This window comes from Oryza sativa, chromosome 12 (assembly GCF_034140825.1).
Source record: "Oryza sativa Japonica Group chromosome 12, ASM3414082v1".
In the NCBI taxonomy this organism is placed as follows: Eukaryota; Viridiplantae; Streptophyta; class Magnoliopsida; order Poales; family Poaceae; genus Oryza; species Oryza sativa.
In genome coordinates, this window is record NC_089046.1 from 25,264,010 (window position 1) to 25,377,226 (window position 113,217).

At 42.1% G+C, this 113,217-nt stretch overlaps 9 protein-coding genes, 5 long non-coding RNA genes and 1 pseudogene across 14 annotated transcripts; 7 read left to right on the forward strand and 8 right to left on the reverse strand.

Annotated features, from left to right (window-relative positions):
- The first annotated feature begins 5,156 nt into the window (after positions 1-5,156).
- On the forward strand, positions 5,157-6,630 carry LOC112937364 (uncharacterized). Its single transcript, XR_010738219.1, has 3 exons — positions 5,157-5,393; positions 5,626-6,346; positions 6,447-6,630. It is a non-coding gene; the product is annotated as an uncharacterized lncRNA (long non-coding RNA).
- A 386-nt stretch (positions 6,631-7,016) lies between these two features.
- Positions 7,017-10,724, reverse strand: LOC112937358 (uncharacterized). The gene is made up of 2 exons (XR_010738192.1): positions 8,079-10,724; positions 7,017-7,977 (listed from the first exon to the last, which is right to left on the reverse strand). It is a non-coding gene; the product is annotated as an uncharacterized lncRNA (long non-coding RNA).
- A 4,273-nt stretch (positions 10,725-14,997) lies between these two features.
- On the forward strand, positions 14,998-19,790 carry LOC9272644 (uncharacterized). Its single transcript, XM_066306553.1, has 6 exons — positions 14,998-15,923; positions 16,520-16,815; positions 17,137-17,362; positions 17,445-17,514; positions 17,891-18,003; positions 19,368-19,790. The coding sequence occupies exons 3-6, from the start codon at positions 17,277-17,279 to the stop codon at positions 19,399-19,401; spliced, it is 303 nt and encodes a 100-aa protein (XP_066162650.1). The 5' UTR covers positions 14,998-15,923; positions 16,520-16,815; positions 17,137-17,276; the 3' UTR covers positions 19,402-19,790.
- Positions 19,791-36,554: 16,764 nt separating this feature from the next.
- Positions 36,555-38,476, reverse strand: LOC112937461 (uncharacterized). The gene is made up of 4 exons (XR_010738629.1): positions 38,294-38,476; positions 37,997-38,212; positions 37,707-37,855; positions 36,555-36,865 (listed from the first exon to the last, which is right to left on the reverse strand). It is a non-coding gene; the product is annotated as an uncharacterized lncRNA (long non-coding RNA).
- A 4,146-nt stretch (positions 38,477-42,622) lies between these two features.
- Positions 42,623-43,874, forward strand: LOC9270037 (uncharacterized). The gene is made up of 2 exons (XR_001542014.3): positions 42,623-43,284; positions 43,428-43,874. It is a non-coding gene; the product is annotated as an uncharacterized lncRNA (long non-coding RNA).
- Positions 43,875-67,371: 23,497 nt separating this feature from the next.
- Positions 67,372-69,546, reverse strand: LOC4352668 (cyclin-D5-2-like). The gene is made up of 5 exons (NM_001423601.1): positions 69,114-69,546; positions 68,927-69,013; positions 68,486-68,819; positions 68,206-68,342; positions 67,372-67,906 (listed from the first exon to the last, which is right to left on the reverse strand). Exons 1-5 carry the CDS (start codon positions 69,438-69,440, stop codon positions 67,694-67,696), a joined length of 1,098 nt encoding a protein of 365 aa, NP_001410530.1. The 5' UTR covers positions 69,441-69,546; the 3' UTR covers positions 67,372-67,693.
- A 2,576-nt stretch (positions 69,547-72,122) lies between these two features.
- LOC136354776 (uncharacterized) lies at positions 72,123-73,560 on the reverse strand. The gene is made up of 4 exons (XR_010738525.1): positions 73,198-73,560; positions 73,004-73,081; positions 72,814-72,918; positions 72,123-72,501 (listed from the first exon to the last, which is right to left on the reverse strand). It is a non-coding gene; the product is annotated as an uncharacterized lncRNA (long non-coding RNA).
- Positions 73,561-75,313: 1,753 nt separating this feature from the next.
- On the reverse strand, positions 75,314-78,432 carry LOC4352669 (cytoplasmic tRNA 2-thiolation protein 2-like). The gene is made up of 8 exons (NM_001423603.1): positions 78,087-78,432; positions 77,403-77,751; positions 77,223-77,309; positions 76,989-77,110; positions 76,839-76,917; positions 76,300-76,694; positions 75,976-76,055; positions 75,314-75,817 (listed from the first exon to the last, which is right to left on the reverse strand). The coding sequence occupies exons 1-7, from the start codon at positions 78,398-78,400 to the stop codon at positions 76,007-76,009; spliced, it is 1,395 nt and encodes a 464-aa protein (NP_001410532.1). The 5' UTR covers positions 78,401-78,432; the 3' UTR covers positions 75,314-75,817; positions 75,976-76,006.
- Positions 78,433-79,563: 1,131 nt separating this feature from the next.
- LOC107276154 (transcription factor RSL2) lies at positions 79,564-83,101 on the reverse strand. Its single transcript, XM_015764010.3, has 5 exons — positions 80,787-83,101; positions 80,467-80,685; positions 80,310-80,375; positions 80,147-80,212; positions 79,564-80,060 (listed from the first exon to the last, which is right to left on the reverse strand). Exons 1-5 carry the CDS (start codon positions 81,261-81,263, stop codon positions 79,974-79,976), a joined length of 915 nt encoding a protein of 304 aa, XP_015619496.1. The 5' UTR covers positions 81,264-83,101; the 3' UTR covers positions 79,564-79,973.
- Positions 83,102-84,553: 1,452 nt separating this feature from the next.
- LOC4352670 (adenine phosphoribosyltransferase 1) lies at positions 84,554-87,337 on the reverse strand. Its single transcript, XM_015765292.2, has 6 exons — positions 87,018-87,337; positions 86,351-86,461; positions 86,113-86,205; positions 85,858-86,007; positions 85,372-85,430; positions 84,554-84,883 (listed from the first exon to the last, which is right to left on the reverse strand). Exons 1-6 carry the CDS (start codon positions 87,271-87,273, stop codon positions 84,830-84,832), a joined length of 723 nt encoding a protein of 240 aa, XP_015620778.1. The 5' UTR covers positions 87,274-87,337; the 3' UTR covers positions 84,554-84,829.
- Positions 87,338-88,968: 1,631 nt separating this feature from the next.
- On the forward strand, positions 88,969-90,570 carry LOC107275364 (uncharacterized). The gene has a single exon (XM_015763818.2). The coding sequence runs from the start codon at positions 89,194-89,196 to the stop codon at positions 90,292-90,294; it is 1,101 nt and encodes a 366-aa protein (XP_015619304.1). The 5' UTR covers positions 88,969-89,193; the 3' UTR covers positions 90,295-90,570.
- A 3,408-nt stretch (positions 90,571-93,978) lies between these two features.
- LOC4352671 (uncharacterized) lies at positions 93,979-95,168 on the forward strand (annotated as a pseudogene).
- Positions 95,169-97,342: 2,174 nt separating this feature from the next.
- On the forward strand, positions 97,343-98,212 carry LOC107275377 (protein argonaute 3). Its single transcript, XM_015763819.1, has one exon. It carries the CDS (start codon positions 97,343-97,345, stop codon positions 98,210-98,212), a length of 870 nt encoding a protein of 289 aa, XP_015619305.1.
- LOC136354825 (uncharacterized) lies at positions 98,106-100,217 on the forward strand. Its single transcript, XM_066306576.1, has 2 exons — positions 98,106-98,632; positions 99,792-100,217. Exons 1-2 carry the CDS (start codon positions 98,303-98,305, stop codon positions 100,020-100,022), a joined length of 561 nt encoding a protein of 186 aa, XP_066162673.1. The 5' UTR covers positions 98,106-98,302; the 3' UTR covers positions 100,023-100,217.
- A 157-nt stretch (positions 100,218-100,374) lies between these two features.
- LOC112937330 (uncharacterized) lies at positions 100,375-103,392 on the reverse strand. Its single transcript, XM_026021816.1, has 3 exons — positions 103,152-103,392; positions 101,008-101,861; positions 100,375-100,929 (listed from the first exon to the last, which is right to left on the reverse strand). The coding sequence occupies exons 1-3, from the start codon at positions 103,390-103,392 to the stop codon at positions 100,375-100,377; spliced, it is 1,650 nt and encodes a 549-aa protein (XP_025877601.1).
- Positions 103,393-113,217: the final 9,825 nt, after the last annotated feature.

The window sequence follows — 113,217 nt, forward strand, 5'->3', positions numbered from 1 at the left end:
TTCCCTTTCCTGCTGATCCGTAATTCTCTGCATCAAGAAGAGTTAGCTATCATATACTAATATATATACTTTTGAAACTGGCTACTGACAAATGTCGCTGGTTAAAAAAAAAGTTTGAAAAGTGCAAGATATATGCACTTATATGGCTGTTGTTCAAGTATTTCCAATTCAGTTTATTGAATGACATTTTCTATAAAAGTATAGTAACTGTGCACTGCTTTGCTGTCGCACTTGCTTGAGAGAGAGAGTCACCTCACAGACATTAATTCAGGCTGTTCTGAAAACAAATTATTGGGAACGTCTATATGCGGCAGTTTTCAGGAGGTATCGATCTATTTCCTGTAAAAACAAAAATAATCCAGTGATCTATAAAAAAATTAATTAATTTCTTTAAAAATAACAAGAGGCTCACAAAAGCCTGCCGTGCAGTATGCATATATGGGAACGATGCTTTTGTAAGCATTGCTTTTCTATTAATTTTTATATGTGGCTGCTGCATATATATCCTATGCAGTCAAGCACATCCTATTCCTCTCTTTCTCAAATTAAACATTCAAAAGATTTTTTTTATCTGTGGCATCAAATTAAATATATGCAAGGTTATTCGACTTGGCTTCAGTAAGTTATGTAATGAAGCAATGCAACCTGTTTCAAGTGATGTGTCGATCTACTGATCCAAATCTACTTGGTACTCATTGTACCATTCATGAGTATCCCTACACTTTTCTCCTCTACCGGCTATGTTCTGCGGTGAGACTGGCTAACTAAGATATCAACGGAGTAATTCCAGACTCATTCATGAGTTAACATCAAATACAAAGCTAAGCCTTGCAATTGAGCAAGCCAGGCAGTGTCGCTCATGCGCTGCTTGCATGCCTTTGAAGAAGAAATCTGATTGAAAATAGTCGAGGCTGCAAAAACTCTTCTCAGATAACAAAATATTAATCAAAGGACTACTATGCGTGTGAGTTCTTTTCACATGATTCTCATTACTTTTAAGAGAGATATTCGTTATATCTCTTGTTTATTTATCATACGGTTCGGGTCATCTCTCCTGATGCTTGAACATTGGCCTAAAAAAATGTGAGCTGCACATGCCAGTTACATAGAAAGTTTCCAAATGTGACTATGCAATAAAAAAACATTTTAAATTCAGCACCGGTCACCCTAGTGAGGGAACAAACACTTCAGATCTTTGTTTATTTATATGTTCTCCTAGTTTGCTGAACAACATGCTGTTTCGTCAAACGATTATCTTCAACGCTGTCAAACCTCAAGTTGAGGTGACAAATCCAGAGGCCGTCGAATGCCAGGGGCATATCAACATTTAATACCGGTTCGCTCTAATAATATTTTCTTGGACAGCCCTGATGTCCTATAGAAATATACATATAGAGGTTGGGACTACCTCTATTATTGTTAATCATACTCCATGAGACAGCAGGGGTCTTGTTTCTCATGTGTAAGCCCTTGGGCTAATGCGTCAAAATTTCTCAAACCAAGATGAGAGCTTGCTAATCTAAGCAATAAGACTCAATTAACTAACCAACATGATGATAGTCACCAAAATAAATCATCAAGTGTTCCACCACAAGCAAGCGCAGGGGGCAATTTTTTGACCCCTCAATGATAAATTCCGAAGCTGATTCCATAGGCTCGATTGCCTTCAGTGAGCCTACAAAACAATGCCAATTGACAACTTGAGCTCGACAGCGGCAAACACGATGTCAACGTGTGTTTTAAATCTGCAAGAGATTTGTTCCAAAATTTATTGTGCAACAAATTCAATCCCTTGAAGCACCACTCTGCAAATCCAGATGCATAATTTCCTACACAACATCTCTGCCATTGCTGAGCTTGAGTTGAATAGATCACTTATCACGGACTATGCAGGAACACCGATCAACAGCTCTAAGTTAGAGTGCTATGCAAAATGGCTGGGGCAGTAAATTAGATGTGCATTGCTTCCACTATGTCTCCTCATATGACATTGGTGATAAAATGTTATGAGGGTGACTAAAATATCTTCAAAATATTATATTCTCCAATGACGAGTTATTCTACTTGATGTAGTTCTACTCTCGCTTTCACACGTTTGCAGCGAGTGTCCCACATGGCCAAGGTGGTCAACACTGGGAGTAACATTGTCTTGATCCAATATCAAATAAACGATATTTTTTCCCTCCTCTATCTTTCAATACCTTACCACCATGCATGGTGTTAACCGAACTATGTGTGGTACTACCAAGTATCATGCCCAACGCTTATCTATCAAAGATTTAGCCATTTAAATACTATGGTTAGCCTAATTATGTTGGCTACCTTCCCTTTCTGTTCTCTCCCTCTCTTTCAATGGAATCCTAGTCGATTACCAAGAGTAGAACAATGCCAATTCAAACACATATTGGAGTTGAAATCTCACCATGAGATTCCTCATTGGAATAAATGAAAAATGTTATTTTAATATGTATGTGCAAACATCTCCCCTGTTATCTTTAAAGAGTACATTCCTCTCTAAAAACAATCTCCTTCATGGATCATAGAGTCCAAATAAGAAGGAAGCATTACCTTTGGTGGGTTGTCACTAGTGGATGTGTACCTAGTACAGACTATGCTCCAACTGATTGATCTCGCGATGAAGCGAAGTCAACACTTAGCACTTGGCTCACACCAACAATGGATGAAGAGGGCGGTTGAATCTTGATCCAAGTTAAACCCTGATGTGGTGGGTTTTTATCATGTCTTTCGCTTTTGCCCAGGTTAAGGGGGCAAGCTTCTGGGGAAAACTATAGGAAAAAGAGCTTGAAAGGGCTACCTATTCTGACAAAAGTCAAGTTCTAGTGTGGAGCCACATGCCACCCCATGAAGTATTAACAAGGGCAAATAAAAAAAAAGAAGAAAATACTAAATGCCAGTGAGGAATTCTTAGTTTACACTAAAGGTGTGGTGACTACTTTCCAAGTTCTAAAGGGGGAGAGTGATCAAGCCGATGAAATGTATGATCAAAATATGTGTGCAAAAAAAAACAATCTGGAAGAAAGAGAAGAAGAGAAAAAAATAAAGGAAGGCTCTTGAATCAATGGGTCACTCTTCCCTGATCTGAAGGCGGAATGTAGTCACTTCCCATCCTCAGCAAAAGTAATGGCACAATTTCCAAAGCCTATCACCCATAAACCATCTCAATGATTAGCCATATCCCATACCCCTACTGGGACAAAGGTGGAAGACATGAGGCACATAACTGAAGGGAGGCTTGGAGAGAGTTCTTCGGCCCATCAGAGATCCTGACAAAGTGTGATGCCCTTACACAAAACTCACGAGTAAGCTGAATCGCAAGTGAAAATCATGGTGGCGAATACTTGTACTAGGGAATACCGTCTCTAGTAGTACCACCATCGACTATTGCGTTGATTTAAAGAAGGTAATAAAAAAGAGAGATCTGTTTCTCCTTGGATCTCCTTCCAGATCATTACAATCTCTTATTCTGCCACATAAACATTACTCTCATAATTGGCATTGTTCCACTACTTGGGTAAAATGTATTTCCTGAGCGAGTCAGCCGTGTAATATGGTTGAACCTCTACATTTTCATGACATTTTTGACAATAACCTGCTCTAATCATGATATTGGATCAAACCAGTTTTTATTCAAGTCCATGATTATTCGGACAAATCTCAATTATTAGATGGGGAAGTGACGTGCACCAGCGTGTATAGCATGAAGCTGTCAATTTTTGACTCCACTGGCTGGCATCGTTACATTGAAAACGATCGCAGTAGAGTTGATCAAATTCTTTTGAGGTGCGGTATGATTTTTTTCGCTACAACGGGAGCAGTGAAGTGCACCAGTGCGGCATGCATGGAGCTGTGAAACCCTTTAACTTCATTGGCGGGCATCGTGACAGTAAAACAATCGCAATAGAGTTGATAAACTTATATTGAGGTGTGGTATGATCTTGCGCTATATCTCAATACCATGGGGGCAATTCTACACCCTCCAATCATTGAGCTCGACTGGCTGGCTTCTTACTAGTGAAACAGTCGTAGTAGAATTAATAAAATTCTACATGTTGTGAGGAGAAGCATCTCTTCACTACTGGCTCCTGTATTGGTTGTCACCGCAGTTATAAAGTGGTCACAATAGAGTCAATAAATCATGTTAATTGGTCACATCAAACTTGACTAATGTTTTTTTCCGCACCAAACAGTTTTGGTCGCTATGGAGCAAAATAATAGGATGGCACGATTATTTCGCCACATCCTATATACATGTGCTAATACAATCATCATAACCATAGCATGAATTTTCGCTACATTTCTTTACTTATGGCCTATAGTTTTACACTGTGGCACGATTTTCGCTACCATACAAATTTTATGACAGTATTTTACACTGTGGTATGGATTCTCGCTATAGTTTCTTTCTTCGATGCCATTCCTGTATATGGTGCATGTGTTTATGCTGTACCTACTCGAGATGGAGACTGTAGCACAAATCTTGCTACAGTGACAAATAAGTTTTGCTGCCCTATCCTTGTTAGGGTCTGGTGCTTTGAACGCAGATATTAAACCTTGGTCTGTACTCAAAATACTAATCTTCAGATTGAGTCACAAACAAATTAAAATGGACAGCTTTGCTATCATAGCGATAAATTATCCATAGTTTCTAAGTGATGACCGTGTTTAAGAAAAAAAAACAGAGAGGGCGACACCAAATTGATTTAGAAATGGGTCGACTCAGTTTGATTGTTTTGCCAAGTCGAGTCCCTGTTGCTTCGCACATGAACTCTACTCGGCGGGGGACATCTATCTCATATGCTAATAATATTTGAAGCCTGAATTTACAAGATGTGTGTGAAGAAGGCCTTTATGACGTGTGGCAAAAAAAAAACACGTGGCAAAAAAAAGAGAGGATGATGACGTCTATGATTTTCAGACGGGAATTATTCCTACTAAGTTTACTGTGGTGTTCTTATTTATTACAGTGATATGATTACTTAATGGGATGTGCTTCTATGCTTCTTAAAAAAAAACTGCACGAAAGTTAAAGCACGTCAATGGTGAGGATTAAAAGTTGATTAACCGAGTAATCACCATTAGCAAGGGGCAATTTCGTCCAGAAGTAAAAGCCCATATCCGTATCCACATCCCTTCTCATGGATTGATTCGCGGCCAGCGCGCGGCAGTTCTCACGACGCATTCCGGTGAACAGCGCCGCACGCCCGCACCCTTTCCTTCGCCGAGAAGCGTCCTCTACCCCCTGTAACTGTAAGAGTGTTTTCCCCTTCCGCTACTAACCACGCCGTCGCTGCTTCCTTCACCGGCGAGCTCTCTCCTTCGGGGAGCTGCGTGTTGACGTGTTGTGTAGGTGGTGCTCGTCGTCGTGCTTTCAGGTTCGTCAATAGTCTCGTGGTTCAGGAAACATGGCTGGTTGGCTGATTCATTGAGCACAACACCCTCACTCACCATTATCAACACCTTATTCTGCTTCTTCATGATTCTCGGCAGAGATTGCCAAAGCTTCCATGTCCATTTTATTCCTCAGTATATGGTGATACCTGATATGCATTCAGAATTGAACTGAACTTAACACAAGGCTGATCACAATCTTTTGAATTTACATAGAATTGGTTGTATGCGCTGATCCTATCCGTCTCGTACTGTTCGCGGCCGCGTGCCTATATATAAACTGCGTCGGCTTCTTACCGGCCGCACGAAGAATCGATGGCGATGGAGATTATGCAACAGCTCGCCGCCGCCGCCACGGCAACGGCCCTGTGCCCTGAACCATCTCTGATGGCGATGACGACGGCCGGCGCAGATGGAGGCCGCCATCGCGACGCTGCATGGCAAGAAGCAACGCCTCCGCGAGGCCTGCGACAGCCTCGTCCTCCACTCGCCCATCCTCCTCCCCTTCCGCTGGTCCGACCTCGACTCCCACCTCTCCTCCCTCCAGTCCTCTATCCACGCCCGCTTCAGCTAGCTGCAGGCCCTCCAGGCTTCCCGCCCCGCGGCCCCCGCCGCCGCCGGGAGCCATGGCGAGGACGTCCAGGAACAGGGAGAGGACGAAGTGATGGCAGCGGCGGCAGCGAAGATGGTGCCTCCGTTTACGGTGCTGCAGGTCAAGGAGAGGAGCCCGCGGAGGCGCCGGCATGCGCGAGCATGGACGCCACAAGGCTGTCGTCGAATGCCGCCGGCAAGCGTGCCGGCGTCGGGCAAGATGGGTTCGTTCGACCCGGTGGGATGGCGGTGCCGGCGGCGGCGGCGAAGATGGCGCCTCCGTCAAAGGTGCAAGTCAAGGAGGAACCAGTCGATTCTGATATGCGGACAGGGTGGGCTAGATATGGTCAGCTTTTTCTTAGGACAAAATTACCCCTCGTTAAAGGGGATTACTCTGTTAATCAACTTTTAATCCTCACTGTTGATGTGCTTTAATTTTCGTGCAGGTTTTTTTTAAAGAAGCATAGAAGCACTTCCCTTACTTAATATATGGTTGGATCATGCCAATGTCCATGATTTTCGGACGACAATTAATGCTATAAATTGTACACTGCAATGTGCTTTCTACAGTGATTTTATTATTTAATTGGGTTACACCCGTGTCCAAGATTTTCGGACGACGATTAATCCCAATAATTTTGCACTGTAACGAATTTCCTACAGTGATCTTATTAATAAGATGAATCTTCGCTATGGTATATTTATCGACATTTACACTGTTGCATGGATTTCGCTATAATTTCTAAAGCGGGGAGGCTGGTCTTTTAAAAGCCAAAAAAAAAATTGAAATCCATGGCTAAGCCAGAATCGTGAAGAATTAGTGGCGTTACTGTTACTGCTACAGTAGTAAAGCCACTAAAAAAAATTGAACGTGAGCATCCTTTATGTGAGGAAATGTATATACATAAAGAAAAAAGGAAGAAGCCAGTGCACAAATATTGTTGGTAACAATGCAACGCTCCTATTAAATTTGAAGGAGTTCACTGTGCTTTTCTGGTGCAAATCAAAATATATAGAAAAAACAATAAAGGAGTTCACTCCGCTATATTGGAAACAAATAAAATATCTGAAGAGCTATTTCAAACCTGAAACAAGATTTTGAAACTAGCATCTACTCATCTAATGAGCAGCCCATGAAAAAATCAAATAAATTGTAGACATATCTATATTGAGATAGATCAAACTCGTCTGGCTTAGTAAAGTCTATAATATCTTGGAGAGACTTTTGGTGCACGCTCGCCTGCTTTAAGTGCGCCGCAATCTCAGATTTTCGATCTTTAGCTTGACGATGTCGCTCGAGATGGGAGTTCAAGTTCTCTGTTACAACATCTTGTCAGTGTTGTGCACTGGAGTGGGCATCTTCCACTTGTTGAAGTCTTGCTTGCAACACTGCTATCTCTGCTCTAATTTTCCGTGCTTGTCGTGAGCACTCTCTCTTGTTGCCCTCCTCTACTGCTTGCTCTACATTATATTGACTCGTCAGTGCCTCCAAAGCGACGCATGATGACTCCACCTTGTCTTGAGCAGTGCGGAGCAGATCGACGTGTTGGTTAATCTGGTCCTGTTGTGCGAGAACAAGATTAGTAGTTGGCAGTGGCGCTTCCTCCGATAGCGCTCCCTTAAGCACGCGTAACCCTTCCATTAGCCTAATTATTTCAGGAGGTGGCTTTGAGAAGAAGTTACTCCACAGATCCAGGTTGATGCTTATCTCTTTAAGTATAATATCTCTCTGTACCGGGCGTTGCTTGAGTAATTCTTGAAACGCTTTGATCTCAGACCAGACATGTTTAAGACCACGGGCTGAAACAACATCTGAAAGTTTCGGCAGGGTCACGGGGTTGTTCCCATCAAATTCTTTGAGCAGGGAGTTTTCCTCTGCGCCACAGTTCATGTTCACCGCTTGTGAAACTTGGGCGATTATATGCTCAACATTGATAGACAACTTCTTGGATTCACTGAACAAGTGTTGAATCCTAGCTGGAGCACATGAGAAGAAGGGTAGTGTGTGAAATTGATTACATAAAAAAAAGGAAAACAGAGTGGACAGAGAAGTATAAAATGAAAGAAACCAGTTGTACCTTGCAGAGTGGTTTCTCCTGCCCGCATGACAGAATTATCCCCATTACAATGCTTACTAGTGGCTTCGGGGCCCACTGCCTTGTTAGAAACTCCATCTGGTCGTCATCAAGAAGCTTACTAGTAGGTTGAGTTGGGGGCATGGTGCAGATAGTATCACACGGCGTGTTTGATCCTCCGCCGGAAAAATCAACATATGTTGCGGTATGATAGATATGTTATGTTTCCCTGTGAGGAAGCTGTGATGATCCACATGAAAAAATAAGTCGGTGGCCCTGTTTGATGTTCAAACAAGAGGCTACTTTAGACAACCACATCCACTTCTTCGCTGTCCCGATTGCCGTTACATCTTCGGGTGAGATATTTTGCTGGTCAATGTGATAGAAAAATTTGAAGTCATCACACCAAAGAAACATCTCGCCATTATCTTCTCTTGGCGCCTTCTTGGCTAGTCCACTGTATAATGTGTAGATTGAGGACGCCTCAACATAGGGGTTCCCCTTTTAAAAAAAAGAGGCACTTATAAGATGGATCAATTCACGGAAGAGTTTAACGATTCAGAACCTAACTTCTGTCCCTTTTTTTTATTATGATCTTTTCGCCGTGAGATTTTTGCATGCCAAGGCCCCTCCCTTGCTGGGAAGTTTCCTTGATACCTTCATCACTATCATGGCCAGGCAATGGTGGGTCATCTGGGATCTCCTGCCAAGTATAAGTGGGGTTGCACACGCTGGTATGATCGGCACGATCACTAGCCTTCTGCATTTTCTTGTCTTGAACAGTAGCAAAGAAATTCGATCGACTGCTTTCCCCAGTCGATCACCGTTAATTTGCAGTAGCTCTGATCGAAGATTTTAACGATCTAACATGAGCTCTGTTTTAATTACTCGATTAAGAAGCTGTACAGACTTTATTTATATATATAGGACATACGGCCATGAGCCCGTATGATACATGAACTCGGCTTCAATATATATCAGATCATGCACGTCATTTGCCGATTGGCAGCCAGCTTGTGAATCAAGCCATGTACCACACGGAGATGGATTAATCCTTCGTAACAATATACTACTGAGTATTTCACCGAGTGAAGTCTGTCCTGCTTCGCGTACAAACTACACTCGGTGGGGGGCATTTGTTTGATGAATTTTTGTGCTAAAAATTCATAGAAGAAATAATAAATTATTGGGCATTTAATTTTATATGAGAATATTATTTGTAGCACAATTTTACTGAATATATACGAGACGTGTCTATATGACATGTGGGTCTAGAAATTTTAAATATTATGGTGTCCGAATATATTCGATATTGGACTCGTTTTGTTGTATAATTGAATAGAAAGTGATGGTTCAAATGGATTTTAAATCCGATATACGATTCAAAAGATTGGAACTATTAAAACAAAAGAAATAAGAAGTGCTATCGTTACTACGTGAGCATGCATGGTCATTGGCTGTGGCGATTAAACATATGGGGCCCACTGTCATTAGACATGTTAATCACATAATTATCTCCAGACTGCAGTACACGTTGACGGATTGGCTCGTCTCTGCGTCGGCTTATCACGAAGATTAGCACAGGGCGCTGGAAATTCGGAGGCCGCTTCCGTCGCCGCTGCCTATATAAGAAGCAGAACCCATCTAGAGCGGGGGACGCCGAGGACGCCACAGGAGACACCCATCTGCCCATTTTCATTCATCCCATTCTTCTCAGTAGATTAGGAAAATCAGGAGAGGAGATTGAAGCCGGCCGGTGATAGCAAACCGGCGCCGCTGCGGAGAGAATTAAACACCGCAGCCGGCGTCCTTCATCAAGTCGAGTCATTTATCGACAACAAGCCGCCATTTAGGATATTTGCGCTGGATGGTGAGCACATTGAATAAATATTAATTTTCTAGATTAAACACAATAGATGTTCGGTTCTTATTGGCGATCGGAACATCTGCGTGTTTTTAATCTATCTTGATCTTGATGATTAAAGCCAGATCAATGAGAGCCGAAGCACGGTTATCATCAAACTCCATTTATACAATCGATGGTATAAGGCTGGTTCGGTCCTCATTGGCGATCGGATTATCCGAACACTATTTGATATATTTTCTATGCTCAAAATTAGATGTCCGGCCCTCATTGGAGATTGGATCATCTATTTGTTACTATGATACCGATAACAACGGCGCTAGATATGTCCAACTTTCATTGGTGATTGGACAATCTAACCGATGTTTTACAAAATATATTTTGATACCATGCACACACATGGGAGCTATTCGTGATCTTTGGAAGTTAAAAATTATGGCCGAGTATTTATGAGGTCGGTGTCACGATATTATTAACATGTCCAAACAGATAGGAACGGATACATGTTACTAGGTTCCGACGAGGCAAAAGTAACGATATATCCACATCTAATAAAAGCTGGCATATATGACTGGGCACCGACGAGGCAAAAGTCATCCCCTTTGTTATGATACCTGACTCATGTATGGACATGGTGATAATATATTGTGAACAGGTTTCGGCAAAACAAAGCCACCTATATCACAGTTATCATTAAATCTCTGCACCAACTTCAACCTTCGGCGAGCAATCAATTTTGAAGACGACGATCACAAGCGCAGCTTAATCGGAGGTGTTCCATAGGCTCTTTCCTGTGGATGTAATTAACCGGCCGCCTCATTGCTAGGCGCCGGGAATCAGCGGACTACACGCAATCTCCAGTCAGCATACCTTTCCATTAAGTATTCCTCGCGAAGGCAAAAGGCGAACTCCTGTGGGAGCCCTCATGTATTTGTAAACATTCATGTTAATGAATCGTGATTAATAAAATACAGGGTTTCCCTATTTTCTGTGTGTTCGTTGTTTTGTTTTCATCAAACATCTGGCTTGGAGTGAGATTGCATTGCATGTGACTTAGCTTCTTTTTAATATTCCGGTGCAGTCTGCAACACAGAAATGACGCAGAAGGAAAATCAAGAGAGGGCAACGCAACTGAATGGATCCAAGGCTGAATCGAATAAGTTGTCTTTGTTTCCTTCTTTTCCTGTACCTGGGAGTTGGTTGTATACCCCCTCTGACTTTGCTTCTTTTTATGCAGTTTTGTACAAAACAAACTCAAGCAGAAAGCGAAACAAGGGGTGGAATCTCAAAAGAGAGAAACGAAGGCTCACTTGAGCAAGATGCTTGCTGGATTGAAGATTGTTGAATTTCTTCATGCTGAAGGGTGGATTGGAGGGATTATCTAAGAGGTTTTTTTTTTCATTTTAAAGCTATTCTAATGCCTACATTGTCAACTACATTCCCCATATTTAGTATGCTTGTCCACATGTCAATGGCACCGTTGGAGCAAATCCATAATGTGCATCCTTATTCCTTAAATAGTGCGGACATCCTTAAATAATCCTTTGAGAAGAAGTATCCTAACCTTTACAATCTAGTTAGAAATAAAAATGAGGTAGTGGCCAAGGTAATGAGTAGAATCCCGTTAAATGTGTCTTTCAGAAGATCAATACTGGGAAGAAACTTGAAGCCTGGTATGAGCTAGTGTCGAAGGTATTAAGCTAGTGTCGAAGGTTGTTAATACTGTTTTGACAGATTAGAAAGATCGCTTCTTTTGGAAAAACAATAAAGATGGCCTTTCCACAGTAAAATCTATGTACAAGTTGCTCATGTATGAAGGGGTGGTTCCTAAGAAGAATTTCATTTGGAAGCTCAAGATTCCACTTAAAATCAAAATTTTCTTGTGGTACCTTAAGGAAGGGGTAATTCTCACTAAGGATAATCTAGCAAAGAGAAGGTGGAAGGGTAGTCTAAGTTGTTTTTGTAACTCAAAGGTAACAATATAACACCTTTTGTTTGATTGCTCAATGGCTAGGTATATTTGGAGTGCGCTCCTTTTTACATTTGAGATTAGGCAACTGTGTAGCATGTCTCAAATGTTTGGGAATTGGCTGAATTGTGTTGAACCAGGCTCAAGAGAATATTGTTTGTGGGCATAGCTGCATTTCTTTAGGCAATTTGGTTATATAGCAATGATGTGGTCTTTAATTGCTCCAATCCTACATCTTTCTTGCAGGTCATTTTCATAGGAACGCATTGGGCAATGACTTGATCTTTGCTTCTTAAGGGAGGCGATGAAGAAATAGTTGAGAGCAGCAAACTGCTGGAGAAGCGTGTGTTGGAGTTCTTCTCCGTGTATGGCTGGAACCTTACAAGAAGATTGGAAGCCTAGTCTTTTTCTTCGTTTGTTGTTCTTAAAACTCTTTGTGCTGTCATCTCTTATGCAAAATCATTTTATATTTAAACTGACAAATAGAACCTGGAATCATATATTTCTCCCCATCGAAGAAAAAAAATGTACAGATGATGGCCACGAAATATCAAAATCCAAATGAGCAGATTGATCGACTCAAACAAATCCAGCAAACTCGGCAAAGGAAACGAAGACATTTTAATTAATTTATAGAAATCAGTCAAATGAGATATAGGAGTAATTGATATGACCAAGTCCTTATGTGTAACTATTTTCTTCCAACGGGAAGGTGACAGGTTGTGCATCTGCCGATTGATGACTTTTAATGCATATGATCGCCTGACAGCCGTGAATATTGCAACAGAATTTTAGTTGTCCAGCAAAAAGAGATTTGCAGCTTGCAGGTTCATCTAGAAAACCTACACCAGTAAAAAAAATGCCGAGATAGAAAAAAAAACCATCTAGAAACGAACTAGGCTGGCTCAAGAACGGAGTGTGGAGCTATTCCACCGTATCCCAGTCATAGTAGAAAAAGCCGGGTTGTCCCGGTGGAGTGCTGGCTTCACCGGTCTATCGGTCCAACAGTTGGGTCACTGGATGAACCGCGGTTTATTCCCTATATTTTGTGTTGCCTTCCAGTCACAGCGGCTAAGTTATAGTATAACTTAGCCTAGCGGTTGGCAAGGTTTGCATCTATCCTAGCAGCCTGGGTCGAATCTCATCCCTGCACCATTTTTTCTCCCATAAAAATCAAGTTGGGCTCATAAGAAAGATGCTATCAAGTGGCCCAACTAGCTTTGCTCGAAAACCGCAGCCGGTTCACACCGGGTCGATTGTGTGAGCGATCCTTTGAGGGAACCGAGCCATGCGATCCTTTGAGGGAACCGAGCCGGTCAGGGAGCTGGTTCCGGTTTTTTCTACTATGATCCCAGTAGATCTTTTTTTTTTCGGGGATGATCCCAGTAGATCTTATTATATACTTCTTCTGTTTTATACTATATAAGTCTTATTATATACTTCTTCTGTTTTATACTATGTAAGTCATTTGCTTTTTTTTCCTAACTTCAAACTTTTTAAGTTTGACCAACTTTATAAAAAAATATATTATCATTTTCAATACAAAACAAACATATTATCAAATTATATTTAATATTGAATTTAATGAAACTAATTTTGTATTGTAGATACTATTTTTTTTAAACTTGGTCAAATCTAAAGAACTTTGATTAAGAAAAAAAGTAAAACGACTTATAATATGAAACGAAGGGAGTATTGAAAAGAAAAGTTTGGTCAGGTCGTTATCCGTCATACATGGCACATTTGCGGCCCAGCATATACATACATAAATCTGTTTCCAACACACAGCATATTCTCTACTCTCTACTTATACTATACTACTATTGTAATGGCAAAATCTAAACCGAGAAGCCTCTTAGTTTAGTGTAAACTAGCGACCAACCGGTTGTGAGAATAAGTACTACTACACGTGCATGCTTTTTTTCCTCTTAGACATGCATGTCTTTTTCTTCCTTCTTATAAAGTTTTCTCAAATTACTTATCCAATCTACAATCCGATTACACCATTGTATTCGTTACAATTAAATCTTCACAACAAGATCTTACATGATTATATTACGATGAAAAATATTTATATTTGCAAATTACTTTTATTATATACGTAAGTTACTTTTATCATATATATAAGTTACTTTTAAATTTGACTAAATTACTTCTTAGATATATAAAAGTAAATTCAATAAAGTCTAAAAGTAATTTACATATATTATAAAGTATCTTTAAACAAAACTAAAGTAACTTTGTCACAACATTAGAAGTAAATTCGTTGTAGGGATAAAAATATGACTTTATCTAGAAATTAAATTTAATCAGCACAGATCAACACACGTAAGTTTAACAATTTTTAAAAGTAACTTCAATGTTAATTGGAAGTAATTTTTGCATGGTTCAGAAGTAACTCTCTATAAATCTTCAATGTTAATTAGAAGTAACTTTTGGATCAATGAAAAAAGGCATGCATTAAAGTTACTTTTTTTTTCGTTATAAGTTACTTCTATAATATATCTAAATTACTTTTAGGCTTTATTGAATTTACTTTTATATGTCTAAGAAGTAATTTAGTGAAATCTAAAAGTAATTTAGATATATTATAAAAGTAATTTATTATTTTTCATCAAAATATAATCATGTGAGATTCTGTTATAAAGATTTAATTTTTACGAACATGATGGTGTAATCGGATCGTAGATCGGATGAGTAGTTTAAGAGAAAATTTTATTTAAAGTATAGGTGGATAGAGTCTCTCATAGATAGAGTGGTAGTTGGTTTAGACAAACCAGCTACCATTAGTAGCTATATATATATATATATATATATATATATATATATATATATATATATATATATATATATATATATATATATATATATATATATATATATATAGTCACGTCCTACTATAATATAATATAATTAAATAAAAACGATCGTAATGGGGGTCGTGATTTCTACAACTATTATTTCTGACCATTAGATCCGCAACAATCAATGGATGAGATTCATCTTGCGATCCTTCCACGCCCACGCGCGATCCTTCCCTTGGCGTAGAAAAAGAACCGTTGCCCCTTTTCCTTGGCAAGTCCGCACATCGTGCCGCCCCTCCGCCGTCCTCGCCTTCCCCACCACGCCGTCGTCGCTCCCCCGTCATCCACTCATCCACTGCGCTGCCGCAAAAAGCGATCCTCCTGCATGCATGCCGCTTCCCGCCGGAGCCGCTCGCCTCCCGCCAGAGCCGCTCTGCCTCCCTGCTCGCGCCGCGACGGAGAGGAAGGATAGCTGGGGTCTGCTCACACCGCCACCAACGGAGAGGAAGTATTTTGGTGTGTGGTTTAAGGATTGTTGATATAACGATTTCATTTTGCCTAATAGTGTTTGATGAAATTTTGTTCACGTTTTATTAATTATTTTTCACTAATGTGTCTGCAAATACTTGAGTCAGGATAAGAGGGAGGATGCCATATTCAGCCTGGGTGCTCTCTGAAGATGCATAACCGTGTGATGTCTATAAATTTCTTCTAGTGCCTGTTGTTGCAGGGTTTATTTCTCTATCTGTTTAGTTCTGCTTATTCATCAATATAATCAAAGCTTCTGCTTATTACTATAGTTTTGTCATGACTGAATTCTTTACTAATCATGAGGCGCTACACTTTATACTACCTAAATTGATTGGAAGAATATGCCTTCAATGGAATAAGTGGGACTATACTTAATCATCCAGTTGTATTACTGCCAAAACCCTATTCCTTAATCATCCAGTTGTACATAAATGTTAGATGCACAGGTTGCATATATAACCCTATTCCATAATCACCCAGTTGTACATCTATATGTTCGTGCTTCATACCAGCCTTCTGCCTTCAATACCATTAACAATATGTATACTTATGATTTTTTCCCCGCTAACCATGGCTGCTAGGAGATCTTCCCTGTTGTGCTTCCTAAGGCCGTGCCCACCATGCAAGGAGCAGAGCAATGATTACTGCGTTGATAAGATTGACTGATTGAGAGGGTCATGGTGAGCCTAATTGCAACATTCATTAGATAAAATGGTTGTTTGATTGCTTTAGTACTCTTGTCGATATGTGACAATGTTTTGCACTACTAATATTGTAAATCTCCCGGGATTGTCCTCAATTTCTTTTCACTTTGTCTACCCAATAGGAGAAACCTATGGGATGTGCTCCGTGACAACATCTGCTCACTGGATGCTACTAAAATTATGTCATTTAATATCCATTTTTTACTGTGATTTTTAATTGAAGTAAGTAAATATATACTACAGATATTTTACTGCCTACCTGCAAATATTTGGTTTAATTTGTATTTTCTAACACATGCATTTTGATATTCTTACATTGGATTATATTTTCATTCCATTTTGAGCTGAAAAAGTGGTATTCAGATATTATGTTTGACATAACTATTTGGACCTTTTTCCCTAAACTATACTTATGTGTTTCTTAAATTTTAACTGAAGATGGTTCTCTTAGGCAAAAGTTTTTTCCTCCTTCTGTTAGACAAAGAAAAGAAAAATGATAAGCACTGGATAATGCATACATGTGTGCTTGATTATACCGTATACTAATTGCGCGGTGTGATATTTGTTTTCAGCTGAAGTGATAGATATAACTGTGATTGCAAGGATGCTAAGAGACCATGGCAAGCCCAAGGGATGTAAGGATGCCAACGCGAAACCATGGCAAGCCCAAGGGCACAGCTATCACGGCAGAAGGGGGTGGGCAGTGTTGATGTTAGAATAGAGCAGAGCTATCAGGGATGTGGAGCAGGTAATCTCAGCGTACAATAGACTAATAATTTTTGGGGCAAGAGAAATGCAAATCTCAGATTGATTATAATGGAATGGGAGCAAAAGCAAAGATAGTACCAGATCCAACTCTCCTTTCCAGGTTTATTACACTATTCTCAGCATTTTAGTTGGTTTCCCTGTTAGTTGAGTGACTTAGAGATTATCAGATTAGGCTTAAATAGTCTCTAACAACCTAATAACTCAGATTGGATGACCATTACTACTATATTAGCAATTTCACTGCATCAATTGAGTGTTAATTTATATCTTTGAATTACGCGCCATTTTCACAAATTCAAGATATCAGAAATTACGTGGAAGTGTAAATGAGGTCTTCAATGCATTGTCTTATGTTACATCTTTCCTGCTCCCCTGTTTTCGTTGGTATATGCCTCTTACATCCAGTGTTATGATGCCATAGGAAGGTCAGAAGGTGAATGATGAACTGATGATGCTATCTGAAGGTGAGTGACGATGCTGTCTGAAGGTCAGAAGGTGAGTGATTGCAATTCTTGCAAGGGAAAATACATTGCTCCATGAGTGTGACTCCTCTAGAGGTATATGATGGAATCTCATTTCTACGGCAACCTTAAGTGCTATGTGTCTGTTGGAGGAGAGGGAATGCTGATGAAACCTGAAGTTATTAGGTAGTACAAGGTTGTTAGATTCTTACAAGTTTTTAGAAGACATGAAAGTACTATTCTTAACGACCTAATTCTTTTGGCACAGACGACAGGTCCATCAAACATATATATCAAGCAAGACAAATGATTCAAGTGATAATTCAAGATTTATGCTGGTATCATTTTTGTGGAATTTGTATTGGTTGAGATAGGAATAATTTTAGCTCCATTGGCTTTTGTGGGTCAATATTTGGATTTTTTTTTTGCGTTGGACAATTTATTTCTCACTAATACAGTTGTTAGTTTCTACCTATGCATAATTTAGATAAATTTTGAAAGTGATTATATATCCCTGTGGGAGGTGTGTTGAGAAAAACGTGCAATGTAGGTGTACGTTGAAGAGCTAGACAAATAGGTTCGCCACTTCGCTGGCTGGTGGATGATAACTTGAACCTCAAGATCACATCACTAATTAATTCTGATAATAAATTATTACTTTCGAAATGTTGTGATTTGATCATTCATGGATGACCACTTGTTCTGCTTGGACAGCTGAAACAGGAGGTAGCTGCACTGGTGATGCCTACAAGAGAGCTCACTGCGACAAGCTTCATCAATCCAATTCTGAAGGTTGACCAGAACAAGCACAAGATTGATGAAAAAAGGTATATGCCAGTATAAAGGCTGTCTGTTTCAGTGGGAGAAACAGAGAATGGTTAGGATGTCCATCGATGAGTGCAATGGTTATGTTTACTTTTTGCTAAACATAGAGATGTGCAACATTAGCAATTCCTGGGTCATACTTTTTTCCCACAATAGACCAAATTGTTAATATAGCATGACAGATTAATTTGTTTTGAGTTCTAATCAGTGAAGTGTATGCTTGAATAGTTTATATACTACTAAAAACAAAAGTAGGGGCTGAATGATAATTAGTTGTGAGTTCTGACTATAATAAGAGGTGAAGTGGATAGCATCAGATTTATTCTGGTCCTTTATACATGCTAGCTCTGATTGAAGATTCAAGGAATAGTTACCTAGAATTGGAGGACAAGGAATCCAAGTATAGACTGATTATATGGTGGAGATCATCTTTTAAGTTTTTAAGGCCCATATGCTCAGTAATACTTCATAGACTTAATATTCCTCGAGTTGCAAATGTAGGCGATGTGCAAATCTGTGTTGGCCCAGAGAGCACCAATCATACTAGAGAGCACCTTGGACATAAAAATATCCATCTTGATTATCTGAATAGTTTTCCTTTGAAAAAAAATATAGCTCTAAACATGTCCTCACAGTCACACTAGAGAGCACCAAAAGGTGCACAGCAGCTCAGACATCACTTGATTCAGCTACCATTGCTACATATGTAGTGTTACTGAAATAGATTCAAATCTTTTGGTGGTGATTTATAAAGTTTTATCTGATCACCAGTTTTACTATTTTGATTACAACTTGCAACCTTTTCTTTTGGCACAGGAGTGCTTACATTAAAAATAGGGAACAAAGTAACTGCATATATTTTCAAATGGCTGGAGTTCTATATTTTTACCAGTGTCAGTGATATTCATGATAAATATTGGCTTGCAAACATCATCAACCGTGCATATCTTTTGGCTATCTTTTCCTCCAATTTTTGTGCAGTAATATTCTTGAGCATGGAAGCTGTAAGCTTCCCTGAAAAAAACAGATATAATTTACTCTAGATTTTCTCATCATGTGCCTATGGTCAACAGTACTGAGATTTTTCCTTGATTTTAGTATAGCATAGCTCTGCACTCTCCCGGAATGCTTCGGGGGGTGTGTGGGAATTGAAAGCTTTGGGGGGATGGGGGGGATAAGGCTTATTTTGTTCATGTGAATAGCCCTTCACATACTTCAGAAAAATGGCTACGATCTTGTGTTCAACAACTTGACTGAAATCTTATTAGTTTTTTTGCAAGTTTGCTGTAATTTGCCAATTTTGTGTTCATCATTTCAACAAGAGCCACTGAATGAAATTAAAAGCTGAATTTGCTGCTGCTTTCAGATGCAAGAGCAGCATTCGAAGCGTTCCATTCTAGGAACGGAAGCAGCAGAGGATGACTCGTTGATGAAGTCATACATGCTGCTGTTGTCAGCGAACGCCGACTCCGGCAACTTGACAAGGTGAGAGGAAGTGATGGCGCAGCTGCACAAGTTTAGCCTGTCGTAACAATTGATTATGCTATGCATATATGGCCGTCTAAGGGGCATCGATTTGCACATATTTGGTTGTCTGGCAAGAGTGTACAATGACAAGACTTCTCCGAAGATTATGTTTGGTCAAAAAATGTGATTGCTTGTTTGGTTGTATCTTAGGTGTAGATATCTATGAATGATTTTTGTGTTTTCCATACAATCTGATTATTTTCTAATTGTAAGATTTCTATAATTCGCTCTCCAAAAGAGCCTATTATTAGTCTTTAATCCATGATTATTTTCTAATTGTAAGATTTCTATAATTCGCTCCCCAAAAGGAGCCTATTATTAGTCTTTAATCCATTGTTATGGTTTGCTTTGCAATTAGATTGTCCAATTCATAGTGTTATAGTTGATTGACATCATTTGGTGTTCATCGGAGTAACTATTGTTGTATTCAGAGATAGATTAACAGCACAACAATGCACATTTTTGTAGGATCGTAAAGGGCTTTTCCTACCCCAAAACCTAGCCATTGAGGTGAGGGGCTCCCCCACTTATATCTTAGGTCATTTGCCCTTCCACAACCAATGTGGGACTATTCAACAATCTCCCCCTTCACACATTGGTGTCCCTCCCTCAACCCTTCACCGCCCCTTCAACAATCTCCCCCATCTTAGGTCATTTGCCCTTCCACAACCAATGTGGGACTATTCAACAATCTCCCCCTTCACACATTGGTGTCCCTCCCTCAACCCTTCACCGCCCCTTCAACAATCTCCCCCTTCACACATTGGTGTCCCTCAGCCCTTCACTGCCCCTTCACCGTGTATAGACCCCACAGAACAGGCCCACGGTCCATCAGGTATACGGGCCCCGAAGGCACCCACGGTCCATCAGGCCTTCACATACTGTGTCTCCATCGGGCTAGAGATGTTAACCTAGCCAGGCTCTGATACCAATTGTAGGATCGTAAAGGGCCTTTCCCACCTCAAAACCTAGCCATTTAGGTGAGGGGCTCCCCTACTTATATCTTAGGTCCTTTGCCCTTTCACAACCAATGTGGGACTATTCAACAATTTTATTGTGTTTTCTTCCATGTTATATTATTATGTATTTAAAACTCGTTGCAGCGCGCACGGTCATCCAACTAGATGATGTTGCACGCTTCAGAAATCAGAGGCAATACAATTCGTCACAAAGTTATATGCTGATCAAAGATGGATGGAAATTGCAATCCCATTTTCTGATGCTTATTATAGATTGCAGGCTGCAAGCATCTCTCTTGGAAGGACTGTCAAGTTGCCAGGGTAATAGATGTGAAAGTGCATGAAATTTGAGATGAATAGGTGACTCGAATTACAATTACTAACTTAGCCTGCCTCTCTAGGTAAATTAATCACATTCCTCGTTCTGTGTTTTGTGATCTTGTCTTTCAGAATTGGAAAAGATAGGCTGGAATGCAATGTCAAGTAAAAGGTTCATGGAGAAATTAGTGATGGGCGGACATCCGTTAGGAAAAACACAAAAATAAATTTCATTGTTCTGTAGACTGATACTTAGGCTGCTTTTTAATGACTTAGAGTAGCTTATGACTATAGATATACATGACAAGTTCATTTTCAATGTGCTTGTTGAGTTTTGAATGGCTCTATTTGATGCATTGATCTGTCAGTCTGATGTAGCTGTTTTTTTTTAAAAAAAAAATTCAGCTTATGAGTGTTGAATTTCTGTTGGCAATCAATTCTGTATGCTCTGTAAATGAGGAAATCCAATTTGTTGCAAGCCAATATGACAATGGCTCTGTAAATGAGAAAGTTACAATAGATTCAGATTGTGGACTGCAATTTGGAACCATTAGGTTGTAAAGAACTGGATAAGCCTATTTATGAAAAAAAAATATATGTCAAAAACCCAATTCTCTTTGTTGTCATGCTATTTTCGAATAGGCCTGTAACAGTAGCCATAAGCGTAGGTCTGTAACTTGAGAATTAGTAGCCGCTGAAAAATCGAAATGATATTCAATATTTGCTTTCCACCAAACTAATTGTTATAACTCGAGTACAAAGCTTTGGGAGGCAACTCTAAAATTTCATATATGTACTTTTCACTACTGTCACTTTGCATATACATATTTACATGAGCTGTGTGAGTTTTAAAATGCATGCACTCTGTCTTGTCTCTTGTACAATGATGACCGAAGGTTAACTTTATGTGTTAAGTCCCCACAGATTCTGGGTAATTAATTAACTTTGCAAAAGTTTATATCCCCAACTGCAAATGATCAATTAATATAGTAGCTCAATTAGAGAGCAGATTTTCATGGATGCCAAATTTTGTGGACTCAAAGTAAAGTTGTAATCACCTACATCTATAAGCATTGCTGAAGTGTAAACAATAGTTTCAGGACTGATCATTTTAGGAGCATAGTGACAAAGTGAACTTAATAGCCAGGTTAGAAACAACTTCTAAAATAAGAGAGAAGCATCTTCATGGCTTATTGAACTCTGGTGCCTTGCATGTGAATAAATCTCAAGATACAAAAGGGTGATAATTTTCTTACACCTAGGAATTTTAATTTTAATTTACAACATGTATACTTATCGCTTTGAAATTGTATGCCTGCCGGAGACCTGTGCAACTAGGGGCAAATTGTCAAATTGTAGAATTTAAGTGTTTGTCAATTGCAAAATTTCTTTAAAAAGTTATATTGTTCCTGTTGCAACGCACAGGCACCCAGCTAGCATACATATATGTCGAGAGAACGTTTTGGTTCTAGGATCTATATACATATTATATATTATACATATTATACATGGGTAACAATCTAGCATGCTACTCAAAGGACGAAGCTTTTGAACATTGGGGTTTCCAAGCTCAAGGTTCTTCTGCTTGTAAAATCAAATGTGTTTTTGATTATTATTATGTGATGAACAATTGGCATTGGAGATTATTGGTTTTGATATTTGGAATTTATTTGCGAAGTGGTTTTGGAGATAATTGGATTTCACATGTGATCTACAGGATACTGTTGGATTTGGGTCCGGTCAGACCGGGCTGTGTATGCCGGTCAGACCGGCGGTGATCGAGCGGTCAGACCGGCCAGTCCACGGTCTGACCGGCCGACTATGTGTCGGTTTCGGTTTCGGGTTGTTTATTTGGATATCCGTGATTGTGTCATTGTTATGACTTCTAGATAGATACTATGCGTATGTAATACTGTTGTTTGCTACTAATAAGTTAAGTTGGGGATAGCTTGGTCTCGGAATATGGTTTCTTTGTTTGTTCTATGTGTAGGTGACTCGAGATGCCGGAAGAGTATTTGCGGTGATGGACCGGGAGTCGGCTTGGGGATAAGACGACGTCCGTGGTGGTCAGAGATCATGCGGGATACTAAGGCTAGAGTTCAATGCACGTGGTTGATAAAGATTCCATATGGCATACGATGGAGGTATTGTGTTCGTATGAGATACGGAGTCGAATTTGGAAGGAGTCCAAATTTGGTATGATTGGTTATGTATAGTTTGTTTCTTGTACTAGAGGGTTTCCTAGGGTGATTAGGACTTCTAGTATGAGTTTGGTTCGTGGCTTTAGGCTGCCTACCTTGGGTATAAATAGAGAGGGAGCGTGAGGCTTCTCGGTATCGCTTTTGAGAACAATTGAGTTGATAGTTGAGTTAGGGTTTCGAGTTTAGTCGAAATTTTTGTAAGGAGTTCTGTTGGTGCACTTTGTAAACACAGAGAGAATCAATAAAGTCGTCATCCACTTTAAGAGTTCTTCGATTTGTGTTTCATCGGGTCTCGGCGGTCTAACCGGCTACACACCGGTGGTCAGACCGGCGACTGCTACAGGGAGCGGTAGGTGATCTCGGCGGTTCGACCGATCAATCTACATCGGTCAGACCGATGTTCATCAGGCGGTCGGACCGGCACAACATCTTCGGTCAGACCACGATCCGTCGAATTTGACGGTAACTTTTATTTCCGCTAAAAGTTTTGGTTTTTTGGTATACCAACCATTCACCTCCCCCCCTCTGGTTGGCTTAGTTGTTGTGATTCGATCCTACACTACTAATCAATGCTTTAAACTCCATTGCAAAAAGTAGCACCACTACATATCATGCATATTTTCTTAATTTAAAATACCCCACAAAAGTTATTCGTTTTTTATTTTTCCGTGTGTCATCCTAGAACATGAACAACAACAAGAAAAGTTTACTCTCACCCGTTGTAATTACATGCATTTTGCTAGTTACCTATTATAAAAATTAAGGATGATTATGCAATGGACACTGCTGTCTGATGATCTGATGCAGAGAGGAGGAGTTGGTTTGGACGTTCATCCGCCATGATAGATCATACTACTACATGGTTATGCTGCTCTTTTCTTTGCTTCATTGCATGCATGCTTCATCCGGCATCAGGATACACAAAGGTGCACCAAAGCTTACAAAAGTCAGAATCGACTTGGCAGGATTGCTATACTGTGCTAGAGTATGTAGCTACAGCTACAGAATTACAGAGTATATGCACTGTAGAGTTTACAATGCTTTCGACATTCTTAATTAATTGGCCAACGATTTATTAACTTGCATGTGTTACCATTTTATATATTTTAGGAATTATATGGTTTTTGCTCTGTTATGTTTTTTGGCACACATCTCGGCATCTGTATGTCTCTTGTAGTCATAGAATCATAAAGTCACAAAATCGTATGGCAATAGAGATTTCGATAACCTTTTTATTATTGCAAACTTAGTAATCTATACAACGTAATTTTATTTCAAATCGGTAATAATATCTTCGATGTAATCATACATGGGACTGGATTTAACATCTACAATTAAAATTGCCATTGTCATTTTTACCCGTTGCAATGCATGGGTAATATGCTAGTTAGACCAAAAAGTATAATATTGCTGAGCCATGATTTTTGCGGAACAGGGAAGACACCCTACTCCATTTTTTTTTCATTTAGGAAATACGGAAAATAATAGTCTTACATCCAACACATAATCATGGTTCAAATTAGATAAGTAGCAAACTAAGCTTAGCAAGTCGATAAAACTAATTGCGGAACAGAGTAGCACGAGCTTTAAGGGTACTTAGGCAATACAAATTAATAGCACAAATAATCGCGCGATAATTGAGTAACATAAGCACGGGGAGGAATTAGGTTCTTGCTTCTTATGCAGAGTCGTAGCGGCCGGTTGTCGAGATTACTGCAGGTAAGAAACAATCGCCCTGTCCAAAAGTTCAATAGCACACAGATATAAAACTTGAAGACACAGGCAAATGCATGCATGCATATGCAAGAAAAAAAAACTGTAAGTCCTAGAATGGCACATTAATTGGTACTCCATATATGGCATCGATCGAGCATGCAATTGGACATTCGAAAAGGATATATATGTACAAGCATCAGAACGAGTTCATCAAAAGAACAGTACAAACATTTCTTTTTCATACCATGCCAATTAATTTATTGAATAATATTATCTAGCTAGGATAATATTTTATTGAATATTATTGAATAATATTATCTAAAATCTAGCTAGTGACTAGGATATGGAATTAAAAAAAGACGTGGATATTAGGATATGGAATTATTGTCGACTAAGTACTTGTTGAGATTATAGACATATAATGATTTAATCTATTCCATAAATAAATCATGACATTACAGATGAAAACTAGCATGAACGCATCATTAGATCTACACATGTAAACTACACAGTATAACATGAACAGATTAAGTATGCGCAACATATTGAACACGTACCGAGGTGACGGAAAGACCGGCTGCTTGGTCGAAACTTTTCGCAGGTGTCTACGAAGGCACGAAACACGCGAGCGAAGAGGAAGGCGAGCCGTCGCGAACGAACAGGGAGCAGTCGCGCGAAGCGCTTCCCAAAAACCTTATTGCCGCCTTCTCCCGGTGCAGAACGTCGAAGGCAGAGGTTCCGGAGACCTGCTCTCCCGATTGCCGGTGCACGCCGGCGAGCGGGATGGAGTAGTCTACGAGCGACGGCGCAGTACAGAGTAGGAAGCAAACCCTAGATTGATTTTTTTTTGTATGTTGCGTGAAGACGGCAGGTCGGTTTATATAGAGAAGGGTCGCTTGATCAGGGCGCCCGCACGATCTCTACTGCGCGTAACCGAACCGGATAAGTCGCGCGTAACTTATCCGGACTCCACGCCGTTTGCACGCACCGGATTTTTCGGAACGTTTCCAAAACAAAACGAATCCGAATTTGCAGCAAAACAAAACTGCAAAAGGAGGCTGCATCTGCGCAAGGGTGAGGAGCCAATTTTTCGGACCATTCGACGCGTACGTCGTGCACGCGCGCCGCCTGCCCTGCCAGGCCAGGCGAGGCGAGGCGAGCGAGCGCGCGCGTGTGTTTCCCCTCTTCTCTCCACCACACATGCTTCAAGTGGCTAGGAGGGCATCCTCCCTTTTAAGGAGGTCCCCCTCTCCTAGAATAAGCAAGGTGGTACTAAACTCCACATGCATGCCATCCCATGAGGTGGGCTTTTGTGATTTTCCAAAGAATTAATCTTCGAGTGGGCTAAGGCCCATTCATTAATTCCAACAATCCCCCACCAAATCTCAAAATCCCACTGAGATTTGCCTTTTCCAATGTACTGTTTATATACCAGCGGTTCGATGGAGACCAATTAAGGTTGAACATCCACCTAGAACTCCAAGCTACACTTACTCACAACTTGAACAATGGACTACGCCTTGAATTGCAAGTCTTGTGCAAGCAAGTTTCACTCAAAGTCTTATCTGGTACTAGACCGTCTGTAGACTACCCCTCGGGTGGAGCGTATAAGTCATACTCCTAGGTCTTTAGTAAGCTTCCTAGAAGATTCACCCAAAATCTTCATAGACTGCGACCAACAGTCAAGCTCACAAAGGTGAGTTCCTTCAAGAATGCTCTGCAGGACAACATCTTTGCTAATTAAAGCCAACAGAACTCATTAAGGCATAGCCAACCTGCCTTGCAGCTCACAAGAGTATATGCATCTTCACTTGGATAGGGTATATATATTGGTACTCTCCTCTAGTTTATTAATGGTTTGTTCTTCCCAGGATCTAATTCACGGGATCTCCGATCACATAGACTGGGTTACCACCATAGTATAACTCACATGGGTCTCAAACCCATCTCCTTCGATGCATTGTCTATCACATTTCGTGATAGTCCCTTCGTGAAGGGATCTGCCAGGTTTCTCGCTGTTTGGATGTAATCCAACGTTATAACTCCGGAGTTTCTTAATTTCCTGACAGACTTCAATCGTCTTTTCACATGTCTAGACGATTTCATATTATCCTTAGAACTATTCACTTTGACAATTACCGTTTGATTGTCACAGTTCATAAGGATAGCCGGCACCGGTTTTTCAACAACAGGCAGATCCATTAATAGATCACGCAGCCATTCTGCCTCAACAGTAGCAGTATCCAGTGCCGTTAGTTCTGCTTCCATGGTTGACCTCGTCAAAATTGTCTGTTTGCAAGACCTCCATGAAACAGCACCACCACCCAGTGTGAAAACATATCCACTAGTGGCTTTGATCTCATCCACATCAGAGATCCAGTTAGAATCACTATAACCCTCCAGTACCGCAGGATACCCAGTATAGTGAAGTCCCAATTCCACAGTACCTTTCAGATAGCGCATTACTCGCTCAAGCGCACGCCAGTGATCATCTCCCGGATTAGAAGTAAATCGGCTCAACTTGCTCACAGCAAAGGAGATATCAGGCCTAGTTGCACTAGCCAGGTACATCAACGAGCCAATGATTTGGGAGTATTCCAGTTGATTCCTAGCAATTCTCTTGTTCTTGCGAAGCAACAAGCTAGGATCATAAGGTGTTGGAGAAGGCTTACTATCAATGTAGCCAAAGCGATTCAAGATCTTCTCCACATAATGGGACTGCAAGAGAGTAATCCCATTCTCACCTCTAATTAGCTTAATGTTTAAGATAACATCAGCTACTCCCAAATCTTTCATATCAAAATTTTGAGACAAGAATGATTTAACCTCATTTATCACCTCAAGGTTTGTCCCAAATATCAGTATGTCGTCAACATACAAGCACAAAATAACTCCCTCACCCCCACCATGGCGATAGTACACACATTTATCTGCCTCATTGACTGCAAAGCCTGCAGATGTCAATGTTTTGTTAAATTTCTCATGCCATTGCTTAGGAGCTTGTTTCAGACCATACAAAGACTTCAACAATTTGCACACTTTGCCTTCTTGACCTTCAACTACAAACCCATCAGGTTGATCCATATAGATCTCCTCATCCAGCTCTCCATTAAGAAAAGTTGTCTTAACGTCCATTTGATGAACGAGAAGACCATGTGAGGCTGCTAGGGAAAGTAGCACACGAATTGTGGTCAATCTAGCAACAGGTGAGTAAGTGTCAAAGAAATCTTCGCCTTCTTTCTGAGTATAGCCCTTAGCAACAAGCCGAGCCTTGTACTTTTCAATAGTACCGTCAGGCCTAAGCTTCTTCTTGAACACCCACTTGCACCCCACAGGTTTACACCCATAGGGTCGCTCTGTCACCTCCCAAGTCCCGTTAGCGATAATGGAATCCATTTCACTACGGACAGCCTCCTTCCAGTAGTCTGCATCAGGAGATGCATATGCTTCTGAAATTGACTTAGGAGTGTCATCCACGAGGTACACAGTGAAATCATCACCAAAAGACTTAGCCGTCCTTTGTCTCTTACTCCTTCGAGGAGCTTCACTGACATCCTCCTCAGAGACAAGTTCATGTGTATGTTCAGTTTGTTCTGGTGGTGTGATTGAACTGGGAATTATTTCAGAGGGTTGGTTCGAACCACTATGTGTATCCTTCATTGGAAAAAAGCTCTCAAAGAAGGTAGCATCACGAGACTCCATAATTGTACCAACATGCATGTCCGGTACCTCGGATTTAACTATTAAAAATCTATAGGCAATGCTATGATGAGCATATCCCAGAAAAACACAGTCCACAGTCTTAGGTCCAAGTTTGCGCTTCTTCGTTATTGGTACATTGACTTTCGCCAAGCACCCCCATGTGCGCAAATAAGAAAGTGATGGTTTTCTACCAATCCATATCTCATATGGTGTTTTGTCCTTATTTCTGTTAGGAACTCTGTTTAACACATGATTTGAGGTCAACAATGCCTCCCCCCACCATGCCTTAGGCAGTCCCGCGGTGTCCAACATGGCATTCACCAAGTCAGTCAGTGTGCGGTTCTTCCTTTCAGCAATCCCATTAGACTCGGGAGAATAGGGAGGCGTCCTCTCATGTATGATGCCATGTTCCTCACAGAATAAGTCAAACTCGTTCGAGAAAAACTCTCCACCACGATCAGACCTAAGCCTTTTTATCTTTCTGTCAAGTTGATTTTCAACTTCTGCCTTATAAATTTTAAAATAGTCTAAAGCCTCGTCTTTCGTTTTCAACAAGTACACATAGCAAAATCTAGTAGCATCATCAATCAATGTCATGAAATATCGTTTTCCACCCTTCGTCAACACCCCATTCATTTCACAAAGATCTGAATGTAGGAGTTCTAGTGGTGCCAAGTTTCTCTCCTCGGCAGCCTTGTGAGGCTTGCGAGGTTGCTTCGATTGCACACAACTATGGCACTTAGAACCTTTGACAATGGAAAACTTAGGAATTAAACACATGCTGGAAAGCCGAGACATCAAGCCAAAATTAATATGACATAAACGTGAATGCCAAACATTAGCCTCATCATCCACACTGCCACAAATATGGTTCACAGACTTATTGCAGAAATCAGAAAGGGAAAAGCGGAACAGGCCTCCGCACTCATAACCTTTACCAATAAAATATCCATGTTTAGACACGACTACTTTATTAGACTCAAAAACCAACTTAAATCCGTCTCTAGTCAGACGGGAGCCACTAACAAGATTCCTGTCGATAGAAGGGACATGCTGCACGTTCTTCAGCTGCACGATCTTTCCCGAAGTAAACTTCAGATCTACCGTGCCAACACCATGAACAGAAGCATGTGACCCATTCCCCATTAGGACGGTGGAACCCCGTGCGACCTGATAAGAAGAAAACAATGAGATGTCAGCACAAACATGTACATTGGCCCCAGTATCAACCCACCAATTAGTAGATTGATTAACTGAAAAAACAGTAGGTAAATTACCATACCCGCTTCCATCTCCAGTGTTGCCAATGGTCACATTAGCAGACTTAGAAGTCTGCCCTGCAGGTGCCTTCATCCCCTTGCGCTGTGGACACTTCCTAGCCAGATGACCAACTTGGCTACACACAAAGCAAGTCCTCTCATCCTGATTAGGATTGTTGTTGTTCTTCTTCTGCTTCTTGAAGTTGGTGGTCTGCTGAGCTTTGTATTTCCCCTTGCTCTTGTTCTGGGCCTTGTGCACAACATTGGCACTGGACTGCCCACCATCGCCCTTAGACGCGGCATCTTTTTCCCGAGCTTTCTCCTCAACATCAAGAGACGCAATCAACCCCTCAACGGAGTATTCCTGTCTCTTGTGTTTGAGTGCAGTACCGAAACTCCTCCAAGATGGAGGTAGTTTTGCAATAATGCACCCGGCCACAAATTTGTCGGGTAAGACACACTTAAGGAGTTCGAGTTCCTTAGCCATGGTTTGTATCTCATGAGCCTGTTCGACTACAGAACGGTTGTTAGCCATTTTGTAGTCATGAAACTGCTCCATGATATACAGATCATTGCTAGCATCAGTAGCACCGAATTTAGTATTCAGTGCATCCCACAACTCCTTAGCGTCGGTCATATGCATATACACCTCGACCAGACGATCGCCAAGAACGCTAAGAATGCATCCCACAAAGAGAGTAGTGGCTTCCTCGAATTGCTTCTGCTGTTCAGCAGTAAGAACTCCTTCAGGTTTGCCAGTACTCACCCAGAAGCATTTCATAGCTGTCAGCCACAGAGTGACCCTGATCTGCCATCTCTTAAAATGCACACCGGTGAATTTATCCGGTCTCAGTGCATCGGCAAAACCAGCCATAGTAAAATCACAGTGCCTATAATAAGGTTTTTGGATTGTTGAGATTATAGACATATAATGATTTAATCTATTCCATAAATAAATCATGACATTACAGATGAAAACTAGCATGAACGCATCATTAGATCTACACATGTAAACTACACAGTATAACATGAACAGATTAAGTATGCGCAACATATTGAACACGTACCGAGGTGACGGAAAGACCGGCTGCTTGGTCGAAACTTTTCGCAGGTGTCTACGAAGGCACGAAACACGCGAGCGAAGAGGAAGGCGAGCCGTCGCGAACGAACAGGGAGCAGTCGCGCGAAGCGCTTCCCAAAAACCTTATTGCCGCCTTCTCCCGGTGCAGAACGTCGAAGGCAGAGGTTCCGGAGACCTGCTCTCCCGATCGCCGGTGCACGCCGGCGAGCGGGATGGAGTAGTCTACGAGCGACGGCGCAGTACAGAGTAGGAAGCAAACCCTAGATTGATTTTTTTTTGTATGTTGCGTGAAGACGGCAGGTCGGTTTATATAGAGAAGGGTCGCTTGATCAGGGCGCCCGCACGATCTCTACTGCGCGTAACCGAACCGGATAAGTCGCGCGTAACTTATCCGGACTCCACGCCGTTTGCACGCACCGGATTTTTCGGAACGTTTCCAAAACAAAACGAATCCGAATTTGCAGCAAAACAAAACTGCAAAAGGAGGCTGCATCTGCGCAAGGGTGAGGAGCCAATTTTTCGGACCATTCGACGCGTACGTCGTGCACGCGCGCCGCCTGCCCTGCCCTGCCAGGCGAGGCGAGCGAGCGCGCGCGAGTGTTTCCCCTCTTCTCTCCACCACACATGCTTCAAGTGGCTAGGAGGGCATCTTCCCTTTTAAGGAGGTCCCCCTCTCCTAGAATTAGCAAGGTGGTACTAAACTCCACATGCATGCCATCCCATGAGGTGGGCTTTTGTGATTTTCCAAAGAATTAATCTTCGAGTGGGCTAAGGCCCATTCATTAATTCCAACAGTACTAACCAAAGAAAAAAATGTTTACTTATATTCATGTTGATCTATACGCTACGCTCCCGATCTTATATTATTAATTAATTGTAAAGATGATCTATACTACATTGCTAATTGCTTCGCTTGTATGATCCCATTGGGCCTACATCTCCTAAATTAAAAGAACTCCAAGTGAAGTTATAGCTAGCCAAGGGTGATCTCCATTATCATCGCATTAACCAAGGAGCATGCAGGCAAACGAGAAGAAAGATAGCCACTCCAAACATGTTACCAGTGACCGTTCAAGGAAAAAAAATGTTTCCAGTCTAATTACAAGTTCCTATACCATTAATCCCAGCATACACACTTACATCACCCACTATCCCTTATATTATAGGACGAAGGAAGTATATACTAGGAGGCATATATACATTGTAGGATCGAACACAAGCAACCAAACCTACCGGGGGGTGAATAGTAGGGAAAACCAAAAACCCAAAAACTTTTAGCGGAAATAAAAGTTACCCTCAAATCGATGGAAATCTCAACATAGTCCTGTCGCCGCCGGTCGGATTGCTCACACGCTGCCGCCTGAATCCGAAGAAACACAAATCGAAAAACGCTCAAAGTAGATGACAACTTTATTGCTTCTCTCTGTGTTTACAAAGTGCAACAACAGCACTCCTTACAAAAATCTCGACTAAACTCGAAACCCTAACTAAACTATCAACTCAATTGCTCTCAAAACGATAAAAAAGCGATACCGGGAGGCTACCTCTCCCTCTCTATTTATACCGAAAACCTCCTACTTAAAGTAGTAGAACAACTCCTAGTCACAGTAGAACTCTATCCTCAATTACCAAACCAAACTACAATTCTCTCAAACTACAGCCGCACGCATCTCCTGTACCGGCTCGGTCTCGGTCTCCATCGCACGGGACGACACCAACTCGGCCTCTCTACCTTGCCCTCCAGGCCGACACGGTCTGTATCCAACCGAGCCACTGCATTGCTACCTGTTTGCACAGAACGCACACACACATGCATGCTACAGTACCGCCCGTACTGTAGCACCATATGCCAGCCAATCACAGACACGATCAATCACACATATATGCATGCTACAGTACCATGCCGTACTATAGCACCATATACTCTTCTCCAATACCTTCGCGAACACCGACGCTTGCACGCACACCTCGTGAAGCCCGTTACGAAGATCTCTCCTACACGATGTCCATCCACCGTATGCCATGTTGTATCCAACTTCGTCACCCGGTATCCTTGATCGTCTGGACCTCAACTCCTCCCTGAGTTTAGTCCCGATCCCCACCGTTGACCGAAGTTGTCCTCCAAGAATCCAGACTCTAGTAACCTTCTCACATGGTATCCCGACCGCACTAGACCTCTACTCCTCCCTGAGCATAGCCCCGGTCCTCACCATTGACTAAGGCTGACCTCAAGTCACCTGCACAAAATCAGACAAAACAACCGTTTCTAGGCACAGATATCACAATCTGACCCACATTAATCACACGCAGCTCACACCAACATCCACACATCTTTTCAAACCAATTCATTGATAAAATCATTTGCACAGCCAATTGTTCATCACAAATATTAATCATGACGTTGATTTCACATACATCTCCTCGACAGAAATTAAATCAGATCGACCGACCGATTATATGTTTAATTTAGGGAGCAAGAAGCTAAGCTAGACCAGTCAGTTTGCTTATACTACTATGTTTTAGTGCAACTTGATAGAAGGCAGAGATATTTGCCTCAGTACGTATACATATGTGCGTGCAGGGCTAGCTGTTTTATAAGTACTACTCCAGTTAAGAATATAAATGCAGACGGCAAGTATAATATCTTCAACACATAGTACTAATAGCTTGTGGACACTGATGCATAGATGAAATTAAAAGACAGGGAGAACGAAACAGAGTGTCATGCATGGGTCGTTGAATGAAAAGGTAAAACTCCCTAAATTGTGTTTATGCATGGGTCGTTGAACAAAACAGAGTGTCATGCATCCATTCAGTAAACATTGCCAAAAAATGATTATCTAAAAATAACTATTTTGGAACATTATAAATATCTGATGTTAATCATGGGCACACATGTAGTTATTCAACAAATATTTGCTGAATCCACTAAAAACACAAATATATGATGAAAAATGCAGTACGTAGTAATACTCGTAGATGATACGTACCCTATGATTGTTCTTGAGCAAGTAACGCACATGTGGGGCAACCAGTGCACACAGCAAAAGCCGACAAGCTACAAGTTATGACATGTCACTATGTCAGGACTTGAATTTATAAGATTGACTAAAAATACTATTTCTACTACTAAGTTTATTAATTATATCATACTCCTGAGTGATGTCAACTCCCTCCTTGATTATGTTTGCAACAATGTGGGGAATAAATTCTTCGAAGTGACAAGGTATCATAAGTTCAATTCCACTATCATTTGGAAACCTCTCAACTATTGCATTCCTTCTACCCTGCAAGAAAAGAAAAAAAAAAGAGAAGCAAACAAACAACGTCAAACAAAGAAAGAAATCTTAACTACTACTCCCTCCAGTTTGAAATTAGTTTGAAGCATTGTGTGATATTTCTTGACGTTTTAGCTTTTTTGGTGCATCTTGGACCTGCTTGTCCCTGCATGCATGCAGCCGGCCATTACTACTCCCATTATTTCCAACGTCATGTATGCTTTGCCTTCTCGTTTCCTGTTCAACCATTGCTCTCCCACGCGCTGAGTAATTTCCTTTTTCTATGTCTGCTTGTTGGCTCTTTGCCTTCTACTCGCCTCCTTGTACTACTTTCGCCATTTTCGCCATGGAGCAGGTCATGGCTCCATGTTCAAGTTCATGTTAAACAGATGGAATATGTAGGGAGTTGGAGCGTCAAACTAGCTAGTATTGCACAGCATAAATAGATGGAGATGGCAAAGGGGATTCTGTTGCAAACCAGCGCCAAAATCTGAGTTATTGGCGGCAAACGCACCTGGCAAAATTTTTGTTAGCAGCGCGCGAGTGAAAAATCTTTCCCGGCGACTGCACACGTGAACGCCTGAAAAAAGTGCATGCATGCCAACAGTCATGCATCCACAGTGCCATGCAAAAAAATGTGGCCACCAAGAATCGAACTCAGGACTGGTAGCTTCACTTTCGCATGAGATGGCCACTCAAACCAAGAGCAGGTTATGATTTGGTATGCCTTAAAACCGTATTTATTAGGGGTAAAACATGAAGTAGGTACACTAATTAATCACTCATTGGTATGTGTAATCCTGTCTAAAACGTCAACAAATTAGGAACTGGAGGGAGTACTGTACTCTGTTTAATTGTATCATGCACAGCAAATTAACCAGAAAGTTAGCAAGAGAATAATAATAAAAACACTAATCGATCAATTGCACAGTAATATATATAACCAGTACTTACATCGAATCGATATTCTGCAGCATGCATGGCTGCATTTCTAACAAGCCTGAAGGCTTCAAACCTTGTCGATCCATATGGTGATTCAGCTTTGTCAGCTCTAACAATAAGGTCCTTAAAGATGATCACTCGAGACACGGTTGAGCGCCATTCACTTGAACTACGAGCATCTTGTATTGCAGTCGCCCACTTGGGTTCATCAGATTCATTGGCACCTTCGTACTTGCAGTAGAGTTTAATTATGAATGATACCCTGGAGCTAGAAGTCATAAAGCACATGTGTGACTCGATGAGTAGCTTATGCCGAGGCGATAGGGCATCAGAGATGATTTCCATGTTCCTGAGACGATAGATGAAGTCTCTGAAGTAGGGTGGGTGCTTTGAGATGAGTCGACTGTCATCGTTTCTGAAGATACGCTCTATCTCTTCCACAAACTTGCTCACATCGTCCTGCATCTCCTCCCTGCAGCAAGACCGCTTGGGCTTCTTGATCCTCCGAACGTGGCCATCCACGATCTTGAAATCATCCAGCGTGAAATCTCCCTTCCAGCTCATGCCCCTTGAGAATGCGTCCGTGAAACAACGGATCCATGTTGAAAGGAAGAGGCACCCCACAGTGGTCATCTCAAGAGAATGCTGCTTATCAGGAAGAGCAACCACTTGCATAAAAGATGCCCGTGCAGCAACCAGGTATTGTTTTAAAGTGAGGATCCTGTAAAAATGTGTAAATAATCATCATATATATATATATATATATATATATATATATATATATATAGGGATGCACTAAACCGCGTATGGGGTGCGCTATAACTAAAACACTCTCCTCACAGTATGCACCCCCACCCACCCCCAGGCGCCCCACCCCACACCCCAATCCCTGTTTCAAAATCATATATAGTAAAACGATTACTAAGGCCTTATCAATAGTACAATACACTATCAGTAACATATTTATTATTCGTGAAAATTGGATAATGAATCCATACCGCACCTTTTTTTGACAGGTAAACATATTAGTATGTTATTTACTGAATGGTAGTCATCTTAGTAATTTATTTACTTAAGTGCTTGTGTGGTAACCATTCCGGTATGCTTGTGAGTAACAATTTTACGAAGAGTTCCTTACCGTTATTAATGACAAGTTAACAATTTAATATTCATGTAAAAGCCCCCACACAAAACCACTCTGGGTCGCAGGAACACCACGTGGAGAAATGATAGGAGTGATTGAGTAACTCAGTTACTATCATTATCTGTATATTCAATTAGTAACAAAGTTACTTGCGGTTTTATTGTACCATAAAGTTTGACTTTTTAGTAATTGTTTTACTGAAAGATAAAACTACCAGTAAACTTTAATTAGTAACATAGTTACTTAAGATTTGATTGCTCCAACCTTCTATCAGTAAAGAAATTATTCTCAAGTTAGAAGTATAAACTTTTGATTTAGCAACAAAAATTACCCTAGTCTTATCTTAGTAAATAAATTATTTTATGTTTTTCTTGATCCACCTTCCTTGAGTAAATGAGTAAATTGATTGTTCTTAGTCCCAGACTGCTTGAGTAAAAGATGTATGAACATCCGAGAAATGTTTGAACAAGATTTAGTATTACAACAACTATCTAATCAACATACACAATGCGATATATTGGTAGAATACACAAAAACAAATAAAAGATTACAACAACACCAACAATGTAGATCAGGCCTAACGATGTGGGTCGACCCTTGCCCGAATCCCGCGAGTAGGACGACTCCGGCGCCACATATCGAATCAAGCTGACAAAGTGCTGCAGATTCTCTAGGCCTCCCCATCAACAGATATCCATCACCCACGGCCATCATCTAGGGAGGCATCCCATGGCCACCTGGATATTTGCAAAAAAAGATTAAATCATCTAAGTGATTTACACTCATAAATGACTCTAAGTGAGATACAATTATCTAAAGAAGAAATAAAATGCTTCATAAGAACCTCACTTTATTATGCCTATTGTTAGCCAACAGTTATAAGTGAGGGGTGTCATATTTAAGCATATCAATGAGGCATAGAAATATACAAACTTGAAAATAACGGGTTTAATCCAAATATCAAGTCTACAAAATTTATTCAGAGCATTCCTGCAGTAGAACAAAATTCAGCTAACCTATTTGGAGCAATCCACTCTTAACTAATCTGCTCAACCCAAAAAGTTCAGAACATGAACATTTAAAGCAGAGCATTGTGAACTGCTGTGCCATCAAGCTATGCCTCCAACGCAAGTTCTCGCATCAAGTAAAATTCAGAGCATTCACTAGTTAATTATCTAAGTATTCCAAAAAAAACATGCAGATATAGCAGTTAGGTAGTCAGGCAGCGGCAGATGTGAAGGTTGCCATCCCCGCCTCATTGGCAAAAACAGCCGATGCGGAGAAACAACAGAGTATGTGCATGTTGCAGGTGTTGTTCTACAGCAAGGGCGCCAACTCCTGATAACTGAACAAATGAAAATTTAGATGTGAGCAGATTTCTAACAATACTGCACACACAAATTCATGTCTGGCCACATAAAAATTCATATGAGTATGAAAATTAGGTGATTAATGCATCGCAAAAACAACATCCAGGCCGCAGGACTATAAGTAGCAATCCAAAAAAGAAATTGTATATGACCACCACCACTCGCAATCATTAGGGCCTCAATCTAATAATGGTACACAGAAGCTCACCTGGTCTTGTTCCAATTTCCTGAACGTTGCATAGACGAATTCAGTACTAAAGTTAAAATTAAGATCGGAGCAAGGAACGAGGTGTTGAATGCATCATGAAGACAACAGTCTAGGAGCAGGCCTACCACAATGATCCATTGTATTCATCCCTGAAAAACAATGAGCATGTGAAAGATTAAAACAAAGACAAATGACCAATGCAGAATTCGGTCCTCCTCAATGGTCCATGGCCAAGGCGGACATCAAGGGCGGTGGTGACTCGGGGATCCTAAGGAGCGGGAGGCGGCCACCGTGTCGAAGATGGCGAGGGGGTCGCAGAGTGACGGGGCCGGCGGTGGAGAGCTGAACGCCAGTGAAGCCGGTGGAGCGGCGTCACGGTGGCTTGGGTGGAGTAGGTCGGCAAGGGTTGGCGAGGAGGGTGGTGGCGTCTGAAGGGATCCCGGTGGAGACCGTGGGCGGAGAACAGCGGTCACCCGTCATCGTGGAGCTGGCTTCCATTGACGCCGCTGCAAGAAAACGCTACCGTCATTGTTACCGTCAATGAACACACACAAAAGAAAATCAAATCGAATCGAATCGCGCGGAACCTCGCCTCCGGCTCAAGCCACGAAGTTGGCGGCCGCCTCCGCCGCTGAGCTGCTCCTTCGAACCAGGGCCACCGCCTTGACGTTTCTAGCCAGGGCCGCCGCCGCTCCAAGCCGGGGCTGCCGTTGCTGCCGTCGCTGAGCGGCTCCACCAAGCCGCCATCGTGGCCAATCAACTGCTCCCCTGAGCACCGCAGCCATCAGCCCATCACCTCTCTCCAGATCCGAAAAATGGGGAAAACTGAATGGGTGGTGGTTCGTTTCTGTTGGATGGGTCTTGGACCAACATATCTAATACGTGTTTTTCTTTAGTAACCGTATTACTATCACATATGATTCACATACATACGGTCGTTTGTTCGAGCAGTAAAACAATTACTCCAATTGTGGGGGACAGGTAGGTGGGTGGGTGCGACGGGGTTGGGGTGGGGGTGGGAGGGGGGACGGGCGTGAGGGGTGGGGTGGGGTGGGTTGTGTTGTAATACAACGCACCCCATCTGTAGTATAGTATATCCACATATATATATATGTATATGTATATGTATATATATGTACGTACATATGTATATATATACATATATATATGTATACATACATATATGTATATACATATATATATATATATACATATATATATATATATATATATATATATATATATATATATATATATATATATATATATATATATATATATATATATATATATATATATATATATATACATATATAATGAACGTAGAATGTTTATTCGCTTTTCAATTGAGCCACGTCTATCCTTCTAAAGCTGGCATGGAAGATGCAAGATGATTGGGCCACTTGGCATGGCTAAAATTTAAGATAAATTAGGAGAACATATGATAAAAAAAATTCCAAGAAAAACAAGCTTTAAACATTCTATCTATATTCCATAGGCTTCCAAACTTTAAACATTATAGCTAGATTCTAGAGACTTCCAAAGAGAATTTGTCATGCATTTTAATATAGAAAAAGAAAGAAAATGAAGTAATTAAAAAGGCAAGATAGAGAAGATGGAAAAAAATATGAGTTTGAACCTTTCATAATGAAAAGAATCGGCTAAATGTTAGATGAAAATCGAACAAAGTAACATCATGATGATAATATCATATGTTTAAATGCAAAAACAAATCGTAGCAAGGATTACATTACAATCACTGATTCTTTTTTGGATAAATACAGTACAATATGTGTATAATAAAAAAAAGTAAGCAATACATATAACTAAATGAAAACGATAAACAGGAAAACTAGATTTATAGAAATGATTAGTTACAGAAAAGTGCTAGGATCGTTGGGAATATTTGCATAAATTAAAAAGGTAGTCCAAAGTTTTTTCCGTGCAATTTTAATGCAAAATGACGAATAGAAATCGACATTCTAAGATACAGTTATTTTAGGACATATGGTTTCTACTATTATGTTACTCACATGTGGAACTATCTATTCTATTACTCACACATGAAACTATCTATTTTATAGAAATATCCATCACTTTTTTTTTCCTCAAAGTTAACAAGTGTATATTGCAAAATAAACCCACTAATCAGGATATATTATTAATCGTTTGAGCTAATACTGGTAAACCATAGAAAAATGAACTAAGAAAACAAAAATAATTTATGATAATATATCTATGTTGGTAATGGTTGTAAAAAGAAAGTGCTGGAAAATAATCTGTGATGAAAGGAAAACTAAAATCACTCTAAATGGATTTGGAAAGGACAGTTAGAAATGTAGAGGGCAGGAGAAGATTCATGACACTTCCAATGGAAGGATTGGAAGAAAACATGGAGTAATAAAAACACGATGTGTACCTCCGATTAGAAAAGGGAATACATAAACAAAATCTAGAGTTAAGATCGAAAAAATATTAAAAGAAACTAATGCTTTTTGAAGCGTGGTTTCAACGGTACAGAACAAGGTTCTTCAAATGTTCAGAAATTAAAGCTTTAAAATAAATGTTAAAAATTACTTGGACTAATTAATAATTAAAATATAATACATGCTAATAATATATATAGAGTTGAGAACATATGCTAATATAAATATTTACGATAAATTTTACACGCTAGGCATGTTAATTATTTTTTCACGAAAATATTGTTTATTACAGAAAAAAACTGTAACTGCACTTCCTATAAACTTTGTTCATTAAGAACTTAACATTTAACATGTGAGAGAATATAGTGGTGCGAATGCACGACTCTCTACTTGCTAGTAATAATGAAATGAAAATCACAAAACCCAGTCACAGAAAGAAAGAACGAACGAAAGAAAGAAAAGCCCAAGATCGATCATACATACATACATACTGTATGATTTCGTACTAGAGAGCATGAACGAATGAATGAATGAATAGTATTGCATCACACATAGGAAAGACAGAGAAAACAATTAAAATGCTACTCTAGCTAGCAAGTGAGTTTCCGATGGAGAGAGAAATCCAACATCACATCTGGAGTTAGCTAGCTAAGAAATACTACAACACTATACATCCTATGTATGCAAACTCACTGTGTGTGCTGCCATGGCGATCGAACGTCCTCTCCGATCCGATTCGCTGCTGCTGCCTGCCTGCCTCTCTCGATCCACCGCCTGCTTGCTCCTGGCGACGATCGACAACTTGTGTTGTTGGTCTCTGAACAAAACAACAAACAAAAACACTATACTAGTATTAGATCAGTTTGTGTCGATCGGTGCGTGTGGATCAACACATTATATTGTGATCAGAGAGTGATATGTGTGTAGTTAAGTAGAACTACTACTAGACTAGAAGACATTATGGTAGATTACTCCTACCAGTACGAGCCTCGCTTGCTCCGGACCTCCGCTGCTCCGTGAGCCACAGCGAGGAGAAAGAAGCTGAGGTTTTCAAAAGGATTCTACTCATCTTTATGTATGTGAGCGCCTGCCTCCCCCCTGTGACCCTCTCCCAACTCCCATTCATTGGTTCTGCACTGCAGCTGCAGGAGTAGCTGGAATTTTTCACAGTTGGATCCTTTTGAAAAATATTATTCTATAAATAGACCCTAAAAAACTTATTTTAGGAGTGTTATCTTTTTCGCTTCGCTAACGTTATTGACGATGTGGTCTAACATGACTTAGGTCTTGTCTAGTTCAAAAAAATTTTGCCCAAAAACGTCACATCGAATCTTTGGACTCATGCATAGAGCATTAAATATAAATAAAAAATAATTGCACAGTTTGCATGGAAATCGAGAGACGAATCTTTTGAGCCTAATTAGTCCATGATTAGCCATAAGTGCTACAGTAATCACATGTGCTAATGACAGATTAATTAGTCTTAATAAATTCATCTCGCGGTTTCCAGGCAAGTTATGAAATTAGTTTTTTCATTCGTGCCCTAAAACCTCTTCCGACATCTGGTCAAATGTCCGATGTGACACCAAAAAATTTTCTTTTCACGAACTAAACACACCGTTAGTTTTTGCATTAGTGACTAAAGTTATTCTATAAATAGTCACTCTTCACATTAGTTACTTGTCTTCCACGATGGGCGAAGGAGATGACGCTAACGTTATTGACGATATCATGTTGAACCACGGCGCCAATAACATTGGCCCTGCGAAAAGGATCCATTATTAGAATAAGGGCCCATTTGAATCGCGGGAATGAAAAAATAAAGGAATAGAAAAAACACAAGATTCTAATAGGAATTGAAGTGTAAAATAGAGAATTGTAAAACACATGAAAAACATAGAAATGACTGTTTGATTGAACAGTAGGAAAAAATATGAAACAAAATAGAGAGATATACTCAAAGGAAAATTTCTAAGAGCTTTGAACTCTTGCTAAGTTTTCTCCAAAATCTCTGTAGAATTGTCCATACAATAGGAGTTTCAAAGAATCGGATAAAATTCAATCTTTTGATTCAAATGCACTCATAGGAATTTTTCTATAGGATTGAAAATTTTCAAAATTCCTATGTTTTTTCTCCAAATTAAAGGGGCCCTAAGTTTTTTAAGGGTCTATTTGTATAATAAGTTTTCTAAAAGGATGAAAAAGGTGAAAATCCCAATCAGGGGTACTATGTTGCAAAAGGGTCAGGACGTGGTAAAAGTGATGCAACAGTAAAAGCGAGATGAAAAAGTGACTGGTGCGAGTATTTACTGCTGCTACTCCTATTCCTACTCCTACTCCCATGGGGCTAGTAGTAGTAGCTATAGCCTACAGCTAGTACAACACCCACGCGTCTACTACTCGTGAGGGCACTTACAGTGCGTCACCAATTTTTGAGGGGCAACACTGCCACCTACTAAGAACTTTACAAGCGACAACCTCCACAGTGCATGTGGTCTTCTTTTTCCTTCACAGTGGGTCCCACCCTTCTCTCTCCTCACTTTTTACCTCCTCTCCTCTCTCTCCCTGCCTTCCCCAACCAGGCCACAAAACTGCTCCGTCTAGTGCGCCGCCGGCGCCTCCCACACACCGCCGTCGCCCCTCTCCCCCTCCGGATCTGGCGGCCCGCCGGCGGCGACACGGCGCGGGAGCCGGAGGCGGACGACCCTGAGGCGATCTCGGCGAAGGGCGCTAGCGGCGGACGACCCCGAGGCGGGCTCAGCGGAGCGCGCCAGCGGCGACGCGGCGGAGACGGCGGCGCGGGTGGCGACGGTGCCGAGGCAGCCACCCTCTCCTCCCCCGAAGCGGCGGCGGCGCCGCCGCGCTGCTTCGGCTTCGCCTTGGGCTTCTTCGACGAGGAGGACGCCGCGGCGCCGCCCTTCGGCCTCCCCATGGCACGGGCGCGTCTCTCTCTCTCTCTCCTTCCGGGCAGCGCTTGCTGACGAGACGGCGGCGGCAGGCGGCTAGATCCAGCCCGGGCAGAGAGGCGGCGCCGGGAGTTGGTTTGGTTTGCTTCTTCTCTGCTTCAACGGTTGGTCGACTTCAATGCAAGAAAGCATCGGCAGCAATTGCTCCTCCCGTTTAGTTAGTGTCGTCCATGGCCTCCAACGAAGGTATTCTTCTCTTCTTTCTCAAATATTCTGTTTCTCGCATATATGTTTGCTCCTTTTTTTTCCTTCTTCTGCTCGCTTCTCTCTTCTTCTGTTCGTCTTGGTGATGACGAAACTGAAGGAGTATTTGGTGATTGAATCTGCAGAGGCCGGATTCCCTTCTCTCCTGTGGGATGAACTCAACGACGACGCGGGGCAGGATGAACTCGACGACGACGCGGGGCAGGATGAACTCGACGACGACGCGAGCGCGGGAGAACGACGAAACGAGGTCACGACCTCCACAATGCGCGCAAGTGCCCGTTCCTCACGCCGCTCGCCCTGGATTTGGCCGAGGAACACGTGACCAAAGTTGGACGCGCGGACTTGAGAAAAGTGTGCCAGAAGCTAACGTGGCAAGGAATCTATGCGCTGGCGCAGTGAGGCTGAACGCCACCTCACCGCATTGTAAATGGCCTCAGGTCAGTTGGCATCAGCTCATCATCACTTTGCTGAGCAAAAAGAGACCTTTCTCTTTTCCCTAACTAAAGAAAACATAAATCCAATGTTTTGATCGTTCATCTTATATAAAAATTATTTTAAAAAATTAATAACACATATAACTACTAATTATGTTTAATCATTTAATAGTAATAAAAATATTAATTATAAAATAATTTTAAATAAGACAAACGATCATATATTAATTATAACTTTCCTCCATAAAAAAACTCAACCCAGGAGGGAAAGGGATATGACTCTCCTGTAAGTCCATATTGTTTGTTTTAAGAAGGGTTACATCTCCTCATTTATAGGCCGGAGGGAGGGAGCACTCATCTATAGGCCGGTAGGCTAACAAAATGTGAAATTCAATTGTAATGGCCTGTTTAGTTCGTGAAAAGAAATTATTTGGGTGTCACATCGAACGTTTGACCGGATATCAGAATAGTTTTTCGGACACGAATGAAAAAACTAATTTTATAACTCGTCTGGAAATCGCGAGATGAATCTTTTGAGCCTAATTAATCTGTCATTAGCAAATGTGGGTTACTATAACACTTATGGCTAATCATGAACTAATTAGACTCAAAAGATTCGTCTCGCGATTTCCCTCCTAAGTGTACAATTATTTTTTTAATTTATCTATATTTAATACTCTATGTATGCGTTCAAAAATTCGATGTGATGTTTTTGGAAACTAAACAGGGCCTAAGGCTGTGTTTAGTTCCCTTTAAACTTTCAACAAATCCGTCACATCAAATGTTTAGACACATACATGGAGCATTAAATGTGGACGGAAAAAAAATAATTGCACAGTTTTCATGTAAATTGCAAGATGAATCTTTTGAGCCTAATTACGCTATGATTTAACAATGTAGTGCTACAGTAAACATTTGCTAATGACGGATTAATTAGGTTAATAGATTCGTCTCACAGTTTATATGCGAAATCTGTAATTTGTTTTGTTATTAGACTACGTTTAATACTTCAAATGTGTGTCCGTATACGCAAAAATTTTTACACCTAAACTACTAAACACAGCCATAGTTGATATTGCAACGTAGGCCCTGTTTAGCTCGCGAAAAGAAAATTTTTGGATGTCACATTGGATGTTTGACCAGATATCGGAAGGGGTTTTTGGACACGAATGAAAAAACTAATTTCATAACCCACTTAGAAACCACGATACGAATTTATTAAGCTTAATTAATTTATCATTAGTACATGTGGGTTACTGTAGCTCTTATGGCTAATCATGGATTAATTAGGCTCAAAAGATTCGTCTCGCGATTTTCATGCAAACTGTGCAATTAGTTTTTCCTTTTATCCATGTATATGTCCAAAGATTCGATGTTACGTTTTTGGGAAAAAAAATTAGAAAGCCGTGCTCAAAACTAAAACACGTTAAAAGACCATCACGTAAAATCAGATCAGGAGGATTCTTAAATTTAATTATCTCATTTCTCCTAATCTTCTCCTGATTTCCATGCAAACTGTGCAATTAGTTTTTTCTTTTATCCATGTATATGTCCAAAGATTCGATGTTACGTTTTTGGGAAAAAAAATTTGGAAAGCCGTACTCAAAACTAAAACACGTTAAAAGACCATCACGTAAAATCAGATCAGGAGGATTCTTAAATTTAATTATCTCATTTCTCCTAATCTTCTCCTGATACCTTCTTCGCTTCCTTCCTGTAAGCACAAGAAGCTAGAAAGGGACGAAGGGTTTTGCAAGGTGTTCCTAGGGTCGGACCGTCGGACTGCCTCTCGATTCTTTCATGCATTTTTCAAGTAAATATATTTAAAGTTTATAGTAGTTACTCCAGTACTTAATTGATCATAAGCTAATAACCTACATCGTTTGGAACACTATCTTAGATCTTCCAAGTTAGTACATTGAACTTGAACCCATGAATTTCAGATGGAATAATTAATGTCAAAAGTCCTTAAGAAAAAAAAGTTTAGCCTGAAAATCAAAATCCTAGTGTAAGTTGTCACATCCAAACAGATACTGAAAATCAAAAAAAAAAAACAAGTTGAATCATACAGTATTCAAAGACGATTTACTTATGGAATTTTCCATTATCATCTAGAAAAGCTTATCGAAAACAGACACTATGGGCCTTGCTTTAGGGTTTAACCACTGAACAGCACTATCACGAATTCCACTACGTACTCTCTTGCAGCGACCAAGGAATCTTGTCGTTTTGTGATGTTCAAAAACCGAGGAAAAGGGGTTATCTCATCCCTGGAAGAATCTCACAGAGTCATGTGCAACTGTGCTCTTGGGTCTTGACGACGCAGCTACAGTCTACTCCTATACTCCCTCCATTCAAAAAAACAAACCCTGGTTTCCGTGTCCAATGTTTGACCGTCCGTTTTATTTAAAAAAATTATGAAAAAAATTAAAAAGACAAGTCACGTATAAAATATTAATCATGTTTTATCATCTAACAATAATAAAAATATAAATTATATAAAAAAATCATATAAAACGGATAGTCAAAGATAGACATTAAAACTCAGAGTTTAACTTTTTTTTCACGGAGGGAGTACGTAGTATACCATGTCAGCAGGCTCAAACTCCACCCAGAAGAAAATGAATGCACTGTGTTGAGTGCTGGGTGATACTACTACAGTAGTTCTTTATTACTGTACAGAACTACGGGTACTGGAGTAAAAGATGAGGCCAAACACACAGTGTCATCTTGTGAAAAAGTTACTACTATGACATATACACCCTTCGTCCGAACGTATAAACATTTTTGAATTTCAATATAGGCCCAGTTTAGCTTTTAAAATAAAATTTTTCACACTATCATATCGAATATTTGGATACATGAATAAAATATTAAATGTAGAAAAAAACCAATTACACAGATTATGTGTAAATTGCGAGACGAATCTTTAAGCCTAATCGCGCCATGTTTTAACAATGTGGTATTACAATAAACATTTGTTAACGACAGATTAATTAGGCTTAATATTTTAACTCGTAGTTCCTTGGTGGGTCTATAATTTGTTTTGTTATTAGAGTACGTTTAATACTTCAAATGTGTGTCCGTATATTCGATGTGATAACCAAACCCAAAAATTTTCCCGAACTAAACAAGGCCGCACAGTTTTCGAGATGCTATTTTGACTTACAGTATCTATAAAAGTAAGATATTTTAAATGAAAAGAGTTACATTACATATTATGATAGTTTGTTGAATGATAAATCTAATAACATCAATTTTACATGATTGATGTTTTTCTTTTTTATTTGCTATTAATAGCCAAAGTAAAAAAATGTTTGATTCGACACTATTTTGAAAGTGCTTATATTTTGGGACCGATGGAGTAGGATAGAGCTAGCTACGCATATACTCCATCTGTTCCGAAATATAATAATCTAAATCGGATGGGAGATTTTCTTATACTACGAATCTAGACATATAATTTATCTAGATTCGTAATTATAGAAAATATCATAGATTTATGGATCTGGACAGATAACCTATACAGATTCGTAGTTATAGAAAATATCATAGATTTTTATATTTTAGGACGAATGTAGTATGATGCAACTCTTTACTGTGCATGTATATAGCTTTCAATATGGGTTTTGTGATCAGCCCTTACACTTTTTTTCTATAATTTTCTAATTCGTTTGTAGTCTTAATTTTGTACTCTTCATTTGTACACCTACCCCACGGTCCCACCTTGACCTCTCCGCCTAACCCCTCTCGCTTCTCCCCCAGGCCCCAGCGTCGTCGATCAGCAAGCATTTGCTGTTGCGCCGTTGAGGACCTCTTTGCCTCCTCTCCTCTTATCCGGCCACCGCCACCACCACTGCCTCTCCACCACATTGGTCCTCTCTTCAGCACGGCTCCGCCGTGGATTTCATCGCCATGACACGAGACCCCCGCCCTCCGCCCATGCACGGCGGTGGTGGCTGGGAGAGAAAAAATAGAATGGACGAAGAAGAGAAGGAGAATTGTCACTAACATGTGGACCTCACCTTTTTTTAATTTTTTTTAATTTGTCACTTACATGTGGGACACACTTATATTTTCAATTCCTTTGATGACTAGGCTACCCTCACAATAGAAGAAAAGAGATGCAAAACGAAGAGTAAAGAAAAGAAGAGAATATATAACGATTATAGCCGTGCATGTAGTAGGAAGAGGAAAGAAAGTAGTACATCGCATTTATACATTTACAATCTATGTGGTTGTAGTAATACTTTTTAAAGGTATTATATTTGCTCACAGTTCCGGCCCGTTTGATACCCGATAAAGCAAATCTTGGTTTCGGTTCCCTTGCGATGGGCCTGGGCGAGGGGGAACATGTTAAGTATCCGCCTGGGATCATGTTTTCTTAGGTCTATTCTAGATGTACAATTTCATTTCGGTAGTCATTTTCCATTTTAGTTGGAAAATGCAGTTGGATGTTTAGGGTACTATAAGTGACCAAGGGGGTGGTAACTCATATCACAGAGGAAAACTTTGCATAGAGTTCATTACGATTAATGGGTGGCTCCGAGATTTCTTGTGAGCACAGGCCTAACTTATTCTTTGAGAGTGGAGCCTATCAAAGTACTCTTGAGAGTAAGATCCTTGACTCCTCTTCATTCTCCACAGGGGTCTCTGCCAATTTGGAAGCAGGGCAATGATGGATAAGATCATTTTAAATTCCTTTTTTCATCATTTTGATATAGGGGGATGGGGGATAAAGTGGGCAAAACATACTCACATTTTTCAACTGAAAAGACTTTTTCGTCTCGACAAAGAAAGAATCATCTTGAAAACGCTTCTAACCTCTTCGTAGGGACGTCACGACACTTGGACCAAATCGACTTGTCACGTCAGTAGAAAGCGCTTTCCATACCACATAAAGAGTTAATTTGTAATAGTTTTTAAAGTTGGAGGAGATGTTATACCCGGTTTTATAGCTGAGGGATACAAATTGTCCAAAGACAAGAGATAAGAGGGACAAAATAGACTAATTCCAAAGAAAAATGGACTCTTTAATTAATGTAGGCCATAAAAGTCCACTGTACTCATCCCTCGATTGCAAAACCAACCGAGTATAGAGTATCCCTTACTATCAAAATTTAGTCCCTTAGCAGTTGGGGTGGTGATTTTGTCTTTCGTGGCTTTAGAAGGCGACAGTACGGACGAGCCATGGGCCCTTCACGTTCTATTAATCCTATTAAGCCACAAGTTACAACTTCTTTTCCGGAAACCAATCTCTAAAGAACTCCAGGGTTAAGCGTGCTTGGCCTGAAGCAATTTGGGATGGGTGACTGACCGGAAAGAATGTCAGGGTGCGCACGAGTGAGGACAAAGTGTGTAGAAAAGTCTATGACCTATGAAAGCTACCAGATATAAGCGGGCCCGGCCTCGATGCGCACGAGTGAGGACAAAGTGTGCAGAAAAGACTTGTGTTGGTCTGTGAGGGCAGTCTATGACCTATGAAAGCTACCAGATGTAAGCGAGCCCGGCCTCGGTGCGCACGAGTGAGGACAACAAAGTGTGTGAGGGCAGTCTATGACCTATGAAAGCTACCAGATGTAAGCGAGCCCGGCCTCGGTGCGCACGAGTGAGGACAACAAAGTGTGTAGAAAAGACTTTTGTTGGTATGTGAGGGCAGTCTATGACCTATGAAAGCTACCAGATTTAAGCGGGCCCGGCCTGGGAGAGGTGGGAGGGCAGTCTATGACCTATGAAAGCTACCAGATTTAAGCGGGCCCGGCCTGGGAGAGGCGGTCTCCCAGAGATGGCCAGAGGGCAGCGCCGGCGGTAGTGAGGCGATTTTTTTGTTTTTTATTGGATTTTTACAAGCGGGCTGGATGATTTTCACCGTCGTTGGTCTGCAGGCGGTCCTTCCCTCCGCCCGTAAAAATTGCTTTTGGCCGCATGCAAAAGTGATTTTTCTAGTAGTGGTGGATGGAACTCTACTCAATTCATAGTTATAAGGGGTGTGTAAACTGAACTATTTCCAGTTTTGTATCCAAAGGACGCGCATGCAAAGAGGCCCAAAAAATTAGACCCAACAATAACTCATTAACGTGGAACAATGGTTGCCTTTTCTTTGCGTGTGGTGGGGTGGGGTCTTTGTGTGACCAGAAGAGGCGAATAGGAAAATAAAATGGGAAAATTGACCTAGTGGCGACAATTTTTTTTAAAAAAACCCGACCTCTACATCCAACTATAAATTTTGCCTATTAAACAGAGAACTAAGGCTACGTTCGTTTCCAGGGTTCCTAACTTCCCCTCTCATTTTTCACGCGCACGCTTTTTAAACTGTTAAACGGTGCGTTTTCTGAAAAAAAAATTCTATACGAAAGTTGTTTAAAAAATTATATTGATCCATTTTTTTTAAAAAAAGCTAATACTTAATTAATCACGTGCTAATGGACCGCTCTATTTTCTGTGAGGAAGGAATTAATTCCCATTCTAATGAAACGAACACAGTCTAAGCCCTTAAATAACTGATCCGAAATTCGCTCCTATAAAAATTTGAACTTAGAGAACTTTGTGGTGCTACTCAGGTGGCGACATGGATGGCCAGAGACCGCCGGCGCCGGGCCGGATGATGTGCCGCCCGCCCGCCCGGCTGGCTAGTTCTTGATCACTTCGTCCACTGCATGGTCAACGCGACGCAGGGCACGAAGCTGAAGGCGATGTCACGACGCCAGAGAGCTAGCCCTTGCTTCCTCCGTACCAAAGTGTAAGTAATTTTTAAGGTTGATATAAGTATTAAGAAAGTAGATAAGAATAATTAAAAAAAATATGTGATTGGTTGAGAATATAAAATTGATAAAATATAATAGTTGTAATTGGTTGACAGAAGAAGGTCGGTGGAGAAATAACTTTTATTTAGAACAAGATACCGTGTAAAAAATAGCTATATTTTTGGAACTGAGGTTGTACATGTACCTGCAATCAAGGTTATTAGGATCGGGATACTAGGTAGTATCGTTTTGCTCAAAGTAATATCGTATCGTAGGATCGTATCGTAGTATCGGGATACTATGAGATTTTCTTTTTTTAAGTTTAATTAATATTTATATTAATTATATATAGCCATTCTATATAAAAAAATATAGTAATGATATATGTCATGCAAATAGAGACATTTATCAAGAGAAACTATGTTGGTTTTGATATATTTAACTGATTTTCATATAAATTTGAGCATATTTATTTACATTATTTTCAAACCATGTTATTTTAAATAATATTTTGTAGTATCATAGGGATCGTAGAATCGGGATATCACTTAAGATTTCGATTTTATAGGATGGTGTAGTAATGAATAGTAGGATCGAGATACTATGAAAATTAGGATACTAAGTGGGATCGGTATCATTTCGGCTTGGTAGGATCGTATTATCGTAAGATACTAGGATACGAATCAGGATACTGACAACCTTGCCCGCAATCCGCGTTGCTGACACCCCCGCTTCTCACTCAGAGATGGCAATGGGGCCCGTTCACCGTTTCACCCGCGGTGAATTCACCTATTAGGTGACGGGGATGGTTAATATCTATCCACCATGGTGAATGAAATTGTTCCAAAGTTATCACCATCGGGGATGACGGGGGCGGGGACGGTGCACCATTCACCGTCCCCGCCCCCCGCGGTGACCCGATTTTTACTGTGTAGAGGACTAAATCTAGACTTTTTAGACGTTTTTGGCCCAAAATACTAGAGCCCAATTAACAAGTATATATAAAAAGCTAATCCTAGTTTTGGTCAAACTCCTCCAGACCGAGCGTCTCTCACCCTCTCCTCCGGCGGCTCTCCACTGCAGCAACGCTGCCACGCGCGGTCGCCCGCACAGCCACCACCACCAGGTGCGCGGCGCGCCGCGCCTCCTCTCGCGCGCGCCGCCGCTGTCCCTCCCAATCCGTCGACGCGCCGCCGGGAGCGTCACCGGGAGCAGCCGGCGTCGCGCTGCCCGGCCAGTCACCGTGCGCGCCGCCGCCTCCTCTCGTGCGCGCCGCCGCTGTCCCTCCCCCTCGGTCGACGCGCCGCCGAGAGCATCGCCGGGAGCAGCCGGTGTCGCGCCGCCCGGCGCTTGCAGCCGTCGCCGCGCCGCCGGGAGCTGCCGTCGCTGCGCCATCGGGAGCCGCCGTCGCCGATTTGTGTTTAATTGCTCAAGCACTGATTTGATGTGTTTCTTTAACCGGGGACGGAGTAACCACGGGAAAAAATTCACCGCGTGGTGATCGGGACTGGTGAAAATATAGCCCCATTGTGGTTGACGGAGGCGGGGACGGTGAAATTTTATCACCGCGGTGACGGGGACGCCGAGGTGACCCCCGACGGTGAATTCACCGGTACCATCTCTACTCTCACTGCTAGTACAAAATACAACACGACGCATGAATCGCGGAACCGATCGGACGGCGGATGCGCTAGGTGCCGTTGCACTGTACCTAGGTCTAGAAAGCGAGACCGGGGAGAGAAGCTGCCGCCGCCGCCGCCGCCGCCGCGCTCATGCTCGAGGAGGAACAGGTTGCTAACGGGCGACGACGACGACCTGAACGCCGTCGAACGTACGCGGCGGCGGCATTTGCTCGATCGAGTTAAGAGAGACATCAGTGGAGACTGGAGAGAGACCCGGTCGCATACGTCATACGTCTATGCTTCCTTTTTGAATGGGCTCATTTGAGAATCGAAGCCCATTTCTGTACTCGACAATGTTGGGCCAACTATCTTCCGGCCTATGTGGTATAAGTTCACTTTAGGTCCCTCTATTTGTCGGTCAGTCCGATTTTCGTCCCTTCACCACGAAACCGGTACGACCCATCCCCCAACTTGTGAAACCGGGCAAACGAGGTCCCTCGGCAGTATGGAGGGTGGTTTTTGCCGACGTGGCATCTACATGGCGCCTACGTGGTTCCTTTCACTAGTTCTTCGTTCCACGTGGCAATGACGTGGCGTTTACGTGGCAATTTTATCTCCAAAAAATAATAAAAATAGTGGGACCCATATGTCAGCTACATAAAAAGTAATTTAAAAAGGTGGGGCCCATGTGGTCCCACATGTCACCCTCCCTCTTCTCTCTATCCCCCCTCTCTCCCCCCTATACACTGCCAGGAGAGAAGGTTGAGCGGCGGCACCGAGGGGGCGACGGAGCAAAGCGGCGCGGCGGCTGGCAGTGGACGGAGCGATGGTGGGCGGCTGGCGGTGGGCAGCGGGAGGAAGCGGAGCTGAGCAGCGGCGGGGCGAAATGGAGCGACAGCGGGCGGTGGGCAGAGCGACAAGGGCGAAGAGGCCGGTGAGCCACCGCTCCTCTTCCGCCTTCCCATCGGCCACCCTCTCCACCGGCGCAACGCGCGCCACCGCTCCTCTCCCTCCCACCCATCGACTGGTGTGCACCGCCAACCCTTTCCCGCCGGCAGCCGCGCGCCGCTCCCCCTCGCCAGACCCCGCGCGCCGCCGCTCCTCTCTCGCCCTACCATTGGCCGCCGACCCAAGCGCACCGCCGTTCCTCTCCCTCCCTCCCGTCGGCCGACGCGCGTCGCCGCTCCTCTCGCGTTGGAGGTGCGCCCGGCATCCTTGGCGAGGTTGCCGCCGCCGCTCCGCCGCAAGGACGAGGGAGAGCCGAGAGGAAGAAAAGGAAGAGCCAAGAATGGAGAGGGATAGGGGAGGGGAGCTGGCGATCTCACCTTGGGGGACGGCGGGTGTCACACCCCGAAGTTCTCCTCCCAAGCCTAAAATTTAATTTATAAATGACCCTAAGAAAATGCCGGTGCAAATCAAGAGAAAACCCTAAGGAAGTAATACAAATAATAATCGAATTTGACATGTGGAATTTTTCTTGAGTTCTACATGTCGAAATTCACTAACAGGATTTTTAGTGGAATTTTCAGAGCCCTAGAAATAATTTTGACCAATTAAAATTGAGCACAAGCAATATTTAAATCCCTGGAAATTCCTTTCTTCCTTTTTCTTTTTTTTCTTTTTCCTTTTCCCTTAGTGGGCCGCCGGCCCACTTCCCCTCCTCTCTCCTCGCGCCTTGCTGGGCCGGCCGGAGGCCACGCCCCAGCTCAGCCCGTGCCCCCTCCTCTCTCCCGAGGTCACCGACAGGTGGGGCCCACCTGTCGGACCCGTCTCCCACCTCGCGCCGCGCCGCCGCGCCCGCAACCCCCGCCACGCCCATGCCTCCGCCTCCTCCGGGCCACGTCGGCCACGCCCGCGCGTGCGCCGCATCCCTCGCGCCCACTCCCCTCTCTCTCCCGCCCGCGCCCGCGCCCGAGATGGCCGGGATTCGATTTTCGAATCCCGCCTCTCTCTCCTCCCCCACTTCTCCACGTTGGCCGGCGATTCCCGCCTCTCCCGGCCACGTCCGGCCCCCTCTCTCCCTTTTTCCCCCATTTCGCCGAACTCTCCCGAGCTCTCCATCACTCCCGCACCGTGCATCCACCCGCCGCCGCCTTTCCCGTCACTCCGGCCGCCGCTAGGCTCGCCGCCGCACCGCGCCGTCGCTGCCGTCGGGTTCGCGAGGCTAAGCTCCACCCCGGCCGCCCCTTCCCCGTCGAGTTTCGTCGCCGGAATTCGCATTCCCTCGCGCTCCGGTGAGTTCAACCTCTACCGCCATGAATGCCGGTCGCCGTGGTTCATCTCCCTCTCTCTAATCTCTCTCTCTCTCCCTTCCTTAGGGCACCCCGAAGCCCGTCCGTCGGTTGCCGTCGTCCTCCCGTGGCTTGCCGTCGCCGTTCGCCGTCGTCTTCCTCCGCGCCGGCCACCCTCGGTGAGGCTTCCTCCCCCATCTATTCCCCTCCCTCTCCTTCCTAGCCCCCGCTTAGAGCCACCGCCTTCGCGTCGCCTTTGCGCCGTCGCCTCCGCCGCCAGTTGCCGTCGCCGGCAACGCGTTCGCACGCGCACACCGTCGCCATCGCCTTGGCTGGCGGGCCAGCCTTGAGCCAAGCCGAGCCGGGTCGCCGCCGCCCGTCCGATCAACCCCGGGGGCGATCTGGGCCGTCGGTCCCGTGGACCGGCGGTGGACCACCCGCGTGGTCCCGGTCCACGGTGAACCGTCCCCCCCTTGAGTCGCTGCCGAGTGGGCCCGCTCGCCGGCGCCCCTTTCCTCCCTCTCCCGAGCCGCTGACCGGTGGGCCCCGCATGTCGGCGCCGCGCCTCCTCCCCCCGTGCTGACGCTAGCCCTGGGATTTATTACGCAATAAATGATTTAAGGACTTTTTGTTATAGTAATAAACACAGTGAATCTTCTAAAATTCATATCTAATTCATCCGAACTCCGTTTAAGCCCATTCAAGTCTCAGTAAATCAAGAAAAATGTGTAGAGTCCATTAAAAATGGTTTTGTTCCCTGTTTCAGTAGTCTTATAGCCTGTTTGCAATGTTTGCCTTGTATGTCGCTAGATTTTGGTTCTTCCGACGCTCCGGTGTACTTCGAAATAGTTGCCGAGGTTCCTCCAGCAGCAGAGCAAGGCAAGTCATGCTTGTCACTTGAACATGTTGATCCTATATTGCAAATGCTCTATTGTTTTCCTTCAAATATTGCATTGTTTTATAATGTTACTATGGGGTGTTTACCTATTGTCATAGCCATGCTATTGTTGTACCATGTCCCTTTGTCAGCTTGGGGTTATAACATGACTAGAGATTGGACTAGGGATTGCTTAGCCATGCTTAGTTCAACTAGTGCACAATGGGGAGAATCCTATTAATGTTTAGACTGTTGGTTCTAATGGTACTGTTGGATTAGTGCCACCGCTTTGGTGTTGGTTAATTAAAATAAATCACATGGTGGGCTGTGGGTGCATGGTTTTGCTGGTCGCACCCATGGCAGTTAAGGACCGGTTCGCGGGATGCCCTGGAAGAACTTATCGTACTTACCACAAGCCAGCGTGGGCAACGGCTGGGCTTGTAGTGTAGCTTTCCTCTAGCCGACGCATCCAGGCAAGGGTGGGCGTGATGGAGTTTGGATGGGCCCTGCGACGGCCTATGCGGCTTCCGGATTCACCTAGGCACGAGAGGGGACTGCTCGCTGCCTTGCGAGGAGTGGGGGTGAAACCTGAGGTGTGGTGTGCTTGGTTAGAAGGGGTTATGCGAAGGGTCCTATCACGGCCTCTTTCCGGTATGTCGTGGTGGCATGTCGCCGCACGGAAACGTGTCGTGGGGCTGTGTCTTGTGGGTACAGTTGTACACCTCTGATCAGAGTAAAACTATTCGAGTAGCCGTGCCCGCGGTTATGGGCGGTCAACCAGATTCATCGTGATTAGTCTCACCCTAGTGTAATCTTTTGATTTTGGATAGTTTAGGTGGATGGTTGGGCCTGTCGCAACGTGGGATAGCGTTGGACAGTGGATAGTTAATAATAATTAATTATTACAACTGTTTAAATCTTTCAACTTCTGTTTATAAATGCTCGCTTTATGCAAATGAACCACTCTAGCTCTCCTTTGATAATTCCCTGCATCATACCCCTATTCCGGTATGACTTGCTGAGTACAGTGGGTAGTACTCAGTCTTGCTCTTTTTTTTTCCCAACCCCAGAGTTCGGGTATGTGTCAGATGGAGATTTCTCTGAGGAGTAGGCTTCGTCCGTGCCATCGAGGGTGCCTGTGGAGTGGTGTTCCCGCTGCAGTTCTAGTCAAGGCTTAGCTCCTGTTGTCTTCCTTTTTCCGCTGCATTTATGTAAGACTTTTATGATGTTTGTAAGACGTGGATCTGAATGTCAACATTGTCGTTTGTGTACCCCGGCCGGTCCTGGACGGGGATTTTAATGCACATTCTGCTTGGAATTCTATTCGGGAATTTCTGGGCGTGACAGCGGGAGCGGTGTCGTCGGCGTCGCTCCGCCCGCCGCCCGCCGTCGCTCCATTTCGCCCCGCTGCTGCTCCGCTTCCTCCCGCCGTCGCTCCGTCCACCGCCCGCCGCCGCGCCGCTTCGCTCCGTTGCCGCGCCGCCCACCATCGCTCCGCTTCCTCCCGCCGCCAACCGCGCACCGTCGGCCGCCACGCCGCTTCGCTCCGTCGCCCCCTCGGTGCCACCGCTCGCCCTTCTCTCATGGCAGTGTAGGGGGAGAGAGAGGGGGGATAGAGAAAAGGAGGCTGACATGTGGGACCACATGGCCCCACCTTTTTTAGTTATTTTTTGTGTAGCTGACATATGGGTCCCACTATTTTAATTATTTTTTCGAGATAAAATTGCCACGTAATCGCCACGTCAATGCCCGTGGGACGAAGACCTAGTCAAAGGAGCCACGTAGGCACCACATAGATGCCACGTCGGCTAAAACCACCCTCCATACTGCCGAGGGACCTTGTTTACCTGGTTTTCGTAAGTTGAGGGACGGGTCGTACCCGGTTTTACAGTCAAGGGACGAAAATCAGATTGACCGACAAATAGAGGGACCTAAAGTGAACTTATTCTGGCCTATGTTGGATACTTGCCCCGTGGATTTCCGGCCCATCCTGTGTACAAAATGGAACATGAGTACACAAACAGTGATCCTGTGACTTCGAAGTCAGAATAATGTTATCACCGACATATATTACCTCCATAAAAAAAAACTTCTGGTTTACATGTAGCCTACGTGTAGATTTGTAGTTAACAGTTGATCTTTTAGGATCGAAGATGTAGGTTTTAGTTTTATAGAAGTTAGAAGAATCTGTTTCTGTGTACATTTGGTGAAAATATGTGAAAAAAAATAGAGATTTGGAGGAAGAGACGTCCCTCCAAATATTTTATTAAGAAGAAAATTATGAGCGTGTTGGGAATTGAACACATGCCCCTTGCTATCATATGGTTTCTATGTATTATTAGAGTGTTGATAAAGACGATAATGTTTAAGGGCGACACACACCACCGAATATGTACACCATGTTTACACATTTGCAACGATATTTTTCTAGCAATACAACACTCACATTATAGTATAAGGTTGGATTTTTTTGGGGGAAGAGAGAGCTAGCATGCGTTTACTTTATAATGGAAGACATGTTATGACAAGGTGTGGCTTAAACCAAGCCCGGGAACAGACACAAAAGGTATTCCTCGTATTTTTGAATATCCACAAATTTTAGAAGAAAAAAAGACCCTTATATATATAGGTATATTACATATCAGTATATGTATACAATCGAGTGATTCTAATACTTTTCTTCGTAACTTCTAATTAACTAGGTGAAACCCCGCGTATTGCTGTGAAAATTTAGTATGAGAACAATTAAAAAAAATAACGTGTAAGATAGCTAGATACCATCAGATTAAGTAAATTAATATGGTTTATGATAATTTAAATTTAAATAGTATGTAGAATAGTGATTCAAATGTAAAAAGTACGGTGGTATGACTTTATGGAAGAAGAAAAGTAGGGAGATAGTTTGGACCGTAGATTAATCATCTAAAGGCTAAAAATAATTGATGCGATATGACTTAATTAGAGGAAAAAAGGAGAAATATAATTTGGACCATAGATTAATCATTTAAGCACTAACTAAGTGAGGATGAACTATATAAGAACATAGGATATATCATAAAACATAATAAAGATATACATTGAAACATTATGTTGAAACATTATGTGAATTATGTTGAATGATAATTTAACATGTTTATATATATTTGAAAAGCTCTTAAATTATAAAAACTATAAAGATATAACATGTTTGCACGATGTTTAAATGTGATGATTGTTAGTGGATGATGATGTAGCATCTTGTTAATTAGTGAATTAGTGGATAATGATGTGGTATCTTGTTAGTGGATGACGATGTGGCAACTTTACATGTTAAGCTTAAGAAGTTAGTGAAAGATAACTTTATAGTAAGATAGGATTTGGCCAAATACCTTAAACCTCCCAACCCTAGCCACATCCCCTGTCATGGCACGATGGGGATAGAGTCGCACTATGGTTGGCACATACCCCACTAGTACATCTTGTCACCCCTACATGGCTACGTAGCAATACACATATAATACAGAAATTAATGCTCACGAAATTCCTGCTAATTAATACTAGTTGATTAGGCGCCCGTGTTGCAACAGAATCAAAGGATAGATTGGGGATTAGGGATCAGAAGCGTTTGACTAAGGAGCACAAAATTTTCACTGACATAAGGAACCCACACGTTAGTGATATGGGATTAGGGCACGTACAAAGGTCTCTATTTACCGTCTCTCATGGTTGCTAATGAAGAAAATTCGCTGATGTGAAAGAGAGATGATAGAAGAGAGAAACACCGTTGTTTTGCATGACATCGGCTAGACAACACTCATGGTGGTAGATTCACTACCACCATTTTTATAGTAGCATAGACACACTCCGACTGAGTCATGCGTCTACAACTTTTCCACTACCTTTTCCGACTAATTACCCAATTACATTAGCGATGATCATGCGCTAGCATTTACTCCCTCCGTCCCAAAATAAACCAACTCCATACCAGATGTGACACATGTATCACATCCTATGTAGATAAATTTGGACATAAATATATCCGGATTTATCGTACTATGAAGTATCCAAATCTGGTACGAGGTTAGTTTTATTTTAGGATGGATGGGTGTTTTATTTTGGAACGGATAGAAGTAGATTATATTGGGTGCAACAATCGAGGCAACACATATGTATATGCAAAACAAAGGGAGGAGGAAGAGTGTGATGCCAATATCGCGGATGATGCGTGCCATGGCCGGGGGGTTGGGTGGGGGGGGGGGGGGGGGGGTTATGTGGTTCTCTGGGCCGGCTGTCGTCCGTCGTACCCCGATCTCGAGATTGACCAGACCAGCAGAGCCATTGTATTGTTGTGTGCATGCGGCCGGCCGGCAAGTGCACGGCCTCATAATGCTCCTCGCCGCTCCCAACTCTCTCCAGCAAGCTGCACCCACCACATGTGTACATAGTAGCATTCATCACCATTCCCCTGATAATAACAAGTCTACGTGTCGCGTTTTTATGCTGATTCATCCATGCTGTGCTTTGGGTACAACTTTGGATATAAACTCTCCTTATTTTCTCCTAGGGGCGGAGTTGAATGAAATGAAGGAGGATGTCACTGGCTTACTTTACTTTACTTTGGATTAAGTTTAGACTAATACAAGGATCTGAATTTGGACTGAAGGGATGCACATATGGTGAAAATTGATGAACTATATAGTTAAATAGTTTTTGGACCGGATTTATGAACCCCCCCTCCCTCTATGTAGCTCTGCCCTTGCTCCCTCCGGCTGGGAAAGAGAAAAACAGAACTCTCTTATACTTGATCTCACGTGAGGTAAGGAGCTCCGTAAAGGGTAGTGAGTGCCGGTTGATGGTTTCTCGGTGCGTTGGAGCAGAAGGCTGGAGAGTGGTTGTGTCGGCGGTGATGACAGCCTCAGTATGGTCTCTGCGCAACAAGGCTCAGCAAGCAATAATCGATTCTAACATCAAGGTTTCTAAGTAGATGAATAAAGTGACGGATTATTGCTGTATATGATAAAAGCAAGGTTCGGCGGCGCTTCCTCTGGGCTGGAACAGGGGACATCACAGGCGGCAAGTGCAAGGTCAATTGGGCAAAGACGTGTATGCTGACCATGCAGCGAGACCTAGGAGTCTTGAACTTAGAGAAATTTACAAGGGCCCTACGCATGCGATGGCTATGGCACAAATAGAAAGACCCGAGCAAGCCTTGGGTGGGCCTCGAGACGCCTTGTGACGAGATTGACAAGATCCTATTCGTGGCGGCTACAAATTTATCGATCGGCGATAGAAACATAGCACACTTTTGGGACTCGCCGTGGGCTGATGGGCGCAGGCCGAAGGACGCTATGCCACTTGTCTACGCAATCTCCAAAAGGAAAGGAAAGTCCTTGCGTCAAGGAAAGGAGAACAATGCATGGGTTGGAGACCTAGATTTGGAAGCGAACCCGCTGGTCTCGCTCGAGCTAATCGACTAGCTTGTGGCCTTATGGACAGCAGTCCGCAATGTTCACCTGAACGATGAGCAGCCCAACCAGATCGACTGGAAGTTCACTAGTCATGGGCAATACTCTGCATCCTCAGCTTATCAAGCTCAATGTATTGGAGCCCCCAGCACAACCTTCGACTCGCTGATTTGGAAGGTCTGGGCACCGAGGAAGTGCAAGCTCCATGCCTGGCTTATTATCCAAAACAGAGTGTGGACCTCTGATAGACTTGCGACTAGGGGCTAGCAGAACAATAGATGATGTCCTCTTTGCCGAAGAACTGTTGAAACAGCCATACATCTCGTTTTCGAATGTCGCTTCTCAAAAAGGATATGGACCTCTGTGGCCAGATGGGTGGGTAATCATCTTCTTGAACCAGGGCACTGGGAGCCTACGCAGTCGGTCCAGGAATGGTGGGAGAAACTGGCCAATACGGTAGGAGTTCCCAAAAAAGGATGGCACACTCTCATCCTCCTTGTTGTGTGTGAGATCTGGAAAGAGAGGAATCAACGGATTTTCGAGAATAAGGAGTCCACAACGACGTATCTGCTTGCTAAAATCAAAGAGGAGGCTAAGCTCTGGATGCTAGCCGGCGTCTGAAGGTTGCGTGAGCTTCTGCCACACCTTGTATAGTGTACAACTAGCCCCTTGAGTTTTTTCCCTTTTCATCTCTAGGGGTTGTATTTTTTTTCCTTGCTATGCGCAGTCTGTGCCTTTTTCCCTTAAAAAAATAGTTTTTCCCTTAAAAAATAATAAAAACAAGGTTGAAGTAAGGAATCGCTACATTACCAGTTTACCACATACTAGCTGCTACTGGTACTTATTCACACGGTCACACACATGCATGTGCTCTCCTATACTTTTAGTTAACCACCAACTTTCTTAACTAATCACGCGCATCAATTGTTTAACTTGTCCTCTGCAGGTGATATACGACTTTGTTGTGTATTTTGTCTTGTCTAGGTATAATAATTAATGTAACATGTATATAATATATCCATGCTTCGGTTAGACTAATCCACCTTTAATTAGTGTTTTCTTTCATTGTGGCAATTAATTGCTTTATATGATATATGCATGCTTGCTGCAATGCAGTTTAATGCAAGCTCTATGATCAGCTTAAGTGAAATCAATGTATCGGGGGATTGATTTTAGGGTTTTAGAATTGAGACTTCACACGTCCCTGTCTCTCCTCATCTTTCCTTTATAGAGATGTCGGTGGGACTCGAGGATTAATCTCCTACTAGAATATGAACTCGTTTGTACCGATCTCACAAAAACAAAATTTATCTCTAAGTTTCTTTCTTGATTTGGAAGTAAACCGGTGATTTTATCTCCTCCTAATTCTTATCGGCAGTTAACCAATAATATCAACCAACAATGCTATCGCTATGTTGCCGTTTGAGTGGATTTGATATTTTAAAATAGTCAAATTATCAGCAAGGCGATTTTAATTTGAAGGCCGAGAATTGGATTCAGAATAATTCAAAATACAAGTGAACGGCAATTCATTGCAAATGAAAGTCCTGTTTGCAATACGGATTATAGGATTTGAATTATTATCCAATGAAATTCCTATTCCAAAATGGCCAACATTTTTCAAATTACTGTAAAATTTGCACACTTCATTTAGGCTGAGTTCGACATCATGGGTTGGGAATTCTCCCTACATGGCACGCAAAACGAAGCAGCAGATTATCATACAATTAAATAATTATTAGCTAAAATACCTGAAAAACGAGATTTCTATAGTTATAATTATTAGCTAAAATACCTGAAAAACGAGATTTCTATAGTTTTGAAGCAGCAGATTAACATGATTTTTTAAACAACTTTTCTATAGTTTTTTTTTTGCATAAAAATACATCGTTTAACATTTAGGGAAGCACACGTACGAAAAAATGAGAGTAGAAGTTAGGAAGAGGGAGTATAGAACACAGATTTAGACTGAGTTACTAAAACACTTCAATTAAGCCTATTTGAACAAAATTCACTTGAATCGGCCAAAATGAAAAGAGTAATTAGACAGATTACAACCAGTTTAACATCAATCTAGGCCTAGGGTGCGGTGAGATTGAGACCACACAGTAGACAGTACATCAGAGAATTACCCCATCTCTGCAAATGCCATACATACTACAGGACTAAATTCCTCAGGGGACAGATCATCACATTTCACCAGCAAAGAGCCCAGCATAAGAAACCAAAACAAGCAATAGAAAACAAAGCCATATGAGTGAGTTCCTTTGACCAGATCAGGATATGTGTTGTTATTGCCTGTGTTGCAGCTGCTACTGTGTGTTGTGTGATGCATGGGAAGATATCTTTGTGTTGGCTTCTTTGTCTTTGTGCAGGTTTGTAGTCTTTAGACCACACATCCACTCCAAATACATGGTCTGCTTCTGCAGTAGAGAGAGTGCAATGCTTGTGATGCTAGCTTGTAGCTAGATAGGGCCACACCTGTGCCTGCCTGCCTGCCATTGATGCAAGCAGACCATCTTTGTTTCAGGCTTTCAGTTGAGGACTCACAGCTGTACACATTCCAACTGCCATTCCCTCATCCTTCTCCTTACACTTTGCAAAGACTTCCTCTTTTTTTTTTGCATGTAACATTGATCAGTGATTTTCGTACTAGTAGCACATAAACACATTTTGTCAGATGTTAAAAAGAAAATGCAAGAAATCTTAGGGCTCTCTACCCTTTGTGTAAGCTTTCCTTTTTCATTTTTTACATGTAGCATTCAGTGATTTCCATACTACTAGTACATATGCACATTGTGAAAAATGGTAACAAAAATGCAAGAAATATTATGGCTCTGTTGGAATATAGGAAGCATTTCGCTGACGATAAGTCGCTGTTTTCGTTTGTATAAAATTACTGAAATATGGAGTTTTTATTGTTATTATAATTCTTGCTCTTAAAAAAATTGTTTGTGCTTTGATAGGGCCAGGCAGCCGGCCAAGCCAGTGAGGTGCCCACTCACTTCTAGGTGGTACTCCTTTGAACCAACAAAATTTTAACCAAGCTTTGTCTCCAAGCCTGTTTTTGACTGCATTGGTGACTGAGAAGCTATGCAGGGTTTTTTTAACCTTTCTGGATTCTGATTTCTATTCACCCAACAGCAACCATATGATCTCTATCTCTATTCATGAACAATCTAGATTCAGAAGGAGAGAGGATAATAGTATATTATCATGTAACACTTTAGATACAAGCTATCAGATGCATCGATTGGTTGAACCATGTATTATAGTTTATCTTTTGTTTGGTCATCTTAACATTGTACAGTTGATTAGTTCGAGAAAATCTTCTAAACATGTTGATTTGATCTACTTCAGTTGGACTTGCAAATATATTTTTTTTCTCCGGTCTTCTTGACCAGCTCGATCTGAGGTTTCATAAGATGGATGTAGATTGGAGCAGGGGCGAAGCTACATACAACTATGGGGGTTCCTAGGCATCCGGCTAAGAGAAAAGTTTTAGCTATGGTTACCCCATCTCCACCATATATGCACCCTCTCATCCCAACAATGTGTACCCTCAAGCAGACCATCAGGCCGAGCAAAGGTAACAAGGCCAACAGAGAAGTGCACAGCCATGAGGATTTTCTTGTGGTGCAGCATGTTTTGTTGACAAATTTGCCCTGCATAACAGCGTTGTTAACTACTTCACGGTGAAACAGAATGCACTCGGTGGCCAGCCGCAGCCTATGGTCTTATCACCTATTAATCGTAGCAGGCAAGGGGTGACGTCAAAAGAAAGTTTTGCAATTTGCTTTCATAGTTTCATTCCATTTTTTCGATAATTTCAAACGAAAAATTAAGCTGTTTTGTCTTTTTTTTCTTGAGATGCTGATGTTGGACGAGTAGTTCTCCAGTTTTGGCAACCTATTGGTTGTGATTTTAATCTTAACTTCTTCAGTACACTGCGCTGATAACTATCGTCATTGGGAATTCCTATTTTGGCAAGTAGTTTTATAATTTACCGCTAAGTTTTCGTTCTTATATCACTCGTTCATGTTAATGTAGATACTGAAATCAATGGTTTTAGTATTGTTTACCATAATGTTCTTTGATAAAACATGGTAGGTCGTACGTATATCATTTTCGAACATGGTAGTATATCGCTACTATAGTGGTGCACCACCCTCTATTTTGCTCTAGCTTCGCCACTGGATTGGAGAGGATGAAAACCAATGCATTTTTCTCTCTCTTTTGGTATCAAGGAATCAGGTCTTGATATGTGTGCAAAACTTTAGTAATAGCCTAACTACTGTCACATATGAAGGTTCTCATGGCTGTGATCTTAGGTTTTAATGACACTCTGGATCAGCATTTGTATCTATCTAGCCACAAAACTTGATTTTGAGCATAATAAGCACCACATAGTCAAATTTGTTTCAAATTATGTGCTTATGGAAAATACTAATTGAAATATCTTCTTATTTAATTAAATATTGGGTGACTAGGAAATGACAAGAGCTAATTAATTTTGATCTTTTTGAGATGGCACCAAATTAAATTCTTTTGTCAATCGATGCCTCGATTTCAAGTTTGACCAGACCTGACCCAAGATGTTCTAAAAGTCTAGACCCAATTCCTCTCGATCTTGGGACCCTCATGGCACAAACATGACACATTGATTAAACATATCCAATTTGAACCAGCCAGACATGCCTAAAACCTCTCAATTTTTGTACTAATTTTGAGTTCAGCTTTCCATGCACCTGCCAGCACAAAAACTACTCAACACACAAAAAGAACAGTGCTTGAGAGCAGCATCAGCATTAGTGACCATGCTTCAATGCAACTAAGCAAGGAATCCTTTTTTTTTTCATTTTATCAGCTAAGCAACATCTGTCCATCGAAGCAAGAAAACTAAGCCATGAGGCCACATGAATGAGAGAGAAAGATGAGGAGCTGCAATGCAAGCTAGCATAGAGCAAGCATGCATTGATCAGGTTCAGAGATTCAGAAGATGGTGGTGGTGTGGCTTCAGAAAGTCACTCCATTGCATTGCCCATGGGGGCATTTTCATTGCCTGAGTGCATGCAGCTGCAGTTTGCAGGGCAGGCAGGAGAAAGAGAAAAGCTCTTTTTACCAGCTGTAAGGCAGTGTGCAGCAATGTAAGACCTGCATTAGTTAGTGGATGAACCCAGAAGACCCAACTTTAGAGGGTTAGGGCTTAAGGGCACCTCTCTGTGCATGTAAAGGATAATCATTATTATTGTATCCAAGAAAGTAATAATATTTCAGCATGTGTGTTGCTTCATCTTTTCTGCTAGGGCATGTGGCACATTTCAAGCCTCCTGTTCCTTGGTTTGCATTGTCATCAACTGAGAGTGTAGTTTTAGTGTTAAAAAAAACCTCCGAAAAGGAGGAGGGAGTTCCTGGTTTTTTATTATAGAAGAAAAGAATTGACCCGGTTTATTAAGGGAAACCAGCCCTAAAACCTTACCGCTGCACGGTTAATTAAAAGAAAACTGACGAAAAACCTCTACGAAGAGATTAGTTTTAATATAGTTAGAGTTATCTTAATTGAAGAACAGGTGGGCTATCTTATTGTGTTAACCATCTCATCCCAGAAACTGAAGTCTTTCAATGGAAAGTACTATACTATATACATCTAAGTACTCTTATTTTAGTTAGATGTTGCAGTGACATTAGCTTGGTTTCTAATTAACACTTGCCTCGTGTTGTCTCTTCATTTGAACTCTCCTTTGTCCTGTGCTTCAACTAGTAAGTGCCAGAAATATCAAGCTCAAGTAGTTCCCCAGACTAAACACAGTGGTTAGGAGTTACATCACCCAAATGCTAATCTTCATGCAATTATTGTTGTAAAGTAATCTCATGTATCTTGTACTCTAATACCCTCATAAGCAACATTTGTCACCCCTTCCAACAACAGCAAACACAGCTGATACACAATTATTACCAGAAGGAGACAGTGTACTTATCAATCATGTTTGACAAAAGAGCTTTCTTTTCTTTACAGATCATCTCTTCATTTAAATTACTGTGAAAAAATTTTTTTGCAATGAAAACTATGCCATGTTCTTGTTTGGACATTTATAATGGAAGTACTGTAACAGTGGGGATTACCCATGCCTTTGTGGAATCAAGCAAGTGCAAGCTGGTTGTGCAATGTAACAGGGAAAAGTTTGCATTGGATTCTCACTTCTGACAGGGAGAGGAAGAGGAGAAAAACAGTGGACCAGAAACTGAATGAATGAATGAATGGCACTGGAAATTTTCAGCTGCAGCTGCAGAACAGAACAGAACTGATCAAGAAACCCACAGGGAGCTAGGTCACAGACATGCATGCATATACACCAAATGAAATCAGATTTCATTTCTCAAGAACAGGGAGAGGGTTACTGGTTACAGAAGCTTACAGTGACAACCAATCCAATATGGCATAGCTTGTAACAAAAACCAATGTGGTATAGTAACCCCATGCAAGTGCAGTGCAGCTGAGTGAAACCCCACACTCTCTCACACATCATCCACTTGCAAGAAGAGAGGGAAAAAAATAACAGAGAGGCTGTATAAACAATGGCCAACCTTTTTCTGAACACTGCTGCTGGTTTTGCAACTTCTGCATGCAACAGCATCTTCACCATATGCAGACATGCAGTGCAATGAAACATGGCATCCACAATGGCATTTCAAATTGTGCAGCTTTGGACTAAAGTTTTCAGAGGAAATGTGCTCCATTTGGGCACTGGAATTTGGGGCTTCAAGTAACTCAAGCTCTCCTCTCCTTAGGAGAGCTCACTCAGCCCCTTTTTTCCTTTGTTCATTATCTCTTCTCCTTCTCACAAACCAAACCAATCCAATCCAACAACATTTGCCAAATGCCAACCAATGGCAATGGCTCAAAGAACCTAATAAATATTTTGGAAACTTATGTCAAAAAAAGGGAGAAAAAAAGAAGGGGAAAAGGAGAAGATCCAAACCAAGCGCCCCCTAGACATCTGACTAAAAATTGTGTGTCCCTGGTGGTGCTAGCTTCCTCAACGGATTCGCGGCGGCTCTGGCCTGAGCCGCTTATTCATCGCCGTCGCAGCGAAGGCGGCGGTGTCGGTAACATCATCAACAAGAACAGAATCATATGTACTGGTGGTGGTAATCTCATTGGAGTCTGAACATTGCAATGGTCGCTTGCTGCTCCTCCTGTTGTTGTTCATGTCCCCAACCATCATACTGTAGCAGGCATGTACATTCTCCTGATCAAAGAAACATAAATCACACCACATACCAAAGTCAATTACATATCTAATTTATAACGACATTTTCATAATCAAATGTTGCTCAACTACTACTTTGAATTAGTTTTTTTCTGTTCTATCTGAAATTATTCAAGTGACTGTCTGACTGACATTCTCAATGTTGAGAAACACATCAAAGTTAATTACATCTAATTTTCATCATCAAATGATGCTCAAATCCTACTGATGTATGTTGGGAATTATTATTAGTTTGCTTCTAAAATGTATTGAAGTGAGTGAGTGAATGAGTGACTGACCTTGTCAATAAGACAAGATGGAGAAAGGTTGCTCATCTTGGACTCCAATGCTTCTTTTGTCAGTGGAGCTCCATAGGATGCAGCCAAGATTGCAGCTGCAGCAACAGTTGATGGCCTGTAATCTAGCACACTTCCAGCTGCATCAAACACAAATCAAAATCAAAATCAAATCAAATCAAATCAGAACAATGCAACAAACAAAGAACACAAATCAATCAGATGCCAGATATTTTTTAGAGAGAGAGAGAGAGAGAGAGAATATTCTGATTTTTGTGTGTACCTTCAGCTGTGGCAAAGATGAAGCCGACGGCGTTGAGGGCAACGCGGGCGGCGGCGGCGGCGCCATGGCCGGCGGCGCCGGCGCCGCCGTGGTGGTGGCGGTGGAGGCGGGAGGAGAAGCAGGGGAGGAAGTCGAATGGCGTGACGGCGCCCATGCGCCACCCCAGCGTGGACAGCACGAGCAGCTCCATCCGGCGGATGGAGTCCGAGCAGAACACGCGGCCGCCGCCGGCGTCGAACTCCGACAGCGCCGGCGACTGGTACTCCTCCATCTTCGCCGCCACGGACACGCACGCGATAGACAGCAGCCGCGCCGCCCACGGCATCGCCTCCCTCTGAACACACACAGATACCACGTCACCGGCGAGCTCCCAAGAAACAAAAATGGCGGCGGCGGCGGCGCCGCCGCGGCGGGAAGGGATGGATGGATTAGCTAGATTACATCGACGCGTCGCCGGAGGCAGAAGCGGTCGAAGTAGGCGATGGCGAGGTACGCCGTCCGGTGGCCGAACCCGAAGTACCCCCTCGTCTGCAACGCAAACCAAACCATGGCGTGTCAGGTGTTCGACCCTGTTCTCGCATCAACAAGAGCTAATCGAGCTTAGCTAAGCTAGTGGTATCGAGCTCACTTCGAGGATCCACTTGACAGCGGCGAGGCGGGCTTGCCGGAACCAGTCCCCGTCGCCGTCGCCGTCGCCGTAGCCGTCGCCGGCGGCGGCGTCGAAGAGGGAGGAAGAAGAGGAGCAGCAGAAGCTAGCCTCCTTGGAGACCATCTGCTCCACGTACTCCTCCTCCTCCTCCTCGTCGTCCGCCGCCGCAACGGCATTGTAGAACAAGAATACGTCGCCGTCGTCGTCGTCGTCGACCACGCCGTCGCCGAGGTCGGCGCCGTCTTCTTGGCACGTCAGCGAGAAGCCGCACGCCGCCGAGCACTCCTCCGCCTCCTCCATCGACATCACCCCTACTGTTTATTCAGGTCAGTCAAGCAAGAACCATGCTACGGCCGGCGGCGATGGCGGCGGCGGCCGGAGAAGGAGGAGAGTGGGCAGCGAGAGTGAGAACCTCTCCTCCTCAATTTAAGTGGGCTCACGTTTCATTAACTTTTTTTTTACTGCCGTGTTTTTTTTTTACCATTTGTGTTGTTGTTGACCATTGACAGTTCTGGTAAATTCAGGTTTGTACTAACAGTACGTCTCTGGGGTATGAAAGCGCAGTCCGTGAAAAACGTAATCATCATGGATCTGGTTTAAGATCCAAAGAATTTAATGTGCCATTTACTCTGCAAATGATAAGAGTTTATGCTTACGCTTATTAGCCAAAATTTGAATTTTTAACTTTAAATATGGAGATGATTTTGGGTTTTTTTTTTCATCGAATCTTATTTTTCAGTCTTTACTTTTAGATCGTTAAGAACATGTATATAAAAGTTTTATTCACAAATTACTTTTCGTTTGCAAATATGTTGTTTGGCTTATTTCACGAATAAGCGAAACGATGAGGCCTTTAATCACATTGACATCTATCTCCTCAAGAACTGTATTTTGGATGGATGCAAAACTTTGAGCAGAAGCATGGAATGTAGCTGCAATGTGATTAAGATCTTCCGTGTAAAATGACACCTGATAGTATGGTGAAGAAATCTCAAATTATATTGGTAAAATGATATACAAAAGTGAAAATGTTTTAAAGTAACCACATATTGGTTGGCTTCAGCTCATAAACCCTAAAAAATAAAGAGGGCCGGGTAGTAACGCATCCCCGTCCCCCCTCCCTCCCCGCGTCGCTCTAGCGCAGGTGGCTCGGGGGTTGTGCGGCAGGCGGCGCGATGACGGTGGCCTAGGGGCCCTCAGCTGCGACTCAAGAGGTGGCGTTGCCGGTGGTGGCGCGGCTTGGCTGCGCGGCGGCAGGGTGGCAACTCGCCACTACGTCGCTGGAATGGTGTGGTGCAGCTAGGGCGGCTGGGTGCGGCGGTAGTAGAGCGGCCTGCACGGAGGCACGACCAAGCAGAGGGGCAGCTAGGTGCGGTGATGGTGGTGCCAGTGTTGGCGCGGCAGCCGGTCGGCTCAAAAGGTGGCGCAAGCGTCGGTGCAGTGATCGAGAGGCCGGGAACGGCAGTGGTGATGCCAGCGCAGACTTGGCTGGAGCAGGCAGCGATGGCAGTGCCCCTTCTTGGAGCTCCTCCTCTTCTCCTTGGGGAGTTTCTAGGTTGGATTAAGGCGGTAGCTGGTTAACGGGGGAAGCTCTGACCGCCGACACGACGCCATCCAGGCCGGGTTCTCCTTTGGCCAAATATGGCGAGGAGGCCAGCGAGTGGCGGGACGGAGGAAGCCTGGGCCAGCTTCCAAGGGTGGCGGCAGGGAACAACAACAAGTGTGAAAGTAGGCCGGTGGTGGGGTGGAGGCCTCATGCTGCCACTGTCTGTGCGGTGGTTTCTGAGCTGATGGGCAATGAATTTCAAGCAAGGTTGCAGAGTTCTAGGCGAAAACCACGCCTCTCTCTCCCTTGGCGAGTTTCTCTAGGTGAAAACCACATCTCCCATAGATGGACGATGGCGGCGTCCTTGATGTCGTGACCTCCGTGGGGGCATCGTTTTCAGAGTCTCGTCTTCTGGTGTTGTCGTAGGCTCAGCGGCAATCAGCCACGCATAGCTAAGATCATTTTGGTTGGTTCCTCTCTCAGTGGGTTGTGCTTATGTGGTTGGCATGTGGTTCTTGGTCGTGCACTTTGGTGCACTTCCGACCTCAATAGTTTTCTATCGCTTTTTCTTAATATATTCGGATGGCCTCCTTTGGCCTTCTCCGCGAAAAAGAAAAATAAACGAGCCAGAGAAACATAATTTAGGGCAGGACATTTATATTTCTACTCATAACGGTTTAAAAACCATGTCTGGAAATAAGAAAACAATTAAAAAGGCCTAGAATAATGTAAAATTAAGTTTGAAAATTTAAATTTTGGCCGTGTCTTATAAGCCACAAAACAAACATTGACGGTAATAGCATGCATTATGCATCCAGCATCCATATTTGAGATACTACTCTAAACTGACAAGGCATGCTAGAATGGTCCTAACATTTTCACACAAAAAGTGGTATTTTAGTCTGTGGGCAAACCCTAGAATCTAGGAAAAATTGGCTAATGATCTGAAAAAAAGTAGGTTGAAGCCTCTGCAGGCTACATATAAAATAAGGATTTTGTTGAGAGTGTAATCTCAACTACCACCTAGCATCATCTTCTCCCCAAAATTCTAAATGCAGCCAAGAAAATGCCACATTTCCTCTTCAGAATGTACTCAGGGTTGAGACAAAAACACTCGGTTTAATTTGGCTACTAATGAATCAATGTGGGCCCCACCCCCATCAGGGAAAAACAAGCAAATTCTGTGGGTGATCAGAGACATAATACAGCCACAACCATGGTATCTAATCAATAATAATGCAGCTACTCTATAGCATCTCACAACCTAATCCTCCCTAGCTACTGACAAAATTTGACAGATTTTTAACCTTGACAATTTTTTTCAGAGTTACTGTATGATTTCTTTTTCCCCTACCCATGTCCATGGAATTTTAGCCTTCCTCGTGAACTAGGACAAGCTGTCTGCAATGTCCCAATCTTGCTACTACATCCAGATGCTAATTAATAGTGGGGACATGGCAAATTTATATACACATATATATTTACACGAAATTTATTTACACACTTGAATATTTGGGGTCACATGACATGAGATGGTGCTGAAAATGTTGGGAGAGTGAACAAAAACCCAGGATTCAAGGGCCAATGTTTTGGAGTACCAAAACAGTGCCAATTCAACACGCATCGTCCCATGCCAAGATGCAAATTTCAGTAGTACCCCCAGGTCCCCCAATTGCTTGCTGCCCATTTGAAAACAAGGGAAGATGCCAAGATTTGGCCTGAACTCACACTAAGATCAAGGAGAGCAATATGGACCACTTCTTATCCTTGCTGCTCCTGCATTTGGTGATTCAGACAACATGACGAGCAAACGGTCCGCATCTGAAATCAAAGGATGAAATATAATGGAGTGCAGAAGTTAATATAATCAGGCATGTCAAATTTACATATTTGTTTTTAGATAATGTCAAACTTTCAGATGGAGTGAAAACAAATGGCAATCTGAAAGTTTTTATATATATATATGGAGCCTGAGTTTGTTGACAGTTCTTGTGATGGACTGAGACATAAAGAAATCTTCGAATACAAGCAAATAACAGATTATGGAGTTTGTAATTTGCAGAATTTGTACAATCGAATATCATAAAGAAATCTCAAATTCAGAATTGTACTTTGCAGAGAGAGCTTCAGTACCTCTTATGGAGTTTTGCTGATACAGTGCTCTTCAAACAAACATCAGCATGAACACGCAATGATGATAGCATCTAGTAACACTGATCATCAGGTTTCAACTTTCACCTGTAAGAACAAAACAAGAACCATGAACAATAACTTCTCAAGGAAATTATTAAAACGATTCACAGTTGGTCATGTTGAAATGTACTGTGACCGACGGTCCTGGATGTGGATGGAGCCGGTATACTGCATTTAAGGTTGTGCAAGCCATTCTGTCCAACATTTCCTGCAATGGACAATCGTACACAGTAAAAAAACCTGTCCTCCTACCTGAATTATAGGTTTCTTCGACATTCATTTATGGATTGCAAGCAAGCAGATGTGTGACACAGATCAAACAACCTCAGGACACATCATATCATCAAGTTTGCTACAGGACCCTGCATAAACCAGCCTTGAATTCAGGTTCCTCAGTCCCACATGAGAAAAAAAAAAGGAAAATAAAACAAAGTGAAGAAAGAGGAGGACATAATATGTATCCTAGCCAACATTGAAGTTGCAGCATTCAAGGATCAAGCCACAAGTATTGACTTAACACTCATCAGCATTTCAGACTAGTAGGCAAACCTAATGCACACAAGGTGATCAGAAATATATTCAGAAAAGCAACTAGCAAGTAAACAATAGTAATCAGCATTTGAGAGAAGACTATATATTAAGAGGTAGAGTGTTCTTCCAAGCTGCCCCCACTTTGGTGAAGCAAGGGGTTCAGAGACTATAGTGATGCTATCTACTCTGCCACTTAAGACCACTCAGTGATGTCTTCTTTGACCAATGCTTCTACACCTTCACAGAAGCAAGATGATAAATAAATGAAGCCTAAGTTTGGTCATGTCAATGTCTCAATGCAAGGGGCCCTTCACCATCTCTCCCTATTTCAATGAAAGCAGTGAACTGTGCCAATCACTAGGGGACACAATGGGCCTTTGCTTGTGAGATGAAGCAAAGCATTAGGAGGAGATCTTGTCCACTAATCCACTAAAGCCACACAGTGGCTAAACTCTACTAGTGCCAAACTTGGGCATGCTAGTTCTAGCACTAACTTAGCTTACCCTTTTTTGAATCACCAAAACACCAATGATATTATATATAGAGTATGAAATGAACTAGATTATGGAGCTAAGTACAAAAGGGGGCACAAAATCTTGTAGACCTATTTGTTTACCTTTTGTTTTCCAGGCCTATTTGGGGGTCAAGTCTTTCTGTCCAAAGAATAAGCAATTTCTTCTGAATCAACCAAGGAACCAACTCTACTGCTTCTAGCAGTAGACATAGTACCATTGCAGTGTAATGGACAACAATACCTCAAGGACAGGTTGATTGGATAGCTCAGGACAGATATTGTGCCACTATGTTACAAACATTTTGAACAAGACCTTCAACAGGAATTTGAGTGCAATTGAAACTATTTTGTAACTACTAACTGCATGTGATTTAATTCCCTCATAATTAAAAATGTACTTCCATGTTTCATTTACTCGAACCCAAACCTAACAGCGATTTATAGTTGATCACGAATAATTTTCCTTGATTATTAATTGATATTCCCGCAATTTATCCGTATAACTTTAACAAAGAAAATTGTCTGAAATTTGATGATTTTGCCAAGTTTCTGTCAAAATCCATCCACATCAGCTGCTTGACACTTCGACAGTACAGTATGGTATTTATATAAAATAAACAAAACCTTGCTCCAACCATCTAAAATGAAAGCTGTGTAGGCCCTTGGGAGGCTTTAAGTCATGCACTTATGTTGCCATCATTGATGAAAAGCTGGATAAGTCCCTGCACGTCGGCTAAGATTATCAGCCAGGCTTTATGCCAACCCAATCAGATTAAAGTGGCTAATCAAAAAGTCTAACCTTTTACAAGCTTTAACCTAACATTAGGACAGCTTCCCAATGTTTGACTGGTACAAGGGTTCAGTCAGTCAGCAACACCAAGAGGAGCACATGCAAGCACTCATGGGAGGCACTTATCTTGAGTTTCACAAGAAAATGTTACAATACCAACTGTTGTAATATGCTGGTTGGCAGATGAGACAATGAACCACAATGCAAAGGAAAAGACAGCCGACTAATAGCAAAAAAGGACTTACTATCTCAGAAAGCATATATGTAAGTGACATGATAATGAAGCAAATACATGTAGATAAGATAGTTATACAAAGGTTAATGTAGCAAATACATGTAGATAAGATAGTTATACAAAGGTTAATGTAGCAAATACATGTAGATAAGATAGTTATACAAAGGTTAAGTGGGAGGGACCACTAATATGTAGTGGTCTCACCATTTTGTTGGCACCAATTACCTGTAGTGTATCTGTGCATGCGATGTATTGTTTGTGATTTTGATTCTTATTTTGCAACCATAATAGAATGATCCATCCTTCAATGATTCAATCTTACCAGGCAATCAATAACAAATATGCAGTATATATGTACAAAGTTAATTTTAAAAGTTTCCTTGAAGGCATGATAAATGGGAAGAGCCAACAGGACGTTGTACTTGATTGAAACCATAGTATGTGCAAATCTTGTATAGAGAAGATTGTTCCAAAATAATCGAATAAATTCTTCAGGTTACAATCTTTTGCAGACAGAATAGTTGGTACAGGAGATGTGACCAATCAGAATACTGTAATCACATGGAAGTTTCTGTCCAATGTCTGTGGTCTTGAGATCGGTGGAAACTTGCTGGCAAGTGACGGTCTGCCCCATCAGGCTATCACTATACGGATTTCATACAGGTTTCAACTCTTAAGAGTAGGAAGGACATACAGAAACATCAGGAATTGAGTCAAGGATATAATGTGTTGAAATTGTAAGTATCTGGCAGAATTCTGAATAAACCAATGCCATGCTAGATAGAAACACTATTATCTGAAGCAAGTTTGGATTATGTGATTATGCCAATGTGAGGAGCCCAACTAGGCAGGAATCTCTGCTGTCTTTCTGGCACTACAACAAAACAATTTGAAGAATATATGTCAGCAACTCAGCATAAACTATAAGATAAATGATTACCACATTCCAAAATGACTTTTACAGCATTACCGTATGCAGAGAAGATTTTTACAGCACAAAATAAAAGGATGAAGCGAAAGATTCTCTCTTACAATATATTCGGGCTTCACTGAAATATCAAGTTCAGTTTCCATCATCATTTTCTTCAAGCAGGTACTCTTCTATTTGATCTCTGAAAAAAAATGCCATAAACAATTTAGCAAATCAGTGCACTGAAGGACTGAATAGGGCAGGACTTTAACAGATGAATGGGCCAACTGCACATACTACACATGGTCACGTTAAATCAAACATTATCAGACAAACAAGCTCCAATATCCAAAGGTTCAATGTTTTCATTTGCTAAACTACCAATAGCGCTCACTGTTTATAACAAGAAATGAAGTACTCCATAAAGAAACAGAAACCACTATCACCTTAGCAAGCTATGGCTGTCAGATATGGTATCCATTTTTCCAGTCCATAATTTTGGTAGTAGTGAAAAGAAATGTTCATTCAAGTTTTCACCGGCTGGTAGAATCTGGAAATAACAGCTTTGACAACAATGAGCAGTATAAAGATCAATTTTCTTCTGAGCCTTGTGTTTTGTGCTTTCCAAATTCTGGAGTTCTGATTCACTGAACGGACTTCCACACATCAGACAGAGAATCTCAGAAAAAGTGGACTCATCGCTATCAAACTTCTGGAATTTTGGACGTAGTCGCGATGGTAGGAAATCATGATAGCCATCTGCCGAGAATTTGTTAAAAGAGAAGGGCTTGAGCTTTTGCGCAGTTCTTACAATGGTATGCTCTCGAGAAGGGTTCTCTTCCTGCAGATGGTAATAATAGCTGTAAAGATGTGTTGTCCTCCAAACAATTAACAAAAATAACTGCTGAGCAAGGATGTAGTTCAACTAAGAATAGGTGAAGTGTAATTTGACATGTAGTAATTGGCATGATAGGACTGAACTTACCCGTAGTCGTTTAATAAAGGATGCAACTAAACTGTTGATGCCGTTCGAAGGCCTATCGAGATGTTGCTGTGTTTTTAAACTAAACACATTCAGTTAGAATCAATGGCATTTCAAGAAATAAACAAATAAGGTTTTTCCCCCTTCTCTTACCTATCTAGTTCACAGAGGAGAGTAAGCTCTTGGGCTAGGCAATCACGGAGTGGGAGAACAACAGGTATTTCCCACCGTGTATCAACATACTGGACATCAGCAGGTAAAGAGTAACCTTGCCCCTGGGTAGAGATATCAATTTCATAGTGCTCCTCTAATTTCCATCATGTTCTTTTCAAGAATTATGAATTGGTAACAAAGAACAGAATACAGAGAAAGCAGCACATGGTATACCTTCACAGTCGCGGACAGAACATGGCATGCTATTGCAGAAGCACATGATCCTAGCATGATCTTAGCGTACCCGTTTTCCATAGCAATCTGATCAACAACACATCAACATGAAACAATAGACATTAACTCATCCACTGATCAAAAAGCATAATACAAGAGCAAAAAAGCACACTGACGGACCTTTTGCAACGAAAGCATGCGTAAGCACCGAAGGAAATCCTCCCTCCCAGTGTCATCACCAATCATATCCACCGCCTCCCTCAACCTGCGTTCCCCATCCTCCGATTCGGTGGAGAACACATCCTCAAGACGCGCAATGTGCATCGCTTTAACGCCTGTTGACAAACTCGACACGATCGACCTGATATCTTCAATTGCCATCTCAATCTCGTCTCTCGGCTTCGAACAGAGAACACTTTCATCCACGAATGCCACCCCGACACCGAATACCGGTAAGGCTTGTGAATTGCTCACGTCCCAGCTCTCAATCGCCTTGCACCGCATCTCATGTATGAATTGCAGCGCTACCCTATAATTACATCACGTAGTAGTACAATTACACTTCCACTCTAATGATCATAAACACATGAAGATTCTATGCAAAGTACTATAATACAATAACACTTCCACTCTAATGATCATAAACACATGAAGATTCTATGCAAAGTACTATAATACAATAACACTTCCACTCTAATGATCATAAACACATGAAGAATTCTATGTAAAGTATAATACAATAACACTTCAAATCTAATGATCATAAACACGTGAAGAATTATATGCAAAGGAAGAGTAATAACTTTATGTAGCACAAAAGAAATGAAAATTAGGAAGGAAAAAAAAAAGAAGAGGGAAGCGAACCTGGAGGCGGGGCCGCCGGAGAAGGCGAGGAGGACGGAGTCGGTGGGGCGAACCATGGCGTTGCTCGTGACGGCGAGCTTGAACTTCCCGAGCAGGTTGGCCCGGAAGCACTCGCCGCACAGGCCGAGGCCTCCGGCGACGGCGACGGCAGCGGCGCCGCCGCCGCACTTGCCGCACTCGCGGGAGAGTGACAGGCGGCCTACCTTCTCCGCCGCCGCAGCAGCAGCATCCTCCACCGCGGCGGCGGAGGCGGAGGAGGAGCAGTGGGGCCCGCAGCCGGCGCCGCCGCAGGAGGAGGCGGCGGCGGCGGCCATGGTGTGGGTACGCGAGGCGGGTAAGCACGCGAGCGCGTAGGTTTAGTTTAGGGCTTTGGGATTCTATACTACTCCTCGAATTGGGCCTAGCTGGGCCGTCTCAGTCCAGGCCCAATGGGCTTTCACCTGGGCCGTCCCCTCGAATTAGGCCCATTTTTTTCCCTTTTGCTTTGAATATTTGAAATGAAACGCACCAGCTGGTGTTAGGTTTCAGTGTTTCATATTGATACAGTACTAGCACTTTGCTACGTTATATTTGGATGAATGTATGTTACATCTTTAAATAATGTAAAAGTAATGTGGAGATGACGATTTGACATTGTTTACGTATTAAGTTTTAAAAATACAACAAAATCATAAATTATACTATGTCATGCTAACATGATATTTAAAATAATCGATATAATAATTGTTAGTGAGTGATGATGTGACGTACTTGTATATGATTTAAAATACTATAGATAATACTTAACAGTGGATGACGATGTTGTACACTTGCATACTGAGTTTTAGAAGTTAGTGATACCAACTATATTAAAAGTATAAGGGTTGTTTAGATTAGTGTCATTTCAAACCATGTCTTTTTTAAAAAAATTGCCAAAGATATACATTTAGTTTTTTTACCAAACTTTGGTAAATATATAAGGAATCCTATCAAAATTTGGCAATATTACCCACTTACCAAAATTTTGACATTGCCAAAATTTGATAAGATTTATTTTGATAAAATAACAGCCAGTTAAGAAGAAGTTAGAAGATTATAATCATGTATAAGGCTATAATTAGAAAAAAGAGGAAAAAAACGTACTCAGGGTTCACAATCTCTGAATTTTGAACATCTCGAGCTGGCCCGAATGTAGATCTCAAATGTTTTTGTTTGATTATTTTTCAATTTCATTCAAAATTTGTCGAAATTCATCAAAATTAACAAAAAAAAAATCTACGTCTCATTGTGGCTTGAAATTCACTGGCCAATCGAGATTGTGAACCTTGTTGTCAGTTCGGTATGTTGGCTATTTACAAATTCATTTAAATCAGGTCAACTCCACGCATGAGCCAACATGAACAAGTAAATAAAATTGATAAAATAATAATTCTACGTGTGCTTAAGATCATGCTTCGAGGTGGAAACTGGAAATGAGATATTGAGACAATGGGACTTAAAAATTTGCTTCCAAAAAGAATCAAAAGCGACTAGATTTTGCATTGCTTACAAAATTCACAGCAAACATATAGTATCTTAATTTTACAAATTCTCTTCAAAAGTATATGTCTTTCATGAAGACAACAAAAAAATTGTCACATGCAAATTTGGGGGCAAATTGAACCGTCCCATGATGCAAGTGTAGTAGTGCACAATTAGCCTTGCTCGTCTTCAGTTCTTCACAAGTTTCAGGACCAGTTCCAGTTTGATACCGGTGTTACCTATGATCCTTCAGTAACTGATGACGAACTGGAACTATATAAGTAATTCCAGAATGGCTAATTTGTGTTGAATTCATTGCATGGTTAGTATGAACTCGTTGTGATTAACATGAACTGCATTGTCCAGTTGTGAGCTGAGACTTCTGAATCATGTATCAATGTTCAGATCGAGCCCAATGTTCATCCCGTTGTACGCAATTGGCGCATACATCCACATTTCATCGGAGCTGAGGAGCTGCAGGATTGGACAAAATATGATAAGTGGATCTTGTTACAGGATAATGGATGATATGAACTGAACTGTATTCTGTAGATGCTCACCTTGATCTGAAGCTGCAGGAACTTCACATAGTGGACTGCCTCCTCAAGCATGGTGCTGATATCAACCTACAAGATCAAGACAAGCATTGTTCTTTTAGCCATTTGGTTCAAGAATTCCATGTCATGTGAGTGTAATTGGTAGCACTTATGTTCAGAAGCTTACTTTGGTGCCATTGGGCACAAGGTTCTGAAGTGTCTTGAGCCTCTCATTGATCCTCTCTCTCCTTTTCTGATTAAGCAGAGAACTTATGTTAGCATTTTTTTTTCACATTCAGTTGTTGAAAAGATTATGTTTTCAGGAGATGATCATGTTCTAGTACCCTTGCATAGAGGCTCTGGGGATCAGTGGCTGCTCCGCGGCCAGCCCGGGATTTGCCTTTCGAAGTAGCACCAGCATCTGCAACCTCCTGGGATGAACTGGAATCATTGTCAGAAATGGAACAGCTCCCATTTGGGATGGCAACACTTGCATCCTTCTCCACAGTTTGCTTGGCCTTCTTCGCTCGCTTCGGTTCAGCCTTTCTCGCGCATTTTGAACCCTGCATTTCGATCATTCCAAGCGATTTTTACATTAGCACTCCAAACATCTTCCTGAAAGATAACAAGAGTGAAGAATGATCACTGATGAGCAAGGACTTACTCTTGTTTGGCCATCAAATTCTCCTTCTGCCGACTGTTTTCTCTTGTTAGTCCCACTAACCGAATCAAGATCCTCGTGGCCCAGCTCGCCATTACCGAATGAATCAAGGGAATGGTTTGGGATCACATTCAGAAACTCAGTTGCACCTTGCACCTGGACCATGCTCAGGTCATGTGGTGCAATGCTGGAGCTGACACCCAGGGCCTCATTTGAGTCACTGAAGCAGTATCCTTCATACTCAGATGGAGCAGGAATGCTACTAGCATTGCTGTTGCTGTATGCAGTGCTGCTAGCATTGCAGCTATAGTAGCATGGATTGGAAGATTGATCAAACCATGGGAGCTGCTCATGGCCTTCCTCCTCACCATGGATGGGGAATGCACTGAAGAGCTGCGCCATCATCTCCGACTCATCGCTGTGCGATGGCAAGTCGAAGACGGTCCAGCTCATATCGGCGATCAGTCCTCCACCCTCCATTCTGATGTGAATTCAGGACTTGGAGGTAGACAACTGAGATATGAATATATGATGTCTTTAGGAGTGTGGCTTGACTGTTGAGGTGCTTGCTGGATGATGACAATGGCACAACTGTTCAGGTGCTTATATACTGTTCAGAAACCAGAATTCAGAAATGTTGCAGGACACACATTATTTGCTAAAATTAAAAAATTGGAGGCTCAAGTGTATGGTGAAGATTAAAACAAGATTAGAAAATTTCAACTGCTAGTTGGTAGACAAGGACAGTGACTTATCCAACATTACAGTTATGTGGCCTGTCTGTGAAGGCTGGTTCAATGATTGGAGACATTTTACTAATCATTTGATTCATCAAGGACAGGCAAAGGAAGTAAAGAGTTTACCTCAGCATATAAAATTGTATAAAATGCAGAGAGTTGTGTTGGTTAAGGAGATGGAATAAATAAAGTTAGGAGATGCAGAGTGAGGCCTGCACGAACATGGAGGGAATCTCAACATTCTTAAGAACTCAATGAAGATATTACAGCGCCTCGGCGATATCGAGGCATGTTGCCTTCTTGGCTTCTCCTGTGGGCTGTTCATTCTGCCAGGCTCATTGATTCTGCAAACTTGCAAAGGATTCCATTTCCATAGAGTGGTTTTCTCATATATTTGTGTCATTAACATCTGAAACAATTAGACCAATCCAGTATACTTTATTAACTTAACCTGTGATAGAAACAAGATTATGAACACAGTTGAATCAATTTGGAATACAACAACAATGTACCTTGGGGAAATTCAACAGAACCCTTCCATAGGTTTATTATCAGATTATCTGTTAATTGTCACTTCTCTGAAGGTCAACCAGAGTAAGATCTGCTGCAAGATTACCAAATGACTGCATAGAACTCAAATAAGATCTTATATTACCATAATGGCACGTTTTAGGAATAAACGAGCATGTGCATCATCAAACAAAATGGAAAGCCACAATGCAGGTCTCCATTTAAGGTGTCAGGTTTGCGAAACACCCGACAAATCTGAGTCTGCTTGAGATCTGATGCTGATATCCCCCCAGCAGGAATATGATCTGCATATTATCCAGCAATTAAAGGCTGCACATGACTCAGATCCACCACAGTGCACAAATCTGGTGTATTTCTGTCATGTCCTCAAGAGGGACTTCCTGCCTCTCCTTGGTAAACAAGAACAGCTAAGATGCTGGCAATGAAAGTGATATAAAGGGAACAAGATAAGATTTGTTTATGGCGCCATTCTTACCCTTTAGCTGTATGAAAGGAGCATGTAAGCATCTGATGTTATGCGGCCAATTGCATGGTTATGTATTTTTCAAATGCCTAAACAACCAACCAGATATCATTAGTAGCACAAACAATGAACATAATATAAGATATCATTAGCATATAAACACTAATGTTTATTTTCTGACTTCACAACATTCAACTTCATAGTCTGGGAAAGCCAAATTGCTTCTGAGAGACTGAGACTAGTCCCTTTGGGACATCCTAAGAGATATTCTCTTCTTAGCATTTCTTTTTTGGGTTATAAATTAAGTGCACAAACTGGCCATGATAAATTATGCTGAGGAATAGCTGCATTCTAGTATGAGCATAATTGCTTGCATAGATAAACATACATATGCACTTCCATATCTACCATTGTTTCAGCCATGTATTTTTCTAACCTCCCTCAAAGTAAAGTCATATTTTCGACATTATTAAGAAAATAAAGAAGGAATATGCTGTGAAGATAAATTTCAAGAACAATTAAAGCACAGACATAACCAAAGCATTCGAAATCATTCATAGTTGTTGTTGGTTTGTATCCCTGTTCCTTGAAGAAAATTGTAGCAAACAGATGAAGTAACTGAGGAAGGCATCAAGTGACAGCATGACAATACTAAGTGCTCACAATCCACTGAATTCTAATATACCAAATATATTTCTATGCATAAAACAAAAGGAAGAAGACAAAACAAGTACTAGTTTTTTTCTGTCACTTTCAGTTGACAATGCTAACGCAAATCTTTACAATATTCTTGACTTTTATTGATTAGCTTACGCCAAATGTCAATATAATAAACTAAATTCTTCAACGGTGTATCCAAGCAAGTTATTGTCAAAAATAAATAAATATATTATGGAATTACACCCATGTGTAATTAGTAATCGAAGCTCTGTTCTCATGGTCAGGTAAACTAGTCAATTAGAGATGCTGCTGCTACTGAACTTGCATGTAGCTGCTTCCAAGATTTGCAGGCAGCATCACAAAGATATTTTCTGCAACTTGGATACATAGGCATCCATCTTCATCTAAGAAAGAAACATCAAGTCCTCATCACTTTACACCAAACAAAAAGCAACAGATGCCTCCCATCCCCCACTAACCACTATGAATAGTGCAACGGAAATAGGTCAAAGTAATAAGCAGATGAGACTTTCAAAAGAAGATGGAACAAGTCAGAAATTCTCGCGGAAAAATAATGGTACAAATTAGAAGTCAGATTATACACAATAGCTGAAGGTCAAAAATAAAGAAATAGGCAGCTATCCAATAAAAAAAAGGCAGGTACAAATCAATGTCTTCAATCTAGAACAATGTTCAAGTCAAACAAGACTCAGGGCATTTTTCAATCAGAATATCAAAAGAAGAAAGCATCAATCAGGTATTGCACTTAGATGCAGCTAGAGAAAAACCCTCAAATTAACAATCTCCACAATTCCAAACGGTAGTATATATAGCTTGGTATGAGTCTATGAGACCATACTTGTTCAAACAATACATACTATACACGAGGCATGCCCACATAGAAATGAAGTTTTATCATGTCAGATTGCTCATCACTCATCAGTGATAGGAAACCAAATATTTCACCAAACTGATAAACAAAACTAAATCATGACTGTTGAAGTAAATACGGTCACTGAACACTCGAGAACATTGTTGCCGGAGCAACTACTTTGTCTTCAGAAATTCAATTTTGACTGAGCTCTGAAAGATTTTAAAGTCACAAACTGGTACGAGTAACAATATAGCACGTCCACATGAAATCTTTAGTTGCCAGATGCAAACGCATTGTGCCGATCTAACATATGATCAGTGGCCACAGAAGATAAGATAGTGTCCAATTGTGTTTCAAAAAAAATGAAGTACCACAAACCACTGGGCACCTTGAATTGCCAGCATCATGATCTCCACAAGTCAATGCAGAAGTCCATGATCACAAATTGTCAGTGAAAGTTGTACAGGAAAGCAGGAATGCAATAGTGATAGCAAGCAGAACAACAAACTCCAAAATAGGTGATTCTCATTCCCCATGAATAATTGGCACTCCTTTAAAAAAAATTATGCCGTGTTTTGATGTATTACAAGGATCATTCAAGTCCGAATTCCCAAATAACTCATGTGCCTACAAATTTAAAGATGAGACTTTTATTGCAGAGCACTGGATAGAACAAGCTAATATTGTCACGACCGATATCTTAGTTGCTTCCAACATGCTTCGAGAAGGACACTGATATTAATAGGGACAACTTGAGAGGCCCTTAGTTGTTTCATTCCGCTTAGTCTGCCTTCACAAGGACAAAAACTGGCTTGTTCCCCAGCTTGTCCCGACCCTGAAAAAACATGGCATAGTTAGAGCACTGGATGTCATCTTAAGCCATGTTATTTCTAACCAAAGTTTTAATCTTGATCTAAATTCCTGGCAGTGACAAATGCAGATAATCCCAAAGTTTTTTAAAAATGAGATTTCGATCATGAAGAGCACATCTTTTGAATTATTCCAAAGTCTTTTCAATGAGTTTCTAGTCATGGTTTGTTAATACTTCCTTTCTTGTAGCTAATTTCAAATTTAATGTTAATCTTTGCATGAGTATTACCCAAAAAATAATGTACAGCCAAAAGGAAACTTCCTACAGTCGACGACTATATAACAGTCAAGCACTACCATGAAAAATCTCCTTATTCACATCTAACTAAAGCTTCTTTTTCTTTTCTTTGCTTGAGCATGCAGATCAATTACCCAACACATACCCACATGCTAACTTAATACACTGTTCTGTATAAGAGAATCAGAGATATTGATGCGTCAAAAGAATTATACCTTCAGTTCTGGTAGTTCAATGACACATGCGCACTCAACAACCTCTGCTCCAGCACGCTCTACAAAGAGTGAAGGTTAATTGAGTTAAGTAAACCATATCACAAATCATAGGAATAAATCCCAAAAGTATATTCAGAATGTTAAGGCATATTCCATTCAAATATATTAAAAAAAACAAAGAAAACATGAACAGCATAGCTAAATAAACATAAGTCCTTCGAAACATCAATTCCCTAAACTCCATATATATGCACTACAGCGAATTTATCTCAAAGTTTGGAAAATAAGTATTGGAGTCATATGGTTTTCAAATCTACAAGTACGAAAGTACAAATCGAATGGACCGGACATAAACTATATCTATTTTGTAGCTCAAGAAAAGGGGACTTTTTATGAATAGCATGTCTTATAAAATTTAAGTAGCTGAATTTAGGACATTATCTATAGTGTTCAAACTACAAAAACAAAGCTTAAACAGGACCTTACCAATAAGTTTAACGGCTGCAGATAAGGTTCCACCTGTAGCGATTAGATCATCAACAACAACGGCCCGGCCATTTGGCTCCACAGCTCCTACATGCATTTCTATTTTATCTGTACCATATTCCAAAGAATATTCTTCCGAGATCACCTCACCTAGTATAAACATGTAAGATTAGCCACCACATCTCTTAGGCAAAGGCATAGTTGTTCAATAACTGGAGGCAATGTATGCTAAATAACAAAAAGTTTAGTACATACCAGGTAACTTTTTTGGCTTCCTCAATGGAACAAATTTTGCACCTAGTGCTAAAGCAATGGGCGGACCAAAAATGAATCCTCTAGCTTCAACACCTGATATTTCACAACGAGGGAAATTATGAAAAGAAAATGTACAACAGAATATATGTGCATCTCAGTTGCATCATTTATAATTCTAACTTTTTAACCATGAATGCATGTAATGTCACAAAAGAAGTAGCACTTAATTTTACATTACCAGCAATTACAGTGATCCCTTTGTCCTTGTATCGCTCAACGAAGAGCTCGATCGTGTCACGAAATGCATCTGGCTTGAGAAGCATTGTTGTGATATCTTGAAACATAATCCCTACATAAAGAAACAGAAAGAAGAAAGGTTTTTATTTTATATCTGAAAACATGAAAAATATATTACACATAAAAATGTAGCGCATTTTTCATTTTTATTTCTATAGCTATGTTGAAAAACTAACATGTCATTTTAAAAGCATTCTGGCCAACATAACACTAACCCAAGTTCCATACAACACCCCACCCACCATAGAGAAAATCAATGTATGACCGTCTAGAGAGAACAAAAAAAAAGGGCATCGCACAAAACTAAGCTAACTAGCAAACAAGCAGCAGGACAAAACCTCCACTTGGATAAATAAAGATCTATATATAATCTATTAAACCAGGAAAAAAAACATTGTTAATTACTCCACTCAGACAGTTCATACTCAGTTACGAACTAACTACTGTTTAACCCTAAGTACAACCACACAATCTGCGTGCTTTAGACGACGATGAATAAATATCCCAGCGCAGAGCTGCTACACTCTCGTGAAATCCGAGATGAATATTTCACATGGCCGAAGCAAAAAGCGGGAGAGAGCGAGGGAGGTGGGGGCGGAACACCAGACCTGGCTTGGGGAAGTCGGGGATGACGCGGATGGTGGACGCGATCCGCGCCACGCGCGCCTCGAAGCCTCCTCCCCCTGCCGCCGCCGCCGCCATCACCGCCACGCCGCGATGCCCCCGCCGCTGCTTCCCGCCGAGGGATCCGAGCCGCACGCTCGCACTCGCGCTCCAGCCGCTCGACGCGGAGGCAAAGCAGCAGCAGCGCGTGGTCGGGAGGCGGCGGAGCAACGACGACGGCGGCGGCGGCGGCGAGGTCATCTGCTTCCGCTCCTCCGCTTCGCCTCGCCTTTTTATTGGCCGGAGCAAAAGCGGGTCAGCAACCGAGATTGCCACGCGGAGCAACCCGACCTCTTCTCACTGACGTGTGGGCCACGCTCTCGATGGGGCCCACGTGTCGGTGGGTGAGGGTAGGTTGGTGGGTGGGGTGCGAGAGAGAGAGGGCGTGGTTCATGATGCCTTCACCAACCCGGGGGGGTGTGTTGGATTGGGCCGACGACACGTGGGCCCAGGTGCGGGCCCACGGCGGTGTGGGTGGGGGGGGTGACATGTGGGGCCCAGGTGGAGGTGACAGCTGGGGCGGCTCGATTCTTGCGTGTGCGTCTTCCTTCCTTCCTTCCTGAGTTGGATCATCTTTCGCGTGGTTCGGTTGCTCAAAATTTCAGGGTAAAAAAAATGAAGAGGTTCAAAAATTTTATGGGCTCACCTTCGAGCTGCATCAGTGTCCTGGCTGGGTTCATTTGAGAGGGTTGAAAACCTTTTCTCGCACGTAAAACTAAGCGATGAATTAACAAATGATTAATTAAACATTAACTAAAAAATTTAAGAAATAAATTAATATGTTTTTTATATTTATAAATTTTTTTTATAAATATGTACCTTTAACTGTTTGGAAGCGTGCACGTGAAAAGTAAGGAGTAGAAGTTACTACTTTCAAAGTGTTCAAAAGAACACAAATCACATGGGAAAAATGTATAGTGCAAACCACATATCTAGTGAAAATATGAAAATTATTATTGGATCTAAAAATAGACGCATGAGATTTATCTACATCATCGAGAGTAAAAATTTTACTTATAAATTTAGCCATGAGTAAAAGTTTTACTGGGAATATAAATTTTACTCTTAGTAACATAGACAAATTAATCAAATGCGTCCATTTTTAGATGTAACAATAATGTTTAGGTTTCAACTGCATATGTTATTTGCACTGCATATTTTCCCACCTAGAGGAGTCCTATAAATATCTAGTACTAGTAAAAGGTTTCCTCAATTAGTAAAACCAGATCAATTTATCTCTAAATGGGCGATGTTGATGTGCGTTACTTTTGATCTAGTATTTTATGCTGACATATGGTACTTACATGACATTTCTTGTAAGTCTCTCTAAGGAAAAATGGATCTATCATTTTTTTTTGGGTGAAATCATGCATCATCCTAGATTTCTTAATGGCAACTTTCTTTCTTTCCTCTTGTGCCAAGCTCCAAATTAACTCAAATACATCCCACCTATACAAAATTACTTTCAAAAACACTAAAAACTAATTGCAAAGTGCATCTTCCCTTTTGGGCCAGCCCAACCCATCTAACTGTAAGCCACACCTAGTGCTAGCCCAGCCCACCCGATCCAGCCGGCCCATCTGCCCTAGCCACAAGGCGTCGCGCGCCGCCACGTCGTCGATCGGATCGGTGACCCCGCGGCGGCGACACGTCGTGCAGCAACCAAATTAAGACTTTCGGATAAGGGAAGGACGGAGGTCCTACCAAATTTTCTTCCTTAAATCACATAAAAACTTTTCACCTGCCACATCAAATATTTAATAGTATTAAATATAGAAAAAAACTAATTACACGGATACGAATCTTTTAAGTCTAATTGCGTCATGATTTGACAATGTGGTGCAACTATAAATATTTGCTAATGATAGATTAATTAGGCTTAATAAATTCGCCTTGCAGATTACAGCGCAATCTATTAGACTATATGTTTAATACTTTAAACGTGAATCGGTATATATCCGATTTGACATGTCATAACTTTTCACACTTCTCAGTGTATGTATACGTTTAATACGGCATGGAGATCGCTTAAAAAAAAAGGTGATCTTCACCAATCCCAGTGTAAACTACGAAATTTCTTACTGGTGGAAAGCAAACCCTAAATCCAAACTAGTCTCGCCGATGAGTCCGCCGCCGCCGCGGCGATCGAGAGCCCGGCCGAGGAGACCGCCGGACACGATCCACAGCTGGATAATTCTCGACCGGTGCGCCCACTGCAGCGACGGCGACGTCGTCGGCGACGACGACGACGACGACGTGACGGCGTCGGAGAGCGCCCACACCTGCAGCGGCCGCCGCATCCGCGCCTCCCTCCGCGTCGCCGACCCGCCCGCCGTCTCCCGCCTCCACCTCCACCGCCTCGACGGGCCGTGGCCGGACGCCTACGACCTGCACCACGCCGAGGTCCTCGCCGCCCACAATGGCGCCATCCTCTTCCGCACCGGCGTCCCCTTCTCCGACCCGGGCTTCGTCGCGCCGGGGCACTTCCCCGTCGACTACTTCGTCTACACCGCCGGCGGCGGCGCCGCCGCCTCGCCGCCGTCGCTCACGCGGCTGCCACCTTGCTTCATCGGCGGCTTCTCCGACCCGGCCGAGGACGAGTACTACAAGCCGTACCGAGTCCAGCGGCAGCGGATCATGCTGGGCGAGAACATCGGCTTCCTCTCCGGCGACGTCGCCGGCGAGTTCACGGTGGCGGACATCAGAAACTACGACGGTAATTCCCTCGAGCTCTGCATCTTCAACCACCATGCCACCTTGCCGTCGCCGTCGCCGGAGCAGTCGCCGGAGCAATGGAGGATCCAGCGTGTACCCAAGATTGGCGACGACGACGAGCTCCCCAAATGGGTGAACGACCTCGTCCTCCCCCTGCACGGCCACTACCTCTGCTGCGTCGACTTCTACAACGGCATACTGCTCATCGACGCCGATAACCTGCAGCAATTCAGCTACATCCCGCTGCCGGAGGAGGCCATGAATGGCAGCCGCCGCGTCGACGACGACGAGGACGACCCCGACCCAGCTCGCCGCGTCTCCGTCACCGGCGCCGGCCTCGTCACGCTCGTCTGCGTAGACAAGATCGCCACACGCGGCAAGATCACGAGAGATTTCACCATCAAATCATGGGTCCTGACCAACATCCACCACCACCACAACAACAAGAGCAGACGACGATGGCGGCGCAGTTTCGCCATGGGATCCGACGAGTTCTGGCGCATCTGAGCCGAGAACCACCGCCGCCTCCCGCGACGGGGCGCGGCGGCGGCGCCTGCCTTTCCGGTGGTGAGCCTCGCCGATCCGCATGCCGTCTCCTTCCTCCTCAAGGACGATGGCAGGGACTGGATTGTTGAGATCGACATGGTGAAGAGGGCCATGCGTTCACCGGTCGCCCTCTACATCCACGAGGAAGAGGAAGGAGAAGGAGAAGGAGAAGGAGAAGAGAGGGAATGCGGCGGTGGCAGTTGCATGCTCTGGAAGGCCTTCTTTGGCCATTACTTCATCCCCAGCTGGTTCCCCTCTTATTTGCATGAGGATCCCATCCAAAGGTTTGATTATGCATGTCTTGTGTTTATTTGTGCCTATATATGCTTTTGCTCTAGCCACTGTTTAGGAACTACTCCCTCCGTTTCTAAATATTTGACATCATTGACTTTTTTAAATATGTTTGATTGTTCGTCTTATTCAAAAACTTTTGTGAAATATGTAAAACTATATGTATACATAAAAAGTATATTTAACAATGAATTAAATAGGAAAAGAATTAATAATTACTTAATTTTTTTTGAATTAGACGAACGGTCAAACCTGTTTAGAAAAGTCAACGACGTCAAATATTTAGGAACGAAGGGGACAATATTTTGGAACAGCCAGCGAACACTATAGTTAAGTACTCCATCCGTTTCAAGTTATAAGATGTTTTGACTTTGGTCAAAGTCAAATGGTTTAAATTTGACTAAGTTTATGGACAAATATAATAATATTTATACATTTCCAAATTGGTTTTATTAAATTAGTAATTAAACATATTTGTATAATAAATTTATTTTGGTTCGAAAATGTAACTATTTTTTCTATAAACTTAGTCAAACATTTTATAACCTGAAATGGAGGGACTAGAAATTTCTAGTCCTTAAGAAAGTATCTGGAGATACCAAGATTTTACACTATAAATTTTGGTACCTCAAGATACTTAGTACGTAGAGGGACCAAATTTTACACTATAAAATATGATACCTCCCGGTACTTTCTAAAGTATGGTAAAATTACCCATAGTTAAATTGCTAGAGAGTTAGCATGCATATTGAAACATAGTAGCATATCTTTATTACTCCCTTCGTCCCAAAATAAGTGCAGTTTTACATTATTCATGTCCAACGGTTGACCATTCGTCTTATTTTAAATTTTTTATGATTACTATTTTTATTGTTATTAGATGATAAAACATGAATAGTACTTTATGTATGACTATTTTTTTTATTTTTTTTTATAAATTTTTCAAATAAGACTAATGGTCAAACGTTGGACATAGATTTTCATGGCTGCACTTATTTTAGGACGGATGTAGTATGAGCTAAGTGACTAACGTAACTGATACTTGATGATTGGTTTGCCGTGTTGAAGAACATGGAGCATATTTGTCTGAATGCCCTGGCGCTCTATAAATAGTGATTCAAGTAGTACCTCACTATTATCCTTCTGTACAACTCTATACTTCTGTCATTTAGTGGTTTGCCAGCACACGACCTTATGTACTTTGGCAGCTAATTTAGTCTGGTCTAACCAGTTACTAACTGTAATCATGACAGCTTGATTTGAGAGAGAATGTCGTGATTGCAGTATCAAAAACTAGAGCATAATCTACGTACTAACTGTTCTTCTGGAAAGAAAATAGCTGGGGCAATAAAACAGCCAACAGAACAGTTCAGACTTTCTTAACTAGCGTGTTGTGTGTACATTATTTGCTTCTTTTCTCAGAGCCTGTACCTAGCTAGTTGCATTGAGCGCCTTGTGACTTGTCTTCTTTTCCATTGTTTGCTGCAGTCGGAAACGGAGTGAAACGATGCAGAAGGCAAAGCAAGAGAGAACAATGGACAAGGTTGGAGGGATTGGATGTATATGGTAAGCACAATCGAACAAGTTGTCTGCATTTGTTTTTCTTTTTCCCCCTCTCATCTAGCCTGGAATTAGTTTCAATTGCTTCTGACATTTGCTTCTTTTCAATTTTTGGTTGCAGTCTGGAACGCATGGAAATGTTGAGACAGGAGAGGGAAAAACAAGAGTTTGCAATGCTAGACAGCATAGATTGGTAGCTTATGGCAACGGATCCAATGAAGGTCTTGCGCAGTTTGCAGCTGGTTGAATGACATGGGGGACCCACTTTGGTATTACCCATATGTCAGTAACAAGAAGTGCACTGAGGAGTTTGGTTCATTGTCATACTTATGGCAAGCCACACTTTCTTACCATCTTAAACCATATGTCAGACTACAAATTATAGGCCAAAAAAAGTGTGGCAAGCCACACTTGCCTAACATTGCCTAAAATGAGTTATGGCAATGTTAGTTAAGAACCAAACAGCCCCTAAAGATATCATGCCGTACTTACTTATTTATTACACCATCCGTCCCATAATATAAGGGATTTTGCATGACGATTTCCATATAAACTGTATAATTTGTTTTTCTTTTTATCTATACTAGAAAAATGCCCGTGCGTTGTAATGGGTGAATGCTATCTTAATCTTATTATTGTTATACGGTTTAGCTAAAGTGAATTCACTATAGAAATTTGCTTGGATATAATTTTTTACAAGATCATGAGCTACAATTATGAGTCTGATCATCTCAAGTTAGCATGCAAATTTTTTAAAGAGATTTCTTATATGACTCCTTCTATATTTTCAAAAGCAAACGAATTTAAAAACCTACTCAAATACAAATTAATTCCAAAAGCAAATGACTTAAAAATCGACTCAAACACGGATGACGTATCAAAGTACCAGCAAAAATATCTTTAATTTTTATAATAGTAGAGATTTAATGCTCCATACATGTGTTTAAATATTCGATATGATATTTTTTAGGAAATATTTTCTGGGAACTAAACAGGGCCTAATTAACATACCCATGCAACAGCCCCATGGAGCAGGAGCATATCCGATCCGATTGGTAAGAGCGAGGCCACTTACCAGGCCTGGCAGTTTCCTAACACAAAAAGAACCGCGTGATTGAAGCATATACCCCCCGTTTAACGCCGTTGGCTTTTTAGCATATATTTGACCATTCATCTTATTAAAAACTCTTGTAAAATATGTAAGACTATGTTTATATAAAAGTATATTTAACAATGAACTAGATGGGAAAAAAATTAATAATTACTTAAATTGTTTGAATAAGACGAACGATCAAACATGTTTAAAAAAGTCAACGGCGTCGACGGAGTGTATATATATACACTACAAAAATTGTGCGTGCGTTGCAACGGATGAAGACTATTTTAATAATAATATTATTATATGGTTTAATTAAGGAAAAATTTACTGTGGGAATTCATTTGGTTATATATATTTTTAGAGCTGTAGTTAGTAGTCCGGTCATCTAAGTTAGCATGCGAGTTTTTTTTGGTTAAAAGGATTTCTTATACGACTCCTTTTGTATTTCCAAAAACGAAAACGTTTAAAAACCGACTCAAATACTGATACGTATTTCCAAAAGCGAACGAACTTAAAAACCGACTCATATACGGATGATATATCAAAGTATCGATAAAAACATCTTTTAATTTAATTTTTATAATAGTAGAGATATTGATAGAGGTATACACGCTAGCATGCATAGCTTTTACTCATCGTGCCGCCGTCCCCTGGGTGGAGGCCGGCAAAACCCTAGATCATCTCACGGTGGCGACATGGAAGCGCATGGATGGATGGTCCTGGACCGCATTGTCCGCTGCTGGAGCGACGACGACGACGTCGTCGGCGGCGACGATGACCCCACGTCGTCGGAGGTCGCCTACACCTGCAGCGGGCACCCCATCCGCGTCTCCCTCCGCGTCGCCGACCCCCCCGCCGTCTCCCGCCTCTACGTCCACCGCCCCGGCTGGCCGCGCGTCTACGACCTGGGCGACGCCGAGGCCATCGCCGCCCACCGCGGATCCATCCTCCTCTCGGCGCGCGTCCCCTTCGCCGACCTCGGCACCGTCGCGCCGGGCCAATTCCCCGTCGACTACTACGTCTACACCGCCGGCGAGGGGCTGCGGCGGCCATCGCTCACGCGGCTGCCCCCTTGCTTCATCGGTGGATTCTCCTCCCCGGAGGTCGACCGCCACTTCAAGCCGCACCGGTGCCAGCAGCAGCGGGTCATGGTAGAGCAGAACGTCGGCTTCTTCTGCCACGGCGCCGGCAATTTCACGGTGGCGGACATCAACATCCATAAGGGTAAGGCCGTCGAGCTCTGCGTCCTCAACCACTATGCTGATTGCCCCCAACAACCCCAATGGAAGGTCCAGATCCTGGAGATGCAGCAGCAACCCAACCAAAACCACCACCTCAGAGGTTGGTGGACCGACGCCGTTCTTCCCCTGCACGACAGCTACCTCGCCTGCGTCGACTGCTACCATGGCATCATCCTCATCGACGTCAAGACCCAGCGTTACTTCAACTACATACCGCTGCCGGCAGAGGCGAAGCATGGCCGCCGCCGCGTTGACAAGTACAGCCCTGATCCAGCTCGTTCTGCCTCCATCAACAGCGCTGGCAATATCACGGTTGTCTGCATAGCCGACGACAATGCCGCAGCAGGAGGCCGCAACAACAACAGCACTGCTGGCTCTGCTTTCATCGAGATCGAGTCATGGTGTCTGGTCGACATCCACGAAAGTAGATGGATTCTTGATTTCACTATGGAAGCCGGCAAGTTCTGGGATATTTGCTCTGCTGCAAACCAGCCCCTCCTTCCACATGCGCCGCCTACTTTCCCCCTGGTGAGCATGGCTAATCCATTTGCCATCTCCTTCCTCCTCTACGACAAGGCCAACAACTTCCTCCTCGAGGACAAGGGCAATGGCCTTTACTGGATGATTGAGGTAGACATGAGAAACCAAATCCTGCTGTCACCAGCCACCCTCTACATCAGTGAAGAAGAAGAAGAGCTCTTCATCAATGGAAAAGAAGAAGAGCAAGAAAGATGTTGTGATGAGAGATACCCGCCCATGAAATATTTTTATGGCCATAACTTCATCCCCAGCTGGTTCCCCTCTTACTTGAAGAAAGGTGGCGACACCACAAGGTTTGCTATGTTTTCTTTTTTATTTGTGATACAAAAACATTTACCATTTGTGTGATGTGTTCAAATATGAAAATAATACCAGTTGGAATATCCATTCAATTGCTTTAGCCACTGTTTAGGAATTAACAAGCAGATAACTGGATAGTTAAATGGCTGAGCAGTTAGCATATTGGAATAGAGCATATCTTTATTAGCTAAATGACTTTGACGATTGGTTTGCTATGTTGTAACATGAGCATATTTGATCGAATGCCCTGCCAATCCTGCAAATAGTGATTCAAGCAATAACTCGGAATTATTCTTCTGTACTCCTCTTCTATACTTGGACATTGCCTCTTAATTAAATTTTCATTACATTCATTTTTCTTTTCGCACAGTTAAACTAGTAGAGCCTTTCATTTGGTGAAAGTTTTACTGATTTGCCAGCACATAACCTTAAGTAATTTGGTTAGCTAAGTTCTTGGTCTAATCAATTACCAACTGTAAACATCATAGCTTGATTTGAAGGAACATCGGGATTGCAGGATCAAAAACTACAGCCTAAACTGTTACTGTTTCTTCTGCTGGAAAGCAAATATAATATTAGGCCTTAAGACAGACAGCCACAGAACAGTGCAGACTTTCTTAACTAGTGTGTCGCATTTGCTTATTTTCTTACCGTCTGTATCTAGTTGCATTGATCGCCTTGTGACTTCTTTTCCATTTCTTGATGCAGTCGGCTGCGGAGTTTAATGATGCAGCAGGCAAAACAAGAGAGTGTAATGCAAAAGATTGGACGGTAATTAAGCACAATGAACAAGCTGTGTCCATGTTTTTTTATCTAGCCTGGAATTAGTTGCATTGCCAGGGTTTTCGGTTTCTTTCGGCCATTTTGGTTTTACCAAAATTCCTGAAATTTCGGTTTTCTGCACTTTTTGGACCCCATTTTTTGAAATTTTAACATAATTTAGCTGATTTTGACCAAATTCGTAAAAAAAAAGAGAGACCGAAAATTTCGACCAGATAATCACTTGCCGAGGGATCCGAAATTTCGAACCGAAATTACAATCAGTGTATATAGCTGTTGTCTGCCCATGCCAACTCCCGCAACATCGGAAGGCGTGACGAGGTGATCATGGCGTAGCTGAACAATCCAGCAAACCTTCGCACCCAACGCCTACTACCACGACAAGACAGACAGAGCGGTCGTCTCCCAGAGAACTTTTATTTTAGTTTTGGGTTTGATTATACAATCGGGTTTTAACCGTATGTAGGTTATGTTCTTGATGGTGGTTTAAGATGTTTAACACTATAGGATGGGTTATAGTTCGATGTTAGAATTATTCCCGTACCTGGACTACTATTGTTTGATGTTGAATTTACAAGTTCAATATGATGTTTTGCACAACTCATTTTAGTTATCATAGAGTTTCTTTTTAGTTTTCTCGTTGCAACGCATTGACACTACCCAACAATAAGAGAAAAGCTCTCTTTAAAAATCACGCCTATTTATAATCTACTTCGTTAGCTTCGATGTGCTCTTCTTAATTATCATATATATACTCCCTTCATCCCGGTTTAATCATCACTTTCCATGTGCTCTCCTTAATTACCATATATAACACATAGTATTATACTCCCTCCATCCCAGAAAGGAGGACGTTCTGCTTCTAACCAAAAGTCCCATAATTCTTGACGCTGGCAGCCTGGCAGGCACTAGCAAACTCCTAGACAAGCACACATAAAAAAAAGAAGTGGGGCCATCTAAAACAGTAGCGAACTCTTTCTCCTCCAAACGATTTTTGCTCTGAAGCGCTACCTTATCCTCTCCTCTCGTATTCTCTTCTTCCCCATCGCTCGTCTCTCGTTTTCTTCTCCTTCCACGCCACGTCTTCCAAACCAGCACCCCGCTTTTCCCTCCCATCAGCACACCGCACCAATCCCCATCCATCCCCCCTCCCCTCCCCCACCCCCAGACGAGCAAGCCATATCCGGTGTGCGACAACATGCTCAACGGCCGCGGCAACACTGAGAGCGCCATCAGCAGCAATGACGGAAACCCTAGGGGTTGCAGCGGCGGCGAACCTAGGGGCTATGGCGGTGGAGGCCGTAGGGATGGTTACGGCGCTGGCTTTGGCGAGAGATCAGGTTGTGGAGGTGATGATGGAGGCGGAAACTGTAGGGGCCGTGATGTCGGAGGCCCTAAGGGCTACAACAGCAGCAGCCCTAGGGGTGGCGGTGGCGGCGGCTTCGGCGAGAGATTGGGATGCGGCTTCGACGATGGCGACGCAAACCCTAGGGGCTGCATCGGCGGCGAACCTAGGGGCTGCGGAGGTGGAGGCCCTAGGGGCAGCGGCTTCGGCAAGAGATTGGGTTGTGGCGGTGATGACAGCGGCAGGTTGCGAAGTGCCAGACAGATGTGCGGTAAGAAACGGCGTCGAGGCATGTGGTACTGTCGAATATCTAGCCAATTATTGGAAGAAGGTGAGAATTTTGTTTTGGATACACAAGATGGGTCCGACGATGACCAGATTGAGTTCATCCCTGATTCTGATGATGAAGGCATCGAGTACTGCTTCTCCTCAGATCAGGAGTTTGTGCCCGAAACTGAGTTCCAGGATTGTGGGGAAGTGGAGGAGAAGGGTGGTGGGATTCAGGATTGTGGGGAGGTGAACGAGAAGGGTGGTGGGATTCAGGATTGTGGGGAGGTGAACGAGAAGGGTGGTGGGATTCAAGATTGTGGGGAAGCGAAGGAGAATGGTGGTGAGATTCAGGATTGCGGGGAAGTGGAGAAGGGTGGTGGGATTTGTGGCGGCAGCAACATAGTGCACTCAAATGATGAATGCAAACAGCCTGCCCAGATGTGGTGCGGGTAGCGGGTTCGAGGCAAGTGGTTTCATCGTGAATCTGGCCGATGTTTAGAAGAAGGCAAGAATGTGATCTTTGATACCCAGGATGGGCCCGATATGGATGAGTATGAGTTCTGGCCTGATTTGGATAATGAAGGAGGCGACTTCGTATTTGAAGATTGGTTCATTGACGTTGTGCCCAAGAAAAAGATGCACGATGGTGTTGCAATGGAGAAGAAGCGAGGCAGTAAAATTGGCAAGCTGATGAGCTCCAATGTGACTTATGGCATGGGACGACCCAGTTCTACCATTACCAAGGCATCCTTTTCGTCGAATGCTTCTTACCCGCAGGGAGGTGACCTGTGGCAGGGGACAATGGCCAACCACAGTGCTGAACCGAGCAAGCACTTCGTGGTGGAGTCCTCCAATATCAGCGAGCAGAGCAAGGTGTGTGCTATTAATTTATTTGAGTCAACTTTGCATAAAAAATTGAAAATATATTATTTAATAACTATGGAAACTTACAGATAAACTCATGAGGAGCCTGCTATGTATAATATATCCATATACTTCTAGCTAGTAACAATTAGGTAACCATAGATATTTAATCACTCTAACTTTAATGCATTATGTAATGTGCAACCAAAGCCACAAGTTAGTAAGCAGTATAGTGCCATATAGCTGGAAGACTTGATCTGTTCAATGGAGAGTCATGCACCATCTAATGTTCTAGCCGTTACCACACAGGATCTTTATTGCATTCCATTTAATATTGTTTTGCCATGATAAGAGTCTTGCAACGCATAATATTACTATTATTAATTTTAGCTTTTATAAAACTAAGATAATAAAATGTGTTGTGAAGTCTGAACATAGTCTCTATCTGCCACCTACTGATTTTGTAAGTATGTAACAAAAATAGAAATTCATACTTTTCAGTCCTCTTCTTCTCCAATACTGCAACTTGCCTAGTAGACCAGATATTATAATTATTAGACATGTGCTTAAACATCAGAAACTGGCTGCAACAGAGAAAAGGAAGTTCAGCATTTTAACTCCATTGAATAAAATTATTGGTAATACATAATTTAGTACTGCATTTTAACTCCATTAAGGAAGTTCTTACTGCATACTTTGTCAAACCGGTGTAGTACCATTACGCATAAATGCATGGTTTGGTCAGCCGATCATGAAGCATCAATTCAATTTGCAAATCACAGAATTGGGGAATGGAATTGAACAACCAAGAATAAACCGAGTGTATAGTGGATCTATAAACATGTGCCAAACACAAAAATGCCCTTCTTAAAAATAATATAATAAACAATATAGAAAGAATAAGTAATCTAATCTTTTTTATGAACTAATACTATAAATAAAAGCAGGAATAGCAGTCAGGATGTCTACACCTTCATATGAACTAGAAAAGACTATGAATGGTTCCAAAGTGATAAACTAAGGAAATTCTTGAAAATAGGTGCTTGACATGAATATTTCACACGAACAAAATATATGATCTTGTGCAAGCACTCGGCATACAATGTATTGATTACTATTATTAAATTTCTGTAGCTTCCAATTTTGATTTGTTTTCATATATGTTCAGGAGGTGTCCATCCAATTTATGCCCAACGAGGAGGAGATACCCAGCGAGGAGAAGATGCCGAGCGACAAAGAAAATGGTGATGGTCAGTTTGTAGGCGTGGACCTTTGGGTTGATTCACAGGAGGAAGAATACGAGCTCATTGATGACACGAAGTTGGAAATGCTACGTCTACTGATCCCAGGTTACACCGAGTGTTTCCAAGTAAAAAAAAGTAGTGTGTTGATTAAGTGACATGAATAGTGTGTCGTCTACGTACTTCTTGTTGTTAGTCCGAAGTACGAACTCATAATTAGTCAGCTGCATAGTGGCATCCTATCATGTTATATATTATGTGGTTCTGTTTGGTGACATCTTTTGGAATATATGGTTATTCAACATCTTATTGAAATGTCATGCATCTCTATGAAATACTAGTGCTTGTTTTTTTTATTGTGCATATGGACAATCAACTTGTTAATAGAACCTAGGATAAAACATTCATACAAGCAAACATATTATATATTTAGTTTCCACAATTACATAGACGACACATGTACATAGATGACAAAAGTACATATTATGACACAAGTGCACAATTAGTTGCCTAGAAGTTGTATGACTTTCTCATACAACTGACGATCACAGCGAATGCCTCTAGCCTCGCTTTGTTCATGTGAGGGATCTTGTACTTATTCCCTCCATTAGCTTCCATTACTTCAATGCAGTAGCTTTGTAGTGTCACGAATACTCTATTCAGAGTCTTTGGATCGTAGTCATTATATTCCTTCTGAACATTCTCTATTAGCTCCTCCATGTTTTTAGACACCCTATTAGCAGTTAAGGACTGAAGTGATGCAAAGAAGCCAAGATCTAGACAATTCATATCGGGGGAATTGGGAGGTTGATTCACGAGGCGAATATCAAGCCCCATTTGAGCTACTGCAACACTGAACTGCTCATCGTCAATTGGTACATGAGTTCTAGCATTGTCTTGTTGAATAAATATTGTTCTTCTTGCATCTTCTAGAGGCCAACCTGCTCTAATAGCTGGGAGAACTTTAGAGATCATAAATGATCTCATAGTGTCTCTATCAACCTTAATTGTCTTTGTTACAAGTGTCCCCCTCTCTCTATTATGGCTTCTCCTTTGTGCGGGTTCCTGTTAGTAAATCAAATAGGCTAGGTTTAAACATAAAAAACAGAAGTAAATAACACTTGTATAAGAAGGTTGTGTTACCTTTCTAACAAAAGGCCAAATGCCTATCTTACCATCAAAAGTACAATTGCCTTCAGCATCATACCTAGGCCTCGCAACTGCTGATAGAAACATTACTTTCTCAATTGCATTCTTATTTTGGACAGGTCTATAGTGTTCCTCCTCAAGGGGATGCAGGTAGAAAGTCCTGTTCTTTTTGGTGGCATTGAACCATTTTTCATCTATATGGACAATGTTTTCCATTTCAATAAACTTGGGGTCGTTTGGTAACGTACGATGATCTAGCATACCAACACACCACTGCAGCCTTTCTTTTTTGTTTGCTTCCTTCAAAGAAGGCTTTAGTGAGTTAGAGTGACGTCGTAGATGCCCTTCTTTGAACATACCTAGGGCTTCAGCAAGTGACCGTATAGTGCTTCTTTGGCGCAATGGAATAGCTGATACAACCGACAAGTCTATTACAACCTTTTTGCGGCCACAATTGTAACGCTTCCTCGAGTCAACATTAACTTGTACTCCATGTGCGATGCAAAGCTTTGCTCTCTTCCAAATACGCTGGACTGTACGGATGCTGACAATGAACACTTGAGCAACTGCACGTGTGGTGTCTTTTTCTAGTTTTCCATCCTTACTTTTTGCAAGCAACAATTCATAAATTCTTTGCCTTTGTGGGTTTGTCAATTCTGTAGAACTGTTTTCCTCATTTCCATTTGCATCTGGATTTGGATTTGGATTTGGATTTGCATCTTCTTCTTCTTCTGAGTCCGACAACTCCTCTCTATCAAAGACAACATTGACAGTATCTATATACACGCCATAGTCCCGAAGATCATCCTCCAAGGCTTCCAGCTCATGTTGCAATTCATTGTCATTGTCTACAAAAAATTTTACATGGTAAGTTAATGTATGTTAATCAGATTGTGTAGATTTATTCAGTCCTAAAATCAAGAATGTAAACATGTTTGTAACTGATCAAAAAGTAATGAACTTTTACCCAGTTGAATTTCTTGTTCCTCATTTCCATTTGCATGCATATCCAGGTCATGCTCCATGTCTTGCTGATAATTGTCTAAAAAAAACTACTTGCTAGTCAGTGCCGCACAAAGAATATTGAATATGTTTAGGATTTGCAATGTCATGACTCATAACTGTAGTTTACAATAGTACTAACTCTTCCATATTTCCATATCAAGATCCATGACTTATTCATAAATCTGTTCGTAAGGTAGCATTGATTTATTGTCATGCTAATTCAGTTATGTATTTAATTCTACCTCTAGCTCTATTTAAGTTCTAGTGCTGTACAAGTAATTTTTTTCAGGTACTTAATTCAGTTCTTGCTTATTTTCAGTAGCAAGTCAACAGGAATATTGTGTCTGGGACTGGGAGCTGGAGTTAAGGATGCTTCACAATTCAAATTTCACAAGTTTGTGACCATCTAAGCATGATTCAATATTTCGCATCATAAACACGTGATTTGTTGATGAATATTAAATACTAAAATTTGGCAAGACGTGTGGGTTCTTGGCAATAAATTGGTTCTTTGTACTAGCAATTAACAAAATCAGTTAGTAAATCTTGACATCGTTCTGCTCACCAATAGGTTGTGCCTGTTAATTCTTCCAACATGCTGTGGCCATGACCAAAGTTACTTCCTCCCTAATTCGATGTTAGGTAACAATGTGCTATTTACAGTTCATTTGTTTTCTCTATCTTCTGTAAAGTCCATATGCTCTAGGATTCTGAAAAGAAATGGTTAGATGTGAACTAAAATTTCATACTAGGCTCTGAAATCTAATCTATTTGTTTGCCAATGCTTTAATCTGTTTGAAACCATAGTGACATGTCTTGAGTTTTACTCTCTATGATTACTACACCTGTTGTCTAGTTTCTAAAGTGTCTTCTGATACATGATAATGGAACTAGAAGAACTAAACTCTGCAAAACTGTCACAGTAGCAACCTTTTGTTCTTTTCAGATCGTGTGTGTGTGTGAGAAAGAGAGAGAGAGAGAGATAGAGCATGTGTGTTGATGAGGGGGTATAATCTGCTGTTGCATGTCATACAACACCATAGTTTTTTAGAGCCAGATTTACTAATGCAATCAACATGCACTGAGAAAGAACCCATTTTATGCATTGAGAAAGATTAGATGAAGTAAAAAACCTGGATGCAGTTGTTCTTGTTCTTCTGTTGCTTCCAAGTTGAGATCAAAAGCTCCCAAGTTGAGATCAAAAGAATGTACAACTTGATCATTTCCATGGCAAGCAACTCGAGCAAGGTCATCTACCTGGATAACATGCCTTCCAGGAACTTCTTCTTCTAGATTGGCTTGTGCTTCATTGAGGTCAGGTAAAGCCCCTCCATCTTCCTCTTCTTCTGCTAATATGTTTAGATCTATAGCCATTGTGATGGGTGGGTGTGGAGTTGGTTTGTAGGATGATGGATGAAGTGATAAAAGGCTTGTAGCTGCCTCGCTGCTTGAGGATTATGGAGGGTACCCTTGGGCGGCAAAGCACCATCCATGGAGTTTTTGAATTTGATTAGACCGGTTGGATTATTTTAAGCCCTTATGTTTTGGCGCCATATCACTCGAATTAGGTGTATAACACCAATCTGTAGTGTTGATACTAGTAGTAGCACCCAGCATTAATTGGATGCTTCAAATATTCCTTTTGTACAGATGTGGCAGTGTACTTGTCGTACTCCTACTAAGCATTCAAATGATTAGCCCCAATCCTATAAATTGAGGGCAAAATGGTCATTTTCACACAACACTAATTTTTCCTAACTAACCTAGAACGTCCTCCTTTCTGGGATGGAGGGAGTATTACGTAAAGTCTCACTAAAAGTACACCATACACATACATATATATTACTAGGTGATTCCTCGCACTTTGCTGCGGAAATTACTAAGTAATTTTTAATATATGTTTTTTTTCAACAATCGAACAAGGAGTAAGCATGATGTTAATTATTAACAACAAATAAAACTGATTTGTCAAGCCATGTTTGAAGATAAATAAATTTAATAGACTTTGTAGAAGATTATAGATAAAATTTAGGTTGTTGGCCAGTATCGCAAGAAGCGAAAGATAGGGGAAAAAGAAATGAAAAGCTAGGATTTATTAGCAGTACACATGAAATAAACTAAATAATATCTCTACTTTGATACGGAATATATAGATGAATGTACGCTAAGTATTATGAAAATGATGGATATATTTGTTGAAATATTGTGGAAACTAATGATAAGAGAGGTTATGATTGGATCTATTTGCATTTTGATTTGTAGAATTAAATAAATTATGGATGGTATTGCATGTTTGCATGAGCTTTTTGATAAGTAGTTATTGCTAGTGGATGATGAGGCCGTCATGTTTGCATGTTGAGCTTTAGACTTAGTGAGCTCTAACTTTATAGTAAGAGATGATAAGTCTCACTGAAAGTGCACGTATAGAAGGTAAGATTTTCTTAAATAGTGGTGGGTTCTAGGAGTTGAGTCTGGAGTGGAGTTGTGGAGCAGCCTAAACCTAGCTCCAACTCTCTAGTTCATTTTGTGAGAGAGGTCCACCTAACTCTGCTCCCATTTTAGATGGAGCTGAAACTATTTGGCTGAGCTGGTGTTCTTTTCCCCTAAAGATGAAGATTGAGTTTTTTACACAAACGAGGTGGTATTAACGTATGATTAATTGAGTTTTAATTATTACAATCTTGAAAAATAGATTAATATGATATTTTAGAGCAATTTCATATAAAAATTTTTCGCACGAAACGCATCGTTTAGCAGTTTGAAAAGCGTGCCATGAAAATCCAAAATTTCATCCAACTCTTGTTAGAGAAATGAACGGGATGTGGAGCTGGAGCTGTGCCAAGCATGCCTGATCCCTTTAATATGGCTCCGCTGCAATCAATCAAACCTATTTCCCAGGGGATGTGGGCCAAGGGCCGATGAGGCGGCGGCGGCGTCACCGACATGGCGGGGAAGAGGGTCAGCGCGGCCGACAGGGAAGGAGCGGCGAAGAGGAGATCGATCGGACGGCTCCCCACCCGGCGAACGCGAGGAGGAGCACGCACAGGCGGCGCACGTGTAGAGGAGCAGATCGGCCATGTTCGTGCTGGTGCAGGCGCTGGTCTACCTCATCCTCCGTAGCTTGTCGAGCGTCTTCTCCAAGGACAGCAAGCTCGGCGGTGATGTGGCGGCGGAGACACGGGAGAAGGGGATGGTAACGGCACGGCGAGACGGTGTCGGCGGGCGAGCGCGATGGCGGAGAGGCCGCGGTGGCGGTAGGCGAGTGCAGCTATGGATGGGGAGCGGCGACGCCGACGACTCCGGCGCCACTCGGCCTCATCGTCGTCGGCGGCTCCATGCACAGACGGAGGACTCCTCTGATAGGCTATGTCAGCCACAGTCACTGCGCCACCGGACCGAGCTCTTTGTTTCCTCTTCTTATCCACTCTTTGTGCGACGGGAAGCGGCCGGACCGGACCGAGGTGGCGAGCGTCGACAACGACGAGGCGTGCGAGCTGGTGAGCGGCACGGACCTCGTCATCGGTGTCGACGTTGATGACGAGGGCGAGGACATGTCCGCGCCTCACCTGCCAGCCGCAGCGTCGCGCCGCCATCGCCAACGGCAACGACTTGATGGCGGCGTCGTCGAGTCGATCTTGGTGATGATGGCCATAGCCGCACGCCACCATCGCCGACCGCACGAGTGGGACGGGGATGCCAGCGAGCTTGCTCCACCCTGAGCCCGCGCACCGCCACCCGGGAGCCGCTGTTGTCGGTCACACCACCCTCCGGCCGCGCGCGCTACCGGTGCGAGAGCACAAAGCGAGAGGGAGGAAGGAAGGAGAGAAATAGAGAAATAGAAGAGGGGGAAAGAGAGTAGATGCTGACGTGGCACCCTGACATGTGGGGCCCACATGGGTCCTACAGTGACTCAGCTGCCACGTGGGATAAAACTGGGGTTAAAACCACCGAGGGATCTAGTTTGCACTGGTTTTATAAGTTGGGAGATGTGTTGTATCCGGTTTTGCGGTTAGGGGACGATTTTGTGACTCGATGACAAGTTGAGGGACATTTGGTGTACTTTTTCCTTGTGTTAAAGCCCACTCTGCTAGTCTCAAGTCCAATAACTCTGGTTACCAAAGCCCCTAAAGCCCACTCTATCTGGTAAAGGAGAGGTGGTTAAGGCTATATTAACTCTGATGTGAAAAGGACTTCGTTAATATGGGTGCCAAAAAATTACCTTCTTCTCTGATAGACGCTCCAGTTTCTTCCCCTCCTGTTACAGAAAAACCCCAATCCAATCTAGCTTCGCTGCCATCGCTTGCTGCAATGGCGAACACCAACCCTAATCCTCACCGTTTCCTATGTGCTGATCACGTGGTTCATCAAGGAGGAGTCATGAGGATTCCCCGCGTTGATCTCATAGCTGCTACAAAGCTCCCAAAACACCATAAACAGTATGCTTTGGCCTTGCTGGAACGGTTGATTCCTGAGAACCTCTGGAATGACCATTAGGTAACTAGTACGTACCCCGCTGCGTTGCTGCGGGTTTAATAGATGACTTAATACATAAATTTTTTTGACTCAAACAATGATGAAATGGGAAATTAAGTGCCTTCTCAAAATCATAATTTTAGTTACATCTATATTCAGATCTGAGATACGTACGATTATCCTTTACAGTGTTTATATTGAAACCGTACATGCAAGCTTCGGTATAAATGTAGCTGTAGTAAGTAGCAAAAAAGGGGTTGCAAGTAGCAATATGTATACTGCATACCTGTACGCTGCTAACCTGGTCAATTGATCTATTCCATTGTACTGTATCATATCATGATTCATAGAAAACCAAGCACACAGATAATACAAACTTATGGTCACGTAGAATTACTTGGAGATTATACTCGCGCCTTTGATCAAACTGAGAACACAAAATGTTTTGACAGTACATCTCTCTAGTAAAATCCAAACATGATTTCTTGGTTGGTGGAAGAGGATCAATAGTCATCCACATATCGATGTGTTCGAGAGGGATAGGAAAGCATGTGGAAGAATTGGGAATGGAACAGTAATTAGGATCCGTGGAGGGTTGGGATGGAATGCAATGATGGTGATTAAAGCCATGAAGCCTCCGTCAGTCACTCAAAAACATACGCCAGACAATGGTTTCATTGTGCAGGAAGATGGTCAGATGGGGAGATTTACGTGGAGATAGCAAGACGGCAGGAGGTGTTTCTAGGTCTTTGCTGTGGAAACAGATTGGCTTCCTTTACACCTGCTGGCTTCTATCGAAGGAAGACAGGCGTCGCTGACAGGCAACGCGGTTTTGGACGCAAGGGGGCATGCGACCGTGAGGATTATTGGATGGGCCGTCCATACATCCACCTAACTAGAAAAAATGCCCGTGCGTTGCAACGGGTAAAATATTTTTTATTGCTATACACTTTTCAGTCCCAACCCACCCCGCTATCTTTCTCTACTTGCCTATCTTTGATGTAGCCCACAAGTGGAGCTGTAGGCTCAGCTCGCATGGTCGGCTGTCGTATCCAACCTCCGGAAGACAGTTCTATGTCCGTACGATACCAGAACTGATCATTCCTATCAAATCCGGTTGAATATTTCTCGATTTCCCAAAATTGGTTAAGGCGTTTTGATACACTCAACCTCCTCTTTTTGTTTTTATCAAAATCGAAACGGATCTGTAATTGGTTGAGGGCTTTTGATATACTCAATCTCCTCCTTTTGTTTTCATCAAAATCGAAACGGATCTGCAATTGGTTGAGGGCTTTTGATATACTCAATCTCCTCTTTCCGGTTTTATCAAAATCGAAACGAATCTGGAAAACTCGGATAGAATGGTGACTTTTAAATGGTGATTAAATCCAATAAATTAAAGCGGAATTGAAAGGGAAAATCATGTGGGGAAATGATGAGGGAGTAGTGGGGAATCGACTTTTGCAATCAATTGGAGGAAAGAACGTATGAGGAAGTAGATCGACATAGCGGCGACGTTAGGGTTTCGTCCGGTGACGAAAAAACTGAGCAGATAAAAAACAATCCTTACCAGCCAGACGGCGGAAAATTCATGCAAATAAAGAACAAATCCTTACTGCATGTGCACGTACTCTTACGCATGTTAAAGAACACTTAACACGACATTAAAAAATAATGAAAAAAGGATGAAAAAGAAAAAAAGTCAGCGGAAAAAAAGACGGATAGAAAGAAAGGGCGACAAGAATAAGACGAAAAAATAGGGAAAAAAGACGGGAGAAAAAAAGGCGAAAAAAGAGACAGCCAAAAAAAAGGAAAAACGGAGAAAAAACGAAAAACGGAGAAATGGCAAAAAAAGGGAAAATCGGAAAATCACCAAAAAAGAAACGGACGAAAAAAACACGGAAACCTTGTGTATTTTTATATTAGGTATAGATATAGATATAGATCTGGGATTGGCCGCTAAACTCAGGAGATGACGTCTGCTATCAGACAGCTCAGATCAAAGCAAGACCGACGATCCAATGGCTATGACATATCGATGATGTGGCTGCACCAGAGGGCTGCTTTATAGCAATAATTGCTAGTAGTGGGTATCAACTATCTAGGAAGAAGGGATTACTTCTGATTTTCTTGAGCAGACTTAGCATATTACTGTTTGGCGTTCTCCTTCAGCTCTCGGCGACGGCGAAGGTGACGGTGGCCATGGCTCCTTAGATCGACGATGATGTGGGCTTCGGCAATGACGGCGGCGGGGTCACGGGGCACCGTCGGGAGAGCTCGTCTACATGCCAATTGCCGTCTACCTCGTCCTCTTCGATAGTTTGCTGATTTGTTGCTTTCAATTTGTACATATATTGTGGATCTGTTGTGCATGAGCTTGGGATCTATATTCTATGAATTTGTAATGTGGATGAAATGGTTGATTTTGTGCATAAGCTTGGGGAATCTATCGATTTGTGATCCAATCCCATAATTTTTTGAATTTGAAGTTGGGATTTAGATCCGTTTTTTCTCTTTCTTTTTTTTTTTTGCGAAAAGTAGGTTTTCATTGGCGGGCCTCTTACGCTAACGCCTCTGATAATCAGATCTTCACTTGCGGTACCTCTAAAGGGGCCACCTGCCAAATGTTTTTTTTATAGCGGGCGTGTTCCACCTATGAAAATCATTGATTTTCACTTGCCTTTGATCTCTGTAAAATCAAAGTGTGTTTGATTCTTATTCTATGATGAACAATTGGCATATGTGATTGTTGGTTTTGATATTTGGAGATTATCGGCGAAGTGGTTTTGGAGATGATTGGATTTGCAGATGATTTACAGGTGTTGCTGTTGTCGGGTCCGGTCAGACCGGCGCTATGCGAGCGGTCTGACCGACCAGCCCGCGGTCTGACCGGCCGACTCTATGTCGGTTTCGGTTTCGGGTTGTTTGTTTGGATATCCGTGGATGTTTCGTGTTTATGGCTTCTCGATGGATACTATGTGTATGTAATACTGTTGTTTGTTAACAATGAGTCAAGTTGGAGATAGCTTGGTCTCGGAATATATGGTTTCTTTGTTTGATTCATGTGTAGGTAACTTGATGTCTCGGGAGAGTATTGTCGGTGATGGATCGGGAGTAAACTTGGAGATAAGGTGACGTCTGGACGGTCAGATATCATGCGGGATACTTAGGCTAAAGATCAATGCACGTGGTTGGTAAAGATTCCATATGTCATACGATGGAGATATTGTGTGCGTGTGGGATGCGGAGTCGAATTTGGAAAGACTCCAAATTTGGTATGATTGGAGTTTGTAAAGTTTGTTTCTTGTACGGAAATGTTATCTAGGTGGATTAGGACTTCTTGTATGAGTTTGGTTAGTGGCTTTAGGCTAACTACCTCATGTATAAATAGAGAGGGAGCGTGAGGCTTCATGGTATCGCTTTTGAGAGCATTGAGCTGAGAGTTTAGTTAGAGTTTTGAGTTTAGTCGAGATTTTTGTGAGGAGTGTTGTTGTTGCACTTTGTAAACACAGAGAGAAGTAATAAAGTTGTCATCTACATCAAGAGCTATTCGATTTATGTTTGCTCAGGTTCGGCGGTCTAACCGGTGAGACACCGGCGGTCAGACCGGTGGCATCACGGCGATCAGACAGGCGGGTACATGGCGGTCAGACCAGCGACGGCGACAGGGAGCAGAGGCGACTTCAGAGCGATCGGACCGAGCGATCTACACCGGTCAGACCGGCGGCGCAGGAGCAGTCAGACCGACTGATCAACCTCGGTCAGACCGATCTACATCGATTTGAGGGTAACTTTTAATTCCACTAAAACTTTGAATTTTTGGGTACACCAACTATTCACCCCCCCTCTGGTTGGCTTAGTTCTTTCTATTTGATCTTACAATCTCTAGCGACTGGCAGTGCTGTAACACCCCAGGTAACCACGTACCTAGAGTGCCACACCAAACATACACTCAAACCACTAACTCCCAAAATTATTAGAAATTTCGGCAGAGTCTCCCCTGTAAATACGGACATCCACGACAGGCAATTATAAGTTAAACTAATAACAATATCATTCCCACCATACGATCCATCCTTATAATCCATGGGGAAGAAACTATTAAAAATCTAAAAGATTATTACAAGACCGAACCATGATATAATTTAAGTATCATTATGGACTTAAGCAATATAGTTTGATAGTATGCAGATAAATGTGTATATAAGGGTGCTACTTCCCGCCCATGCATGTCGGTCTCAATATGTACCTAAAACCAATTAAAACACAAGAGTGAGTATAAAAATACTCAGCAAGTACAATATGGAGCTAGAAAACACATATACACATCATTGGCAATAAAGCATGAACAAAAGGCTTTCTTTCTTTGATAGGAAACACATTTTCAAATACCAAGTCAAAGAAGATAATAGTTCTCATCCCGGGCAGGCATGAATTGAAATAGTAGTTTCCATCCCAGACAATAGTGAATACATCCTAGCATTTGCCGGCAAAGCCGAGTAAGCGTAATCAGCGCTTACCCACAGGAACTTGAATAAACAACCAAATTGCACTCCCATGACTACGCATGGTACTTGAATAATTGAAACCGGAATCAAAGAACCAAATTGAAACCATATTGCACATTCATGGCAAACAGGGAACTTGAATTATTTACCCAGAACCAGAATCCGGAATATTGAAACAAGAATAACATCGTAAACATAGGATAAACATGAAAACCTAAATGGCGCGAACAACAATATGAATATAAGCAGTCACATGTCACATAGAAATATATCGGAAATAAATAGATAGAGCAAACAATCCATCAATCACACACTTAGTTCGTCATGCACTTGCCTCCAATGAAGGGTTGGTATCATGCACGATCTGAAGGACCACCACCTAATCACAAATAAAACCTCAGCAAACACATTCAAACATGCATATAAAACAATGAAAAAGATGAACCTACTGCCCCATCCCATCAAAACGCAATAACAAGGAACGCCGCTTGCACTATAAACAATATTGTTGCTTCAAACCTTTATATCTTGAAATATGAAAAGGCTATGACTGCAAATAAATATATTTTAGAAATCTACAGAACAAGGCCTACAACTCTTATGTGGAAATCATATTTTTATTATGCCATTAAAATGGTCTAATTTGCGCTTGAAAGCAGGCTTCACAATCTGTCCAGAAAATTCAGACTATCCGCACTAAAACAATCATAACTGGAGTTCTACTTGCCCAATCAGGGTGTACTTTACCAATATGGAAAGCTAAGAAAAACCTCTACAACTTTGTCTATAGGCGTCTTGGCTGTTCCACTGTTTAGCCCATCCAAAAACAGTTCAATCTACTACTATCCAGATTATGGCATAAAAACAACAGTTATACTCAAAAATTCGTATCGTCTAAACCACTTGAGATAAAATCGCGCCCTTTGGTCAGAAGATAGATATAAATATTATCTACAACTTTCTAGTTATACACTTTCGCATAAAATATCATTTAGATCTCCAAAACTTCAAAAAACCGAAACATTGTAAATCTGCCAACGTGCAAAACAGCCAATTCGAACCACAACAAACAAAACTCCTTCTCTAACCTTCCTTATCCACGAATTAAACCACTAAAACCACCCTAGAACAACTGATATGACAAGGGGAAAAACCTCACCTAGGGTTTCTTTAGAGAACTTGTGAGAAGACAATAGGGGAGACTCTGATCTAATCCCTCCTTTTACTCCCCTCCTCCTCCTCGTTTCGTTTTTCTATTTCGCTTTTTGATCCAAGCTATGAAGGTGGAGATCTAGGGAGGGCAATTTGTTGTAGAGGGGAGAGATGCGAACATAGGAGAAGGGGAGGAAGGAGGTGCCGGCCAGGGAGAGGGGTGGCGGCACTATGAGGGGAGGTGGGAGTCGGTTCCCCTCTCTCTTGGTTTTAGGGAGAACTAATGGGCTGGATTTATGGGCCTTCTCATGTTGGCCCACTTCTAAAGATATTTTTCTTTTATTTATTTCTGTTAACATCTTTATTTTAACAAGTCAACCCAAACTAAAAAAACTAAATATCTTTTAATATACGGGCTATTACAAGTGCCGCTACCGAAAATCGATTTTGGCTGCCAAGAAAAACGCTTTTTTAGTAGTGTAGTTTCAATGCATATGAATGCATGAAAATTCCGAAAACGAGCAAAATGATCTCAAAAGACAAAGGGGGCCATTTCACCGATTATAGGTTTTACTATTTTTTTGATCTATTACAATATGTGCCTTCACAATTCACTGGTATCTAGACCAGGGGTGGAGCTGCAGTACTATCATTGGGGTCATTAGACCCCGATGACATTCGATCAATCAAGTGAATTGTTCATTATTTTGTAGCTAATGACCCCAGCAACAAAAGCTTAATGACCCCGGCCAGCCTGATAAACTGCTGGAGCTCAGGAAAGCTGAAACAATTGTACCGTTTATTTCTTTGGAAGCATAATTTGTTAGCTGTGTTATGCTACTGTCAATCTGCTACTAATGCTGCAATTAGACATATTTGATCTATTAACCAACTACTTATTTTAGCTATGTGCTATGTATATCAATGCATTAGGCCAGAAGTTTTGCTAATCAACTACTAGATGTGTTTTTTAAGTTACTCACTCTGTCTCAAAATATGTTACTTCTAAGATTCAAATTTGCTTTAAAAATATAGCTATTTTCTATGAACCATCCCATCTCCAATC

Excerpts from the sequence above, each read along its gene's own strand:
- LOC9272644 (XM_066306553.1), top strand. The coding sequence starts at position 17,277 with ATGATGGAATCTCATTTCTACGGCAACCTTAAGTGCTATGTGTCTGTT. Across the intron at positions 17,363-17,444 it reads ATGAAACCTGAAGTTATTAG|ACGACAGGTCCATCAAACAT; the intron begins GTAGTACAAGGT and ends CTTTTGGCACAG. Across the intron at positions 18,004-19,367 it reads CACAAGATTGATGAAAAAAG|ATGCAAGAGCAGCATTCGAA; the intron begins GTATATGCCAGT and ends TGCTGCTTTCAG.
- LOC4352668 (NM_001423601.1), bottom strand. The coding sequence starts at position 69,440 with ATGTCGATGGAGGAGGCGGAGGAGTGCTCGGCGGCGTGCGGCTTCTCG. Across the intron at positions 69,014-69,113 it reads CTGTCAAGTGGATCCTCGAA|ACGAGGGGGTACTTCGGGTT; the intron begins GTGAGCTCGATA and ends TTTGCGTTGCAG. Across the intron at positions 67,907-68,205 it reads CATCTTGTCTTATTGACAAG|GAGAATGTACATGCCTGCTA; the intron begins GTCAGTCACTCA and ends TTCTTTGATCAG.
- LOC4352669 (NM_001423603.1), bottom strand. The coding sequence starts at position 78,400 with ATGGCCGCCGCCGCCGCCTCCTCCTGCGGCGGCGCCGGCTGCGGGCCC. Across the intron at positions 77,111-77,222 it reads TTCTGTCCGCGACTGTGAAG|GGGCAAGGTTACTCTTTACC; the intron begins GTATACCATGTG and ends ATCTCTACCCAG. Across the intron at positions 76,918-76,988 it reads CTCCTCTGTGAACTAGATAG|TTTAAAAACACAGCAACATC; the intron begins GTAAGAGAAGGG and ends GAATGTGTTTAG.
- LOC107276154 (XM_015764010.3), bottom strand. The coding sequence starts at position 81,263 with ATGGAGGGTGGAGGACTGATCGCCGATATGAGCTGGACCGTCTTCGAC. Across the intron at positions 80,376-80,466 it reads CCCAGAGCCTCTATGCAAGG|AAAAGGAGAGAGAGGATCAA; the intron begins GTACTAGAACAT and ends CTGCTTAATCAG. Across the intron at positions 80,213-80,309 it reads TTGTGCCCAATGGCACCAAA|GTTGATATCAGCACCATGCT; the intron begins GTAAGCTTCTGA and ends TTGATCTTGTAG.
- LOC4352670 (XM_015765292.2), bottom strand. The coding sequence starts at position 87,273 with ATGACCTCGCCGCCGCCGCCGCCGTCGTCGTTGCTCCGCCGCCTCCCG. Across the intron at positions 86,462-87,017 it reads CCCCGACTTCCCCAAGCCAG|GGATTATGTTTCAAGATATC; the intron begins GTCTGGTGTTCC and ends TTCTTTATGTAG. Across the intron at positions 86,008-86,112 it reads GAAGCCAAAAAAGTTACCTG|GTGAGGTGATCTCGGAAGAA; the intron begins GTATGTACTAAA and ends TGTTTATACTAG.
- LOC107275364 (XM_015763818.2), top strand. The coding sequence starts at position 89,194 with ATGAGTCCGCCGCCGCCGCGGCGATCGAGAGCCCGGCCGAGGAGACCG.
- LOC107275377 (XM_015763819.1), top strand. The coding sequence starts at position 97,343 with ATGCTCAACGGCCGCGGCAACACTGAGAGCGCCATCAGCAGCAATGAC.
- LOC136354825 (XM_066306576.1), top strand. The coding sequence starts at position 98,303 with ATGGATGAGTATGAGTTCTGGCCTGATTTGGATAATGAAGGAGGCGAC. Across the intron at positions 98,633-99,791 it reads ATATCAGCGAGCAGAGCAAG|GAGGTGTCCATCCAATTTAT; the intron begins GTGTGTGCTATT and ends ATATATGTTCAG.
- LOC112937330 (XM_026021816.1), bottom strand. The coding sequence starts at position 103,392 with ATGGCTATAGATCTAAACATATTAGCAGAAGAAGAGGAAGATGGAGGG. Across the intron at positions 101,862-103,151 it reads ACAAGAACAACTGCATCCAG|ACAATGACAATGAATTGCAA; the intron begins GTTTTTTACTTC and ends AATTTTTTGTAG. Across the intron at positions 100,930-101,007 it reads TTTGGCCTTTTGTTAGAAAG|GAACCCGCACAAAGGAGAAG; the intron begins GTAACACAACCT and ends ATTTACTAACAG.